At 33.4% G+C, this 141,636-nt stretch overlaps 8 protein-coding genes and 1 long non-coding RNA gene across 12 annotated transcripts; 1 reads left to right on the top strand and 8 right to left on the bottom strand.

Moving 5' to 3' along the window:
* Positions 1-3,548: 3,548 nt before the first annotated feature.
* Positions 3,549-5,145, bottom strand: LOC134274955 (uncharacterized). Its single transcript, XM_062757196.1, has 2 exons — positions 4,759-5,145; positions 3,549-4,011 (listed from the first exon to the last, which is right to left on the bottom strand). The coding sequence occupies exons 1-2, from the start codon at positions 5,123-5,125 to the stop codon at positions 3,887-3,889; spliced, it is 492 nt and encodes a 163-aa protein (XP_062613180.1). The 5' UTR covers positions 5,126-5,145; the 3' UTR covers positions 3,549-3,886.
* A 9,736-nt stretch (positions 5,146-14,881) lies between these two features.
* On the bottom strand, positions 14,882-17,942 carry LOC134274956 (uncharacterized). The gene is made up of 3 exons (XR_009993741.1): positions 17,891-17,942; positions 17,486-17,587; positions 14,882-15,006 (listed from the first exon to the last, which is right to left on the bottom strand). It is a non-coding gene; the product is annotated as an uncharacterized LOC134274956 (long non-coding RNA).
* Positions 17,943-23,695: 5,753 nt separating this feature from the next.
* On the bottom strand, positions 23,696-26,459 carry LOC134274961 (C1q-related factor-like). Its single transcript, XM_062757201.1, has 3 exons — positions 26,450-26,459; positions 25,829-26,059; positions 23,696-24,108 (listed from the first exon to the last, which is right to left on the bottom strand). Exons 1-3 carry the CDS (start codon positions 26,457-26,459, stop codon positions 23,696-23,698), a joined length of 654 nt encoding a protein of 217 aa, XP_062613185.1.
* Positions 26,460-27,547: 1,088 nt separating this feature from the next.
* LOC134274962 (uncharacterized) lies at positions 27,548-40,162 on the bottom strand. The gene is made up of 18 exons (XM_062757203.1): positions 39,332-40,162; positions 37,034-37,113; positions 35,875-35,980; positions 35,487-35,561; positions 35,090-35,178; positions 34,846-34,919; positions 34,440-34,600; positions 34,034-34,092; positions 33,861-33,938; positions 33,499-33,559; positions 33,015-33,102; positions 32,577-32,755; positions 31,346-31,522; positions 30,197-30,251; positions 29,928-30,046; positions 29,766-29,846; positions 29,368-29,502; positions 27,548-27,819 (listed from the first exon to the last, which is right to left on the bottom strand). Exons 1-18 carry the CDS (start codon positions 40,160-40,162, stop codon positions 27,637-27,639), a joined length of 2,631 nt encoding a protein of 876 aa, XP_062613187.1. The 3' UTR covers positions 27,548-27,636.
* A 7,542-nt stretch (positions 40,163-47,704) lies between these two features.
* On the bottom strand, positions 47,705-57,538 carry LOC134274963 (universal stress protein YxiE-like). Its single transcript, XM_062757204.1, has 6 exons — positions 57,157-57,538; positions 56,853-56,880; positions 56,526-56,540; positions 56,305-56,327; positions 48,277-48,383; positions 47,705-47,997 (listed from the first exon to the last, which is right to left on the bottom strand). Exons 1-6 carry the CDS (start codon positions 57,260-57,262, stop codon positions 47,788-47,790), a joined length of 489 nt encoding a protein of 162 aa, XP_062613188.1. The 5' UTR covers positions 57,263-57,538; the 3' UTR covers positions 47,705-47,787.
* A 7,242-nt stretch (positions 57,539-64,780) lies between these two features.
* On the bottom strand, positions 64,781-67,896 carry LOC134274957 (uncharacterized). The gene is made up of 5 exons (XM_062757197.1): positions 67,782-67,896; positions 67,349-67,432; positions 66,996-67,106; positions 66,571-66,675; positions 64,781-66,137 (listed from the first exon to the last, which is right to left on the bottom strand). The coding sequence occupies exons 1-5, from the start codon at positions 67,855-67,857 to the stop codon at positions 64,963-64,965; spliced, it is 1,551 nt and encodes a 516-aa protein (XP_062613181.1). The 5' UTR covers positions 67,858-67,896; the 3' UTR covers positions 64,781-64,962.
* Positions 67,897-70,343: 2,447 nt separating this feature from the next.
* LOC134274958 (sodium- and chloride-dependent GABA transporter 1-like) lies at positions 70,344-76,229 on the top strand. 2 transcript variants are annotated; one of them, XM_062757198.1, is made up of 13 exons: positions 70,344-70,740; positions 71,185-71,316; positions 71,668-71,980; positions 72,463-72,595; positions 72,850-72,984; positions 73,452-73,555; positions 73,863-73,987; positions 74,246-74,358; positions 74,527-74,658; positions 74,990-75,092; positions 75,469-75,569; positions 75,731-75,898; positions 76,039-76,200. In XM_062757198.1, the coding sequence occupies exons 1-13, from the start codon at positions 70,464-70,466 to the stop codon at positions 76,132-76,134; spliced, it is 1,932 nt and encodes a 643-aa protein (XP_062613182.1). In that variant the 5' UTR covers positions 70,344-70,463; the 3' UTR covers positions 76,135-76,200. The 2 variants fall into 2 exon arrangements, with proteins under 2 accessions (XP_062613182.1, XP_062613183.1); XM_062757199.1 differs by lacking the exon at positions 75,731-75,898 and having other exon boundaries at positions 75,469-75,579; positions 76,039-76,229.
* Positions 76,230-78,096: 1,867 nt separating this feature from the next.
* On the bottom strand, positions 78,097-102,294 carry LOC134274969 (kinesin-like protein KIF28P). Of its 3 annotated transcripts, XM_062757213.1 has the most exons (25): positions 101,977-102,294; positions 99,879-100,094; positions 98,926-99,043; positions 96,156-96,267; positions 95,778-95,885; positions 95,402-95,535; positions 95,052-95,122; positions 94,622-94,682; positions 94,160-94,327; positions 88,139-88,254; positions 86,995-87,109; positions 85,639-85,702; positions 85,195-85,320; positions 84,795-84,955; positions 84,485-84,633; positions 83,945-84,082; positions 83,504-83,639; positions 83,285-83,370; positions 83,005-83,073; positions 82,625-82,744; positions 82,233-82,364; positions 80,174-80,221; positions 78,974-79,186; positions 78,757-78,813; positions 78,097-78,563 (listed from the first exon to the last, which is right to left on the bottom strand). In XM_062757213.1, the coding sequence occupies exons 1-25, from the start codon at positions 102,127-102,129 to the stop codon at positions 78,465-78,467; spliced, it is 2,970 nt and encodes a 989-aa protein (XP_062613197.1). In that variant the 5' UTR covers positions 102,130-102,294; the 3' UTR covers positions 78,097-78,464. The 3 variants fall into 3 exon arrangements, with proteins under 3 accessions (XP_062613197.1, XP_062613200.1, XP_062613198.1); XM_062757214.1 differs by lacking the exon at positions 80,174-80,221 and having other exon boundaries at positions 78,099-78,563; positions 101,977-102,293; XM_062757216.1 differs by lacking the exons at positions 98,926-99,043; positions 99,879-100,094; positions 101,977-102,294 and adding an exon at positions 98,628-98,766 and having other exon boundaries at positions 78,098-78,563.
* A 1,879-nt stretch (positions 102,295-104,173) lies between these two features.
* Positions 104,174-121,379, bottom strand: LOC134274968 (RNA helicase Mov10l1-like). The gene is made up of 22 exons (XM_062757212.1): positions 121,281-121,379; positions 120,048-120,173; positions 118,894-119,539; positions 118,431-118,645; positions 117,893-118,013; positions 117,454-117,666; positions 116,982-117,105; positions 116,516-116,614; positions 116,139-116,285; positions 115,792-115,883; positions 112,322-112,380; positions 111,176-111,391; positions 109,154-109,263; positions 108,306-108,383; positions 107,771-107,926; positions 107,124-107,189; positions 106,513-106,677; positions 106,181-106,354; positions 105,532-105,675; positions 105,044-105,151; positions 104,775-104,915; positions 104,174-104,637 (listed from the first exon to the last, which is right to left on the bottom strand). Exons 2-22 carry the CDS (start codon positions 120,151-120,153, stop codon positions 104,491-104,493), a joined length of 3,327 nt encoding a protein of 1,108 aa, XP_062613196.1. The 5' UTR covers positions 120,154-120,173; positions 121,281-121,379; the 3' UTR covers positions 104,174-104,490.
* Positions 121,380-141,636: the final 20,257 nt, after the last annotated feature.

Below are 141,636 nucleotides of genomic sequence, written 5' to 3' on the forward strand. Positions count from 1 at the left end.
TGAGTAGGTTTGGAGTTGGGCTACTTAAAAGAATTTTTGATTATAAAACTAAGGACAGCCTTTCCCTATGGATGTAATGACAACGTCGATAGTTTTGGAAATCTTTGCAGTCCACGGTGTAACAATGTAAATGTAATGGGACTTTTTAACCCTACATAGAGACGTAAACATAGTCAATAAGTCATGGGCATCGGTCTTACAATTAAGCATTGATTTCATGTTCTGGGATATCTTCGGTCCAATAACAAACCTGGCCGTGCCGACAAATCCCAAAATATGAATTCAATGCTTATACAGTGTATTTACATTCTCTAATTTTTCTTCTTCATAATTGTTTATTTCGGTAATCTTTAATATGAATTTAGCGCCCTGAAAAATTGGTGTGCTTTATAGACGTAACAGCCGTTTTTAACGTTTGTGATGTTGCAATTGAAAGTTAAATAACGCAAACGAACATTGCGAGGGGAAAAAGTGACAAATTAATTATAAACGCACAATTGTTTTATTTTTATGTTAATTTAGCAGGTAAATAGTTTTTGAATTAAATTCAGTCAAAATAATGTACATTTTGATATTCTAGAGTATTTAAAATGCTTATAGTTCCTACTGTGTATTCTAACTCGCGGTGACAAGATTTCGCGTGTGTTATAGAGAACGTCGTGGATTTCTAATGGATTTCATAAAGAAAAGTAGAAATGTAAATATTAAACCTTTAATCAATAATTAGGTTACTCTATATCATATTCGCACCAAACATTACTCAGTATCTTTGAAACTTTTAAATTGTCTTCTTGAAAAGGTGAAAGAAAGCCCATTTTTTGATACATCGACACCAGAGTATATGCTCGGATCTGTGATTATGGATATTACAAATCATAGGCTTTTTAAACTTCCATGTTTTACTAAAGAAAATGCAGCTAAAACAATCCGTCTTTTCCTTAAGCTTCAATATGCCAAAAAAGGCATTGATGCGGTTAATATTAATATAAGTAATATTCGTAATCACAAAAGGGTCCAGTCTTGTATTCCACCATATTTCAAGTTAAAGACGACAATTTGCATTTCCTACAAATATGCATCGATTATTGCTTCCAAACTTTTCAATTACAAAAACATTACATGGTCATGGCCTGGATATTGAGTATCTGAAACATAACGTAGTCCTCAATCGTGTTCATGTTCTTCCTCGTATAACTATAGTCCTGCTGGACACGTTATTACAGATGAAGTAAGTATAGTAAATAATGAGGACCTTAGATAACTTATTTTAAAAGGTCCTAAATATTGGGAACCCTGACCCTTCAACTGGGGTGGGAATTTCATAAATATTATGGATTTCGTTGAAAATTACGCAGACGATGGGTCAGATATGAAAAAGAAGCCCTTGAGATTTTGCCAGAATGGATTAAATGTATCGAATCCATGTTAAAATCTCGTATTAAAAGACTGAGGGGCAATTTGAAAAACATCTATCCTTGTATATTCAATAATCCAGAAGTGAAAAAAGAATTAGATAGATTACGTGATCAGTAAGTATTGGTCCCTGCTGACAAAGCAGATGACAGCATTGTCTTTGTTTGTTAGGCTCATTGTATAAATTGTGTTTTAGAAGAACTTGGATTTAATTCTACTAGTGGTAATCCAACCTATACTCATAGTTCCCTTTCTAAGGAAGAACTTCTTCAAAATCATATGTCAGTTTTGAATATTTTTAGAATCAAAATGAATTTGAACTACCAAAAAAATATTGGATTCTGAAACTTCATAAATCCTTACAACCAAAGATACATTGTGAGTTCCAGTAAATGTTCAACCAAGCCTCCTTCTTTACTCCTCACTAAGATATTAACAGTAGTGAAGGAAAAACTTCAAGAGTACTCTGCAACAATATATTCAAGAAGTATTGTAAATAAGACGTGGATACTTGAAAATTACAAAGATCTTTTGTCATGAACAATTTGAAATCACAAGATTTTGCCAAAATCAACAGCTTGAAAGCTACAACTTTTCAACTTTACACACAACCATTCCCCGCAATAAATCTAAGCCCATGCTTTTTGATATCTGACAACTGTTTTTCAATGAAATGGAAATCGTTTATTTATTTACCTTGTCATTGGTTATCTGCAAAATTATTTTGTTAAAAAACACTCTGATTATACACACATGTACGTTGACATAAAAAGATGGTTGAGTTTCTGATTGACAATATCTATGTGGTTTTTGGAGACCAGGTCTTCCAAAAATCTATTAGAATCCTATTTGTACCAATTGCGCCCCGTTTTTAGTAGACATATATTTTTGCATTCATATGAAGCAAAATTTGTCCATGATATTATGTTGAAAAGACGAAAACACTAGCTGTGGCCTTCAACTCGACATTCAGATATATCGACGACGTATTGACAATTAACAATGGTAATTTCCATTCTTAAGTTGATACGATATATCACGGTGAGCTTGAAATAAAAGATACCTTAAAGTCTGATACATCTGTTCCATATTTGGATATTTTAATTGAAAAAGACGTTAATGGTAATCGAACAACCAAGCTCCGTTATAAACGTGATGATTTTAACTTTACAATCGTCAGCTTTCCTTACTTATGCAGCAATATACCTTCATCACCTGTATATGGAATTTATATATCTCAGTTGAATCGATATGCAAGAGCATGCTCTACATATAAAAATATCTAAAACGAGGTAAATTACTTATATTGACAAACAAGTTGACGAAAGAAGAATATACTAAGTAAGCAATCTTGTTTAAAGTCATAATTTCGTAGTTCTATAGTCAATACATTGACTATGTCAGCAAATACAATTTATCACTGAGTCAAATTCTGATCGACGCTTTTCTTACTAACTTATTGTTAGTCCATTATTTATACACTGAATTGACGACATCTTTTTCTGTTATTTCCCGACCACGACAAGGAGCACACGGCGGGTGTGACCGGTCGGCAGGAGATGCTCACTCCTCCGTGGCACCTGATGCTTTTTGGAGGTCCGTTTTTGCTCAGCTTTGCATTATCATAACTGTAACAGAAAAATTATTCCATCATTAGAAAACAAAGCGATTCAATGTGACATATCATTAAAAAAGGATACTAAGATTTTCAACAGAGAAAAGGACCTTCAACGATATATTAAATACTCGCCCATGTGGCCTAGTGGTGGGAAGGTCTACTCTACAGTCGCAGAGTAAGGAGTTAATCCTTATGTTCGAATCCCACTGTGGGGCATGGAGATCGGTCCTTCATAGGTGGCGTGTTTGCTCCTTAACTGGCCCTGATTGCCGAACATAGGTCAAAATTTGCAGCTCTCTACAGGCAAACGGTGGTGTCTCCATATTATTGACAAGTTCTCGGGAGGGATGTTAAACAACAAACAAACTATTGTTTATGAGCAGATCAACAACCAAAATTTACTTCGTTTTTTGTTTAACATTGACCTACTGAATACCTTTGTCGTAACAGTTTTTTCCAAACAAGTAATAAAGTAAATCAAAATAATTGGCAAGTTTTCGAATTAGGAAAATACTGGTGTATGCATAGCATGTTTAATCTAATGAACAAAATATAATTATTTTTTTTTTACAGAGACCAGCCACTGAATGTTGACATGTGATTCTCGTTACTGATAATGTCGCCAGCGTGCGTCGTCGTTGGGTGATTACGGACGAAGATGACATCGCCTTGACTAGCTTCCACAACACTCAGACCGGTTGCTGATCGGAAATATCCCGCTCCATTGGTATCACACATAGTGGCGTCGACAAGATTACCGTTAACTATAAGCTGTGTCATAATATGAGCATTTGTTGAACAGTACATCGTCCAGGTAAAGACGTATGTGCCACGATGGGGAGCCGTGAACATGCCCTAGAAGACGTTGTAATGGCCGCCAATATTTGTTGTTGCTGAATCAAACACATAGATGTGGAGACTGCCAGGTTTGTACTCATGGTGGGTCATACGCGCGAAAAACGCAACATATCCATTCGTCCCTACAATGTATTGGAAAATGTAAATTGGAATGACACAAAAAAGCCAAAACATAGTTACAACAGATATAAGTTATGCTCACGTTGTATTTATTTTCCCCGGTTCCTTTCACCCTCTTTGCAAATTGGCATATTTGAAAGTCAAACAAATTCAAGGGAAATATTTATTTTTTCAACAAAACTGTTTCCACTAGTTAAATCTAAAATAAGACAAAATTGTTTGAAAGAAGAACAAAAATTACATGAAACAAAAATAGTGTTGCAATCAGTAGAAAAGATTTTTTGTCTTTCTTCTCAGATTTCATGAGATTAAGCTTTCAGCAGTGGTGGGTTAATTACATGTACCAAATACAAATTGAATCATTACTTTCAGAAGGGTTTTGATTCAATTTAACGTTCTATTTAGCAAAAGTCAGGATTTATTCTTTTTAATTTTATTTATTTTTATTTCTTTGGCATTATAAAGGGGATAAATGTATTTTTCCTTTAAAAAGACAAGACAGTTTATGCTTATGTTATTAAAAAAAGGACGTTTGATGTGAAAGAATTAATTGCTTTTGAGAATGTTGTTCGCTGATAAATGTATTTTTTAAACAGATCTTCCGAAATTTTTTCCTATCTAATTATATTGAATTGCTAATGATGTTGGAGGAAATGACAAGAAAATTAAAAGAAATGACTACGAATGGTGGAAATGTGAGCATCTATAAAATGTTACTTCTAGGATGTCTTATATTTACACGTCCTTACCAGAAAGACGTCTCTGAAGTCCAGCATCTGCAGATTTTGAAACCTGTTGCTTAGCTTGATCCACTATCTCTTCATACAAGACGCTGTTGTTTGGTTTATATCTTGGCGGATCGAAGTCTGAATTAGAGGAAGCGTCTCTATCTTCCTCCGGAGTATGGCTTCTTCCATTCATACATTTTTCCACACTGTCTTCCAGGTTCTTAATACGTTTATCCTGGTCGCTAATCGTAGTCTCCAAGACTCTTTGATTCTCTTGCATTTTGAAGAGTGCGAGTGCTAGCTGTTCCAACCGTCTCTCCGAAGCCATTGTGTGGTTTGTCAGATAGAAGGCACACAGAAGAAACGCGAAAAACTGCACAGACACCATAACTGTACTGTATGATAGTTCCTAATCTCACTATTATAAAGGCCAGTTACATAATTATACATTTATAAGCACATTGTACAAGAGAACTAGTCTTATCAGCTTGTAGTTCTACAGTGAGTCAAAATGTGTTGTTTAATGGTATTTGGAAAATCTGTAAATTCCACAATAATATTTCCCTTCATTTTTAGTACATGTATGTATTATGTTTCATCTGTTCACTCTCTCTCTCTCTCTCTCTCTCTCTTATCATGGTAAAAAGAAATAGACTATTAAAGGTATACATTTAGACACTACTAAATTCATTCAGACCCAGTGAAACATATGAGTTAGGAAATCAAAGAGAGACAAATGCATTTTATAGAAAGATGAAATGTCTTTTTATTTTGCAATATGTTTAATTTTCTTTCCTTGTTTTGGTTATTACTATCATGCTATGGAGGAAATTCTTCAGAATTTTGTCTCAAGTTTAAAGTTTTTCAGTTTGCCGAATGATTACAAGCACATGAATGTTTTTAATTGGATGCTTGCTCCTTCATGGCACCTGATCCTCCCTATGATCGTTCGTTTGTTTTCGTTTGAGAATTTATAGCTCACTTGCTGATGGAGAACTGCAACTTAGACTTGAACTCAATACTCGAGCAGTAAGGTATCTTTTTCGTATCAATATACCTACTGTGACACAAGGCCTTGATGTATTCGGTCTCAACCCAGAACCGGTGTGAAGTTCCGCAGCTATATTTGAACTCGACACTTAAGGATCAACTCCTTTCTTCGAGTCTCTAAAGCTGAAGCTCTAACCAATGTGCCACGCGACTCTATAATGTTTTTAGAAGCCCCTGTGTGTCTGCTACCGATATGTATTATTGCAATGAACTTTTGAACTAGTATATGTTTCTTAAAAACTTCATTTTTGCATGCTAAGATAGTATAAAAAGAAAAAAAGAAATGTAGCCAACTTAGTAATACTGTATACAAAACAATATAATAAATAGAAACAAAATTCTCCAAGGCACCGAAATTGTACACTTTAAATAAGGGGGAAAATATCGTCATCTTCAAGACTTTTTGATTATCACGCAAATTCCTTTATATCTGACCCAGTGGTTTATAGAATATTTTATCAAATTTTTCACTTTATTTTTACTTTTTCTTTTTCTTTTCTTCGCTTCATTTCAGCAAATTTGAATTCCCCTCTCCAGAAGACTATTGTGGCAAAATTAATTGCATTTGGTGTAGTAACAGAATCTCTTTGGGTTTCTATGTTACCTCGAAGGACTCTTATGTTTCTATTTCTTTTTTGTTATGTGGAATATATAGCTCAATCAATTGACTCATAGACAAACTATTTTCTTCAACACTATCCTGTATACCCTATTAATGTTCCTGCTGTGTTCTTATATCTATCGGTTTGCCAAGTATGCAATGTCATCATCTGCTGGAACACTTTAAGAAGGAAGAAAACTTTTAAACTTTTTTTTATGGAAGTATTTGTTTATAATCTGTTGCACAATCATTTATGATTGTTCGACAGGTGATGCGAAATTTTGAAGTTCTGTTTAGTTAGTTAAGTTACTATAGTATGACGGAGCAGTCCTTGCCACTACTTCACCATAGAAAAATATGGAATTGTCTAAGACCATGGACTGGTAAAAAGGAAATAAGGTATATGAAGAAAAGTTATTACGATGGAAAATTTCCCAGATAGTGCTGAGGAACAGAGCACATACACTGTAGGTTTGAAGCAAAGAATATACTGTTGGTTACAGCTCTTAAATACCTTTTTGTGTTTTACATCCCTGATTGCATTCCGGTTACAAATGAACTCGAATTGTAGAAATGTAGAAAGTGTTTTTGGCTCGGGTTCTTTATTGTTAGATTAAAAAAAAATAATTAAAGGAGTGTTTTTCTGATTTTAAAACACATAAAGCAGAACAAGAATACATTTAAACAGTGTTTCTGTAATAAATGACTCCAATTGTTGACTTTGAAATTCGACATTAACTTTAAAAATCAATAAACGCTAGTACACTTGTGATTTTAGATCTTGAATTAAATTAATGATAATTAAGAAAGATCTTCATAATCACCATAGGAAGGTTGATCTAGTGAAATATGTTTAATAATTACTAGTAAGTACATGCTATCAGTTACTTTTTTGTAAAAAAAAAATGAAAATGCAAAATTTGAGCGATATCTCTCAGTAAAAAAACCCCGAGAATATCCGTGAATGCATAGGATATATTTATGCGTTCATTTGCATCAAGTCGGTGTTAATCAATAAAGACCTTTTCATTGAAATGTATCATTAATGATTTAATGATGTGAAAAAAGTTCTTTTTGCAAATGAATAACGAAATAAGAATAAAATAATACTTTTCAAATATCAAATATTTATCTGTCGTAAGTATTTACAGAGGAAGTCATTGCATAACTGCTGTATCTTAAAAAGAAACAAGAACTTCATAGAATACTAAGTACATTTGTATTGCAAAAAATATTCAGGTATGAACAATCTTTTTTATAGAAGCCATCCACTGAATGTTGACAGGTGATAGGAGCTGCTTTCGATATTACCTCTGTGGGCACTATCTGGATGCGTGCGGATAAACACCACATCACCTTGGTTAAGTACTAAAACAGACACCCCAGTGGTAGACCTTATATAAGTTGCCCCTTCTGAATTACAAAGAGTGGCATCAATATATTCAGCGTTTTTAATGAGTTGCGAGCTGATATGGGAATCTTTACTACAGAACATGGTCCAGGTGAAGGCATAGGTGCCGTGACGTGGGGCAGTGAACATACCAGAGTACCTGTTTTAATGATATCCGATAGTAGTTGGTGCCGCATCGAACACGAATATGTGATTAGTGCTAGGTTCGGTTTCCATATGAGTCAGCCTGGCGAAAAACGCAATATTATCACCTGTCCCTGGAAGAGAGAATAAGAAATAAAATGCTGTATGTTTTGTTTCTCTTTTGTTGTCACTACTTTATGAGCTGGTCAAAGATTATATCTCTGAAGTTAAATTTTAATGAGCTCTCAATTTTATTGACAGATAAAAAAAACTAAAATCACATGATATATTTAAAATACATTTATCCCGCTTCAGACAGATTTGTAGATTACTGATTGGAAAAAAATAAAACTAATGACGCTATGAATTTTACCGTAAATTATATCGCCGTCAAAGAGTTATATGAAAACCGGGCACGCGATTCCGTTCGATTGATCGATTAATTGTATATTGTGCAACGTCCCATTCGAGAATTTTTTACTCATATAGAGACGTCACCGTATGCTAGTGAAGGGCGTCAAATTAGACCTACTCGGAACTCATGGCCTTTGAGCAGTGAAGGTTCTTTATCGTGCTAATGCCTACCTTGACATGGGACCTTCGTTTTTAAGGTCATATCCGAAAGGTCCGTGACTTTCACTTCTAATGCCGAGCACTTGGCGAATGAACAGTCACTACTTATGTGTACCTCTTAGGTATGACACGGCGCCGCGCCCGGGCCTTCCGATCACGAAGCGAACGCTCTACCACTATGCTACTGTACCCGTCATCAAAGCTGAACATGACTCGTAAATAGGCATACGCCATTTTCGATATAATTATCTACGATACATCAGCACCAGGGTATACTCTTTGCATTCGTTACACCTGACTGCTTATCACGGGTATAGGCGTGGAATGGCGACACGTGCTCGTGCTGGTTATCTTGCATTACTTTTGTTGACATTTTATTGGAGTTAGGCATAATTGTGTTTGTATACTGCACTGACCTGCAAATCTTGTTAGTGTCTTTGGTATCTTACTTTCCTGCATTGGAAGAAGTATACAGAGTTAATTTTTGTCGCTATCGAGTGCTGTATAGCGAACGTCCATGTACACCCCTGACACTTAATTACACTGAACAGTGACTATGTGACCGGATCTTTTTCAAGGGGCCTGCAAATATAGCGAGAAATCTAACAAATATGGTGGACAGATTCTTATTACGAATCGTGTTCAGCTTTATTGACTTCTAAGAAACGGTTTGCGTAGGTAATTAAATTTCTTGTTACTTGTTATGATATTTTATATTGTTTCTTTCGGCTTCGTCTCGCCACATTGGATTTGCTTTTCACTCCCTGTTTGACTCCATATAAGGTCCCTAACTGACTGTGTAACTAAATAAAAAAGTTACTAATAAATATATATATGTGCCCACCTGATAATCTTCCCCAAAATCTTTTAGATGCAGATTTTACTGATCGTGACACAGCTTTCAGCACAGTTAATTCATCTGAGCTGCTGCTTTTTTGATTGTCTTTTGATATGTCGTTGTTTATACTTCCGGAACCGTCAGAGTATTCATCTGCCGAGTGGTCTCTTTGACATTGACATTTCTCTACCCTGTTTTCTAGAAAATTAATTCGTTTCTCCTGGTCTCCAATCTTAGCTTCAAGAATTTTTTGATTTTCCTGCATTTGAGTGATTGTGAGTTTGAGCTGTTCCAATTCGTTTTCCGAAGACAAAACACGATGTGAAAGACAGAAAAAACTCAGGATGAACATATTGTAACAGGCTGGCCTTAATATATCCTTATTTTCACTGTAGATGTTTCACACAGGAACTCCATATGTTCTTTATAACTGTTTATTAACTTTCATCGCAAACATAAACAAGTCAACATTTGATGCACAAAACTGTGTTGGTCCCCTTATCAACATACACACAACATTTTGTTAGGGTCTCATGAGTGGTGGGAGATAGCTCAGTATAAAGTTCTAGGTATCTATAGCCAAAATGGGATTTAAAGGGGAATAACTCTTATAACAAAGAGAGCTGTATCAGGAGTAAAAAATGTGGAGAGCAATAATAATTTACATTATAAGAGATTGTCAGTATTTCACTTGTCAGGAATAATTGTCAGGAAATCTGGGTGTCAGGAAATTTGAGTGTCAGGAAATCTGAGTGTCAGGAATTTATAAAATGTCAGGATTTTGGGTTGCCAAGTTATGAAAACAATCTTTATGCTGAATAATAATTAGAACTTGTCTTTATAAAAATTATGATCTTGGTTTTCAGAATTCATCATACCTAATAAGATAACAATTAGTCAAGTGCTCAGTGGAGCTATCTGACAAAACTGAGAAGTTGTCTCTCTTATATAGCTTTTGCATCTAGAAACTAACCAATCAAAATGCTTCATTTCCCTGACAATCCTGACAGGCATAAATTATTATAATTCTAACAATTAAAAACAATCATATATTACCAAATTATCCTGTTAACTATAAATTCTCTATACACAATAAAATGAATGCATTACTTACTTAATAAATCAAGAATTAAACAATTCTTAACAAAGAACTATCTCTTGTGGTGTAACTATAGTAGACATCAGTGATTAGGTAATATTCTTGAGCAAAATGAATAGTGCTAAATGACAACAATCATAAATAGAGAGATCAAATCTACAGGTATCTTTTAAATAGTTCATGTTATAAAAACTATAATTTAACTGTAATTTAATAGGAATCTACTTGTACTAGCTTTACATTATAACAAATCCAAATTATTGCACCAAGTGAACTATTTGATGATGTCATACAATGGCGGCCTACATGCACTGACAGTAGATGTCATGTCATAATAAATACAGTGTGGATTACTTAATAACATCACTGAAACTCCTGTAAGTAGATTCTTATATTCATTGATAATAAAATCTTAAACAATTTAAGAACATAGCCTTGTCAGGTAAATAATAATCAAAATACATAAGCATATAACAGAAAAACATGTGGGACCAACACAATGGTAAATCTATAAACAAAACAAACATGGCATGATTCACGGAATATTCCAAGAAATACAATGATTTGAACTTGAAGTTTTACAAATAAAATCTACCCCCCTTTATCTAATAAAGTAATGAATATTACAATATATATACGAACTGAGCACATGGTGTAACAGTTATTAATGCTTCTGGAACGTTCTGTTATCGAAACAGAATATACACGTAAGTTTTCTTGCAGATTTATACACATAAGTCCTTATCTAAGAGGTTAATATTCAATATCTAGTAAAATGGTATCTGATTAAGATTGCGCAGTACTGTAACAAAACATAAATAGTTATGGTCTTCATTTTTATATTTTAGATCTCAACAAAGTTTCATCAATTATCAACTTAACAATCCTACGTTTATTCAAATTATCCCTTTGATCTCAAAATAAACATTTCGCAAACTCTAAGGCCATTAATTTAACACTGAATTATCAATGGATTATTTTCTTTTGCCAGACAGATACAAGAGCATGCGGCAGGTGTCACCGGTCGACAGGGGATGTCTACTTTCAAAGGCACCTGGTCCTATCTATGACATATTTAGGGGTTCATGTATACTCTGCTCCCTAAATGCATTGTTCAAATGAACTTTTGAGCAATAATACTGTTCATTTTCTTCACATTTTGCTATCCATGGTTATATATTACAGAAAGATAAATACATAAAAAAAAATTAGATTGTTTTAAATAATGTTATTAAAAATATGGTTAACAAATAAGAAAATTTATTTTTTTGTTCAAGTCTATACAATCAGAATTTTGCATAATTTAATGTCAATCCACTATTTTTATACACATTTATGTTTATTATTAAAATAATTTTTTTTCTCAAATCTAGTAACTATTTTCCTTTCCGACTTTGGGCAATGAGCCCTTAAGTCACTGGCTGGAAGGTTTCGCATTCTAACGTCTCTCAGTTATTTTCCTCATGCATGTATTGTAGATGTTACATGTTAATGTAATATTAAAGAAAGATAAATACATTTAAAAAATAAGGAGATCGTTTTTGATAATGTAACTTAAAAATATGTTTAACAAAATAAGTAAATGTAGTTATATGCTAATTTTACGATTGAAAAGTAATCTTAACAATTCTATACAAGTCTTTTATAATCTTTGAATTATATAAAGACCTTTCAATATTATAATAATTAAAATTTAAATTTCGGTAACTGATACGCTAATTAACAATTGACACAATTTAGATATACAATCATAATTTGCATAATATAATGTCACAATCCAGTATGATTTAATTTTAGTTGTAATACGTCATTTGATTGGATAATTCAATTCAATATTTCATATTGTATGACATAACTTTCCCACGTCACAATGAGTTATGTCAAAAAACGTATTACTCCGCTTAAAGTTAATTTTAAAATATGCTCAATTTGAAGCCATTTTGAATGGGAAAAATGTCTTATTGTCTTCACTGAAATTAAATGATAAGAAATGAAGCAAGGTAAGCTGCATTCCTTAAATAAACAGTTGATAAAAGTTTTAAAGAATCCCTATCCCCTATTTTGATATACATGTAATTTTATTATTAAAATGGATTGTGTTCACAAACCAGAAAAAAATAAGAAATTATTTTCCTTTCCGACTTTGGGTACATTTAAATAAGCCCTTAAGTCAATTGGTGGAAGTATTCTTACGTCTCTCAGAGATTTCTTCACGTTTAATTTCTAATGGTAGTCCCATGAGATGTGGCTATCTAGAGTTGCCTGGATTTTGAAGAGTATAAGTTCTAGTTGTTCGTACCGTTTCTCCAAAGCCATTGTGTTGTTCGGCAGGGAGATTGATTGATTGAATGTATATTGTTTAACGTCCCTCTCGAGAATTTTTCTCTCATATGGAGACGCCACCACTTGCCGGTGGATAGCTGCAAACTTTATCCCATACTCGGCACTTAGGGCCATTGAACAGGGTGGAATCTTTTTCTTGCCAGCACCTTCTGCGACATGGGACCTCGGTTTATACGATTTCATCCGAAGTACCGGTTTCCACGTCCCACAGTGGGATTTGAACCCACAACGTAAGGATTGACTCCTTACTTCGCAACTCTAGAGCAGACGCTCTAACCACTGCGCCACGCGGGCGACTGACTCGTTAGATAGAAAGCAGAGAAAAAAATCGAAAAAGTGCACATTCAACATAACTGTACTGTATGATAATTCCATATAGCATTGTCATAAAGGCTAGTTACATAATTATATTTCAGTACAAGAGAACTAGTCTTATCAGCTTGAAGTTCTATAATGAGTCGAGATGTGCTCTTTCAAAGTTTATGGAATTCTGTAAATTCCACAATTTTTCCATAAATTTTTCTTTAACTTATTTAAGAGCAGGGATATTATGAAGAGTGTGTATTATGTTTCATCCTCTCTCTCTCTCGTGGTAAAAAGATCTAGACCAGTAAAGGTATATATTTAGACATTATATACTGGTAACCGGTTAAGACCCAGTAAAACATGTGAGTAAGGAAATCAAAGAGAGACATTTGCATTTTATAGAAGGCTGAAATGTCTTTTTATTTTGCAATATGTGCTATTTTCTTTCCTTGTTTGGGGTAATTAATTTCCTAATATCTGTTTACTGATCTTTTTATCTATAAGAAACATCATTCTATGGTAGAAATTCGTTAGAATTTTGTTTCAAGTTTAAATATTCGAAATTTTTTCAACAATTACACTCAACTGTAATAACCACTGGTATATACATATGATGGATTCCTATATCGTATTTTTCAGTTTGCCGAATGATTACAAGCACATGACTGGTTACATGCTTGCTCCTTCATGAAACCTGGTTCTACCTATGATGTATTTTATCGTTTGTGTAATGCTCCTTAGAAAGCTTATCGCTCACTTGCGGATAAAGAATTGCAACTTAAACTCAACACACAAGCAGTCAGGTATCATATTCGTATCAACACCTACTTTGACACAAGGTCTTGGTATATTAATTTTGGTCTCATCCCAGAACCGATGTCCACGTCCGGCAGCGATATTTAGACTCGAGACTCCTTTCTGAGCGACTCTCAAGCTAAAGCTCTTGGAAACCAATGTGCAAGGCGACTCTAAACTGGTTTTAGATGCTTTGTGTCTGCTGTCGATTGTTGCAATTGTACACTTTCAATAAGAGGAAATGTTCGTATTTGTGCATTACATTTGGACACTCTTAGCTATTAAAATATTTTAAAATAATTGCATATAACTACTAAGATTTAGAACTTGATGAATTTTTCTTTCGAGGAATGTTTCCGACTATTTACTCAAACCTATAACTTTTTTAAAATGCTTGAAAAAAAAAGTTTGGGAAAAGTGCCTCAGGAAATAGGCTTCTTCTTCAAGAACATGAATTTTTTTTAACTCCCTCAAGATCTTCATAATCTCCAAAGGCAGGCTGAGGTAATGAAATACGATTAGGAATGAAGCAATGCAGAATTTAAGCGAAATATCAGTAAATCCGTGAATTCGATTTGAGTTCATTTGCGTCAAATCGGTGTACATTCAATAAAGTCCTTTTCGTGGATATGTATCATTTATAATTTAATGATGTGAAAAAGTTCTTTTTGCAAATGAATAACGATCCTTTTAAATTATTAAATATTTATCAGTCATAAGTATTTACAGAGGAGCTCATAGGATAACTATATCTTGAAAAGAAACATAGAATGTTAGGTTTCATATTGCCAAAAATTATTCAGATTTGAATGATATTTTTTATAAAAGGCATCCACTGAATGTTGTCGTATGATAATCATTGCTGATGATGTCACCTCTAAGAAAGCCATTTGGATGAGTACGGATAAAGACAACATAATTTTGATTAAGTTGAAAAACAGAAACACCGGTGGTTGACCTTATAAAATCTGCCCCTTCTCCATTACAATGTGCAGCGTCAATAAAATCCACATTCTTAATTAGCTGCGAGCTGATATGGGCACCTGGAGTACAAAACACGGTCCAGCTAAAGACGTAGGTGCCATGGCGAGGAGCAGTGAACATACCGGAGTACCTGTTGTACACTGATTCTCAAATTATAGTCTCAATTCGCTTTAAATAATGTACCGTGTTTTAAGTAATATAATATTTCTAATAAATTTTATTTTCTGCCAGTCATATGAACCATTGTTGGTTGTTGATTAAAATACAACAATTGTTTGTTGTAACTTGAATGATTGTCTTAGGCGAAAATCGCATTTTATAGCAGAAATCGATATTTACGTTACTGTCGCCGATCAAAGTGTAGTTTTTTATTTTAAACCAAAAAGAAGTTTGTAATCACTTACATATCTTTTTCTTAGTAAGATTGTCCTACATTTGAGATATATTTTCTGAATATCACACCCTTCACACATATGCGTGGCACAATTTTTTAAAAAATTTAATATATTTATCAAATTTTGATGTCACCGCAAAATTATTACTTTTCTATTTGGAAATTCAAAAGAACTGGAAGGATTGCTGAACCGACTCAATAAGATTAAGTTGTAACTTTTTAACATCATGAACACCTGTTCTATTGTATGGAATAGTAAAAAAACACTGTTTATCTGTATTTATAAAATATAGCCCTCCTTTTCTTATGAGTCCAATGGTTAAAAAATTCATCGATATTTACGTGTTAGTATTTATTCACAAATTAAGTAAGAGAAATACACTGTTTCCTATGGGTCAAATTGCCATACACTCAAGCACTAGAATATGCCTTTAATTAAAGGTGGAATAATTAAACAACAGCATTAAAAGTTACGATAAATCTCAGAAAGATATTTACGTTACCGATATTTACGTTACCAATATTTACGTTACCATGTTTTAAAGTAAATTAGAATTAAATTCTAAAGCTGTTTGAACATATTTGCGAGTGAATCTTAATGATCTAAAACCTAAAAACATGAAGAAATACACTGTTTCTTAAAATGACATTTTTTTCTGTAACAAGAGTGCAGAAGTGCAAATGGAAGTGCACATGCAAAGGTGAATATATTTTACACAATATCTTGTGCATCCGTGTGATTTGAAAATTGAATTGACATAATATTATTCACAAGTAGAATAGTGGTTTAATGATCGAATGTTTCCATTTTGAGCAATTGGTTAATATTGCATAGTTTTAAGTGTAATGCACGTTATCATTCGGAACGTAAATCTAGGTGAAACAAAACTTTCTTAAAGTTTGTATTTTGCTGTTTGTTTGAACTGATAGTGTATCGTCAACTTAAAAAATCGTTATGTACACCTAAATTGTATACCAAGCTAAACATTTCGAAGAAGAAAATATCATTTTTCGTAGGAAATATAATGAAAATAGGCGCTGCGCTGCATGTAAGAGGGGGGGGGGGGGGGGTCCACATCGCGTTAAAGAAAAAAGACGACTGTGGGTGTTGGGTGTCAAGAAACTGGTCGAAATTGAATCCATTTCCATTTTGGTGCTTTGCAAGAAATACATATATTAAATTGTGCACCTTATTTTCCCATTTAAATTGTTGCTTAGACATAGAACTTAGAACGTATGCGCCTATGCGTTGGTACTGAAAATTCAATTTACGTTAAATTAATATAGAATGTACGTATATTGCTCTACAGAGCACATATAATATGCAACTGTAATTATTAACAAACCTTTTTAAGGGGGTGGGGGTAACTTTGTTTTATTTTTGAGATTTGACGATAAAGTTTTCACAAGCAATTAAGCATTTAAAATAATCAAAAGATTAAATGGTGGAAGGGGGGAGGGTGTCATAAATTAAATGAATCCTCTATAGATAAGTCATAACTTGAATTTTCAATGCAACCCTTTGTCAAGAACACAGATAAGGAAATTCATAAAATTCAATAATTTGAAATAATATATTCATTTTTGCCCGAATATACTTTTATTTTTGTATGATATCTTTGTGCGATATTTACGTGATATTTAACAAACACTTCGTAATCAGGTAATGGCGAAATATTTTACCTTCTGATATTTTAAATAATGTGCGTTTCTCTGAACAGATTAATAAAGAATCAAATAATGAAGCATTTTAGGGAATATTGTCATCATTTAGCTTATCGTCAGATTTGATAAAAACTTTTTAAAATAAAAAGAAAATAATTTCATTTAAACGAAAATTATGCCTGTTTTGTTTTTACTAATAATTGAATCAAAGATTTCACACCCTTTTACAAATGTGCTTAAACGGTTTCATAAATGTTTATAGTTAACAAAATTGATGTGTATTATCTTAATTTTGTATTTTTCAAAAAAATTCTTTCGTTTCCACATATGGATTTTCAACATAACGCAAATATCTTGGTGTAAATTAGCCCTCCAACCGCATTCATTTCGAAGGAGGTCAACAAAACACAGCATGAAGTATGTAAATCAAATTGTGATTTTTAATAACTATACACCTTCGTGTTTCAAATGACATATAAAATTGTTAGTTTCAGTTCACAAAATTTTTGGACTTTTCCCAAAGTCGATTTGGCACTATAAATTGAGAATGCGTGTGTAATGATTACCGATATTCGTTGGTGCCGAATCGAACACGAATATGTGAAGAGTGCTTGGTGCGGTTTCAGTATGAGTCAGCTTGGCGAAAAATGCAATATTACCATCTGACCCTGAAGGAGAAAATAAAAATAAATAAATACTTTACTTTATAAATGTAGCTATGTAGAATTAGACTAATTTGAATTCTCTTGTTGTCAAAATAAAATGTTGTATGTTTTGTTTCACAGTTGTTATCATTTTACTTTTTGACCTCATCGATGGGGTAATCTGATTAAAATCAGACTGTTAGACACCGACATTCTGATAGTCACAGTACAGATTGATAGATGGGGATACCTCTGAGGTTTGAAAGAGCGTCTGGCTTCATTCGCCGATTTCAAAACCAAAATCACTTAATAAATACATGTTCTCACCAGACAATCTTCTCCAAAATCTTTTAGATGCAGATTTTACTGCTTGTGACTTTTCATCTCAGTTAATTCATGTGGAGTGCTGCTGTTTTGAATGTTTTTTGACAGGTCGTTGTTTAAAGTCCTGAAACCGTCAAAGTATTCATCTGCTGAGTTGTCTCTTTGACATTGACATTTCTCTATACAGTCTTCCAGAAAATTAATTCGTTTCTTCTAGTCTCCAATTTTAGCTTCAAGAAGTTTTTGATTTTCCTGCATCTGAGTGACTATGAGTTTAAGCTGTTTCAATTCATTATCCGAAGACATAACATGATGTGACAGACAGAAAAAAATCAGGATAAACACAAATATACGAACAGAGTACATGTTGTTTGATTCAGGAACGTTCTGTTATCGAAACACAATGCATACGTAGGTTCTCTTGTAGATTTGTTATATTAATCCTTATCTAAGAGGTTAACATTCAATACCAAGTGAAATGGTCTCTAACTGAAGATTGCATAATATTGTACCACTACGTACACTAGCTATGGTCTTCAATATTTTCAGATATATCAACGGCGTTACACAATTAGCAGTTACTACAATCCTACGTTGATTATTCATTTGATCTCTAAATAGTACACCAAGAACTGAGCTAAATCTTATTCCTATTTGGATATTTTACTAGAAAAGACAATAATGGCCACCTAACAATAAACTTTATGATAAACTTCATGTTTTCATCTTTTTTTTATCGGAAAAATCAATTCTTTTTGTGACTATTTACCATTATCACCTGCTTATGCGTGGAGGTTTTGTCCCCTATGGCCAGTTGAATCGATACACAAAAACATACTCTATGCATAAATCATTTCTAAAACAAGGCAAACTATAATGTCTCAAAATATGTTTACCATGAAGTGTATACAATGAAAATCAATTAAGGATAAAAAGATCAAGTTTTTCAAATAATGCATCAAAATATGAATTTCTTGTCTTTTTTGCAATTTATGACATATATATGTATACAATAACTTATAAATCGTGTTTGACAAAAAAGTTGATGATACAATGGAATTAAAGTCTCATTAAGGTTATTGGAAAGGCAAGGTTTCCGGAGAAAAAAGGTTTAACAATAGGTGTTTTCCTTATAAAAACAGTCACTAAGAGTGATCTCCCGTTTGGAATTCTCCAGGCGATGAAAATCATAATGCGTATGTTACTTATAAACAAAAGCACATGTGTTGTTTTAACTGATAGAATCAACTATACAGTAAGAAAGAAAAGCAGTGATGGCTTTGTTGTACATTGTGTAAACTAAAGGGGTAGACAGTCAACAGGTCGTCATTTACCATAGCAATGCTGGGAAGGGCAAAGATGTGACATATGCTGAAAGTGGTGAAAGCTAGGTAACAGTTATGATCTCAGAACAGAAGAAGGTACCGTTTACTAACTACTAATAAAAGTTATAATAAATTAATGCAAAATATGTTTATGACAGTTTGTATACAATAACGTAAATTACAGGATAAAAACTAGTTTATTGAAATTTCATAAGATGTGTAATAGATTTTATAACAGATATCTGCTTTAGAAGAAATGTTTCACCTTGATCATTATGAATAATTGTTAGATGTTAAGGGAAGCAAATCAAAACTAAAGAACTGTTCAGGAATTTCTGTGTCTTGTTTTTATATTTGCATTTTCAGCTAAAATATATACTTATTCAGAAACGTCTGTAAAATATATGGGTTGTAGAGAAATCGTATGGTTAAAATAAGGTGAGTCCTTTTTATCTACATTTTACATAGGAAATTCATTGAGAATTGTGAACACATTGATCCGACAAAATCTAAAAATTAAGACTGGCTTGGTGGGTTATACGAACCAAAATTAAACGTGTTTGGTACCATTAAACTTGTTTAAAAGTTCTTGAAAATTTCTATACTAAACCCAGAAACTATGCCAATGTCATAAACATTTCGCAAACCCTATTAATTTAACGTTGCATTGTCGATGGTTTATTTTATTTTGCCCAGTCAATGCACAATCACACGGCAGGTGTCACTGGTCGACAGGGGATGCCTACTTTCAAAGGCAAGCTTTCGTCCGTGTTACAGTGGCGCGATGTGTGTCCATGTTCACTGCAGAAGTAGCAAGTCACAGACTGGTAAAACGCTTTCTGAAACTTCCCTATTAATCCAGTTATACTGTCTTTGTTAAAATTCACGTTTGTCGGTCACATATTTAAGTGTGATATTTTCATCATGACATATTTAGGGATCCATGTATGCTCTGCTCCCTAAATGCATTGTTCAGATGGACCTTTGAGCAATAATACTGTTTATTTTCCTCACATTTAGCTATCCATGGTTATATATTACAGAAAGATAAATACATAAAAAATTAGACTGTCTTTAATAATGTCATTAAAAATATATTTAACAAATAAGTAAATGAAAATGTTTTGTTCAAGTCTATACAATTATAATTTTGCATAATTTAATGTCACAATCCAATATAAACTGCTGATAAAAGTTTTGAAGAATGTCAATCCACTATTTTTATACACATTTATGTTTATTATTAAAATAATTTTTTTCACAAACCAGAGAGAAATCTAGTAACTATTAACCTTTCCGACTTTGGGCAATGAACCCTTAAGTCACTCGCTGGAAGGTTTTGCATTCTGATGTCTCTCAGAGATTTTTCATGTTTAATTTCTTATAGTACATGTAGTTCCAACGAATATGGCTTTCTAGAGTTGCCTTGAGTCCTTCACCACTTGGATAAGGCCATACCTAAAATTTTTATTTGAAAAATTTTAAATCAACCTGCTTTTAATTTAACAACAATGAAAACTTCGTTAAAGATCAATTCCTTGCTGTATGCATATGTATAACGGTATGCATATGTATAACGGTATTTTGGGGTGAATGTTATGATTGTCTATTTTGTGAATAGCGGTTTTTGTGGTAGTAAGTTGGTGATTAAACACATGAAACAGGTGGGAGGACGAATAAAAACCCGATCTTAACGCGACTCTGTATCACGTTAACGTCATCGGCAAGGTTGGTTGAAAACAATTCTGAGCTTTCTCTGACAACGGATAACACGTTCTATGGTTGAAAATTTACAAGAAACTGCTCAGTAGTTCGCTGTTGCTTTTTTCCTTACTTAGGCAATTCGAAAACCAGACCCCATAGAACTTCCGTAACTGTACCAAGATTGCAAGAAATTCATATCGTCTTTAAATATTGAAAAAAAAACAACACAATGTGTATATATCTACTTCAAGTGCATCAAATGGTACAAATTGTGTTGACAAACTCGTCGTCATCAATTTGCATGTGCTTTAGACCTTTTAGCTTTTCCCTACGTGACGTCATACATTTTACGGTTGAGTAATTCTAAACACTGATTTTGGTGCATGGTAACTAACATTTTCATCTGACCAATTTTCTTAATTTTCAGCCATGCGGTCAAACAAAAAAAAAAAATTAAAGAATTATATTATCCTGCAATTCTTTTTAGTATACTTTAGTTGCTATGAAAAAAAGGAATAAGTCGGGCTCTTTAAAGGAAAATGTTTTGAAGAGAAACGACGACTGAAAAAATCGTGCTGAATGAGAGGATAATTCTCTTCACTACAATATTGTTTTTGGTCGCAGTGGGGTTTGGGTGAGGGTTGAAGTCTCAAAAAGTTCGTGGACTAAGGCTATAAAATTGGAGCTATGTAGTCTGTGCCTTTGAATTTTATATGGAAAATAAAACAAAAAATAAAGAAATGTTGAAAATTTTAGCTTGATACGTTCATTATTTGCCAAATTATTATATATAAAAAAGGAGATGTTTGTTAAACACTTATGCCCCCCCCCCCAAGTGGAATTTTTCTAAATCCAAAAGGGCATAACTCTGTCAAAAATGGCGCAATTGTACCCAAAACAGAACTCGACCAAGATATTTATCTGATAAATCTGTATACCAAATTTCATCTCAGTATGTGCAACCTCTGAAAAGAAAATGAACGGAAACTGCAAATAAGTCCAAGGGACATAACTCTGTCAAAAATGGTGCGATCGTACCCAAAACAGAACTTGGCCTAGACATTCAGGTAATATATCAGTATACCAAATTCCATTTCAGTATGTGCAACGGTTGCGAAGAAAATGAACGGAAACTGCAAATAATTGAAATTTTTCTAAGTCCAAGGGGCATAACTCTGTCAAAAATGGTGCGATCGTACCCAAAACAGATCTTGACCTAGATATTCATGTGATATATCTGTATACCAAATTTCATTTCAGTATGTGAAACAGTTGCGAAGAAATTGAACGGAAACTAAGTGGACTGACATACCGACAGACAGCAGCAAAGCAATATGGTCTCCCTTCTTCGAAGGGTGGGGGGCATAATAAAAACGACATTATATGATCACCCAGGGCCTGTCGCCGTTTAGTTTCATGACGTCCGACTACGTCATTGTTTTTCAATGTCCGCCTCTTCCACCTCATACACTTATTTTGATGAGATTCCCTGGAGCTGAGTAAGGACAAAAACCTGTCTTGCTTAAATGACTTTACAATGTCATGAACAACGGCTTTCAATAAATATAAAATTCCAAATGAATATCTACATTGGGAGAGATCCTCCCTTGATTGTGCCAGCATATATTGCTTTTGGGAGTTCAATATCAACAACACATGATCAACGTCATTTTTTGACGTGATTGATTTTTTCATACCTTGACTACAAATCGACATTAACTGTACACCCTATCTCTCTCCGAATCTATATTAACATTAAAAGACAAGTGCTCTGAATGCATATTATTTCTTTGTAGCCAGTTTAAACATTTCTTAGGTATATACCAGTTTTTAGGGGCAGAACCTTATAGAATGTTGGAAAAGGAAACCCCTCCCCCTTTTGACGTCATTTTCAAGGCTTCATTTGTTTGGTCACTTCATGTAAAATTTACGACAAAATTTCATAGAACTTCGAGAATTAAGTAAAAGTTTCATATCTTATGGAACAATTGTGTCCCAACACACACCTGAATTAGTGTAATGGGATTTTTGGATTCAAATGATCGTATCAAAAGAGTTTTTCTCAGTCAAACATAGGTCGCAAAAACGTCATTTTGGAGGTTGCGCCGACTGGACATACCTTTGCTTACAAAACCATTACTAATTTATTGAAAATTAAAATTTATGATTCATGGTTTATTCTTTAGATAGAAAGGATGATGCTGAATAGATATTTTAAACTTCACTTATGTAATTAAAGCGGTTTTAATTTAATGGCGATAGTCCACGAACTTTTTGATAGCCCCTCGTAATGAGTAGTTTTGGTCTAAATTAAAAGTAAAAATTTACGCTCAGAAGAACATTGTCGGGTGGAGGGGCTTTTATAAAGATGAACTATACTTATATAGAGGATAATAAGCAGAAGTTTGAAAAACGCAAAATATGAATATTATTTCTCGAGCATAAGAAATATTTGTATACTCGGGAGTGGATTTTTCAAAATTATTACGTGGCATTTTACTTTGTCTTGGGCTAAGTCGGTTATGTAAATATATAATCAGCATTTAAAATAAACGAATGATTTTGTTAACATGTCAATGGAGATTCAATGACGTAAAACGATTCTTTTAAAACATTTTCAAATTACCAACATCCCTCCAAAATAGAATGTTTACTTTAAATGCGCAAAAAGTGTTTTCATGGATTCTCATTGCATTAAAGTTGAATTTAAGATACAAACAAGATTTGCAAAGATTTTTCAAGCTTAATATTTAAAAAATTATCCATTTTATGATTTTTTTTACAGAAGCCATCCACTGAATGTTGACAGGTGATACTCGTTGCTCTTGATGTCACCTCTATGTCCGCTAGTTGGATGAGTGCGGATAAAGACAACATCACCCTGATTTAGTTCCAAAACAGAAACACCCGTTGTCGACCTTATATAAGTTGCCCCCTCTGCATTACAAAGAGTGGCGTCAATGTAATCAGCGTTTTTAATGAGTTGGGAGCTGATATGGGCACCTTCAGAACAGAACATGGTCCAGCTGAAGACATAAGTGCCATGACGAGGAGCAGTGAACATACCGGAGTACCTGTTGTAATGACCGCCAATATTAGTTGGTGCCGAATCGAACACGAATGTGTGAAGAGTGCTAGGCTGGGTTTCCGTATGAGTCAGCTTGGCGAAAAACGCAATATTACCATCTGTCCCTAAAAGAGAGAATAAAAAGTAGCAAATTAACCAAAGGCCACATCGCTTTTCTCAGCAACTAGCAAGGTAAAGCAAAAATCAGTTCAGTATTGGAAAGTTTAAAACAGAAATATAAAAACAGGTTCCGGGGGGGGGGGGTATTTGGACAAACTTAAATCTATACTTTTTTGATGCTTTTATGTTGATGATCAATCAAGGCTTTGTTGTTCTTGTGAAGAATTTTAACGATTTTTTCTGTGCATTCCTACACAAAACCTTGATCACACATTTTGGTTCTACTCTATTACCTGGGTCATGATTTGAACAACCTTGAATCTACTATGCCCGAGGATGCTTCCATATAAATATGAATAATCACAGCTTTGCTGTTCTCGAGAAGAAGAATTTTAAAGATTTTTTTTCTATGTTATCCTTCTAAAAACGTTATCAACCATTGTGGCCCCACCCTTGCCCCAAGAGTCATAATTTGAACAACTTGAATCTACACTACCTGAGGATGCTTTCATATAACTATGGTGTTTCTGTGCTTGAAGGGAAGATTTTTAAGAATTTTCCTATATATTCCTATGTTAAACATTGATACCCCATTGTGGCCCCACCCTACCCCCAGGGGTCATGATTTAAACTAACTTGAATGTATACAACAAGAGGATGCTTCCACTTGAGTTTCATCTTTCCTGACCCGGTTGTTCTTGAGAAGATTTTTTAAGATTTTTTTCTTCGTATTCTTATGTTAAACGTTGATACCCCATTGTGGCAACACCCTACCCACCGGGGTCATGATTTGAACGAACTTGAATCTATACTACCAGGGGATGCTTCAACTTGAGTTTCATCTTTCCTGGCTCGGTTGTTCTTGAGAAGAAGATTTTTACTATGTATTCCTATTTTAACTTTGACCACCTATTGAGGCCCTACCCTACCTAGGGGGGGGGGGGTGTCATGATTTGAACAAATTTGAATCTACACTACCTGATGATGCATCCACATGAGTTTCATATTTCCCGGCCGTGTGGTTCGTGAGAAGATTTTTTAAAGATGCCAATAATTTTTCACTAATTCGTAATTATCTCCCCTTGGAAGAGGGCATTGCCCTTCATTTGAACAAACTTGAATCCCCTCTAACCAAAAACACTTTGTGGAAAGTTTGGGTTAAATTTGCCCAGAGGTTCTTGAGAAGAAGATCAAAATGTGAAAAGTTAACGACAACAACGACGACGCCGACCCCGACAGACAACGGACAAATTTTGATCAGAAAAGCTCACTTGAGCCGAAGCTAAAAATAAATAAACACTTCTTTAACTAAACATTCTGCTTGAAAAATTTATGTAGAATTTGAGTGATTTTATTCTCTAAGTGTCAAAATAACAAGTTATCTGTTTTGTTTCTCAGTTGTTGTCACTGTATGAGCTGATCGAAGATTATATCTCTGAGGTCAAAGTTTAACGAACTTTCAATTTTATTCACAGGTTTCAAAAACCAAAATCACATAAATTTAAATACATATTTATCCCGCTTCAGCTAAAATTGTAGATTACTGATTGAATAAATGTTTATCACATGGCGCCCTGAAATTTTCTGTGAATTACGTCGCCGAGTAATTTTAAAATTACAGTTTTGAATACGGATTTGAATTTCACTCCCTATTTGACGCCGTATAAGGTCCCTAACTGACTGTGCAACTAAATAAAAAAGACACTAATAAATCCATGTACCCACCTGACAATCTTCTCCAATTTCTTTTAGATGCAGATTCTACTGCTCCTGACTCAGCTTTCAGCACAGTTAATTCATCTGAGGTGCTTCTGTTTTGAATGTTTTCTGATAGGTCGTTGTTTAAAGTCCTGGAACCGTCAAAGTATACATCTGCCGAGTGGTCTCTTTGACATTGACAATTCTCAACACTGTTTTCTAGAAATTTAATTCGTTTCTCCTGGTCTCCAATCTTTACTTAGCTTCAAGAATTTTTTGATGTTCCTGCATCTGATTGATTATGAGTTTGAGCTGTTCCAATTCGTTTTGCGAAGACAAAACATGATGTGAAAGACAGAAAAAACTCAGGATAAACACAAATATACGAACAGAGCACATGGTTCTGTACACTATCAATGCCCCAGGAACGCTTCGTTTTCCGTTATCAAAACACAATGTGCATGTAGGTTCCCTTGTAGATTTATACTATATAAATCCTTATCTAAGAGGTTAATATTCAATACCAAGTAAAATGGTCTCTAATTGAGGATTGCATAATACTGTACCACTAAATACACTAGCTAAGGTCTTCAATATTTTCAGATATATCAATGGCGTTTCATCAATTAACAATTTTTACAACCCTACGTTGATTCATTTTGACCAATAGAAAAAAAAAGCAGCATAGCACAATTTTTGAACTTTTTTTTGACCGCATGACCGAAAATTACGAAAATTGGTCAGATAAACCAAAATCAGTGTTCAGAATTACTCAAACGTACAATGTATGACGTCACGTAGGGAAAACGCTAAAAAGTGGTGACACCGGTCAACAGGGGATGTCTACTCCTTAATGCGCCAGGTCCTATCTATGACATATTTAGGGGTCCATTATGCTTTCCCTATATGCATTGTACCAATGGACTCTTGAGCAAAAATACTGTTATTTATTTCATACATGTATTTTAGACCTTCATGTTAATGTAATATTAAAGAAAGATAAATTCTCGTACATTAAAAAACAATGAGACTGTTTTTAATAATGTAATTTAAAAATACATGTATGTTTAACAAAATAAGTAAAGGTAAATGTATGATAATTTTACGAATGAAAAAAAAAATTCTATACAAGTCTTGTTTTATCCATGAAATATACAGACCTTTTAATATCATTATATTTGAATTTGAATTTTGGTAACTGAGAAATAAACAATTAGCTCAATTTAGACATAAAATTAAAACAAAATGAAAAGTTAACAAATAAATGAAATAAGCAAAGCTGTTCACAAAATAAATGTAATGAAACAGAATGTACAATACTACAAAATCTATCAGACGATGGACTTTTTGCTATTTAAGCTTCAAAATAATTAATATTAAATGATATTTGTAGAAAACTTTAAACAAGTGCACCAAGATTAAGCACTAGATGATGTTTTATGTTTATATGAATGCTAAAGGCTTTACAATCATAATTGTATAATATAATATCACAATCCAATATAATTTAATTTTAGCTTTAATACGTCATTTGATTGGATAAAAGATTTATTTCATATTGTATAACATAAGTTACCTACGTCACAATGAGTTATGCCAAAAACGTATTACTCCGCTTGTTGTTACTTCTAAAATATAATCAATTTGAAGCTATTTTCGGAAAGGAAAAATGTCTTATTGTCTACACTGAAATTAAATTACAAAGAATGAAGCAAAGTAAGCTTCATTCCTTAAATAAACATCTGATAAAAATTTTGAAGAATGCCGATCCTCTATTTTTATATACAAGTAAGTTTATTATTAAAATGGGTTGTGTTCCCAAGTTAGAGAAAAATCTAGTAACTATTTTCCTTTCCAACTTTGGGCACATTTAAATGAGCCCTTGAGTCACTGGGTGGAAGGTTCCGCATTCTAACGTCTCTCAGAGATTTCTTCATGTTTAATTTTTTATGGTAGTCCCATCGAATGTGACTATCTAATGTTGCTTGGAGTTCTTCGGAACTTGGATATGGCCATACCTAAAATTTTGATATGAAATGTATGTAATCAACCAGCTTTCAGTTTTACAAAAAGTAAAACTTATTTATAGATCATTTTTGCTTCATGTATTTGTATAACATCTTTTTCATATAGTTACTCATTTTTGAAGGTTTCGCCATATTTTGAAAATAAACAAAAAGCTGTGATTTTTTTAAATGGTTTAAAAAACATGAAATACAAGAGGCCCACGGGCCTTATAGGTCACCTGAGCATTATGCAACAACTTTCCAGTTACAGTGTATTGAATTTGATTCATGTTTTAAGCCAGATGCTATATGGCATTCACAATTTTGAAAGGGCACCATTGATCATCATAACAATAAACTTAGCAGTTGCTTAGCTTGGTTACTGAATACCAATACGCAAGGTAGGGGAACAAAAATGCACTCCAACTAATCAGTAATATTCATCAATAATCAGTAGTGCCCCTAACACTCTGACATAAACCCCTAACCCTAGGTTGCATAAATTTTTAAAAGGCACCCTTAAAATTGCCTATCAAAAAGTAAATAAATGTTTTATAAATACAAAGGACCAGATTTCAAACAATTAATTCATTTTAAGTATATAAGTAGAGCCCCCACCACTGACCCTGGGGCCTTGAAATTCACAATTCTGCAAGATTTGGGTCCTTGCTCATCATAACTATGTAGGTAGTTCACCTGCTTCATACCCAGAGACAGAGAAGAAAATTTTCAAAGATTTAATGTATTTTCACTATGTAATCAATAGAGCCCACCCTAACACCAGAACCCCAGACCCTGGGGCAATGAAATTCATAATTTTAGAAGAGGCATTCTTGCTCATCATAACTATGCACTTACTTAGTTTATTTAATACCTAGGAGCAGAGAAGAAGATTTTCAAAGAATTCATGTATTTTCACTTTATAATCAATAAAGCCCCCCCCCCCATCTACCCCACCAGAACCATTGATGCTGGGGCCATAAAATTCACAATTTTGGTAGAGGCACTCTTGCTCATCATAACTATGTACTTAGTTGGTTTATTTAATACCCAGGAGCAGAGAAGAAGATTTTCAAAGAAATAATGCATTTTCACTATATACTTATTTAGCCCCACCCTAGCACTAGAACCCCTGACCCCAGGGCCATGAATTTCACAATTTTGGTAGAGGACTCAATGCTGATTACAATCATGCAAATAGTTTGACTGCTCGATGTCCAGGAGTAAAGAAGAAGATTTTTAAAGATTGCATTAATTTTAGTGGTTTTGGCCCCACCCCTCAGGCCCCAGGGGGGCAGGGATCATGAAATTCACAATTTTTGTTCCCCTTGACCCATAGATGCTTTGTGCCAAATTTGGTTGAAATTGGTTCAGTGGATGCAGAGAAGAAGCTGAAAATGTTCAAATGTTAACACACGACACACGACACACAACACACGACACACGACGGACGACGACGGACGAAAACGGATAGCAATAGGTCACCTGAGTTTACTCAGGTGACCTAAAAAATTATAATTATTAATAAATAAAATTAAACTCTTGATAAACATTACTCACATGCTCCCTCAGCCTGACCAGTTGATTGTTGGTCATATTCTCGGTGTAAAATTTCTTATGTATCATGATTACTTCAACTCCATTACTGACTAGACTAAAACTGGGCTGATTCTCAAAACAAATATCCTGCAAACCCTAAAAAGTTACAAAATTTTACAAATTAATTATTGTCTCATTTTTTTGTAAATTGAGGCAGTTCATAATGATGTATGCTTCTGTTAACTTAATTCGTAAAAGATTGATTTCCATGAAGAGATATCAAAGGCTGTATTTGGGAAATATATTCTTGTACACATGCATGAATGATGTATTTAAAAAATATCAAATGTTTGTTATTATATAAAACTGTGAACAGATAACCAAAATAGATGAACATTTTACTATAAAATACAACTTACAAAGATCTGCCCTTTTGTGAGGGTGTGACAGTTAACAAAAACATAATCCCCTCCATCATTTTCAATGGTGGACGGTTCATCCTGAAACAAATAATAAAATTTATTATTTCTACAGCAAATCTCGATTCCATTTAATACCATAGTCTATCAGTTCTCACTTACGGCTTTTGAAGAAGGTGGGTGATTAGACATCCTTTCTTGAGTGACGTCACCTCCGGTCAGTGTGTAGTCATTAATGGTCTCATCCTCTACCGTCACCGTCATTTCGGTCGTTGTGCGGACTAAAAATTTTAATGTTGAGTTCGAAGTAAAGATTTGTATAATAGATGACCAGATTAGTGGTAACAAATTTAATGTATTAAAATTTCTGATTTTTTTTCTAGTTTGTACAGATTATATCCATCAATTTTCTATTTAAAAATAGCAATTACCTGTAGTTGCAGACTTGGAAGTATCTGTCTTTTTGGGTTTCGTCATAAATGGACCCTGTATTTGAAAAAAAAAAATCATAAGACGTTAGTGTGAATGCAAAAAAATTCTTTTAGATATATTAAAGAAGAAAAATATTATTATTGATAGAGAATAAAACAGTTTTCCCTTTACCAGACCTGTTTACCCAAATCGTCGTCTCTCAGTATTTTTGATCAGATTTCTCCGTGAGATTTGGCATTTGCCAGTAAGATTTAACTTTCAAGCAATTTTGATTATATTAAAAGAGAACAACTGCTTTTCTAACAAGAAATCTGTGAGCCAATGCTCACTAGGAATACCCCCGCTCTAATGTGAATAAACACTATCATGTTAATATACACAAGTTCCATTACGGACAGATGCACAGACAAACAGGAAGTTGACATCAGATTCATATCAAAATTAATCCAACAAATGGCATGCCTCAACATAGAGTGTACTAAAATTTCAAGCATCTGCGATGAGTAGTTGCTGAGAAAACTGCGACAAAAAGTTGTTATGTATGAAACGGACAGACGCACAGATAAACAGGAAGTTGACATCGGATTTGAACAAAAGTGTATCCGACCATATGGCATGTCTCAGAAAAGATTGTGTTAAAATTTCAAGCATCTGCAATAAGTAGTTGCTGAGAAAACTGCGACGGAAAATTTGTTACGGACAGACAGACAGACACACACACACAAGGGTAAAACAGTATACCCCCCTCTCCTTCGGAGCGGGGGTATAATTACAAAAACTTGGTTTAGCAACATGGTCATTATCATTTTATAATACCAGAGCGTTTTGGCAACCCGACATCACTTTAGTGTTTGAAATTTTTCTCCTTTTTAGCGGTTCAAAGGCGTGAAACGAAGACAGATAATAACGATAACTAACAGCTTAATTCCAAACAAACGTATTTCCGATTTCCGTATTTTCATAATAGCAAAACGTGGGACGTATTTCAAACTAAAAATTCGTACAAAATACGGTGAAATCGTAAGAGTAAACAGGTCTGCTTTACAAATTTATTATTATGTGATCTTTTTAATATTTCTTTCTGATAATTAAATTCTAAAACCGATTAAAAAAGTAAGAGAATAATAAACTTTTCTTTTTCTATTTACTTTTGAGACAAGGTTGGTCAGATCCACAAGAGACATTCGTCGGTATTTCCTCGCTTCTTGGTTAATCTTTTCTTCTTCATCAAGTTCTAGGTCTGTTTCTGTTATTATCGAGCCCTCATTTGCCGCCCGCTGTTTTAAATCTTCAATCGTTCTTTTGATGAAATTATTCTCTATCATCTGAATATGTAAGAAAATAAAACTTTGAAAAAAAAGATTATATACCCGGTATACCATCAATGATGGAATTGAATGATAACCGGAGAAAAATTCTGATTGTTACATGTGTTTAAGAGAATATGACTTAAACAATACTATACTGGTATTAATATAGAAAAGAAAAACAAAACAATGCACTGCAACACTAAATCTAAAGTAGAAACCAAGAAAATGGAAGGGATGATTTCGTATCTAGTTAATAAGCATGTCCATTCAAACTGAATATAATATAGAGTAATTTTATTTTAAACACGATATGTTAACTTGGTTTTTAGGGCTTTTATGTTTTAAATTTACAAGAACATTAGCTCAAATATAAGGAAAACATTGCAAAAGAAGACACAAACTGTAGGACACATCGGTTTAAGATGTTTCAAATAGTACTCACCGTTTGCTTTTCCTATTATAAATATTTCAAGTCTGAATTATATTTTTATGTCAATAAAATGTTACTTAATTCTTATTAGTGACATTTTATAAATGTAATAAATACATGTAATATATATATATAAACAATCAGATTTCTGAAGTTTTGAGAAACTTTCTATTTTCTAAGCGCAATATTTTTTAAGAAACATTGAAAGAGATCTTTATTATACATTTTTAATCAATTAAAAAGAGTTTTCAGACTGTTTGTAATACGAATGATTCTTGGGTTTATTAATGAACATGAAGAATTTGGTTTGGTTATACATGTGTTTCAATATTTATTCTCTTACATTCCTTTCAGATATTTTTTTTCTAACAAGATTTTACATTCAAATCATTCCAACTTGAACTATACTGTATATTATGCCTGGGCCAAAAACGTTTGATTCAATATCGGTTCTTAGTGGTGATATATACCCGGTATATCATTTGGAAATGTTTACTTGAATTATTTTATCCCCTATTTCAGTTGCTTTACACTAATTTCGAATTTTGTGACGTCACACAGACATGTTATGGTTAGTTTTATCTAACAGATACTAAATCAGAGACCATGATTTGTATTTATAGATGTAATTTAACAAACCTCATCATGTAATTGACGTAGGTCGTTGTAGGCCTCATTCGTCGCTATGTTGATTTCAGGAAGAGCATAGTATCTCAACGTAACGTTCTGCTGCTCCAGTTTCTTCACCTCCTCATCAAAAAGTAACGTCACCTGATCCTCGTGGGACAACGTTGCACCAATTTTTAAACACTCTTCAACTGAAAAGGTCAGCAATTAAGGAACAGGTTAATGATGATTATTTAAAAAAGTAATTGCTTTCTGGTATTTTCTTTCTAAGCTCACACACACAATATTCGTTTTCAAAATACAGATATACTAGTAACACTTAAATCTGGATATGAGGTTTTGATATTGCATAATCGTGTGTTGGCTTTTTTTTCCAAGATCAGGAGGGCATATTTTGTAATTTAAGCAGTTAAGCTCATCAATGAAATGTTTTAATTATTTGAACAATACCTTTCTCTCGCCATTCTTTTTTCCTGCTTTTTCGAGGTCTCTTTGTGGGGTCGATTAATTGTAGTCTCTTCAACAAACTGCAGCTACCCTATAAAGTGACATTATAGTCATTACATAATGTACATGATCAAGATTTTTTAGGGGCCATTTATACCAAATTTACGCTGGATTATGTCGATAAAAATGGAGGACTGATTCATTGATTATTGCTTTTTACGCCGGCAATATTTCAGCCATATTTCGGTGGGGAAATTTAAATACGGTATGAAGGGATTTGAAAATTTGTGGATTTCTCTGGCGGCCCCCAGTGAGCCTACTCTTTTTTTGGAAACCAGAGTATCGATCCTTATTATGCCGAGGGGGTTGTCATCCTTGAAACGGAAAACCATTTAACGTCCCATCCAACGGAATTAGAATATAAAAATAAAAAGTTAAAATAAAAAAAACACAAAAAAATAAGCATGGAGGAAGAAAAAGAGCTTACAGATTTGACGACAAATATCCAGTCGCTCTGTGATGTATCTTTTATGAGAACTTTTCCTCGTCTGAAAATATGAACCATGTTACTTAGATATAGTATAATTATCAAAATGCAATTTACTGCCATAATAATTTAATAAATTACATTTTCTTCTTTGGTAATATGTACAATAAAATTACTTATTCATACATTACTACGTTTCAAGTCTCTTCCAAAGACTTTTTAATGTACGAGACTCGTACATGTATAATGTTAATAAACCCAAAAATTTAATTCCAGGTGTAAAGTGAAAAGATAAAAGACTTGGATAAACTTTTGATTACAAGTTTTCTGTGATAAGAATCCATTCATCTACAAGAACATACTTGAAAAAACTGAAAATTGCTTTCTTTGGATTGTCTGCCAATTTCTCTACAGGCCATTCTTCTAGAAACTTCAGAGATCTGTATGAAACATAGAAAAAAATATTTCAAAATATACAAACAATTTTATCCTTTTTTGTTTCATCTAAAATTTGGTAAAAATAGAGGAAACTTACTTTATAAAGGGATCGTTGACATCCCGTAGACCACCAGACATAAAGATATCAATAAAATCCTTTAATTCAGAAGCGATGAAATATTAAAAGTACAAGTTTACAACTCTTTAAATTAAATTGTAGTATTCATGCAAATGATCCAATATTGATATTAACAAAGTTTTCATTTCTGATATTTATGCAAATTTCGCAATATATGCAAATTAATCAAACTACTTTTTGAAGCATTTTCTTAATATTTCAGATTTCTTCCATTCAGTGTCAAAAAGCAACTTACAATTTAACAGGTAATAGAAGGTCAAAACTTTGTGCTTATTATCACTCAGTAGATAACATAAAAAATCATATATTTCAGAAGTACTAATGAAAGGTAAAACATGTAAATAGCCCCAGATAGCGTGCTTACTTCGTCAGACATGACTAGAAGTTCGATTTTTTCGCGGGAAATAACTGTCGTCTGCCGCAGTGTTCTCGTCATTATCGCCTGTTCACCGAAGCTGTCACCTCGATGAAGGAAGAGAACGGTTTTATTTGCGTTGGACTGGACATCCAAAAATGACACAACAGCTACAAAAGGTAATTATTATTCATTAAAATTTAAGAATTATTTAGGAAAATGATTTTTGTTGAGTAGTTCCTTAGAAAGTAACATTTCTGAAAAAGCATTATTTTTCTTTCTGTGATAAAGGGACTGTAAAAAGGGAACTTTTTCCATAATTATGCTGTTCCATCCATATAAAATTCTTGTAATTAACGTTTATGTAAGTTTTATTTAGTTATATTTATACATGTCAGAAATACCCAGTCTCTACCTGATCCCGTCAGGACGAAGTAGAAACAGATAGGTAAGTGACCCTCTCTAACAATCACTCGTTTTGCATCATATCTGAAATAGGAAAGGTTTACAAAAATGTAATATTTACCTTCAAACCTATCATAATATATTAAATGTATGTTTAATTATATCAACAGATGAATATTTTATGATTGATTATATATATATATATTTTAGGCGTACTTCAGACCTCATTGTACCTTCCTTTCTAAGATACTTACGTTTCATACCAGCCCCTGGAAGCTATTTTCTTCTGCATGTCCACGGGATATTCAGCTATCGACTTGTAGTTTCGCAAGGCAATTTGCACCTGAAGGTAATATAACATTTTATTTTAAAGTAAATTATTTTTTACATGAAACACACTTTTAAATCATTTTCTCGTAAATTATCTCACGAATGAATACAGTATTGGTTTTATTTAACTAGTATTTTACAGTGGAATAAGAAAATTAAACAAAGGCGACACTTTAAGCGTATCTGGAAAGGAGAAAAAATGTTTATATTGTATAGAACATATTAATTTATGCAGCATAAAGTAAACAACTACGAATGCACCACGCATAATTTTTTTTTAATGCTTTAATAAATATTCCATATTTTATACAGGTAACGTACATAATGTATTTCTTCCAGAGTCCGCGTTTTCGGTTTCTTTTCTAGGATCCGCCGCACTTCTGAAGATATCATACCCTTACAAAAAGATAAGAACATACCGATCAAAGAAAAACACAAGCAGGGTGTGTTAATTATGTACAGAAATTGAAAATCTAGGTAAAGTGCACAGGTAAACAAACATTTTATATGCTTGGAAAATACTTGTATTTTTGAAAGGCGATTCTTAATCTTCTTTTTATTGCATTACGAAATAAATTAAGACAAATGAGTTTCAATTGATTTAATATGAAAATTCGTCTTTAGTGCATTACTGAATTATGAAAAATAATGAGAAGTATCGCATTTATTTTATAGCGGACATATAAGTTGCAGACGATGATTTCGTTACCTCTTTTCCCGCTTTGAAATCTGTGACATTGAACATTAAGTCCTTAGTCTCATACGAGTTTGTTAAAGCGTCCAAAGATTCAAATAATCCAAGAATAGAATTTACCCTGAAAGCAAGAGTTAAAAATCAGTAGATTCATTGTTACAAATCAATTTGTATTATATTTATATCCATCTTAGAAGAGTAGCTCTGCTATAAAAGGGACAAATTTGAAATTGGTTCCTATATCAAATATTTTGCAATACACTTCTTTTAAATTTTATTCAGTAAAGATGAAGCATTTTTATGTTGTAACTTATATTTTATTTTTTTTTCTCCTCTTTGAAGTTCCCTATTTATGAAAAAAAATATCAATTTTAGGCAACAGAAACTTCTTATCTTTTTAAGATGACGAATGATAACCACGTGTTATTGATTTTGCTTCTCAACCATTTACATTAAGGGAAAAGGAGTGCGACTGTTTTTCTGCAAATTTTGGATTCTTTCTCTCAAACAAACATTTGTATTTGATATCTATAAAATAAAAAATAAACTTCCTAGAAGAAATTAACTGATAAGACTTAAGTGAAAGGGTACATGATAATTTTATCATTACACAAATGAAAGTATTTAATTTTTTTCGTTTGGAAACATTCCCATGTCCTTTACAGAGTGTGTGTATACACTCTAATAACCCAGTAATATACTGATACAAATTAAATTCCGTTTTGAACTTTGTTGGGGTTCTATTTTAGGATTGAATAATCCTTTAAGCCTTCTTTCTGGAATTCGTTTTCAGGTACATGTACGATGGTGTTATCTGGCGAGCCAAAAATTATTCCAGACGTAGAATTCATACATGCAGTAAAGTATCGTTTAAATAATGATAATGGAAAGATAAAAAAAAAATAGCAAAAAATAAACATCAGAAAACATGGATAGATGTATAAAAAAATGAATAAAAGAAATGGTGTTCTAAGCAGTTTTAAGATTTATAACTTGGATTTTGATTATATATATATATATATATATATATATATATATATATATATATATATATATATATATATATATATATATATATATATATATATATATATATATATATATATCAACTATATATATATATATATATATTATAAGCAGGAAAACATTTCATCCGATTCATAGGGATACTCACGACTGAGAGTGGATCTTCCAGGCGCGGAGTAAGATTACTATGAATTTTGATAGACGTTTCCACTTTATGTATGGCCGGACCTGAAATTAAAATTAACTTCTATAATTAGTTCCATAAATATAACAATTAGTTCCATTATCAAATAGAAATGTCTTACCAATATTAATGTAACTGCTTTATGGATTTTTTTTTTTTCAAATACAAAAATTATAACATATTGAATATAAACATTGTATTGTATTTTTGTATTTTCTAATAAGAAATTGAATATTGCATTTGAACAGAATAATTGTATCTTATTTATAATTGAGGGACTCTTATATATCTTTTAATCTAATTATTAAAAATAACTTAAAATATACAGCAAGTGAATGTCACAAAAATTCACATCAAGTAGTTCGGTCATTTAACTATTATGCTGAACGCAAAAGCTCGATATAGTAAGTAGTAGTCGCTGAGAGTGCAAACCCCTTTGAACACTTGTTAATGACCTGAAATTAGATTTATACTAATCCGGATATCGCTCTCCTCACCGTGTCAAGTTTAAATGGATTATTTCATAAAAAGGTTTCATATGGAGAATGGGCCCACGTACATGCGTTCTTAGACAAAGAAACTTTTTAAGGAAACAATTAAAATCATGACCTTAAAATATTTTCATATCAAAGACTATAAATTCTTTTCAGAAAAAAAAAGATAATGAAACAAAATTTTCATCATAATTATGTTTGAATTATTAATAAAATATTGAAAATATAGCATGTTATTCAAAACTGCAAAGTTTTAAGCAAAATCTTTCAATAAAACTCATGTCCTAAAAAACAAAACTTTGACTTAGGTCTGTTTTCATTTTGTGGTCTTGAAGCATGGTAAATCCAACAGAAAAATATTTCTCATTAAATATAATTTATTCCATATCCCTATATTTGTTTTAATCGACTTACAAGAACAGTTGATAGTAGAAATATTTTCATTTTGACATGTTCGAGAAAAATGCTGTTGACTTACGAATAACCATCCAAGGTGTTATCAAGTCATAATTTGTTTCGGCAAACAAACCAAGCCTTGCACACAAACTCCTTACCTTAATCTCAAACCCTGGAGAAATTTACCTCCGGAAAAATATATATTAAATTCAAGAACTCGATATATCAAACTTAACCACATCTTTAACGCGTTTGACAGACGTGGAAATTGAAAGGTATTTCTTCTCTTTCATCTTAAGAGCTTGTTTTACTATGATGTATTATAAACATTATTGCATACAAAATAGCGATAAGTGGCACGATCGCACTATTCAAACTGCCGAAAACATAAACGTTTACAAAACACCTCCAGATATTAGTCTTTCACTGCTACTTCACAAATATGATCAAAAGTGGAAAGAATTTCATTTTAAAGTAATTTCTCTCTGCCTCTTCCGACTTTCCATTTCTTGAATTAACTTCCTCATTTCCAAATGTATTATAAAGTTTTATGTTTTAAAATGCATATTTTAACAGGTGAATTTTTAAATTTGAAATAGTTTCAAGTAGTTTTTTAACCCAGAGATTAGACAATATTTCAATTTCCGTTATCTTAATGTTAATAAATTGAATGATATATTTTTCTGTTTTTTTTTTCTTTGAAATTGTATTGGTCTTGATTAAACCTTTTATATGTAAGTTTAAAAATATCTCTCTGTATTTGATTCACTTTGATTTGAAATAAAATTTCAACCATTCTGTATATAATTACAATTTATTTGCAATAAAATTCCATTCTTTATATTTATTTTTTAAAAATATTATAATATACGATACATTTATAATTTAAGCCTATAAGCAATATTTATTAGAACAAGAGCATATGAACGAAATTTTAAGCTAATACAGATTTAATGAAATTAAAGTTATCATTACTTTTGAATGAATTACAATTGTGTCCTTGCTTGGTAGAATGTGTATGCTCGGTGATATCAAACAAGTGAACATCTTTGAAATACTAAATAAGGAAAGATAAAAATTAGTACCTCTAGAAAATATATACGTATGAATGAATTCATTTTCTGCATATGATGAATTTAGGGTGCTATTAACTAGAAATCAGTATTCAAATCAAATAAAAGAATTTAAAAAAAAAAATTCCATTTTCACTGTCTACCAATTTTATTCCAGATATGAAGTAAAGGAACATACCGGAAATTCAATTAGACCACTCCCGAGTCTTTTAATTATATTCTTATTTATACTGGTAACATAACATGTACAACCTGTCCTAAGTCTGATCGCCATCAAAAGTAATATTAAAATGTCTTACCTTTCTTCTTCGTATTTTTCTTCTGAAAGTTCCAATAACGTCATTGCCTAGATCATTCTTCATAAAGTTTAATCCTGTGTTCCCAAACACCACCGGGTTTTTGGGATCCACCACTTTCTTTGTAATTGCGTGTAACATGTTGTCCAGTTTATCCCTACTCTCATCATCGGTCCCTGTGGAAGCCTCTTCCGGCGAAGAACGGACAGTCGCTTCTCGTGATCTAGATCGCGACCGATGTCTAAACCGAGGCTTCTTGTTTACAGTTTGTAAGAGTCTTGTTGACAAACTTTGGCGTTTGGCAAACTCCATACTTTGTAAAATCTCTCGCTCGTCTGAAGATTGTATTCTTTTTCTCGGTAGCGTGACTCCCATTGACTCTAAGGATTGCAACATTCGAATTTTCTTCAACTCGTATCCAGAAACAATAATGTCTTCGGAGCCGCCGGAGATGCTACGTCGAGTTGACAAGTTCCCGCGCATGAAATCGTCTCCGACACTACTAAATCGTCTCCGTTGTGTCCCTCTATCTGTTAAATAAGCATCTTCATCTTTTTCTTCTTCCGTGTTCATCCATTCGTCCATCACACTTGGTGGTCTGTGAGTCTTTAGCGCCGGAAGAGACTCCATGTTTTTGAGTTCATCCCTGAGAGCGTTCATCATCGAATCACGTCTACTCAGACGCTTCTTTGATTTCTTCTTCTTTGGAGATTTCTCATCACTTGGTCTGTCTGTTTCTGTCAGACGATGAGTACTCACTGCTCCTTCTGTCAGTGATTCCAAACGGTTAAACTTCACCGGCGTAAGGGATAACTTCGGTACCAATGCTGACATTTTCTTTTCGAATTATATATTTTTAAATTCGCCCATATTATGTAAAAAAAAAACCTGAACTTTTCTTTTCGTCTCTCTTGTCCGATTTTTTAAAGCGAAATAAACAAGATCAACTGTTAAATACATTTTTGGATCAATAAATACCCCCATTTATTTGAATATGCCATAATCTGGATAAGTCGCCGAAGATTTTCAAACAATCAGCAGCGAACAAAAGTGAATTAATCTAATACCTTTACATCGCGTCATAAAACATTATGTGAAACAAAAAAATGTATACCAGGTCAAGATAAGGACGCAATGTTTCAATTTCAACTCCACATAAATACTTATTTCAGGTGATGAAATTAATAATACCAAACTGGGTGACACTCTCCGGCAAAGTTCACGGAAGATCGCTCCTTTGATCTGAGTCACTACGAATCTTAAAAAAAGTTTTGTCTTTCTTGATAGAAACAGGGAGATTAGCCCATCACATTCCAGGGGACACTAAGCCAAACGAAGATATAAAAAACACAATTTGTGAAATAAATGTACGGTAGTAAAAAAGATTTCCATTGTATGAACGAGGTCATCATTCAAGGTCAAACCGATTTTTTAAATTGTTCTTTTCATAGCTTGATTTATAGTATTAACGGAGATCGCTGTCTCATTCATATTTAGCTGAACCTTTTCTTTACTATTTTAGTTGCCATACTACATACAAGACTCAAAATCAAACTAGAAGAGGGCTCAAAAGAATTTGCTTGCTGGTCGATCCAAACCATTATATGGATTTAGTATGGTTTGAAGGAACATGCTCGGGTTTCATCTTTCACCGAAAAAGTGAAAATTTAAAGAGGCTGGGGGTGGCAGCCATTTTCCGACTATTTTGATCTCCTTTAAAAGAAGAGCTCCATATAAAGATATACAAAAATTATTACATTTTAAAACTAAAATGTGTGATTTTTTTCTTTGCCAAATGATAGTTGACAGCTTAAGATACCGTATCTTGAAAAATAAGTTAAATCTGGTGGTTAATTTGTTTACCCCCCCCCCCCCCCCAAGCCTCCTTAAGTAAGGACCCTTTTGTTTCCTACAAAAATTTCAAGTGATTTGAATAATAGGTTTTCAGCATTATATGAAAAATTCTCTTCTAAAGCTGAAATCCGTAGAAGATTGTGTTGATAAAAAGAACAAGATGTATAGAAATAGAAGATTAGTCGGCACAAAATAAAACATATTTGCATGCTTACATGTACTTTTTCCTCAAAATCATGTATCATGTAAGTTGAAATTATCTTCATTGTTGGTTGATTGAATGTATTTAACTTCCTTTCTGAAATTATGGCTGCTTTACAGATAACGAATTTTTTCAATGCTTTCGGCATCTATGCATGAAATAAAGTGGAGATAAAGAACAGTATTCAAGCTCAAAAGTCCATAAAACAAAACAAAAATAGGAGCAGAGCAAACACAGACCTCCAAAAAATCAGAGGTGGGATCAGATGCCATGGAGAATTGAACATCCTGTACTCCTTGCCATGATCGGGAATAACGGAAAAATCCGTCGTCAATTAATAATGGACTAACAGTATGAAAAACAGCTGTCAGCATTTGACTCAATGATAAATTGTTTTTGCTGACAAGGTCATTGTATCGACCATACTCGTAGAACTTACGAAATGATTCTTTAAATGAGACTGCTGATATGCTTGTTTCACCAACTTGTTTGTCAATAATTTACCTCGTTTTAGAAATTGTTCATACATAGAGACTGCTCTTGCGTATTGAATAAACTGAGATATATAAACTCCGTGTGCAGGTGATGAAGGTATATTGCTGCACAAGTAAGGGAAGTTGACGATAGCATAGTTAAAGTCATCGCTTTTATCATAGAGCTGGCTTGCTAGATTACCATTAATGTATTTTTCAAGTAAGATATTTACATATGAGGCAGGTGTGTCAGACCCTGTGGTATCTTTAATCTCAATCTCATCGGGATATATCGTACCGACATAGGAATGAAAATAACCATTGTTAATTGACAATACCTCTTCGATAGATCTAAATGTCAAGTTGAAGGCCAATTTAACAACAACCTGGATTCCATAAGTTCTTTTCAATATTGTAAGCAGCAATTTACCTGCTGCGAGATAATTGGTAAAATTCTGTAGATTGATTCAATGTAATGAGGTTTTGGAAATTTCAATTGCAACAAAATATGGGTTTGAAAAACGGCGTTTTTATTTTCAAAAAAATGTTTCCCAGAACTCCTTATATATCATACACAGTAGCAGTTTCCTCTTTTTCAAGATGATATTGCAAATATGAGTCCTGCAGATGTGTAATAAGGTTTCCAAATTTTCATTTTCACCCTAGGGGTGAAAGGTGGGGGTAAATCAATGACCTTTTTAAATTTTAATTTATAAAAGATTTTAATTTTAATTCCTTAAAGAAAAAAGTTGAAATTTCCTCTTCTAAAAGTACAATGGACTTGGATTTCAAAGCTTAGTTAAAATTTATTTTTTAAATACTCACAGAGGTCCATGGTCATAATCAGCATGTACCAGTATATTTTTGTCCCCCGCTTTCGCGAAAGCGAGGGGACATTAAATCTCATTCGTCTGTCCGTCTGTCCCTCCGTCCGTCTGTCTGTCCGTCCGTCCGTCACAAAAACTTTAACCTTGCCGATAACTTTTGATTTAGTGGAGCTATGACTTTCATATTTCACATGTATATTCCTTGTGACAAGACCTTTCTTTGGGTACCACCAAATTTGACCCTTTGACCTTGACCTTGGAGTTTGACCCACTTTTACACAAAAATTCCAAACTTTTACTTTGGCCTTAACTTTTGAATGGTAGGTACTAGGACTTTTATATATCACATATGTATTGTTTGTAGCAAGACCTTTCATTGGATACCAACAACTTTGACCTTTTGACTTTGACCTTGGAGATTTATGTACTTATGAAAAAACTTTTACCAATGGTATATATATTGGTAAGAGCTAAGGATTTCATACTTCATGTATGTAATCCTTTAGAAAAGAACTTTCATTAGATACCAAGGACTTTGATCCTTTGACCTTGACCTTGGAGTTTGACCTACTTTTTAAAAACTACCGGTATATAACCTTGGTTACAACTTTTGAACGGTGGATACTATAGGACTTTCATATTTCACATATGTATTCTTTGTGCCAAGACCTTTCATTGGATACCAACAATTTTGACTTTTGACCTTGACGATTTATGTACTTATGAAAAAACTTTAACCTTGACCAAAACTTTTGAATGGTAGGGGCTAGGGCTTTCATACTTCACATATGTAATCCTTGTGAAAAGACCTTTCATTAAATACCAAGAACTTTGATCCTTTGGCCTTGACCTTGGAGTCTGACCTACTTTTCAAAAACTTTGACCTTGGCCACAACTTTGGAACAGTAGATACTGGGACTTTCATATTTCACATATGCATTCTTTTTGGCAAGACCTTTCATTTGATACCAACAACCTTGACCTTTTGACCTTGACCTTGTACATTTTTTGTACTAATAAAAAACTTAAACCTTGACTATAACTTTTGAATGGTAAGGGCTAGGGCTTTCATACTTCAAATATGTAATCCTTATGAGAAGACTTTAGATTGGATACCAAGAACTTTAACCCTTTGACCTTGGGTTCAGTGATGATTTCTAAATAAATGACATATGATAGGGTGTTCATATTACACACAATACGTCATAAAAATGACATCTCACCCACAATGGCACTGAAAGCGGGGGACCACAATTCCTTGAATTTGCTTGTATGCTTTATTTGATAAATGTTTATACATTACGAGGGTTGTTCGAAACGTTCGTGGAAGATGACAATCTCCGTTATATTACGCACTAGAAATTTAAAATAAGCACAAAAAAATTGTTTTGTTGATGTGTGAAGTTTCATTCCATTCGATTTAATAGAAATCAATTTACACTTGTACTTCATTTGAAAATCAAGATGATTTGTACCCGCGGAGCATACCTAACGACAACGTAAGTCAAAACATAGCGTCAAGAATTTCTAAAAAAAAAAAAAAATAATAAAATAAAAAAATACTATCTCAATACATTTCACACAGTTTACTTTAGTAATCCAATGCCCACTCGTTAAATCCTTTTTCTAATACTTGACATTTAAGAATTGCTCTCATTGTATAATTTCCTTTAATTTTTGTTAGGCTTTCATTTCCTTTATTGCTTAAATCTGCTTTAAAAGGATAAGCAAATCTGAAGCGCCTAGGCCTTTCCTTGACGTTCCAACTTTTCAAAGATTTTGTTCAGAGTTTTACAGTAAAACAGTTCCTTTACAGATTGTCTTCACCCGACACAGAGTCTCAGAGTGTCATTCAAATACTGCCTGTACCATTTGTACACACATGCACAATTCGCTTGTGACATATTTTTTTGATTCCTCCAACATTTTTAGAGTTTATTCAGGATTTTTCCTGAGTAAAACACAAAATTGCGTTGTTATATGCCGCTCCGTGACGTTCTAAAACGTCATCGTTTCTGTCGTTTTCAATTTCTTTTCAACAAAGCAAAATATTAAGTCATAATTTGGAATACGAATCGATGTAACAAATCCTAATTTGAATTTCTAGTTTGTTTTTCGTTTTGTTCTATTTTATAGAGAATTTGACCCAAGATACTATTGGGTGAATTGTTTGTAACTTACTGAAGAACTGCGAACGATAGTATTGTTCTCCCGCCTACCTCCGAGTCAATTTTCAAAGGTTAACATATTTGATGAATTTTTAATATTTTTTATAGATAATTATATGGTTACTTATTTGGGAAAACAAAGAGAGATAACTCTAAAATTTTGGTAAAACTTGTGTTTTTCACTATAGAAATCAACGGAAAACGGAAAATATTTTTAAAACATCTTTCCCCCCGTGTCACAAAAATTCCTTTTTACAGGTAATATGGAATGTTATTTCACAAATTCATACCAAAGCTTTTTGTGTGACACAGGGGGGAACATACGTTTATTGACAAAAAAAAAAACGATAAAAATGTTTATTTTCCACCAATTTCAAAGCGATTTACAACTGAAACATAATATTTTATTGATATACCACGGTATTCATGTTTTATTTATTTGCCTAAGACAGAAGAAAAGATATAAGGAACATTTAATCATATCCAAGACTATTTCAGAATATGGTGATGCCTGAAACTCCGATTTCAATGGAAAATATCGTCTACCCCCCTCTTTTCAAGAGCTGGAATTATGGATAATTTACTGTTTAGCGCTGGTATTAAGACAATTCATCAATTACCATTGAACTGTTCTTTGTATTAAACAAAGATTTTACGGCCAAATTGCTATTCATTTTGAATTAAATGGTTCCAAAATGTAGGCGGGAATCTCGAGTTAGCGTGCGTATTTCTTTGATCCGATTTTTGCGTTTTTAAGATCTGGATAAGTTTTGAATAAATCGTGATATTTAAAAAAAAAAAAACGAATTATTTGGATTTATTGTTAAAATATTTCAACCAAATTTGGCTAACATATGACGTGAAATAAAAAAGATATGACATAAGTCCACGAACTTTTCGAACAACCCTCTTATATGGTATTCATAGCATAAAGCACCCTGTTCTACACGTGAAAATCCTTCGTCTTTTGAATGAGGCCTTTTTGTACTCCTATTTTAAAAAAGAAGAAAATACTTCACTGCTGTTGTCTACTGCTCGAGATTTAGATATATCGGCGATTTATTATCACTTAACAATAGTTACTTCAATTGACGATATATATACCAGAGAGCTTAAAATGAAAGATACAACATTAATTAACAGATCATGTTTCATATTTGGATATTTTATTAGAAAGGCGTTAATGGTAACCTTGCAAAGAGACTTTATGATAAACGTGATTTCACCATTTTTTCCCGCCACCTACCCATTTTGTCTGCTCACAGGGTTTGTCCCTCTGATTCGATACGCAAGAGAACCATTTTTGTACATGCAATTTAAGAACAATTTCTAAAATGAGGCAAGATATTGACAAATAAGTTGAAGAAAAGATATAAGCAGTCTTGTTTAAAGTCAGCAGCTAGCAAGTTGTATGACCCATAATAAATTTGTCAGCGAATACAATCTTACATTAAGGTAGGATTCTTCTCTGGTTTCTGACTAGATGAAACATTCAAAGTATATTTGCTTATATGTCTTTTATATTGAGGTGTAAGGAATTTAAAAGACCATATTTTTCTTTCCTCATCACAATTGTACAACTTTAAATAGAAATGGTAAACTGCATTTGAAAACTAGCAGGGACTATATTTTTGGCGGAATGGTGGCGTATGAAAATATCATCTTTTCTGCCTCTCAAAATTATAATAGAACAATGAATTTAGTTATAATTTTTACACAGTCGAAGACTTGGAGAAATTATCAAATGTAAGTTAGATTAATAATGAGGGACTAAACTTTCAAAATATATCAAATAAATATGATTTCTCAATCAAACTAGAGCTTTATTAGCTTTTAAATGCTTCCTATCAAAGTGCAGATTTGAGCCAAAAATCCATAAAAAGTATTTTTTCTCTCTAAGCAAACGATCAAAATTTTTTGTTTTTGTATCATTTTGTATATTTATAAGACTACTTTATTATATGTGAAAATAAGAAAAAGTTAAATATAGGAAGCATATGAAAATAACTAATATATCCTAAAAAAATAAGAAAAACAGAGAAAATTCGGATTAGCCAATATCCAGTTAAGTTAAATTATTTATGTAAATTTGGTAATATCATGCTATAGTCCCGATATAGTGATATGTTTTTATGCAAAAAGAACAATCATTTAACTTTTGAAATAGAAGTAGGTATCACATGATTGGCAACAGGTATTTCTTATTCTTAATGTCAAGGAAAAAGATAATGACCTTGACCTGACCTTGCCTCTAATATAAAACGGTCAAATTTAATTTCACTGATACTATCACTTATTGATATTGTCTTCCATATTCTGTGAAAGTTTCATTAATTTTTAATTATTAGAAATATGAGAAGAATCCTACCTTAAGTCAAACTCTGATCGACTTCTTTTTCAATACTGGATTGCTTCATCCCCCTTGCACCTGATTCCACCTCTGATGTTTTTTTAGACGTCTGTGTTTGCTTTGCTTCCGAATTGTATTGTTTCGATAAACTTCCGAGATTAAATGATATCTGCTGTTATTTCCATATTTCATATATCACGTCACCTAGGAAATTTGTAACATTTTCAAACATTGTCTATAATTTTTTCTTTAGCATTTGTTAGTTAGCCCTAAATATTGCTCACATTTAAGCGTCTAAGCCAAGCTAGTATTCTACATTCATACTCCAATTTTGTTTAATCAGCTTGTTTCTTTAAACTTTATGTCTTATAATTTTGCTACAAACCGTAGCAAAGGTCTTATCTTTACTCATTCTTTTATGCTTGTAGCCCCCTCCCACTTAAGATATCTTCAACATGTTCATCGAACGTTAGTTTGTTAATCATTATTAAATTAAACAATATGGTATGTACAAAATTTAATGAAAGAAAAAATATCGAAAATAAATAGAGCTCAAACATAACTTGCAGACAAGTTAAATTTTTATCATTGATTATCTTCATCACGATTTCGAACAACAGTCACTGGTATATGCGCATGGTGCACGATGTAATCACTAACGCTTCCCATAAACGTTTTGCGTAGCGTACCAAGACCACGTGATCCCATTACGATAAAATCAGCGCCTTCTCCACGCGCAATTTTGATGATAGCTCGTCCAGGTTCCCCGGATGTTCTAACTACACATCCATCAATCTTGAATAGAGAAAAGAAACTATAAAAGTTTAGCACCTAATAAACAACACCTATAAATTTTATGCAATCATTAAAAATATATTTGATAAGTACTACATATATTTAGTAGCTGAGTACAACTATAAAATTTTTCATCCCTAAAAAAACATTATCAGACCCTTTCATGGGGTGAAAATTTTCAACGTTGCCCTCAGCTAAATGTATATACATATGTACAATATTTATATTATAATGTGTATTTGTTCATTACTATCATATTAATTTGTAAGTGTTTTTTACCCCTGCTTGTTTAATTTGATCTTTCCAATCAGCAAACATTTCTTTGATTTTTCTCTCCTCTTCATTTGCCAACTCCGAGGCCTTAGAAGGGTCTGTGGTCAAGTATGCTAAACATAAATTGTTATACATGTTATATTTATTATTTTTGAAAAAAATCATTTCGAAAATACTTTTATGCCATTAACAAATTACACTGAAATTCTTTGATGTTTTTGTATTTTTTGGTACATTTACATATCGCCTTTTTTAACCCTGCAAAGGGTAAGAGCTACCGGTACATGTATCAAGGACACTAAAGAATGAAATGAAATTTATACTCAATATTCTACAAGCTATAAGAGATTCTGAGCGGCCGAATAAAACATGGAATCTTCTTTTACATGTAAACAATAAACATATGTTCTGCATAGTTTTGCTTATGATTCAATAGAGGTTAGTTCCAACATTTTGTTACGTATTCTTTGATATACCTCCGATTATACTTCACAATAATCAATTCATACTAAGTATTCCTGTCTGTGCAATTATGATACCTCCAGTCGTCAATATAGTTAGCAAATCAGTTTTCAGTGAAAGGAAGTATAGTATTTGCTGTCACACTTGTGCTTTTTAAAGACATAACACATCTAATGACAATGTACAAATGTATGGATCACAATTCTTTTTCTACACTCATGTTCCTTAGATCAAAATATATGCTCCAATCTAAAACATGTATGTTTCCCTTTTGATTGCTGCAATGATGACCCATTCCTGACCCATACTAAACCAATCCTGAACGACAGCTCCTGTACCATACAACATGTAGTTATATACCCTCATACAAGACTTAACAAGAGTGGACATCATCATCGTTACAAAGAACATCAAAGCTGACAAAGGATGACACGACGAACATCACAGATGACATACGATGACAAGAATGTGTCAATTTGTTTTCATTTTGTTTTAGAAGAATAGTAATCAGTAATGAACTTTTCATCGTGTTGTATGTTATAGAAAAGTTGGTACATCCACGTAACACTTGATGAGACTACTCATAAATATATATACAAAAATAGTCGACTTCCTCTGCGCTGTCAAGGAAAAAGTGATAGCATCATCTTCCTTCACTTCTATCTCTAAATAACTATGACAAGTATATTCTACTTAACAATACAATTCACCCTAACATTTGACACAAACACGCAGTTATTCGAGTTAAAAGGCAGAAAGCTCCTCGATAATATTACTATTCTTAAACATTCAGTAAATATTCCAAACGATTTTTGTATGAATCAAGTATAGCGCTAAACAATTGGCTCTGGAAAGCCTCTACTATAGATTTTACAGGAAAATTCTTCATAATGAATTTACAGGGTGTCACTTTGCAAAGATATATTCAACTGATAGTGCGTTTCCTAAAGATTTTGTATATGTTGTTGTTTAAGGACGTTCGATCCTGAGATTTTGAGCGTAATTTGGTCAGGTCCTTTATTTATAAAATTATGCACCATTTTTAAGTTCTAACATTAAATTTGACTTCTACAGTACAAATTTAACTATATTCAGTGAAAAACATCGATTAAATTCCATTCAACTAGAATTAAGATAGGGACTATATTTTGTGGCGGAAGATTTTTTAGACGAAAATGATCAGTTTTTCCATTTTGAACTATAACAGTACTGTTAATTTTGGATTCCTATTTTTCCTTCCTGGTTGCACAAAAAGCTGTTTGTTTTTTTTGCAGTTAAATTTGTTATGCTGGTTCTGAAATATCTATTAAATTATTTCTTATGAATTCTATCAACAAAGTGTGACATATATAGTAAATATATTCTGAAAATCCGGGAAAAAATTGAGCCAATTTTAACGTAAAATTGACACTTTTTTTAGTAATATCTGAAAATTTACATCATACCCCCGCTTTTGATGTTCTTTTCTAAATATTCAAGATAAATTTGGCCTATTTGCTTAAAATCAGAAAAAGTTTAAGACTTTGAAATAATTTTCCTGCTTATTATGTTCCCCAAACGAAGTTGGGGAACATATTGTTTTTACTCTGTTTCTTATTATTATTATTATTATTATTATTATTATTTTTCTTCTTCTTCCTGGGTACTTTTTTGTCCGGGAATGATCTTGTAAACTGTTCGTCCGAGGTAGGTAAAACCTTTTTAGGGTAAGTAGACATGTTATGCAGATTTGCGGAATCAAGGTCATTTTGCGCGCACGTGCTTGCAAGAGCGCGCACGTGCAACACTTGAAATAACCAATATAATAGATATAGTCGGAACTTTTCTATTTTGTGATAAAATGCTTTGAAACTCATAATGTAAGGATACATTAGTAGTATAGACAAGATGGCATGGTCAAAATAGCAAGATCTCACGCGCATGCACGTGCGCTTCGCTCTGATTGGCTGAAACTAAAGTCTCAATATCTTTCTTGTTTCTTGTCATAATCTTTTGAAATTTTGAACATGGTCCTACATTATGAAGATCTAGAGCATGATATATCAAAATTTTAATAAAAGCATGCGCATGCGCGCGTGCTGTAATCTGATTGGCTAAAACTTTAAATGGCTATATCTCCTTTGTTTTTTGACGAAATGCTTTGAAATTTAAAACATAGTCATGCATTACGATATCCTAAAATATGATATAGAAAATATTCATGAAATCACGCGCATTCACGTGTGCTGCAATCTGATTGGCTGAAACTTCAAATGGCTATAACTCTCTTGTTTTTCAACCAAACAGGATGGGATTTAGAACTTGGATAAATATAAGGGACTCCTACAAGAAGGTGTAGTCATTATGCACGTGCGTGCACGTGAAATGAGTAAAATAAAAAATACACTCGAATGAGTGCATTTTTTAATACTTTTGGATTAAATGCTTTGATATTATTAAAATTTTAGATAGTGTAGACAAGATAAGATGGTCGTTATGCACATGAACACGCGTGCAATGCCTATTTTTTAAAATATATTTTGTATTTTTCTTGGAAGACCTTGATTAAGTCTAAATTCCATAAAGTATTTCTTATCTAATAGAGATAACAGGGAATATGGCACCAAAAGGGAGTTGGGGAGCGTTTGGGGAACATCTGTAACGGTCCCCGTTACAATTAGCACTAGTTAAATTTTCAATGCCAGAAAAATCACTTTTTATTAGTGCAGAAAGGTCAAATAATTGATTATGCGAAGCTATTTAAAACTTTTTCTTAGTCACAATTTTTAAGTGTCTTTTTTTTAAACAAACGTAGAGTTCATTTTGTTTCATGCTTTTATTGAATAAAAATATTGGAGGGAAAACGTCAAAAATATAATTTTTAATTAAGACACAAATTTCAGTGCAAAAATGCCATATTAAATGTACTGTAGCGCCAAAAGAAGCGTGTCGACCCCCGTGTATGTAGAAACTAAAAATATACTTGGCAAAAAAAGTTCAAGACTTTAAATATCAGGATCCAACTTCGTTAACATGATGTACGTGTTTGTAGATGTATATGCCCTCCCATCAGAAACACAAACTAGCTTTGTTATGATCACTTTTTAGCTATATAGATCTGTTAGTCAAAAATCCTATCTGGATCATGGCTTCATTTTATTCATCCATATTTCCTGTTGCTGTTTATATTTTAACATTACTCACAAATCACAATCAAAGGCGAAAGTTACTTTATGGGCAGGATGTTTTCTCGTCACATTTACTTTTTGCGATGCTATTATTCCTGTACTAGCTAATGCCACTTTGTTCAAGAGAAAAAACCATTTCTGGTTGTAGATCTAGATCTTCTTACAAAACCTATCGATTAAATTTTTTTTAAATTTAATTATGCTGCTATTTGAGAACAACTAAGATGACTTTCCTGTATAAGAAGAGATACATGTCCTCATCGATAAGCTGTTATTAGTTTATCACTTTTTAAAAAAAAACATAGGCAATCAGAGATTACAGAGCTCACCTCAACGAATGTTGTCTTTAAGTAAGGCAAAGTCACACAATTAACCAACAAAAATTGTACATCCAAAAAATGCCAAATTTATGCAATTTTGATTTGATAGTTTGGAATAGACCTATATAAAAACTTCAAACTAGTACTTCACCATGAAAACGTAATTAAAATCCAGCATCTGAAGCAAGTTTGAGAGTTTTATCCCTTTATGCATCATTTGTGCAAGTTTGGTTTACATAAGTCTTCAAGTTTCTTGGTAATAGACCTGCACCCATAACTTTTACGAGGTCCATTATCTGGAAAATGTGTGTCAAATTCAGCATCTGAAGCAAGTCCATTAGTGTGCATCCTAAGATGTATCATCCATGCAAGTTTGCTCAACATAGAGCTCAAAGTTACTTGGAAATGAAACCTGTATAAAAAAACTAACCTTTCCACTAATCCAGAAAATGTAGGTCAGATTCAGCATCCGAAGCCAGCCTAGTAGAATGCACCCTTAGATGCAAGTTTGGTCATTATAGGGCTCAAAGTTACTTGGAAATGAATCCTGCACCAAAAACTTGAACCTGTACACTCGTCCAGAAAATGTAGGTCAGATTCAGCATCTGAAGCAAGTCTGGTAGTATGCACCCTAAGATCATCCATGCAAGTTTGGTCAATATAGGGCTCATAGTAACTTGGAAATGAAACCTGCACCAAAAACTTTAACCTGTTCACTCAACCGGAAAATGTAGGTCAGATTCAGAATCCAAAGCAAGTCTGGTAGTATGATTCAGAATCCAAAGCAAGTCTGGTAGTATGCATCCTAAGATGTACCATCCATGCAAGTTTGGTCATTATAGGGCTCATAGTAACTTGGAAATGAAACCTGCACCAAATACATTAACCTGTTCACTCAACCGGAAAATGTAGGTCAGATTCAGCATCCAAAGCAAGTCTGGTAGTATGCATCCTAAGATGTACCATCCATGCAAGTTTGGTCATTAGGGCTCATAGTAACTTGGAAATGAAACCTGCACCAAATACTTTAACCTGTTCACTCAACTGGAAAATGTAGGTCAGATTCAGCATCCAAAGCAAGTCTGGTAGTATGCATCCTAAGATGTACCATCCATGCAAGTTTGGTCATTATAGGGCTCATAGTAACTTGGAAATGAAACCGGCACCAAATTCTTTAACCTGTTCATTCAACCGGAAAATGTAGGTCAGATTCAGCATCCGAAGCAAGTCTGGTAGTATGCATCCTAAGATGTATCATTCATGCAAATGTCACTATAGTGCTCATAGTTACTTGGAAATGAGACCTGCATCGAAACATAAACCTGTTCATTCAACCGGAAAATGTAGGTCAGATTCAGCATCCGAAGCAAGTCTGGTAGTATGCATCCTAGGATGTATCATTTATGCAAGTGTCACTTAGTGCTCATAGTTACTTGGAAATGAGACCTGCACCGAAACATAAACCTGTTCACTCAACCGGAAAATGTAGGTCAGATTCAGCATCCGAAGAAAGCCTAGTGTGCATCCTAAGATGTACCATCCATGCAAGTTTGGTCAACATAGGGCTTTTAGTTACTCGTCGGAAATGAGACCTACACCAAAAACTGCACCAAAAATGTTACCCTGCTTCAAAAACATTAACCTGGTCATTCCTTTGCTGAAATTGCAGCATCTGAAACTTTGACTGGTACAATGAAACACACAAGAAACATCTTCCATGCATGTCTAATCAATATAGGACACAGAAGTACTTAAAAAGAAAACTGCTCCAAAAAACTTAACCCGGGACGCCGACGCCGACACCGACACCGACATCGAGGGTATTACATAAGCTCCCCCAACTTCGTTGAGGTGAGCTAAAAACTCATCTTCTTGCGCTGGTTCTGGAAATTGTTTTACTTAATTATGCCTCACATTAAAAACATAAAGTGGCTTTGTTATGATCACTTTTTAGCAGTTCGTCTGTCTGTCAGTATACTAGTATCCTATCTGGATCAGGGCCTCGGAAATTTTTATTTATCCATATTTCATGTTCGTGTATGTTTATATTTGCTTTAACATGTCTCAAAAATACCAACCAAAAGCAAGAGTTACTAAAAGTTTTTATATGAGCAGAATGTTTTTCTCGTCGCATACATGTATGTGTATTTACTCTTTTGACCGTCACTGTTGTTATTCCTGCACTAGCTACATATGTAATGCTGCTTTGTTCAATAGAAAACCATTTAATATGGTTCTCAGATCTGCTTACAAAACTTTTCGATCATCTTTTTTTAAATTCAACTGTTCTGCTATTTGAGTACAACTAAGATTGCTTTCCTGCATAAGAGGAGGAACGTGTCGTCATCTTTTTTTCTGCTTACTATGACTATATCCCACTATCAAAAAAAAAATCAACTAAAATTGTGTATTAAAGTCTTGAAGCCGTGTCGTTTTTCCTTATCGTCGAAGCATCCAAAAACACAAATACCTTGACATTAAGTCTCTAGCGCATGTAACAATTTTAAAGTTATTTTAATTTTCAAGTCTATTATAAAAAATAATGCTTCTGTAACTGATATAAAAACATGTCTCATAGGAAAGATATGAAAACTGATGAACTTAAAATATAAATAAAACTTTAATTTCAATAATATTCACAAGATTATAATTCGGCTACATCTTGAGAGACGTTGAAAATCTTATAATTATATCTTTCTAATAGCTCGTTTATGGCGTTATTGTCATTGCATGTGTTTGGGAAAAAAAGACAACCTGACTATAATGATAAAGGGTTGTGGACTGAATGCAAAGATAATACTACAGCGTACTTCATCTATTATTCAAACAAATCCGACTTAGAAAGCAAAGTTACGTGATAAGAAATGATTTATCATCAGCATTTCCAAGACAATCTTATTCCAAGAATTAAAGTCATGTACCTACAAGGTCTAGAGCTTTCGAGAAGGGGAAAAAACCTACTTTCCAATATTAGAATTTTGTCCGGGTTATACTGAAATGTCCATGACGTATGCGTTCCAAAAAAAGATCATTTTTTATGAATACATGTAGCATGCCAATTTATTATGAAATTCATAAGCTAATTACTGTAAGATATTCTTATGCCAAAGTGCTAGGGATAGACATTTTTGCTTTGTTATAATATAAAGATAATTAAGATATACTCTCTACCCTCTAAGCGTACAATGCATAGTCAGAGGAATGAAAATCTCTTCACTGTAAGCATCAAGTCATTAAAAGCATGTTCGCTTTAAGGGTGTTATGCTGTACTTCATTTATGCCACCTGCGTATTCAAAAATTCCTAGTAAATTGGGTTTTCAATGACAATCTGATCCTGTAATTCAGTTTGAAAGCAGCAGTGACTCACTACAAAATCTACTAGGATCTCAATATGTCAAGCTCGGCATTTACGGTATTTCAATAGACGTGCAAGCTAGCTATGATAAAGACGTTCTAAATGTAATTTATTGCATACAATGGCGAGCTATGGGTTTTCTTTCATGAAAATCAATTTTGTGTGGTCTAAGCTTCACGTTTCTTTAACCAGACAATGACGTATCTGTAGAGTTCCTCCGTAATGTTGTTTCGGGAAACCCTATATTTATAGAGACACTGAATACAAAGAAATGAACTTGACAGCTCTTAGAAATCCTTTATTAACCTTGTTATCACATTTCTATATTTTTTTGTAAATTAAAAGAAAAATATTAATAGCTAACTATGATATTAAGAGTTCATCAGCAGTCTGTAATTAAGCATGATGCAGAACAGGTCAGAAGGAGGCAATTTCAGGGGGGGGGGGGGGGGCAGTCATATATTTTCCCGGGGGGAGGGGGTTGACACTATCAACTATCAAAAATTCCTTGACAAGCAAATAAAAAGAGATCAGCATGTAGTAGCTACGTTTTCTATAGAAGTATATATATATCGGCAAAATCATATGGGCCGGTTCCTACGGCCATGCAGAAAGTAGTAAACATCCACTGATGTTTGTTTTGAAAATCATTTTAACTGCGGCATTCTTAAGACCATAGAGGGGTAAATGCAATGCTTTAATGCATGCTTTATGTCCCATCTTACTTACGTGGTTTCTTATGTGAGTCTTTTCTGTAAGTTGAAACATACAGTCATGTACTTCAACTTAAACTTTCACTATGATGAAAAAAGTATCTTTCTAGAGTGCCAGAGAGAGTGGTATTTGTGTCTCTGAGAGATTCTAACCCTGCTAACATATAGTGGTGGAAAAAGTCATCCAATGGTGATCAAAGTAAAATTTGTAAAATACTTAGTAGATAGTGTACAAACAAGTGCTCAGCCGGGCTTACTTACGTGAGTTGATGTGTAAATGAAAAGATGGCAAATGCAGATTTTTTTTTTAGATTTATTGAAATATTTTCTATTTGGCCTGTATATGTGGGATTTGACGTCGCCGAGACTTGTTTTTCCAGGCTTTTTTTTTTTTTTTTTTTTTAGGATTTTGGTACATTGTATTTTAATTTATGTGCCAGAAAAATTCTGGACGGTGTGTGTAAAATATCTGGACAGTGAACTAATACAACTTTGTCGCACTTTCATGAAAATGATGATTTTAAGTGAATTTGTTGTCGTTTTATTACATTAAAGTTAGTCCGCTATTTTTTGTACATGTTTTCAACATACCCTAAAAGATTAAAAATAGAAAACGCATATTATTACGCAAATTCCAGAAAAAACACAATAAATGGGTTACAGAGTACTTTCATTTGAAACGAAATGCCTTAATTTTGTCACTCATAGAGCACCATAATATTTAAAAGGCTAAATCAGGTCATGTCAATGAACGTGTCAATAGTAAACAATGAACAAACTACGACTTAAAACGTGCACGTTTGAATGAAATGCATGGCAGCTTATATATAAACTGCGTAATTTCTTTGACCCCAAACTTTTAACTTACATTCAAATGCATGTTGGGAATATAAACTTCCATCCATAGCGATCACAACGGTACATCCCGGGCGTTTAGAAGGCCCCGAAAGCGAGCCTGGAAGATCCTCGGCCATGGCAAACAGATAGGCTAGACTTCCGTGAAAAACAAGGAATGCTTCCTGATTCCTCACAAACCCTGCAGCTCTTACAAGGCCGTGAATCACTTTAAGATGCTGTTGTTGACGACAAGTTATGACAGGTATGGAGGAGGAAAAAAGCCGGTGGGAAAGCGTTCGGTGCAGCTCGATCTCTGCACGTGCCTCGAGAGAATTTAAGGGTGTCTGTCACGTGTATAAAACATTAAGCCAGATGTAGTTTGTTTAAATGTTTAGATCGATAGTATTGGCGTTAATGGATATAATACAAACTGAGCTTAAAATATCTCTGGCTACATTTTCTTAATGATTAAGGAGGAAAAAAACGACTTGGCGGATCAAGGTATTTCTCTCTTCCAAATCAAATAAGACCACATTAATAAAGATATAGAACGATCCAAATTTTTATGGGTGGTAATGACGCGTAAGCAAGGAACTCGGAGATCTAAGGAATGCGTGAATACATGCTATCATCATCCGTCTTCTAGTATTAATCCTAGTACTAACATGCATACAGAAGCTACTGTGACATGCTTGTTACTCGGCGAGGCACCTAAATGTCTGCGTTTTAGCACACAAAATAAATATTACAATGCACATGTATTTGATGTCAATTTAGAGGATTAGATAAATTTGTGCACTACATCCATAATTTATGTTAAGGATTGAAGAGATCGAAAACTCTTACATATGCAGTGCATGTTTTAAAAGAACTATTTTGAAGCATCGGGTGATCCGACACAATAATAATAACTTTTTTGCTTTCTCGAATTGCGATCTATACAATTCCCCATATAGGCATAACGAAGAAGATGCATGTCATGAGGGCGCTTAGTTTTTAAAATCATTTGATATTGAACCATATTATTACGTCAATTAGTTATCTTCATTTGTAAAATATTACAATGTATACATTGAGATAACAAACAGTATTCAAGTTCAGAAGTTCATATTTAATAGTATAAATTTGGAACAGAGCAAACACAGACCCCCAAAACATCAGAGAGGAGTGAGCATCCCCTGCATGCCGACTGGTCACACCCGCCATATGCTCCTTGTCATGATCGGGAAAGAACGGGAAAAAATCCGTCGACAATTCAGGGTGTAAATAAGAGCCTTACAAATACATGTAGTATGAAAAGCGTCAATCAGTATTCAAATCAATGATAAATTGTAATTCTGATAAGATAAATGTATTGACCATAGGACCTACGAATTAATGACTTTAAACGAGAATGTTGGTATTCTTGTTTCAGCAACATTTTTTCTTTTATTAAAAGCATATGCAATATACAACATATTGGATATAAATTATAACACACATCACAATTAATATTTTTTATGTTCATAATCAGAGTAGTTATATTGCTTCTATAGAGAAGAAAAGAAAAGTATATAAATATATTATACGTATCATCAGTATATGACAAGCATTTTGTTTTTTTTAATAACAATTTAAATTCTACATATTTTTTTAAACATATTTTTCCCGTAAGTGTTATACATTTTATGTCTTTTGCATCAGTTTATACGTGCTCTTAAAATAATTGCATTAATTTGAACAAATAAATTTGTGAATGTAGAAATTGTTTCATCAACTTGTTTGTTTGTCAATTACTTACCTCGTTTTTTAAATTGTTCATATGTAAAGCATGGTCTTGTGTATCGAATCCTCCCGTTTTTTCCCTCAACATTACTTTTACTATTAAAAATGTTCATTGAAAGGCGGAGTGCCCCCCCCCCCCCCGTTTTAACTATGGTTAAGTAATATAAGGAAAATATAGTTTTGTATGCTGAATAATTGAAGTCGGCACCTGGAAAAAGCTGGCCTCTTCCAGGTCAGTAAAAAAAATTCTTTGACTGCCCCCCCCCCCCCACTTTCAAAAACGATGCTACCTGCCTGTTGCTGCACATATAAGTAAGGGAAGTTGACGATTGAAAAAAAATATTCATCACGTTTATCATAAAGCTTGGTTGTTAGATTACCATTAATGTCTTTTTCAAGTAAAATATCCAGATATGAAGCAGATTTGTGTCATACTCTGTAGTATTCTTTTATTTCAAGCTCATGGGGATAAATCGTATCGACAAAATAATGGAAATAACCATTGTTAAACAATTGACAATTACCTCGTCAATATATCTAAATGTCGAGGTGAAGACCACAGCTAGCGGTTTTTTCCCATGTAGGCCATATGGGATTTAGACAAACTTTGCTTCTTATAAATACAAAAATAAGTTTTCTAAAGTACGTCCGCGTTATGGATCTATTGAAATTTACAACAGCCATACCTTGCTTAAGTTAGAGATAACATGAACTATACCACTTCTATTTACTTTACTTTAACTGTATATTTTGTTCTCTTTCTTTTATATTAAATTTTAATTTTATATAATGCAAATATTCGAATTTGTTCAGCTTTAACCAGGCCCAAACTTGTATACAATACAAGACTAAAATAAGTAGAATCGATACTCTATGAGTAAGTCAAAATTGTAATCTTTATTAGTGAGTATCTTGTCTCTTATATAGTTTTTAGCTCACCTGAGCTGAAAGCTCAAGTGAGCTTTTCTGATCACATTTTGTCCGGCGTCCGTCTGTCTGTCCGTCTGTCTAGCTGTCCGTCTGTCTGTCTGTCTGTAAACTTTTCACATTTTCATCTTCTTCTCAAGAACCGCTGGGCCAATTTTAACCAAACTTAGCACAAAGTATCCTTGGGTGAAGGGGATTCAAGTTTGTTCAAATGAAGGGCCACGCCCTTTTCCAAGGGGAGATAATCATGAATTTGTTAAAAATTAATGGCATTTTTAAAAAATCTTCTTCTCTAGAACCGCTGGGCCAGGAAAGATGAAACTCATGTGGAAGCATCCTCAGGTAGTGTAGATTAAAGTTTGTTCAAATCATGACCCCCGGGGCAAGGGTGGGGCCAAAATGGCCGACCCAAGATTTACATAGGAATATATAGGAAAAATCTTTAAAAATCTTCTTCTCCAGAACCACTAAGCTAGGAAAGATGAAACTCAGGTGGAATCATCCTCAGGTAGAGTAGATTCAAGTTTGTTCAAATCATGACCCCCCGGGGCAAGGATGGGGCCAAAATGGCCGACCCATGTTTTACATAGGAATATATAGGAAATATCTTTAAAAATCTTCTTCTCCAGAACCACTGGGCTAGGAAAGATGAAACTCATGTGGAATCATCCTCAGGTAGTGTAGATTCAAGTTTGTTCAAATCATGACCCCCGGGGCAAGGGTGGGGCCAAAATGGCCGACCCAAGATTTACATAGGAATATATAGGAAAAATCTTTAAAAATCTTCTTCTCCAGAACCACTAGGACAGGAAAGATGAAACTCATGTGGAATCATCCTCAGGTAGTGTAGATTCAAGTTTGTTCAAATCATGACCCCAGGGGAAAGGGTGGGGCCAAAATGGCCGACCTAAGTTTTTCATAGGAATATATAAGAAAAATCTTTAAAAATCTTCTTCTCCAGAACCACTGGGCCAGGAAAGATGAAACTCATGTGGAATCATCCTCAGGTAGTGTAGATTCAAGTTTGTTCAAATCATGACCCCAGGGCAAGGGTGGGGCCAAAATGGCCGACCCACATTTTACGTAGGAATATATAGGAAAAATCTTTAAAAATCTTCTTCTCCAGAACCACTGGGTCAGGAAAGATGAAACTCATGTGGAATCATCCTCAGGTAGTGTAGATTCAAGTTTGTTCAAATCATGACCCCCGGGGCAAGGATGGGGCCAAAATGGCCGACCCAAGTTTTACATAGGAATATATAGGAAATATCTTTAAAAATCCTTCTTAATTACCACTTGGCCAGGAAAGATGAAACTGATAGGGAAGCCATCCTCAGGTAGTGTAGTGTTTAGTTCAAGTTTTTTCAAATCATAACCCCCGGCCCTGGGGATAGGGTGGGGCCAAAATGGCCGACCCAAGTTTTACTTAGGGATATATAGGGAAACCTTTTAAAATCTTCTTTTCAAGTACTTCAAAGCTATGATTAGTGATACCTGGGGTATTTATATGGAATCATCCTCAGGTAGTGTAGATTCTAGTTTGTTCAAATGATGAACGCCTTGAAGGGGGGGGGGCAGTAAATTCAAGCCCGATGTGCTCGGGTGAGCGCTGTGGCCCCTGGGCCTCTTGTTAAAATTACCACTAGAAATGTTATGATTACACTCTTTGATCAGACTGGCTTTGTCAAATGAAATCCTATGCCATAAAATTGGCGTCTTTAAATTTTAATATCATTTACGTATTTTTATACATGCATATGGATATTTTGCTAGAAAAAGACGTTAAAAATATTCTAACAATAAAGCTGTCTGATAAAAACAATCCGTATTCTGACTTTTTTTCCTAGAATTTTGAAGTATTAACTTCTTTAAGTAGAAAAACGTATTCACAAAACAGGCTTTGGAATGAGTGTTTGTTGCTAATTCAATAAGCAACTTCGCTATGAAGACTGCTTATAAAATTCTCCAATATGATTGTTCAAACAGTGCTGATAAAACTTAATGTTAAGAACTTTAATTTCAAAGGGACATTGACACAGTTTCAACAGATTTTATAAAACCAATTTTAATGTTTACAATTCCTTACTAAGGCATTTCTAATGATTAGCAAACATTTGAACATTATTTGTTGATTTACAAAGGAGATACAAAACTTTAAAATTCTTCATAAGGTAAACAAGGCTCGTGCCTTGTTTTTGTTTACATATATAGAAAATATCATATTTATTACAAAAAAGTTTTATCAAATCATTGGAGATGGTTTAATCGTATTTAGAATTAACTTCTTTATTGAGAAAAATCTGCTTTCAACCGACAAATATTAGTATATTTAACCAATGTAAACAAAAACATGGCACAAGCCCTCTTTATATAACAAAGGTTTGGAGTTCTAAATCTGTTTTATATCTCGACAACTTATATTCAAATTTTTGATGACCAATAGAAATTCCTTAGTTAAATAAAAAAAGAAAAGAAAATATATTTGGACATTTTTAGCTGAAACTGTCTTCATTTCCCTTTAACGTATATACGTATATGAATTTTGCATTTTTTGATTTCATCAAATATCCCCAACAAACAAAATGCATTTGAATTTTCAAACCTTTACTGGATTCCAATGCTCAAAAAAACATCCTTACAAACAAAGAAACATAGCAGATATAAGTAAATGATCCAAACCTTCCTTTACTCCTAAGTTAAATATTTAAAGCAATGAAGGAAAAACTTAAGGAGTGATGTACAAAATTATATTCGAGAAGTGGTGTAATGAAGGATATAGAGATGAAACACATGGATCGAGATAACGAACAGTATCCAAAATCAAAAGTCTATAAAAAATACAAAATAGGAGCAGAGCAAACACGGACCTCTAAAACATCAGAGGTGGGATCAGGTGCCATGCAGGAGTGAGCATCCCCTGCCGACCGGTCACACCCGCCGTGTGATCCTTGTTATGATCGGGGAATAACGAAAACTTCGTCGTCAATTCAGAGTATAAATAGTAGACTAACAGTAAGTATGAAACACGTCAGTCAGTAATTGACTCAATGAATGTATTTGCTGACAAGGTCACTGTATCGACCATAGAACTTACGAAATGATGACTTTAAACGAGACTGCTGATGTTCTTGTTTCGTCAACTTGTTTGACAATAATTTACCTCCTTTTAGAAATTTTCATTCGTAGAACATGCTCTTGCGTAGAGAATCAACTGAGATATATAAATCAGATGTAGATACTTAAGAACCCCTTTTAGAAAAATTGAAATCAAGAAAACTTTACCAAAATTAAAAATAAAACATCAAAACGACGACTTCTCTACTTTGAATACAACCATCCCCAGGATTATTTTAGAATTCTAAATCTAAGCTTTTTAAAATTACAAACAGCCGTTTTTTCTTCATACATATTGTCAATTTACAATAGATATGTCTACCTCAATTCATATGTCGACTCGATATATCCCAGTGAGCCCGATATAAAAGAAACCATAACGTATGACACATCTGTGGCATATTGGTATATTTTACTAGGGGAAAAATCGTAATGATAAACGTGATGAATTTATCCTTTTAATTGTCAACTAACTCAAATTCCCTTACATATGTAGCAATACACTCTTATCACCTGACGAGGCCAGCACAAACAAGATGATGAATCAAGATTCTCGTCAGAAGGCATCATTTTGCAAGTTATATGGTCAATACAATAGCATTGTTAGCAAATACACTCCATCATAAAGTATGTTGTATGCTGACTAACATTTTTTTCATATAAATCGTTAGGCGATTATATCGACCCGATTCAAACAGGATCCTCGATCCGCTCCTTCACGTGTAACGAAAATTAAAAAATGAGAGCATTAAAAGGTAAACATTTGATCCTCCATAGTGGCCTCCATCTTACCCTCCAGGGTTTGTAATTTGAAAAAAAACTTGAATCATCTCTACCTTAGGATTCTTCCATATAAATTTAACTAACTGTGGCTTTTCTGAGAGGATTTTTAGCTATATATTCCTATGTAAAATTTTGATCTTCAATTTCAAAATCACAATTCCATGGCTTAGCTAATCTTGAGAAGATTTTTACCAATATGTTCCTTTTTAAAACTTTGATCCCCATTGTGGCACCTCGCTGATTTGAACAAACTTGAATCTATACAACCTCAGGATGTTTCCATATGAATATTATTAAACATGGCTTCTCTGTTTCTGATATTTATTTCTATGTATTCCTATATAAAACTCTGATCCCTCTCTTCTCATAAGGGGTCATGATTTCACACACTTGAATCTTCACTATCTGGGATTGCTTTTATATCAATATGACAAAACATGGCTATGAGAAAAAGATTTTAAAGATTTTTTTTCGATATATTCCCATGTAAAAGTTTGATCTCCCATTGTGTATCGACTATACTCCCCAGGCCCATGCTTTGCTGTTCTTGAAAAGAAGATTTTAAAATATATTTTCTATATATTCCTATGCAAAACTTTGATCACCCACTGTGGCCCCACCATAACCTCGGGTCTATGATTGATCAAAATGGAATCTTCACTACGTAAAGAAAGTTTTGTATAAGTTTAAACTTTTATGGCCCAGTGCTTCTTGAAAAGAAAATTTTAAAAACGTCCTTCCAAATTTTCACTATTTCTAAATAATCTTCCCTGACTAAAGATATACGTGGCCCTTGAATTGAAAAAAATGAATCCCCTTCACTAAAGGATGCTTTGTGGTAAGTTTGGATGATATTGGCCCAGTGGATCTGGAGAAGTTGAAAATGTGAAAAGTTTACAGATAGACGGACGAACTCCGGACAAAATGAGATCAGCAAATCTTAGGTCAGCTAAAAACATGCATGCCAATTTATTTCGGATGCCGTTATAAATATATATATATATATATATATATATATATATATATATATATATATATATATATATATATATATATATATATATATATATATATGCATTTTCCCTTTCTGGCGACGGCGTTTGAACGCCTTTATTTTCACGTAATAACATTTTTTGCGTTGTTACTTTATTAAACAAGGCTTTATTACACCATTTATTTGTTCCCAACAGGCTTTCGTAAGTTAACTACCCCAACATTATTATATTGTGATTTATTTTAATAAACCAGATTATAACTTGACAACTATTCTTCGAAGAAGCTTGTAAACTTCATCTACATCGTGTTCCAGTTCCATTCGAATTTTCTCACGAAGTTGGATTCTTTCTGTTTCTCTTTCAAAATCTTCTTTAAGTTCTTTCAATTTGATTTCATACTGGGAAATGGGAATATTAACTTTTCCACAATCTATAAGTTCACTCTCTGAATCGCAATCAATGGACTCTATTGGAGACAGTGAGGGTGTTCGAGCAGTTTTCTTGCGGTATAATGAAGGTTTGTACTTTCTTTTCACTTGCTGATACTTTCGATTCCTTGAGGAATGAGGACGTTTTTGTGGTACTTTAGAAGTTTCCATGCTACTAAACGACATTCTGCGTTCAGCAAAATAAACCGAGTCCATTTGATGAAATGTCAGTAAACTGTGTTCATCCACGTTTTTGTCGTTTACATTATTCGCATTTGTCTTTGCAAAATCATTTTCCATGTTTCTAACATTCTCTTTATACCTCTCTTCAAACTTTTCCCGAATGATATGGGACCTTTTCTCAAGCTGTTTTTCTACTTGAACAAAAACGTGGTTGGAAAAGTGATTTCGGTTTAAAATCAGAATGTTATCAATCATGTCGAGGAGTTTGCGAACTTGTACCTCAGACTCTCTTCCTGTGCAGTTGTTATCAAAAGCAATGTACCTTCGATTACAAGCTGTCAGTGCTTCTTGAATTTTCTCTGGAACCTCATTGACGTATCCAAATATTGTAACCCCTTCGTATATCAAATCATCCTTCCTTGTAAATAAAATAATAAGGTGATGTGGAACTTCTTTGCCAAATGTTTGAATCATTTTCAAGTATGTATGTTCATCATCATTATTAATGATTCCAATCCCCAGCACAAAAATAAACACGTGAGGACCTGGGGATGAGAGAGCAATTGCTTTCAGTAGTTCCTCTTCATTATCGAGATTACAGATATCTGGTGTATCAACGACAACCAATCGTCTATCAAAACGCACACAAGTTCCATAACGACATTTCTGAATATGTGAATTCGAGGTGTTATTAAACGCAGACTTCCCAAGGATAGTGTTAGCTGTGGCTGTTTTCCCAGAATTTCTCTTTCCGATCAAAATTATTCTTATTTCTTCGTTCTCTTCGGCTATGTCCTCCCAAGCTCTGCTGACGTCATCTATAAATTCGAAAAGTTGATTTGCAAAATTTTAAGTTGTATACAAGCACTTCCATTTGTACAGTGTATGTATGTTACTTTTGCGCCTGGTAAATAAGATACAAGAGTTACATGTAGCAAACAGACATGTGTGGGTTATCATAAGATCTTATTTTAGATCTTAGCCCCAACACAAAATACATGTAGCATTATCAACTTGACATAAATATTTGCATTGACATATGTACTTATTTAACAATCAAAAAGTTATATAAAGTTTCAACAGATACTATATCATTAACTTTGAGACAAGGTTAAGAAAGATGATTCGATAACACATGTACACCTCTGAATAGATAAAAATGTTGAATGTATGAAGTGCATATGTATATGTATTCTCTCTCTATTTATCTCACGCCTTGTTTCAGAAACAGTTTATTTAGATGAACTATACCTGGTATCTCCAATCGTAGGTCCTCGAGATTGGGTACCTCAAATTCGTCTCTCTGTGTTGTTGACATAAACATCCGGGTCCAGCCATTGGTTGCTGGAACAGGCGCTGGGTCAAAGAAAGAAAAATATTTGTACAAAAACGATACTAGTACCTTAGTCTTCAGGAAGATAGTAGAAGGCAATTAACTGACAAGATTTTTTATAAATCATTCTAGGATAGTTATGTTTTAGGTTAATCATATTGTACACTTTCTCGGAGGTTTTTTAAAGTTTACTTTAATTGTTTATTTATTTTTTTAAAATTTGATTTTAAAGAAATCCTTCTTTACAATTACGTAACGATTTTTTAATTGTAAAAGATGATTGTTTAAAATCTTTGGTGTGTCTTGTATTTTTAAAGAAAATATAAACAAAAAGGACAGATACCAGTGACAGGACGACTGTTGGAACATTCTGGAAGAATGATTTCCTCCTCGCAGTCTATTTGTTCTATTGCCTTGCAGGGGTTCTTACTATTAGTTCTGCTGCTTAGTAAGCCTAAATGTATGATTTTTTTTATATCAATTGAACTTAACTCTGTAACATAATTTATAGAAATATGACTTACATGTGTAATCAATAACTATCAGATCTGGGCATTTAATAGGGTGTAAGCATAGTGTCTCACAAACTTGTCATAAACCTGTATATTTCTACTTTTCTCATAATCTGTGGATTTGTTGTCAATTCCGTTTACAATTTAACGCCTTACTGGTGTAATATAATTATATAGCCCTTACCGGACTTTGGGCGACAGACAGGAAGTCTGATAGGTTTTTCTCTTTCCTTGGAGGATCTTGGTGTTACCATGGCTTCAAACTGAGCTGTAAAAACATTGACATTTTAATGAATATGTAAGAAATGTATTGTTTTCTATGACATAATGATTCATAAAAAAAGGAAACAAACTAAAACCACAAAACTTACCAAACAAACAATACAAATAAAAATCATTAAAATGATTCAATTATTATTCAAAATTCAGTTTTGAAATAATTGTCAGTCACAGACTGATTAAAATTGAAGCCATTTTGCTCAGTGGTTGTACAGGGGGTTTCTAAGGTTTCTTCTTGTACTCAAGGTCCTATGTTTAAAAACACGGTAAAATTATTGTACCTTCCTGACGGTACCGATCTTATTTGTATTTTAATTTAAAATAAGAAACATACACACCTGTCCTTGGTCGGCTAACAGAGAGTTGGTTGATACCCAGAGACAGTGAATTGACAGAAATTCTCGGGGACTTCATCCGAGACTTTGCAGATCGAACACGACCTGTAAATAATAATAATAATAATAATAATAATAATAATAAAGAAATGGATAGAATATAACAGATAAATAACAATAATTAATAATCAAAAGGCATCATTTGCAATGAAATAAGAGTACTAATAAGTTTCTTTACTTTATGTACTTTTATCTACTAGTATCCCATTTACTGATGATAACGAAAACCATAAAGATCTCTTGTAATTATTCAGATGAACAGGCCTTAGTTAATTATCATTATATGACTTTCATTATAATTATGAATTAATACTTACATGTCATGATTTACTGCTTTTGTCCCTCTGTTCTTTTTTTTTCTGTGTGATTAGTGCTATATAATCATGCTCCCAATGCTCATAGGTTCGTTTAAAAAAGTAAGTCAGTTCGTTTAAGGGGAATAAGTAACAAAGATTACCGTCATAATTAAAAGGACAGCAAAAAGAAAAGAACAATACGGCCATTTGTCGTAGCGAAATGTCTTTAATCTGATCTATTGTAAACATGTCATTGTGTGTCTTCTATAAGAATGTTTCACTGTCATTGCTCCCTGATCATATATCTTGTTTCAGAAAAAAATACTGTTTGAACTGTATGAGTCAGACTTCGGGCATAATGAAAGAAAGGAGTGTCAAAAAAGTCTTCAATTTCAATTTTTTTTTCATTATTTGTTAAAAAGTTCAATGCAAAGAACATGTACTTAAATGGTACAACATATCCCTTTGATATCTTGCAAGCAAATCGAATTACATTGTAACCGTCAATCTTCGGGTTCAAAAATCATCAGATATGGGAAATTGAAAATGCTCATTAAAAGCCTATAATTGAATGAGTAATGTGTATATTCTAATTGTATTCCTTCATATAATATAGGAAAATTATTAAATCTCAAATGAATTTTCGGAAAACACGAATAAAATCAACATCTATGAATTTTTTAATTGAGAATTTATCAACATATATATATATATATATATATATATATATATATATATATATATATATATATATATATATATATATATATATATGTATGTATATATATGTATATATATATATATATATATATATATATATATATATATATATATATATATATATATATATATATATATATATATATATATATATAAAAGCATTATTACGCCTTTCAAAGTTTCGATGGCTTTCAAAAAGGGAGTAACAAACCTTTTTCTCATTTCTTGGCATTTTTTTTTGGAGTTTTTCTTAATAATGCCGTATTGTTTTGCCTTGAAGCATTATTTTGCATTTTAAAAAGATGTAAATACTCATTTTTTCTCCCCAATAGATTGAAAATTAATAGCTTTAGGCTTTTGAATGAACTAATTCAAAATGAATTAAATACACGTTTTTTTTTTACTATTCAAAACTGCCTATAGCTAATCACGATGTCTTTTGCTTTAAATGTAACTCTTCCTAATTGAAAGTGTATGATTTTCAAGTAACACCAGACTAATGATAATGCATACTTTTAGAGAATCCAGATATGCCCTATCAGAAAATATATATATTAACTATAGTTTATCATGTTTATAATTTCATGAAAAATGAAGATAACAAAAGTAATCAAGCTCCAACGTCCACTGAAGCATGAAAGCACAGGTGGGAAACTACATATAAGTAGTTCAAGTCCTCTCTCGAATTAACGAATATTAAATGAAGGCAATTTCGGTGTCTTCTACCTTTTCCCACTCTTCAAAAATCTCAATTCCACCTATTCCCACTTGCAAATAACAACAGTTGTTTAGATAATTTATTTTTTACAGTAACTAGACTAATTACATCTGCTCTTTAGATTTACTGTATTTTGTACATTTTAAGACGGAAAATAATGAATTATATAAGAAAATATGATTTATTTCGGATTTTTGAATTAATAAAAAGGTCTTACAAGAAAATGCAACTTTATATCTTAATTTAAGAACATAAAATAAATAGATTTATTGAAAAGGATGCATTCAAATAGGTGGATTTTAGAATGAATATATTAACGGAGAAAAAATATAATTTAATTCTATTAAAAATCCAGTTTTTCTTTCAAATATTAGTAAAAAGTCTGATTTATAATTTAATAAAGCAAATATACCTGTCCTCTATTCCAATAGGTGTTCATTAATCATTATTTATACAGTAATAATATGTTTTCATAGTTAATTATTTGTTTACACAAAAATTCCACATATTCGAACATAAAATCTTACCTTTTTCTACCTGATTTTCAAAAAGTGGGAATAGGTAGAATGAACCAATTTATACACAAAGCTGTGGCTTGTAGTGAATCGGAAGTGGAGTTAGGTGATAGACATGAAAAATTGGTTTGTTTTAATTTGGAGTACAGTTGTATGTAGATATGTAAATTGGCACAAAATTATACGTCAAACAAGATTGGCACATTTAATATAAAAACGGCTATTTTTTCATTAAAAAAAGATCAATTCTTTGGACTGCTGAGTAATTAACATAGCCAGTGCGACTGAGTTAAGTATATTATCTCAAACAAAGAAAGTAGAGACGACAGTCTTTACTTTTACTTTGATTAATGGTTACTGTAGTAATATCTCTACAATGAAAGAAAATGTTACCTCTTCGAGTGAAAATCTAAATGTGCAATCAAGCAAGTACAGACAGAATCTTTTAGAAGTACCGTCACTGCCTGCGGAAGACCGAATTCTTCGTGCATTTCGTCCACAACAACAAACTCAGACAACCAAGCAGACGACAGACGATTGTGCGCGGGAAAAATGGAATGGAAAGATAGAGTTCGTTTTGTCTTGTGTTGGACAATGTATAGGACTGGGAAATGTGGTCAGATTTCCCTACCTCTGTTACAAGAATGGTGGAGGTATAATACATTATTTAAAGCCATAAATATAATTTCTTTTAAAAGTTAAAATTTAAATTGAAGCTGTGATCCTTGTATCCTTGTTTAAGAAAACCTGGTATAGAGTTAAATGTAGGCAATGTCTATAGATTCCTGGTTTTTCGCGTGAACATATAATCGCAAAATAGTATCTAAACGTCAAATCGCGAGAACAATAATCCACGGGTGAACGATTGATCAAGAGCAGATTTGAAAATAATATGCATCATTAATCGCGTTTTGCTTATGCAAACAAGATTTGTTGACAAAAATTGTTTGTCATGGAAGCCAATTATTTTCACGCATTCTGAGATCAGGTCATGAAAAGGATATTTTTGATAAATATTTTTTTTGTTAAGATCTGTTAGAGTATTCCGTTTCCTTAAAGGAATTAAGAGAGAAAACATTTATTTTATATATTAAAAGGTGCTTTCCTTGTTCCATACCTGCTGACGGCAATATTCGCTGGTATACCTATGTACTTCTTGGAACTATCTTTGGGGCAATGGTTAAGTACGGGTGGACTCAGTGTATGGAAAATAAGTCCACTTTTCAAAGGTATGAGAATATATAACTGCAGTTCTCTGACATATTAAGACATGAGCTTCAATTCTGCAAATTTTCAGGTAAAATAAATCGTCCTCAACTAGTAATAAGTATCAAAAGATCCAAATGTCAATAAAACATAAAATTATGCATCAGACAATTTTAAAATTATATGGAAAAGCAAATTTTAAAATATTTCCATTCAATCAAAGAAGTGGCTTATGATATTCACCTGCTTGCTCCAATTTTTACAATATCAAATACGCATTTCTTTGTTTAGCCATTTTTTTTCATTCACAATTCAATTCTTCACGTTTGAGGAGTTAATGTATCGTAAAATTCTAACGGTCTTCCTTTCTTTAGGTGTTGGTTATGCTTCTGCTGTTATAGCAGCGTGGTTGAACATATACTACATCGTTATTCTGGCCTGGGCTGTTTACTACCTGTACCACTCGTTTTCTGACCCTCTTCCCTGGGCTACCTGTAACAACCCTTGGAACACTCCCTTCTGCCTGTCCGACTACAAAAGGGAATTCAAAGATTACAACTGTTCTAATGGGACATCTTGGTATTCTCAGAATTTATCGAATAATGGCAAAAACTCAACACTTTGGGCAAAAGTTGGGACGAATTGTTCCTCTATCGTGTACACTTCTCCAGTACGGGAATTCTGGGAGTAAGCTTAAAATTAAATGCTAGAAAAGTTAAAAAAAAAATGAAATACATGTATATCAAATATAATTATACTGAAAGCAATGTGAACTGCATTTTTTGAAAATTTTGTTTTGCTGTTAAAATGTGTTATTTTGATAAATTTGTAAGTTAAACCTTTTATCATCAATTAGACTTAAATAAAGCAAAAGAAAGACTTCTATATACATTTCCAATATACAATTTATATAAGAAATCATTATTGTACAGGACGACAATAATGTACTTTTGATTCAATCGAAGCTTATAAATAGCTTATAAATAGTTCTTCCATCGCAAGTATGAACATTGATATACACATGTAGTTATTTACAATTTTGCAACAAAAAATTCCGACATGAAAGTCGCAGCTCATATTGCTTGAGCAGTTGATAAATGCATTCAGAATACTATACAAAATGTATATAGTATTACAACCTCTATTAACCAGAGCTCATTTCTTTCAAGACGCAATACTTTACGAATAACTAGTGATGTTGGTGAACCTGGGAAGCTGCGTGCAGAGTTGTCCATCTGTCTGTTAGCTGTGTGGATATTGTGCTATTTTTGCATTTGGAAAGGAGTAAAATGTTCTGGAAGGGTATGGATTATTTTCTTCCTTCTCAATCAAATATTTTACATCTAAAATAACCAGGTAATCTATCAGTAAATATTTTTACGTCTAAAATGACTCAATTCATTTATCAATACTACTAAAAAGTATTATAACCCCATGCATATACTCTTTACTGATCTTTGAGATCAAACGTCAAAGGTGTATTTAGTTGCTAATTTTTTTTAAAAATCATATCAATAAAATTGTAAATTATATATGTGCTGTTGTTTTTGTTGTAGGTTGTTTATTTCACGGCATGTTTTCCCTATGTTCTCATGTTCATCCTCCTAATTCGAGGAGTAACGCTTCCAGGTGCTCTGGAAGGAATCAAATTCTATGTATATCCAGATCTAGAAAAACTCTCCGAATCACAGGTACTCACAGTATATATTTGAAAAAAAAAACACTCTTACAAAACAATTGCAAAAACAAGGTGTAAAGAGAGAGAAGAGATGATAGAACATAAACATGATTATTCCTGATAGGAGTCATAATTGGGTATCTTTATTCCTTACAAAAATATTAACTGCTGTAAAGGAGAAACCTCAAATGTACTGTGTCACAGCATAATTTAGAAGTGGGGAAATTGAATGTGGATTCTCAAAAAACTCAAGAAAACTATAAAAGAAAATTTAAAATCTCTTAATTTTTGGAGAGTCAATAACTTCAAAAATTACATGTACGATTTTTATACACTTAATACAACCTTACTCATGGTAAACTAAAACTATCATGTAGCCTATTTGATTTTACAGAGAACCGCTTCTTCAATGAAAATTGAATTCGGAAATTTTCATATATTTTCATTGGTCATTATTAATGAAGTTAAAATTTATCACAGGTGTGGATAGATGCTGTCACTCAGATTTTCTTTTCCTATGGCTTGGGTTTGGGAACACTAATCGCATTGGGAAGTTACAACAAGTATAATAACAATGTCTGCAAGTAAGTTCATGGAGAAATATTTCAGCATTTTTTTTCAATTTCAAAAACCAACCCAAATAAAATTCTTTCATCACGATAGTATACTAAGCAAGGGATTCTTATAAAATGGTGAAAAGACATTACAATGCAAATAAATTTAAGCAAGAATAAAGATTCCTAATATATCCATGCATGATTTAATGTTAAAATTGAAAATAGAAAAGATTAAACTCAACCTCAAACTTTCCTTTGCATCAAAGAAAACAAAACAAGCTCCTTTAGACATGTTAGATGATGTGTGAAATCGTTAATTTTTCTTACTTAACAGAGATGCTATTTGTATATCTCTCCTGAACAGTGCCACCAGTGTTTTCTCTGGCTTCGTCATCTTCTCTGTCATCGGTTTCATGGCGTACGAGCAGAAGAAACCGGTCAGCGACGTTGCAGCTTCAGGTACCAATTTAAATAAATGTGAAAATGATCATGGATCGAATACTACTGTTGCAAATCGCGTGATGCATAGACTTTGAAATGTGTGTTGCTAAAGTGGACGTTTGAAGACTAATTCATATTATTCACAAAGGAGAAGATATCCCTACCTTTATAAAATTTCTTTTTTAAAAGTTCCTATGCATGTATACTGAGTGCTAATTACATGTATTTACCTTATGAAGAAATTGACCTGTTTCGTCTTGCTTTATTGTAATCCAGGACCTGGTTTGGCTTTCCTTGCCTATCCTAATGCTGTAGTTCAGCTTCCAGTATCACCAGTCTGGGCCGTTCTCTTCTTCTTGATGCTGTTAATTTTGGGAATGGACAGTCAGGTAAATTACATCAATATAAGTGAAAAATCCCATAGATACGAAGTCTCATTTTACTATAGAAAAATCCAATTATTGAATACATTGTATTAAAACCTGAATAATGTGAATTCCTATTTCAACAGCATCCAGCAGCATATTGATGTATTTTTTTTTTCCATTTCTAACAAGTTCTGCACTATGGAGGGTTTCTTTACGGCTGTGATAGACGAATATCCGGGACTTTTGAAAAAAAGGCGGGAAATCTTTATCGGTGTATTCTGTTTCCTCTCATACTTGATTGGGTTGTCTATGGTTACCGAGGTGATTCAGATTTTCTGATAGAAAGGTTTTTTCTTTGCAGTATTTTCTTTACAACAACCATACTGAAATAATCCTGCAACAACATACATTTGAATAAAATAAAACATAATACATAGACATACATTTCTTATCACCAGTATAACAACATGTAGTATTTATCCAGATTAGAATTAAATCAAGCTTACAGTGTTACGACAACATTTAAAGAAGTGTCAAAGCTGTATTTTCACTGATTTTCCAAGGTTTCACTTGAATTTTCCTTTTTTGGCTTCAAACTAGTTGCATGCCATGTCACTACGATGTTACTTTTTTTTCTTTTTTGTCAATATAGGGCGGTATGTACGTGTTCCAGTTGTTTGATAACTACTCCGCCAGCGGACTATGTCTTCTTGTCCTCATTTTCTTCGAATGTACAGCGGTTTCTTGGGGATACGGTACGGTATTAGTGCTTCATGTGGCACCACAGTACATGCACATTTTTTTATTTCTCTAATACATTGTATCATTTTATAACAAGATTAATGGTTTTACTATTAAAGGGTGCTTTATTTTAAATTACAACTAAATTAGGTTTAACAAGATGTGCTTCTGAAACACTATGTCTCCGATGGTAAAGCATTTCTGGAGTGGGGTGTAGACTGAAGTGGTATACACTTACCCTTGACAGCACAATGGTTATGGACTAGGTTAAAGTTGACAACAAACAGACAATCAGACAGACGGGACAAAAACATTTTTTTTTAATCCAGGTCATGAAAATTAATTGTTTTAAATATATTTTTTTTTTATAAAAAGCTTGTCTTTAATTAGGTGTGAAGCGGTACTACGAAAACCTCCATAGTATGTTGGGTTATTATCCAAGATCATTCTGGAAATTCACATGGGTAGTTTCTACACCTGCACTGACGGCAGTAAGTACAAGTAATATTGCTTTTATTTACAAGATAAAAAATACATTTGTTTCACTATTACTACTTTTTTCAATCATGATCTTTATCTTCACAAATATTGCTTTGCAAACGCCAATTCATTCACTGTCTGGTACCATAGTGAATAGAGCAACTCATTTCAGGGTATCCTACTATTCCGCTTCATCAAGTTTAAACCCGTGACGTATTTGGAGTATGAATTTCCCACGTGGGCTCACGTGATTGGCGGTATCATGGCTCTGTCGTCTGTTTCTCTGATTCCTATTTATATGATCTTTAAGCTACTCACTACATCAGGATCGATAAGCCAGGTTAGTCAACCTTTATCAATGTAAGAAAAATTCCGTTTCTCTCTCCTTGAATAATTCAGTGTTTTCTTTAAATTTAAATCCAGTTACTTTTTGAGTTCTCAATTTGTTAAAAATAAAATGTTTAATTAAATTACTTCCAGAGATTTCGGTTATTGGTTCGACCAGAGATCGACCTTCCTGGTGGAGTGGAACCCCCTCCTCCATACTCGGCTGTTTACACAAGTGTCGGGGTGTAGATGTAAAACTAAAAACACTGTCAATGTTCAGTATAGAATGTGGTCAAGATTCGGTAATAATAATTATTAAGCTAAAAGTAACCTGATTAGCTAAATTATGCTGAACATTGTCATAACCTTTGTCATGTGTTTCGTATTTGTATGTGCATGAAACTCTGATCAAGTTACTTTTATATATTACACTATGTATTTAGAAAAAATAAATCCATAGTACATGTATGTGAATATATCTTTGAACATTAACGTATTATTATTATGTTGTAATGAATTTACACGAATAATTACTCCTTTTTCTTTAAAAAAAAAGGTTTAATGTCAATTATCATATAAAATTATATAGTTTAGCATATTACTACACTGTATTTCCAAATACAAGTTTTTAAATAAATGAGAAAACAAACATTTTTCTATTTAAATTATTTATTTGCAAGACCAGCTTTGATTGTGTAGAACATGAACAGGAATTGAGACTTTATGACATACATAAATAATTATACAGCTAAAGGAGGCCATTACAACTGACTGACAAAATATAAATACAAAGTCCCCATAAAGAAAACTTGTACAGAAATGTGTGACAAATAACACAGCAATTGAAAAAGTATAAATATGACATCATAAAACACCAATGATTTTATATATATTTAATGTAATATTTTAAGGGTTTTCTTTTTCTTAAAAAAAAAGGTTTAACTTTCAAAAATAAATCTAAATTTAAAAAAAAAACCCACATTTTTTGATTTAAATTATTTATTTGCAAATCCAGCTTTCATTGTCACAAATATGAATTTGATATTATGATAGGTCATTATTCAAGGTTGCAAAATATAATGATTTTGAGTGTGACAAATAACAGATAAAAATATATCAAACACCAATGGTTTTATATAAAATTATAAATTTCAAAAATAAATCTGATAGCGATATGATTAAGCAAATCCAATCATTTATAAATCTGAATTTAATATTGATAGTACTTCAAAATGATGTAAATTATATTTAAAAAGAGTATAATGAATACTAGAAATCAAACATAATAAGAAAAGACCAGCTTTAATTTGTATTGCACAAAAATTCTTATTTAAAAAATAAAAAACAAATCAAATTTTTTTAATTTATTTTCTATCCTGAATAAAAAAAGAATTTATTTTTGGAAAATTACAAATATTTTATATGGACGGATATATAAGGATTGATTGTAGAGATGCTTCTTTTAAAAAAAATATAATCATGTTTTAGAAAAAATTAAAAATTATCACAGTCTATAATACAAAGTTTCATTTGCTAAAAACTTAGTACATGTAGTAATAAATTATTAAGTTTTCAATGAATACAAAATCTCTTCAGCTATTTTATTTTATATACTGTAAACAAACTATAACTGAAGACAACTTTTATTTGTTATTTATCAATTTCAAATCCATATTTAATTAAATTGCATGAAAACAGTTTGCATACTTAAAACACAATGAAAGTAATTGTGAGAAATTTTACCAAAGAAAGTGGAAAACATCAGCTGCTGTTTCTTGTGAGCAAATAAAAGTTGGTTTACAGTAAGTATGATAAGTGGATACCTGATAGTACATGTACTACATGCACAAATTTATGTAATACACTGTACATACTACAACAAATTAAGTAAAATGGATGTACAAAATCTAAAAACCCTGAAACAAATCAAGATCTTCACAAACTTGCATTTTTTACACAATATCATGATGAAACTACATGTTTCTCTACATTTCTCATTTCAAGAAATAGATGTAACCTTAAAAACAATATTCATTTCTCTGTAATTTTTACATAGATTCTAAAGTCAGAACATCATAGAAGAGCACATGGTTAATCATAACCTATACCAATGTATATAGTTCCTTAAACAAAATAACACAATTAAGTCATTAATTTACAACCTTAATGACTACATGTATACATTACAACAATTAATGATCAATATGCAAATGCACTTATTAATATGTAATTATAAGGCAAGATTTTAGAAAAAAAGAAGACATATAAAATTTGATTGGAACAAATATAAATAAGAAAATTAATTTGATAAAAAATAGAAATCTCAGAACAAGATAATAAACAAATCAGATCTACCTTCATACTACACATCTTCCTCATAAGAAAAATCACTGGAAAACAGTTATTGCAAAAGTTTCAAATTTGATTTTATCTGATTACACCAAGAAAACCTTGTATAAGTTGATTCCTCAAACTGAAATTTTAGAAATCTAGTACATAAAGTTACCAGTTTCTGAGGTACACATGTACACCATACTGTGTATGATATTACTGTACTGTACACTGTTTCGTGTGTGATATTACTGTATTGTACAGGCCTTTGATGCATTGTCCCCCATTTGCTCCTGCCGCGCTGAACTCGAGTTACCTCTAGCCAGCATAGCCTCAATCTCAGCAATCTGTGTCAACAAGAAAGTTCATCAATTAAGCAAATTATTTTATTCTTGGTGTGAAAAGTATTGGTTAACAATATGTCTATGCTTTTTTCTTTATTAAAAAAATATTAATTATGTTTACTCATATTAATCAATATTTATATTCTTTCCTTTTTTATCTTTATGATTAGATAAAAATTCTCTTAAAAAAACTTACAGAAACTGTGCTGTTTCCAGCTCTCTTCATCTGATTGAGATGATTTCTGACATTAGACTGTAAAACAAACAATAAAATATATGAACTATAAACATATACAAAACCATATACAAAAACATAAAAGAAGATTACTGTACTTAATACATTATTTTGCATTTTGCTCAGATGCCCAGACATTTATGACTAGACAAGTACATTATCTCAGATAATTACTCACCACCATGTTCTCGGAGCTTGTTGCCCTCTGTTCTGCAGCCTTGGCCCTCTTCTCTGCATCATCTGCTTGTTTTTTGTAGGCATTCATCTGTTGGTCATTCTGCTTTTTGTCTGACGGTGGGGGAGGGACTGGAATCACCACTCCGTTGTCTGTGGCCTTGGCTGGGGGGTCATTCTTCTTTTTTGCTGGTGCTGGTGCTGGCTTGTTTTCACCCTATAGGAAACCATAGGCATATTTATAAAAGGGCATTAACTCTAATAGGTCTTTGTGAATTTAATGAAAGAGAAATAACTCTGTTTGGTGTTTGTTACTTTTTACAAGGACAATGAATACCAAAAGTAGAAATCTATTATGAATAAATAATTTTTACCATTAACAACTTAATAAATCCATGAAAAAACCCACATCATTTTATATAGGATGGATTTACAGTAATGAAGATATACACTGTACTATTATCTAAACAGTTTCTATCACAATATGCTTGAAATCTACAAAAATCTAATGATAATGGTAAAGTATAAACACAATACATATACATATTATATACTGAGCTATATATGCACCTGTGAACCCGGTGCAAATAAAATAATACATATTATATACTAATATATGAGCATGCAATATATTACAATAAATCATGCTGTAGTTGTTTTTATTAAATTACTGTTGTGTATTCAATGAAGTAATTTTAATGAGAATGCATGTATAAATTGTCATGAATAGGAAAGTTAACATTTTCAGAAATGTCAGTACAAGAAAGTAAAGGTAATTTATATTCTACTTTTAGAGACATACAGAATTGAATCAATTTAAATATGAAGAGTATGTTCTAATAAACAACAAGTAGGTATATGAGGATGTAAAAGATTGTGTGCATACTTCTGTCTTCAAAGTTCTATGATGTTACTTAGAGCATATTGAAATGTATAGAAATATCAAAATACACTTCAATTAACTGAAGTTCTTATAAATATCGAATGAAAACAGATATTAATGGTAAAACTTAGAGATATGCAGTCTAAAGAAACATAAAATATAGAGATGAATCTCATTTTATCTTGTTATTTCTTATTAGTGTGAATTTAATGACAAAATTTTTACTAGATTTGCTACAAGCAGAGAATATGTAAATTGGAGATCTATAAAAACTGATGATAAATAAAGGGAAAAGAGAGGACAGACTAAATGAGACATTACTCTTTTCTTTAATTTGGACTGTTCCTCCTCAAAAGTACTTAAACCAAACTGAAAATAAGAGCCAAAATAAACAGAAACTGCAAATCACTGTCCAAAGCAGCCCATGGGCCTCAATGCTCACCTGAATCATCTTCATCATGTTATTCTGAACAGTGGCCCCTCTCTACCTTATTAGGGTCAGAGATGCTCACTTGAGCTTTCAACTCAGGTGAGTTAAAAATAACATATTGGACTGTCTTTCCAAATATTAAGAAGTTTCAGTTAGATTCACCAAAAGTCAGCAGTAGAGATCAACCTGAAACTTTTCCATTATTTTCTGCAGTTAATTGATGTAAGATATGAGTATTTTATACTCAGATAAAATGTTTGCCAATATCCTTTTCCTATGATTATTACATGCACATGTTATAGTACTAAGCATATACTCTATTAGAAAATCAATTTCATGCAGCAACATCAAGACTTTTAAGCTGAAAAGATCATGCACTACACAAAAGATGCATTATCACTCCAAAGTTAAAACTGAAATGAACATGCTGTCATTCAATGTGTAGCTAGATGGTACTAAATTATAATTACAGAGAGCATTACTCCTTGCATTCAATCAAGAAAATTCACATTTAATTTGATTTTAAATGAAAGAAAAAGTGAGCAAGCTCACATACCCCACGCTCCCCCAAAACTCAAAGTGCTGAAAATCCCAGAAAAAATGAAAGAATCAGAATTTTCCGGTAATATGCACATCTACACATTGTGTCCTAAATATCTGCAAAGTTTGATGAAATTCTGTGCAGCAGTTTATGAGGAGTTTCGCTGACAAACTGTTAATCACTATATTCAAGATATCCAGTTTATGAGGAGTTTTGCTGACAAACTGTTAATCACTATATTCAAGATATCCCCAAAAATCTAAGTTGTAAAGTGTGGAAATTCCCAGAAAAATAAAGGATTCGGAATTTCCTGGTAAAATGCACATCTATACATTGTGTCCTAAATATCTGCAAAGTCTGACAAAATTCTGTGCAGCGGTTTATGAGGGGTCGCACTGACAAAATGTTCATCTGTATATTAAAGGTATGGCCAAAAATCTAATTTCATAAGTGCCAAAATTCCCAGAAAAATAAAGGAATCCGAATTTTTTGGTAATATGCACATCTACACACTGTGTCCTAAATATATGCAAAGTTTGACGAAATTCTGTGCAGCGGTTTATGAGGAGTTGCGCTGACAAACTGTTTATCTCTATATTCAAGGTATGGCGAAAAATCTAAGTTAAAAAGTGTGGAAATTCCAAGAAAAAAAAGGAATCAGAATTTCCTGGTAATATGCACATCTACACATTGTGTCCTAAATACCTGCAAAGTTTGACGAAATTCTGTGCAGCGGTTTATGAGGAGTTGCGCTGACAAACTGTTCATCTCTATATAAAAGGTATGGCCAAAAACCTAAGTTTTAGTGCGGAAATTCCCGGAAAAAATAATGGAATCGGAATTTCTTGGTAATATGCACATCTACACATTGTGTCCTAAATACCTGCAAAGTTTGACGAAATTCTGTGCAGCGGTTTATGAGGAGTTACGCTGACAAACTGTTCATCTCTATATAAAAGGTATGGCCAAAAACCTAAGTTTTTAGTGCGGAAATTCCCGGAAAAAATAAGGAATCAGAATTTCCTGGTAATATGCACATCTACATATTGTGTCCTAAATATCTGCAAAGTTTGACGAAATTCTGTGCAGCGGTTTATGAGGAGTTGCGCTGACAAACTGTTTATCTCTATATTCAAGGTATGGCCAAATGCCTAAGTTAAAAAGTGCGGAATTTCCCGCAAAAAATAATGGAATCAGAATTTCCTGGTAATTTGCACATCTACACATTGCGTCCTAAATACCTGCAAAGTTTGACGAAATTCTGTGCAGCAGTTTATGAGGAGTTGCACTGACAAAAAAAAAAGGACTGACTGACTGACTGACGGGTCAAAAACATTATACCTCAAGCAACTAGTTGCGTGGGGTATAATTATTCATCATCCTCCATGAACTAACTAAATATCACATACCAGGTTGGATTTTTCTCTGGCCATCAGGTCTTTGGTAGCCACCCCTAGGTTGCCCCCACTCTTCATCCCCACCCCCTTCTGTTTGCCCCAGACTTCTATCACTGCCACAGAGTCAATCAAGTAGTCCACAAACTAAAGAAATAAGAAATTGATGAAGATATGGATTTTCTTATAAACATGTAAGTCAACATAAGGACATATTATTGGGATAATAAGACATTATCTTGAAGAAATCATTATATACAGTATGTTAAATACAAAAACACCTATTTAAATACCAGTGTTGAATCTTCAGTATAAGAACAGCATTTCAAGTAAATATCAGTGCACTAGCATCTCTAACTCAGTATTAATACACTACAATATCAGGTACACTTCAGTACTTGACTTACCTCAGAAGTACACTTGGGGAACTTGAAGAGTTTTTCAAACTTGTACTCGGGATTCATACCATCCACATAGGCTGTTGATGTGTACTGGTTGTCCAGATAAAACTTAAACTTACAGCAGCTCTATACAAGGAAGAAAAAATTAAATAATAGTTAATATACATAAATGTATCATTAAGATGCATAAAATCTATTAAATAATCTACTGAAATAAGACAGAATATTTTCTACTTTTTGTAAACTTAATATTCATGAAATGAACAAAACTAAATTAAGCTATAACTTGAAGATCATTTGAAAAAAAAAACTTTTGTAATTAAATCAACACATTATTGTAAAGAGTGAAGAAAGCTCTTTAGTTTTAAAACACAAGATCAACTAACCTGTCTAATGTTGGCTGGAAGGCCTCGGCCAAAATTGATTTTAAATTTGAAATTTAACTCCTTTCCAATCTGCAGAAGAAATGAGTGAGTGTTGCATAAAATGTCATTGGATTAGTAATGATATCAAAAATAACCAATGTCCTTTTAATTTCTGAATCAATTGACTCAAATATTTTGAACATGCATGAAGATACACATCAATTTTACACATATTCCAAGTCACATATTTATTCTTTTACAAGTACATAAATAATAAACACAGAGTACATGTACTCTTTACCAAGTCTTTGGGGTCATCCAAAAAGTCATCCTCCCCTATCTGTGCTCCCTTAGCTGTGCAAGGAATGGCCTCAATTTCAATGTGACCTATATATAAAATGAAATCCTTTATCATTTACTGCACTTTACCTTAAAATCAAACAAAATTTTACATTACATCTTACAGCTGTGAGCCTGTAAACTCCTGTTACTTTTAACGTTACATTACACGAGTACCTACCATTTTCTTTCCCCTGGTAGTTAGTGACTGTTAGCGTCTCCTCGATGTCCAGTTTGTGACTGAGTGACATCAGATGGACATGGACCGTCCCGATCAACACCTCCACATCAGCGTCCTCCCAGAACGGGTCCTTCTCCTGAAAAGGTCAAAAGGTCAGATATTATTGAAAAGATGTGTACCAGGTATAGAATGTTTTGCAGATCAAGGTACCTATGGGTTTTCCTTTGTTAAAAAAAGAACTTGGTTTCTAGTATTGAGATTCTTTAAATAGCCATAATTTTTTTTCAGAATGTGATTAACTTATCTCATAAAATTGCCTAGGACTTTGTTTACAATTGACTAAATACACAGTACATGTTATGCATACAGCATTAAATTTAAAGGCCAAAAGCAATGTGTTTCATACTGAATTATTAAGCTTCATATTTGTTGATTGATTACCTTGGGAACATCCCAGTCATCTGCCCCTTCCACATAGTTCTGGTACATTTCCTGCATCAGGAACTTCCTGTTGATGAATTTGTTACGATCCCATAACCATTCGTTTCCATTCTCCAAGTTCCTCATTTTGACCATCACCTAAATATAATAAAATGAAATTGTATTTAACTGAGAATATATTTCCTGCTTTTTCATCAACATAAATATGCCAATCGATTGTTTAGCATTGGATCTTAAGAAATAAAGTTTACACCAAACAAAATTCCAGCCTCTACATTTTGTATCAGAAAAAGTATACCTATAGCCCATATATCCAGGCCAACAATAAAATATGATGGCCCCAGGAACACTTGAAAAACTTGCTTGCATTTAACATTTTAATGTCAGACCTGGATGAGCATTTCAAAACGAAAGACCAAGCTGCTTCAATTATTGAGAATGCACTCCTCAGTTTTGCCTCTTCAAAGCCCCCTTGTCTTAAATAACTTTTAGCCAGTTTAGTCTCAAGTCAGTTAAAATTTCAACTACTGAAAAACAGACCTCAGTTTTGCCCTCCTTGAGGCCCCGGGCCTGAGGGGACACTAGGGCTAATTCAAACTTGACTTTCTTGTCCAGCTCTGCTGACATGGCGTCTGCTTCATTCACCATTGGTAACATCTGAATCACATCTTCCTGTAGGATGAGGTCCTCTGAAAGAAGCGAAAGCAGTTTTAAACCTAGGTTGCATCAGCTGACATAGCTTTGAAGACTCTACATTTCCTCACTGTATTTTATAATATATATTTGATTTGGACAAATGAGCTAACAGCAAGATATGTAGTGGGACCCCAAAATACAGAACTAAGCCAACCTTCTGATTTGCCAGCTTTGTCCATGAATCCTGCCTTTTTGGCGATTTCTTCCTGAGCTGTGTCATAAGTCGGGGTCTCTACAGTTTTTCCCTCCTTGACATTTTTAGCTAAGTCTTGTGGATGGTGGAAAACGTACAGGTGATTTGGACCAAACAACACTCTGAAGAGAAGTAATTGCAAACGTAATTCAAAATATCAAGTATAAATTCAGTTGCACTGAAGAGTTACCTAAAAAAAATTTGGTACGTAAAAGTGGTATACAACTGTTATAAGCAGTCAGTTTACACTTATTATTCTTAGATTGTTTAAAGTTTGACCTTCAAAACAGAAAACATACCTTTGATTTATTTCAACATTTAACCGTCATTACAATATTTGGAGAAGGTATGAAAATTTTACCTGTCATTGTGATGTAACTCCGTTTCCTTGGTAACCTTTGCTCCATTAACCAGAACTTTTCCATCAATAGGTTTGATTTTCACCACTCCCCCTTTGTTGGTCACCACTCCATGTTGCTTCTGAATGCTGAAATTTAAAGGTTTACTTGTATATAATGTCCCTGTCATAAAATGCTAATTTAAAATTTTATGACACACATCCCACAAACAGTTTTTGTTAACCCTTTAGTAACCCTTCTGAAGTAAGTATCTTTAACCATATGATCAAATATTCTAACTTATAAGTACATAACAATTATTCTTTCACATACCTAATGAATGAAAATTAACCTTATCAGCATTATTAGATTTGGGTGCCATAATCTTTTAAATATGTTTTATGCCCTGAAATCAGAATGTATATTTTACAAGTCATAAATAAATGAGAAGTGCGATGAAGACAAACCTGAGTCCACTAATGGTAATCTCAGCAGGAGGGCTGGCGTTCTTGTTTCCAACCTTACATGACCCTTTAAAAATATTTCAACATTTTATTACTTTCAATGTCAAGTTTAATAAAACTCTATATGCTAGATTTTTTTTTTGCTTAAGGTTCATAAACCCTCTGCTCACTCATATGAAATTTTTCTTTAACTTTTATGATTTTCCTAAGGAAATGAATATCCTGAATAAAATACAAACAATTATATCATGGCTTGCGGGGCAAAATTTGACAAAAAAGGCACTTAAACTTGACAAATTTATAAAGGAATAATAGATATTTGTGTCATTAAGAGTTATCTCTCTTATCAGAGTATCAATGTACCTTAATGATTACTAAAAGTAGAAGAGAAAAATATGCAATGTACAGTAAAAGTTGTTTATTCTGACATCACTAATTCCAAAGAAATTAGTAAGACTAGACAACCTTCCAAAATAGACAACATTTTGAACAAATGAATTTAATGAAAGGGACTTAATGTCAACAAAACACTAGGCAAGATTTCAGAATACACAACATTCATATTACAGTAAAACTCGGTTATAGCGAAGTCCTTGGGACCTGTGAATTTAATTCGTTATATCCGTAATTCGTTATATCCGTATAACGAATTCGTATAACCATATACTGTAGAAGCACAAATTTTCGTGGGCATAAAATTTCGTTGTTTTGTCTTCAAAAATAGTTTCGTGGGCATTTAATTTCGTTGTTTTGAAAGTAACCCTATTTAATATATAGTCATATAAAATTTCGTGTGGGATTTAATTTTGTTGAATATTGTTAACAACGAAATAAACAAAATTTAATCCCCCACGAATATTTGTGCTTTTACAGTATAGCGAATTCGCAATATGCATGTTTTCTTTCAAGTATTACTACCAACTATGTTAGTGAAGCAAATATAACAAAACAAATCTCCGATTGGTAAGGTTTTCTTGTCAATTGAGTTTTATATACAAATGCTAAAAGGAAATAAAGTAAGTTCAATTTATCATTTTTTTTATAATCTTTGAAAGTTCGTTATAAAAGATGTAAATTTCATTATATTTAACCTCAACGGGACTCAAAATCAGTTCGCTATATCCATAAGTTCGTTTTATCAGAGTTCATTTTTTCAATTTTACAAAAATTTGTTAAGAATTTTGCCGGGGACCCAGAAAAACTTCACTATATCCATGAATTCGCTATATCCGTGTTCGTACTAAACGAGTTTTACTGTAGAACAAAAATTCCTACAAAATTTTTATTTTTCATTTGGAAAAGAATGATCTTCCTTTGAACCTTGCTTAATAATTAAGAGCTAACTCGCTGAATACAAACCTTCTTTGGCAAAATGAACAATCATGGCTGTCAGAGCTGGATCTTCGTGTAAATTCCAGAAGTGGGGAATCACTTTTTTATCCTCCTCCTTTTTTCTCTCTGCATCCATGTTACCCTGCCAAAAAAATCTTATTAGATATTTCTAAAATTTAATGTTTTCAGAACAAGAATTGACTGTTCTGACAGTTTTCCATTCAGGTCAAGAACTTTTAAGTTCAAGTATATACTTATAAGGTCAAGGACTCAACATACTGGAAGTCATCTGTGCAACCAGTCTGTTTTCATGTCAAGGACTAATCCTAGAAGTTCAAGGTTACATTACATTTGATTAATATGTCATTTTTATTACAGTAACTCCTATTTTCTATAAGGTCATTACTTAGTAGTTCCTCCAGGACAACAACTTAAATTCCTGTTTGGCCAATCTTTCCTTCCAGTACAATATTGAACGTACCTTTTTTGTGGACTCTTGCTGGGCTAATCTTTCCAGCCAATACAATAAGGTACCTTGTTTGCGGACTCTTGTTCGGCCAATCTTTCCTGCCATTACAATAACGTACCTTATTTGCGGACTCTTGTTCGGCCAATCTTTCCTGCCATTACAATAACGTACCTTATTTGCGGACTCTTGTTCGGCCCAATCTTTCCTGCCATTACAATAACGTACCTTATTTGCGGACTCTTGTTTGGCCAATCTTTCCTGCCATTACAATAACGTACCTTGTTTGTGGACTCTTGTTCGGCCAATCATTCCTGCCATTACAATAACGAACCTTATTTGCGGACTCTTGTTCAGCCAATCTTTCCTGCCATTACAATAACGTACCTTATTTGCGGACTCTTGTTCGGCCAATCTTTCCTGCCATTACAATAACGTACCTTATTTGCGGACTCTTGTTCGGCCAAGCTTTCCTGCCATTACAATAACGTACCTTATTTGCGGACTCTTGTTCGGCCAATCTTTCCTGCCATTACAATAACGTACCTTATTTGTGGACTCTTGTTCGGCCAATCTTTCCTGCCATTACAATAACGTACCTTATTTGCGGACTCTTGTTCAGCCAATCTTTCCTGCCATTACAATAACGTACCTTATTTGCAGACTCTTGTTCAGCCAATCTTTCCTGCCATTACAGTAATGTACCTTATTTGCGGACTCTTGTTCAGCTAATCGTTCCTGCCATGTCTTCTTCATGTTCTCGATTTCTTCCTGATTTTGTCGGAGTTCCTCCTCCATTGCCTTTTTCATCTCCTCAATTTCTGATAATTAACATTAAATAATTAACAAAGGGTACTGCCTTAATTAATGCACATTTTCTTTTTAAAGCTTGATGCAAAGCATACTGATTTGAATATACATGTATATAAATACTAATTAATATCTACTTTGCTAATGCTAAATAATATATAAGAAAGACAGGAAATATTAACCACAAAGTAATAATTGATAATAAATCTATGACAACATATACAGTGTATCTACAAAATAATATGTAAATTCAAAAATTAAAAGGCACAGAGAAATTAATGAATATGTGAAGACTTTACTAATAGAATCGGAATAGAATTTGTACATATATATATAAGTACTAACCTAAATTTAAAATGATTGGCAAAAATACACCAATGATTATATATTTTGAAATACAACAAAGAAAAACCATTTAACCAAATTATGTGGTAGGGCCTGTAGGAAATCAATCCAGAATTGTGGCTAAAGGCAGAAGTTAAAATTATAAAGAGAAAAGTGGTTAAATGTCAAATGAAACAATTAATAATTTATAGTGAGAGTTATTGGCCTTGGGCATAGATGCCCTTAACAGTTGCCAAAATCTTTGACAGACATTTAGAATTTCCAGGAGGAATTCCTCTCTATAGAAAATTAGTTGAAGAGTTTTGATTATGGTCATGAAATAAGGGAAGTAAAAGATATTGATCAGTATGAAAGTAATGCATGTGATTATCAAATGCCAGAAAGATGCTCTTCCTTTTCTACAGAAACATTTAATATACAGACCCTAAACCGTGCTACTACACCTCAGAAACGAACCGTACCGTTCCGTGCACAAAGCGTACCGTACCGTGAACAAAGCGAACCGTTCCGTGCACAAAGCGAACCGTTCCGTTCACAAAGCGTACCGTACCGTCCACAAAGCGAACCGTTCCGTGCTCAAAGCGTACCGTACCGTCCACAAAGCGAACCGTTCCGTGCACAAAGCGTACCGTACCGTCCACAAAGCATACCGTTCCGTGCAAGAAACGAACCGTACCGTTCTTTGGTTAATTATGCAAACCACGCCCCCAATGATTTTTGAACTGTGCAATGACTAAATAAGTCATTTTGGTTTATTTTTCGCAATAGCGCCCGTGAAAGGAGGAGGGAGTTTGTGTCTGGCTGTTCGAAACACCATTATCAAGTATCATGCATCTGGGCTTTTAACTGTGAAAATAAAAGAAACTACTCGAAACAAACAACTTTAAAACAACTAGACAGAGTTTTGAGACGATTCCTTATATGCTAGAAATTAGATCAACTCGTTGTGTTTGTAATAAAAGGTACGGTATAGACCACGGTTTTTCCCGCAAAACACGTGGCACCGTGAACCTTGAACTCGATGTCGGCATCCTTGATGTCAGCGATCGTGGACACCATGTAACAAGGTGTATCACAGTTCCCCTTTACGGATCTGATAATAAATATTTTCATTTTCTTTATTTGATCAAATCAAATCAACTTCTTTTTGAAATATTTGTTGTACTTAAATATTCGTGATTAAACTATACAGATGTTTAAACTAATTCCCTGGTTTTCTTGACTTATTATTTTTTATTTTGCCCATTTAAATTATTGAATCAGATACGTGATCCTTTTTGCCGTAAGTGTGCATTCATATGTAGTTCATATCAGATGCGTGATTTTACTAATTAATCATTAATTTTGTAAGAATTTTAAAACATATATGAACTGTCTGGAGTAAAAAAAAATACCGTTTTAGACTTGCACATTAATTCTGCTCAGATAATTACTCGGCGAATCATTGATGCAGTTAGACTTACACTGAAAATCGGTAATTATGTCAAATATGAATTAAAATATTACATGCAGTAAACAGGAAGATTTCTACTGAACGGATAGAGATGATAATCTGACTAATAAAATTGTGATCAACTTACAAGCTGCATACAAAAAAAAAAAAAAAAATTGCGAAAAAATTTATAGATATTATAAGGTTTGTTACACTGTACCCCATCCCCTTTCATGAAAACGATACGAATTAGCAGGTTATAAGTTCTTTAGAAGTGTTCAAAATGTTACGTTGTTGTAAATTTTTTGAAAAAAATCATACCCCGGTAATCTACAGGACACCTGCTTATTTGTGTCTGGAAAAGGATAACATACAAAATAAAATGTAAATAAAAAAGACAATGATTTTTCTCAATCCTCATTCAAGCCACATTTAGTTTGATACCCCCCCCCCTTTCTAGAGGGCGATACTAATCAGCTACTAAAATCATCAAAAGTCTGCGAATTTATGTGACGCTATTGTACATTTTTAAAAAAAAGTAAAATGATAATTAAGGGATTCATGCTTATCTAATTGTGTCTGAAATGGATATTTCAGGAAGAAAATATCTAAACAGTGTTGTGGTGAAACCTGGAAGATGCGTTTCGCTGGATGTCAGTTGAGTGAGTTTTAAAAATGCATGTACACTTAATGTGGTCAGAGCTAAATAATTTGAAAGGTGTGTTAAACACACGGCACCCCGGCCCTCTGGCTGTGACCCAATATTTTTTTAAACAGGTGTGAATTGACCATAAGAATGTTTCAAATCACAAGAGAAATTCTTTCCGCGTAAACAGACTCTCAGGGTCACCTAGCGTCATGCGATTTTGACTGACAAGTGATGCACAAGGATTTCGTGCATGTGCAGAGAACGAATGCATTGCGCAACAGTTGTAAATAGGTTGAGTTTGAACGAAAGTTGGGGAAATTAAATAGCATCATAGACAGATTAAATGTGACTTTGGCGATGTAAATAAAACGGAGAATGAGAATAAATACATTTTCTTTTTACAGATTAAGAAACAAGGGGTTGCATCTCTCTCTCTCTCTCTCTCTCTCTCTCTCTCTCTCTCTCACATCATTGTACATGTATTTACACACTTATTTACTTATTAAAAAAAAGAAAAAAATGATTAAAATAATTACTTAGACTTAAAGATTTTTGAAATCATAATGCTAGTTTCTGAAAAGAAATGTTTTCTGTTACAAGAAAAACGCCCGGAAGTCATTTGATTGATTCCGAGTTTCTGCTGCCGATTTTCGTATCTAAATTCAGCATAATCAAAGATTTTCAGAATAATTAAAGATTTACATAAGAAAAAAAGAAAAACAAACAAACAAACAGGTCTTCTATGCCCTGTAAATTATTTTTATAATCTTTTCCTTTCATTTTTTTTTATTAATTACATGTAATTTGTTTTTTGTTTGCTGATATTTCTCTTCTAAGGCAGACGTTTAAACGACAGATCTACAATTTTAAACATAAGAAACAATGTACATTTCTTATTACTAAGAATAAAAATATAAGCGCGAATATTTTTCTATAGATCAATCAATTAAAAATAATTTATATACGTGTGTAGTATTATATAAAGAACAAGTATATATTCAGTTCTGTTAAAGCTTTATTTTAAGATGAAAAAAAAAATTATATACAGGTATTTATTTTTTCTATTTAAAACGCAGCCTCGGCATACGAAAAAAAAATACGCACGGAAATATTTACCTTCTATATATCAATATACATACAAATGCGAAAACGATCAGTGGGACGATGTTTATTTCCTTTCATTTTTTTCTTATTTCTTCCATCACTGCTGCAGTGTAAATTAATATTTAAAATTGAAACCGAGACATAGCATACAAGACTATGATCGACACAATAACATACATGTAATAAAACATTTAATAAACATCTCTAATAAATAGAAACTCATTGATACTTCAATTGATATGAATAATAAATAAATTACATTCTTTAATAACAGAAATAAAATTGTAAAATTAGCAGCCAATCAAGGACCAAAACTAACAGGCTCCGCCCACTTTATTTGCATACCGTTTCCCAAAGCGTACCGTCCACAAAGCGTACCGTTCCGTGCAAGAAGCGAACCGTACCGTCCACAAAGCGTACCGTTCCGTGCATAAAGCGAACCGTACCGTGCACAAAGCGTACCGTTCCGTGCCCAAAGCGTACCGTTCCGTGCACAAAGCGAACCGTTCCGTGCACAAAGCGTACCGTACCGTTCACAAAGCGAACCGTTCCGTTCGCAAAGCGTACCGAACCGTACCGTGCAAGTGGTGTAGTAGCACGGTTTAGGGTCTGTATAAACAATAGATTACAATCTAATATCCACATACCAAATTTTGCCACATACATTCATTTTTCATAAACTAACATCAATATTTCACAGTCCTTAAATTACAAAATGATAGTACATACTAACCTACATGTAAAAATGCAGCAAATGCTAAGTCACAATTCTTTTTCTTTTAAATTAAGACACACATCCAATCCGTATGCATAATATAAATGCATTTCTACTACAAAGCTGTGATTACAATCAGGCATTTTAAAAATTAACACATACCCTAACCTTATAGTCCTGTAAGATAGATAAAATACCGTATTTCTTCCTTTCATCACAAATTCATATCTTCTAAACTAGCCTAGCTTAAAACCCATTTCCATTTTTTTTATAGCTAGCATATCAGAAGAAGCAGAGTGAGAAGCAGACTTGAGATATCTAACTGGGAATATTAACCTCTAGTGAAACTGGCTAAAACTGATATTACCTTCAGATGACTCTAAAATACAAAACAAGTGCTCATCAAAAAGCATGCTGTGGTGAGACAAAGATGGTCTGAGTATATCATTGTGCCATATAATGAACAAAATTACATTATCATGATAATACATGAAAAAATTCAAGTCAGTTTACTGGCAGGCTGGTCATTTTTAGGGTAACGAGACACCAGAAAACAGAACCATACCTCGCAAGAGAGCAATTTTAAGCAGTTTATGAAGCCAGCGAATGACATTGATCCTGATGTATATTATTAATTTCATTATACTAAAACAAAAACCTTGCTAAAGGTGAACTTGAAGCAAATACACTGTACCTATAATGACAGTTATATTTTGTTTCTAAAAAGTTCAAGCTATTTAAAAATTTATTAGAAATAGTTGTTACATGTTAAGTTTACTACAAAGTGGTTTTGTTGACCCTAATCAATTTTGTACATTGATGAAACTGTATTTTTATTGGTATTTTGATCTGTATAATTACATGAAATGACAATAAATTAAGACAGTTTCAAGCAATTTCATTGCCTTACAATAATTTTGTGAGCTAATCCCCTGGTCCAGTAATCTGTAACTGACAACACTGAATTCAAATTAATCAATTCAAATTCCCTGCACCCTGAAATTCAACTTAAAATTTGGTTTCAACGAGAGCTTGAAACACTAGAAAATTTAAACATTTTTTTTTGTATGCAACAACTTCAAACATCTTTATTTTGAAAAATTAATTATATAATAATTTTTATCTCAAGATTATGGCATTTTTTTTCATTTCTGTTAGAAAGTTAATACGCATCCCCAACCCCTACCCCCAAACCAAATTGTGTTTCAAGCCTCTATTACAACATACATTATTCCTCTCTTTAACTGACCTTTTTTACGAGATAAACTGCGCAACAGATACTTTTTGTAGTTGCCTGGGTTATTAAATAATTATCAATTTTGAAAATAATACAAAATGTTGGAAACTTTCTAATTCTTTCATGCATATTCATATAATAACTGATTATTGGTTGAATATCTGTCAAATTAAAACATTTCATTAAATCTTAATGCTTGGTATAGTGCAAATAACAAAATTATCATTGATTTTAAGATTAATGCTTATTTCACTGACAGTCTTGATTATCATGTGCGGGTTAAGCAAAATATTTGTTAAATTAAATAATTAACAGAATGGTACTTTAATGAAGCAACATAAGTGAGCATTTGCAGAAATGTCTAAGCTTCCAATCAACTTTGAAGTATATTTCAAACAAGTGGTACCTCACAGCACCACCTCTCTGATCCTTACCCTGATTTGCATTGGATCCACCCCCACCTCCCAGCTGATCTAGTGAGATGCCACCAGATTTCAACATCTCCATGAGTTTGGCGTTCTCCTCTCGCAGCTCTCGGATCAGTTTGTCCGTGGGACTCTCGTTCACTGTCGCTGTTGTCTTGATTGCTTTGGCTCTGTCAGCTGTTTAAATGCGTCCAGTCAGGTGTGAAAATACATCAAATTAGATGTGAAAAATTATTTTTGCCCAATTATAATATAACCACCTCATATCAACAGAACTGTTTTTGTTGCACCTTTTTCTAGTATTACAATATGCCGCAGATATTGTCAACAGGATGGACTCTTAAAGAATATTCCCATGAATCTTTAAATCCCAGTAACATCCTTTGATTCTCGATTCCTTTTGGAATTTGTTACAATTTGCTTCAAGCTTTAAATAACCTATATGTATATGATGATAATTATAATTCTTACCAAATCTTAGAGTAGACAGGGTCTCATCATAATTGATATCGGCTGGACTAAGTGCAGCAATCTACAACACAAACAAAACAAAATATAAAATGGCTGGACTTGAATTCACTTGTTTGCTGGTATTTCTGATAATTGATTGACTACTGTCATGGGGATAAAATTTCGTTGATTTGTCATCTAAAAGATTTTGTCTGCATTAAATTTTGTTGTTTCAAAAGTTACCTAACTGAATATATAGGTTAATAAAAATTTGTGTGGGATTTAATTTCGTTGATAAAACAACAAAATAAAATAATTTTACAGTATTAGGGAAAGAAAATGCTTCTGGGACAAGTTATTCTGTGTCTTTATTAACCATAGGGTTGACATATTAATATGTTTTAATGGATATAAATAAATTTTAATGACTAAGTAACCACAGTATACATACCATGATGGTCTTACTGTTGCCACCCAGAGCATTCTGTAGAAGTTTGGTCAGAACAGAGTCTCGATATGGTACTGGGAGAAAAAGATTTAAAACATTATCAGTATCATAAAGATTATCTACTAATAATTTTGATACATGTTTGTTTATTACGGTAAATTTTATCATTTTTAGTGTTTTAAGTTTTAACACTCAATATTACTTAGAGTTTAAGGTTCAATTATAGACTAAGTCAAAAAAAAAACACACCTCTTTCTTATATGCAAGACATTTGATAGTTGAAGGATGCTGATGGAGATTTTAAAAGCAGTTTTACCATCTTATGTAAGACTAAGAGTACATGTTCTACTCACCTACAACTTTCTTTTTGCCTTGTGATTGGTCAGCAAGAGCACTAATCACATTTCCCAGGGTACTCAGTGATTGGTTGATGGCTGATCCTTCTTTGAGACGGTCCCCTGTGGCCCCTGTTGACTCTGCGCGCTCGCTAATATGAAATAAGATGGCACAAAAAATACACCAATTAATCAAATTAATATATATCATATAAAAACAAATATTACTTTTTAATTAAATAAAATATAAAAAAGGCTTTTTTTTTTTTTTAAAAATTACAAATAGTATATAGAAATTAATTAAAGAGAATTAACAATGAATGCATCAAATTTCTGCCAAATAACTGTTGTTTCGCCTTAATCGACCATAAGTTTTAGATGACCTCTGAGCTACCTTCCTGCTAGATCCACTAGGTTGACACTAGATGACCTTGTCATGCTCTGACCTGTTTCATTAGGGGTCTTCTGGACAAATGTGATGGCAACAATCGTGTGAGCTCGACTGTAAAAAAAAGTTTTAATCTTCAAATATGATTTTTTAAAAATTAAATTGGTTCCTTTGCTCTTATTTTTGAATTCAAAAGTTTTCTTTTATATATCAATGAATCTGTTCAAAATAAAAAAAGCAGACAGATACCATTACTTGAAAAAATATTCCTGATTATGATTTGTACAAAATTACCCAGCCTTTCACTAAAACATGTTCATATAAATTAGAAAAATATACAAGTTTACTGACTTAACACAAATTTCACTGGAATATTATACCTACCTGCTGGTGGCATTCATGTTGGTAGCGGCTACTGTCCGGTTTCTGGTTCCCTCACTGATCTTGTTCTCGATGTCTGTGTAGCTGCTGACAGGACAGGATATCAAAGACTCCACTGGAAGATGGACAAAATTAGTTAAAGGCATGGAAGATTGACAAAACAAGAGGCCCATGGGCCTTATAGGTCACCTGAGCATTATGCAACAACTTTCCAGTGATTGAATTTGATCCATGTTTTAAGCCAGATGCTAATAGCATTTACAATTTTGATCATCATAACTATACACTTAGCAGTTGCTTAGTTTGGTTACTTAATACCCATAGGCAGGGTAGGGGAACAAAAAAAGCATTTCAACAAATCAGTAATATTCAGCAATAATCAGTAGTGCCGCTACCACACATGAACCCTTGACTCTTAGGCCTAGATCCACACATTGCACAATTTTTGAAAAGGCATCCTTGCTTTTCAAAAATATTTGATTAATACCAAGGAGCAGATTTCAAACAATTCATTCATTTTTAGTATATAAGTACAGCCCCCCCCCTCTATGGTACAACTGACCCTGGGGCCTTGAAATTCACAATTCTTGAAGATTAGGGCCCTTGCTCATAACTATATAGGTAGTTCATCTGCTTAATACCCAGGAGCAGAGAAGAAAATGTTCAAAGATTTAATGTTTTTTCACTATACATGTATAATCAAAAGAGCGCCGCCCTAACACAAGAACCCCTGACCCTGGGGCCATAAAATTCACAATTTTGGTAGAGGCACTCTTGCTCATCATAACTATGTACTTAATTAGTTTATATAAAACCTAGGAGCAGAGAAGAAGATTTTCAAAGAATTCATGTATTTTCACTATATAATCAATAGAGCCCCGCCTTAACACCAGAACCCCTGACCCTGGGGCCATAAAATTCACAATTTTGGTAGAGGCACTCTTGGTCATTTTAACTATATACTTAGTTTATTTAATACCTAGGAGCAGAGAAGAAGATTTTCAAAGAATTCATGTATTTTCACTGTATAATCAATAGAGCCCCGCCCTAACACCAGAACCCCTGACCCTGGGGCCATAAAATTCACAATTTTGGTAGAGGCACTCTTGCTCATCATAACTATATACTTAGTTAGTTTATTTGATACCTAGGAGCAGAGAAGATTTTCAAAGAATTCATGTATTTTCACTAATATAATCAATAGAGCCCCACCCTAACACCAGAACCCCTGACCCTGGGGCCATAAAATTCACAATTTTGGTAGAGGCACTCTTGCTCATCATAACTATATACTTAGTTAGTTTATTTGATACCTAGGAGCAGAGAAGAAGATTTTCAAAGAATTCATGTATTTTCACTAATATAATCAATAGAGCCCCGCCCTAACACCAGAACCCCTGACCCTGGGGCCATAAAATTCACAATTTTGGTAGAGGCACTCTTGCTCATCATAACTATGTACTTAGTTAGTTTATCTAACACCCAGGAGCAGAGAAGAAGATTTTTAAAGAAATAATGCATTTTCACTATATACTTATTTAGCCCCGCCCTAACACCAGAACCCCTGACCCCAGGGCCATGAATTTCACAATTTTGGTAGAGGACTCTATGCTGATTACAATCATACCAACAGTTTGATTGCTTGATGTCCAGGAGTAAAGAAGAAGATTTTTAAAGATTGCATTAATTTTAGTGGTTTTGGCCCCACCCCCAGGCCCCAGGGGGGCAGGGACCATGAAATTCACAATTTTTGTTCCCCTCCACCCATAGATGCTTTGTGCCAAAATTCATTGAAATTGGTGCAGCGGTTTCAGAGAAGAAGCTGAAAATGTTCAAATGTTAACGCACGACACACAACACACGACGCACGACGACGGACGAAAACAGATGGCAATAGGTCACCTGAGTAACTCAGGTGACCTAATTATAGTTAAGGTGAAGCATTTCATCTCAATCTTAAGACTCCTATTTTTATAGAGAAATTATTTTGGAGTTCCTTGAAAGTGTTGCTGCTGACCTAAACTGATTGTCAGGTAAACACCATAGAATCCTTTTGGGGGGATGGGGTGGGGGGTGTAGCTGTTTGACGTAACATATTGTCTGGTACATACCATAGAATCCTTTAGACGGTTGGTTTTTATATTAACAGATTATCTAATAAAGAATACATTCAGAATTGCTGTCTGGTTGTTGATTGATTGTTTGGTACGTACCATAGAATCCTTTAGAGGAATGCTGCCTGACTTAACCTTTTGTTTGGTACGTACCATAAAATCCTTTAGAGGGGTGGTGTCTGACTTAACATATTGCCTGGTACGTACCATAGAATCCTTTAGAGGTGTGCTGTATAACTTTATGGTCTGGTACCTATCATAGAATCCTTAAGAGGGGTGCTGTCTGACTTAACATATTGCCTGGTACATACCATAAAATCCTTCAGACGGGTGCTGTCTGACTTTATTGCCTGGTACGTACCATAGAATCCTTTAGAGGGGTGCTGTCTGACTTTATTGCCTGGTACGTACCATAGAATCCTTTAGAGGGGTGCTGTCTGACTTTATTGCCTGGTACGTACCATAGAATCCTTTAGAGGGGTGCTGTCTGGTACGTACCATAGAATCCTTTAGAGGGGTGCTGTCTGGTACGTACCATAGAATCCTTTAGAGGGGTGATGTCTGGTATGTACAATAGAATCCTTTAGAGGGATGCTGTCTGGTATGTACCATAGAATCCTTTAGAGGGGTACTGTCTGACTTTATTGTTTGGTACGTACCATAGAATCCTTTAGAGGGGTGCTGTCTGACTTTCAATCCTCCCTTTGTTGCAATAGACTTTGGATTCAGTAGATCCCTGACTTGTTCATTGTAAATCTCTAGCATACTCAGTGTTACCTAAGATAGTGACAAAAAGTTACAGGTGTACATATGAATTTTACAATACAGAAAATCTAGTCATCACTTTTATGTATACAATTCATCTAGATAATGCAGCAAGGCCAAGCTTAAAAAATTTTTTGTTTGCAGTTGCTGACCTATGATTTTTAGAATGGGTCGGTAGGTAGGTATGATTCTTTTCTTTTTTTACAGATTTTCCTTATAAAGTTTTTGTTGGATTACAAAATGATGACCTGTTTTTCAAAGGGTTATTTTATGTAAATAAAGGTCAACTTATTTTATGCCACCTATCGACTGAAACTAAAATTTAACAAATTAAAAATTAAACAAGTTTTAACATATCTCCTTAAAATTTGAAACTTCCAAAAAAAAATTCTCAAATAACGGCTGAAAAAATGTTTGTGTCGGGTGCATTTTTAGTGGGTCGGTCGGCAACTGCAAACAAACCATTTTATATTTTAGGCCCAATCATTGGCAAAATCCATTGAAATTTCCTTTTTGAACTCTTTAAATACAATATGTGTAACAAATATTAATATAAACAATCATATAAAACATTTATAAAGCATGATATAATTAAGTTTCTGTTACAATTTCATTTTAAAATGACTTTTCAATTATGTAATAAATATAAAATGAAATTCAGATTAAAAAAGTCTGTATTTATCATGTCTATTTTTCAATATATTTTGATTTTGAAAACAGTACACACAATATGTAACAGCTAGATTGACAAATTTTCAAGACCCATCAATCAAAATGTTATTGTGGGGCTATAATTAAAAAAAAAACTCTTTGAAGGTAGATAACTCAGTTGAATATTTTCTCTGACCTGGTACTCCTCGTTTTCGCCTGCTGTCTGTTTTTTTCCCTCCACCCCCTTGAAGAGTTCCTCACAGAAAATCGGCACGATCCCCTTGTTGTTTCCGTAGCCCACCATTGAGTAAGATTTACCACTTCCTGTCTGGCCATACGCAAACAAGGAACAGTTGTAGCCCTTCCATGCATTGTCAAGGACACCCTGACCAAGGTCATTGAACACCATTCTCTAAAAAAAAATTTAAAAAAAAAATTAAATAAGAATAATTTCTATTGTCTAATTTAATAAATTTACTTAAATTCATATTTAAAAACTACGATAAAAATTTAAATGAGCACTTTTTTAAAATTATGAAATCATGCACACAATCTATCAAATTAATGAACCTTACATCTTTAATTATAACATATACTTTTTACATTCTTTTTGCTTGCATGTGCATGCAAACAATGCATTGTGATAATACTGATATCATGCAATTCATTTTTTTTTTTTTACAGAAAAGTCTTGCAAGCAAAAACAGATATATTTTTTTTTTTTTTGGACTTTGAAAATGTTCCAAAACTTACAAATATTTCATAATGATAAATGAAATCAGTTATTAAATATGTTGATATCAATCTGCATGTATTTATATTAATTAAAATCTCTCTTTCTCTCTCCCAATCATAATAGTGTAAAACCGGCCATGTTCAACTTAGAAATGTATTTCTTTAGTTTTAAACCTATCTTGAAGCAATGATCCTTTAAATTTCTGATACTATATATTACAGCAAACCAGGTCAAGATTTATTATGGTGTAAGCCAATAAACAAACAGAACTTTTAAATTTTAAATCACCAGAAGTAATTTAATGTCAACAAACATGACTGGTATGCACACACTCCATATTTTCTGTAAATTAACTTTTTAACAACTTTCCCATATTGAGGATTATTTGGGCATTAAATCCTCATATTTCTGACCCTATAAAAATTATACAATGCTTGAATGCATGTTAAACATGACAGTAAATATATATACATACAGTGCCCTGCCACAAGTATTTAATATTTTCATGATGTCCCAAATTCTGAAGTGTACAATTATGATCACAAAAATGCTCTATATATTTATTTTGAATAAGATGCATATTTGGAGTGGGAGGAAAAAATATTCTTGTAAAAAACATGAAAACACAAAAAAAAACATTTTATCAGAGCTAAGTTTAAATTTTCCTTAAAATTCATTCATTTTTAAAAGTTAACTAGAACTGTCCAATTGGGACAAAATACCCCCCGCTGGGTTTTTCAGAAGTAAGTTTTTGCATAATAAAGATATGTATCAAACACGAATTATAAAATTTTTCTTCCAGTGACCTTGAACTTCCCAAATGACCTTGGGTCAAGGTCATGACACACCCTTGGGTCATGGGCAATCTTTGTGTGAAATGAGAACCTACCAAGTTTATCCATAAGAAAGATTGGACCTAATATTACGAGTTATGAAATTTTTCTTCCAGTGACCTTGAACTTCCCCAAATGACCTTTGGTCAAGGTCATGACACACCCTTAGGTTATGAGCAATCTTAGTGTGGAGTATTAGATTCTAATGTCCCTCTGTAAGAAAGATATGGACCGGACACAATTGCACAGACAGACGGACAGAGTGATTCCTATATACCCCCCAAACTTCGTTTGCGGGGGGTATAATAAATCCAAGAAATAAAAGAAATTTCAAGAATTACATTATATCTTTGAATTTCAAATTTGCTAGTGGTTTGATATTTTGTATGATTATATAGTTAAAAATAACATGCTAAAGCACAGACTGACAGAGAGATAATTTAAAATATATAGCTACTGTAAATCACTTTATTCAAACTTAATTATGCTAGACAGTGTGTTCGCGAAAATATTCTTGCGATTATCAATTTTCATATAGAGCACTAACCACAATTTCTAAAAAAAATTTCTAGCCAATTGAGAGCAAATGTATATCTTGCAAAAATAAGGTGTGAAAATTTAGTCATTTACATCGTATTGGACAATTGAAAGTGTCAAGTTCAACCAGCCCAGATAGATAGATATCAGTTACATGAAAAAAGAATTAAGGGGATCAGATGTGTTACCTGATCAGCGTATCTAGTCCCTGATGGTTCTAAGTACCCATTTGATGTTTCCTTGAACTCATCGTGTGACCAGTAGGAGTAATCGAAGGCAAACGACCGCGCCTCTGCTGCCATATCCTCTGGGTTCTTGATGTACGTACTGTTTCCCCTCATGTCTATGATGAGTTTGGCCTTTCTCTGCTTCTCACGATCATTGTAGGATATGCTAAGGAACTTTCATTCATAGTCAAATGCTTGTAGATTCTTTACATTCTTTTTTAAAATTTCTTTTATGAAAATTCAATTTTCAAATGAACAATTAAATAATCATCTTATTCTTATAATTAAGACTTTTAATTCTGTGTTTAACAAGCAGGTTGTAGTTTATATTTGGCACTGTATCAATCAGGATCATCTTTCATTTGGACACTTTCACTTGTATATTATGCCTCACTGCTTTTCATTCCCCGTTTATTATCATGATTATATTCGATCTGTACAAAATATTCTGGTCAAACATTTTTCCCAAATTGAATTTGATTGTTCACTAATGTTTTTATGTAAAAGCAGAATACATACATTGCAGACTTTTTTTAAACAAATGTCATGCAATGCAAATTTCGAAATAGAATGGATCTGGTTACAAATTCTGTCCTAATTTAATTAATTAATTTTACCCTCTTAAAAGACATTAAAATATCAGCAAATAACAGTTAAATTATTACATCATAACCTAGTTCTTTCTATAAACATGTTATAAAGGATATGAAAGGCCTCACTCGAAAACTTGTATACTTTAAATATTTTCCTGCCATCGTTATTGGTCTTGTACCGAGGAAATTCTGTCTTTGCGTGACTGTAAATAAACAATTCGCACACCTGTCGACTGTCGTGTAAATAAGTCAGTCTACGATGTTGTTTTTCACCAAAGATTATTTACTCCATTTTCTTTTCTTTTTTAAACGGAATATTATTTTTTCTTCCAGTTAAAATTTGTTTTGGACGATATCACGATAGTAATTGTTTACTACTGTCGATTAATTGCGGATTATCGGGGGGCGTGAGTTATCCAAACAGAACAGCACAGCCTTGGTTCTTCCGTCAACAAAAGAAAGATAACCGCGTTTGGACTTGTTTTTCAGGGAAAGTGACAAAAACTAAGATCAATTCAGACTGGGACAATACTGTAATTTCATTTTGAGAGAAGAGAAATTTCTATTTTTAAAAACCCTAAATGTTATTATCAAAAACTGATACAAAGAATTGTGTATCTTAGTGTAGTCTACTTGTGTGCCAAGTTAAATTAAAATCAGACCAAAATGTTTTATTTGAAAGAATCAGTGAATTATTTTTAGTAACAACAAAAAAAAAAGAATTACTACTTCTGTGCCAAGTTAAATTGAAATCAAACCAAAATTGTTGGAGACACATAGCATTTTGAAAGAATTTCAAAAAAATTTCTATTTTTAGATATATTCAGGAAATCAAAAATGATATACAAATATATAAATCTTAGTGTAGTCTACTTGTGTGCAAAGTTATATTAAAATCAGTCCAAAACTGTGGGAAAGTAGCATTTTGAATTTAAATTTCTTCATCAACAGAGAAAAACGATACACAGAATTATCAACTTGTTGTAGACTTGTGTGCAAAGTATTTTATTTCAAACTATCATGAATGTAGATTATACAAATACATGTACATCCTAGCTGGCCCATCTATGAAAAAACAATCAGTCATCTACAGTATTCATGTAAGTTTATCATCATAACTGTTCAATACATGAACTTTATAATTCATTCTAACAAAACACATAATATGCACATATAGTGTAAAGAATATATGCACCCCCCCCAAAAAAAACAAAAACAAAACAAAACATAAAAAAACAAACTTATAATTAGCAAACAAATAAGTAGAAAGTAATGGCACAATATACAGTCAGTGACTCTAACATGTGTCATTAAAAATCAATAAACCCCTTTTAAGTTTAATTCCTTTGTATATATGTCCCCCACCCCAAAAAAAATAAAATCCTTTTTCAATTTTATACCAAACTAGAAATTGGCAGTGACCCGAGATCAAAAAATCAATAAACCTCTTTTAAATCTAATATTATGTATTAGAGGTGATACAGTGGAAACATCCGATGTCGCCATGTATGTTTCGTGATACAGTACAAGTTAATATTCATTGTCTTATTTGAAAATTCTTCATCAAAACCGAAAATTTTAATGTTACAAAATGATTGAAAACAAGGTAACAATGAAAAAATATAATGCTAAGACTATATGCCCATCTATAAATAACTTTGATTATGGGTCTCAAGATATTTTTTTTTATATTTTCTTTAACTGCGGAGGTTAACAAGCAAGAATAATTAAAGATATCATTTAATTCAACTATTAACAGCTTTATCATGATACATGTTGTATCACAAGACCATATCGTGATATGTATCATATCGTTAGATAGCTTGCGATACTCAGGCCTACTCTGTATTGTCATAAAATAATATCCTTCTACTTTAATTGGCTAGGTCTGAACTTCTGACTTCCCAGATTCATTATCTTTTTGTATATGATTGGTGGAAATGTCCTGTGGGAGGAGCTCTGGAATGTCACACCCACAATATGCACCATTCTCAATACAGTATTGAATAAGCACCTGCCAGTATTTGTCCTAAAAAAAAAAAATTAAAACGGGTGTAAATGTAATTAAAAAAATATTTTTTGACTGGTATATTCATTCCATTCAACGTGTATTGTAAATGTTTCAATTTGATTTAATGCTGCCTATACACAATCAAACACACAAACCTGAGCTAAGACATAAGGATTGCCTACAATAATCAGGAGAGCCTGTGCCCTACTGATGGCAACATTAAATCTCTTGGGGTTACTGAGGAAACCTAGCGTATGCTTCTTATCAAACCCAATCATTCTCTCATTGGCTCGAACCTAAAAGGAAATTAATGACAGTCAAAATAAGAAATTCTTTTAGTAATTCCCACTTTTGTATTTAAAAGGATTACAATGTTCATTTATTTTTTTTTACTTGTACTGAAAGATATTTCGATATTACTCACAGTGGATATGATGATGACCTTCCTCTGCTGACCTTGAAATTCTTCTACAGACCCCACTTTGACCCTCTCCATTCCCAGCTTGTCAATCAAGAGACGAATCTTTTCCACCTACCAATGTAATGTACAACATCAACATTAAAATAAAAACAAATATTATTTTTGTACACCAACTTATTGAATGAAATAACTTCTATTTTGCAGATCAAGAGTACAATGCATAAAAGCATGGACCAAATGGTATCAAACATTGTTCATGGGGGACCAATATTCATGGATTCTGTGGGTCAATTTAACCCACAAACTTGAATACATACATGTACATCCCCTTATTACCGGTACTTTGTTAAGGTATTTGCTACTGTAATGGAATCCTCTGAATAAAAAATTACTCATGAATTCACATTCCTATAAAAAAGTAAAATTTTGATTGCCAATGAACATTGATTGGCCCCATGAATTAAAATAATTCTCCAGACCTTGTGACATACCTGTTTTCTGTAGGGTGTGATAATACCAATGTCCTCAGGAGCTACTGACTGTTCCTGCTGTACCCCCTGTAGGTACCTCACAACCTGTACAACCTCAGCAGGGTTAAACCAGGAGGGACTGTTTCCCTCCCTCAGATCCTCACCCTGAAAAACAGCAGGATATTAATCTACAAATTCTGATAAAAAAAGATGACATGTAAATGACAAACTTTTTTAGCTGCCTTGTTTTTTTTCCCCACAAATGTTATATATATTTATTGTCTTTGACAAATTTGCTTTCTTCCTAGTATACATGTTCTTTTTTTTCAGGAAATATATTGAGATAAGGAACAGTGTGAAAGCTAGCTCAAAAGTTCATTCAAAAATACAAATCAGGAGCAGTGAAAACACATTATTTTCCCCAAATTTCCCAATCAATGGTATCTCATCTTTGCTAGCCAAGGTTTTCCGATCTGAAATCTAAGCTACACTAAAGTGCACTATAGCTATTTTCTGAAAAATTAGCTAGGCTAACTCAGCCAGGAGTTGTAGAGAAATGAAGCAGAATCATAAATTTTGGCTAGGGAAGAGGTGGAATCTAGAATAAATTATTTACATAACATTTACTACATGTACCACTATCACAAATTTATTGAATTTCAAGAATTACCCTGACTCCATGGAATATGACAGGGAAGCCCATTCTGGGCAGGGCTGTCCATTGACAAAGGGAATGTGTAAGTTCTCTATCTGCTAACTCCCTCAACTCATCATAGTAAAATAGTTTTGATGTCAAAGTCAGTATAGCTTCATGAGATCTATAATTATCTACTAATTTTGTGACCTACAAATAAATTAAAATACATATCATGTACACCAAATTGACACACAATATTTCCAAGGATCAGACAGAGTATAAAGCATTTTCTATTTTTCAAATATCATATAATGAATGTACCAAGAGATTAAGTTACCCATCTGCATGGAGAAATATTAACATACTAGAAGTGGGTCATATGCCCCATGGTCAGAAAACTTGGCTTCATCTCTGGCATATATTGGTGTTTCCACTAGCCTTTCCAAGAAAGAAAGGTCAAGGTCATAACCTTTAGCAAACTTTGACCTTATGACTGGTCCCAGCTGCATGGGATCCCCAGCCAAAGTTACCTAAGTGAAGAACATTTTGTTTTTTATTCTTAATCTACACACTTGTATAGCAACAAAAGTCAAAATACTTCTGACTCAGCTTTAAACAACAAACAATCAATCAATCATATAATGGTAAAAAACAAATAATTTTATTTTTCCAAAGCAATTCTGCTTTTTGAAATGTCATTTTTACATTAATTGGACAAACTGAAACATTCACCATCCACATATCAAAAAAAAGCTTCAAATTCTTATTACTACATGTATAACAATTGTTTTAAATTAACAATTTTCTTTTATACCTGATCACCACTAAGCCCCCCCCAAAAAAAAATTCTTTCAAACCCTTAAGCCTTTTCAGTTCTGTATCAGATTCTTTATCAGTTATTTAGTCAATTTAAAACTTTTCCTTCAATACCAGATTAGGAAAAAATCATGGTCAAATAAATGTATACAAATCAGACCTGACAGTTTTCCCCAGCAGCAAAGTTGACAGCGATCAAACACTCTGGTTCTGTTGCCTGGCCGGCCTGAAAATTACAATGTATAACAACATAGCATACCAATTACACCAATTTTAGATGACTGAAGAAAATCAGTAGTCATATACAGATAATACAAAAATCATTAGTTAGATATACATGTACATGCAGACTCGCTAAAAAAAGGATGCAAAGAATTGATTGAAAACAAAGTCCTAAAATTTATAATGCCTTCTCCAACAAAATGATAGTTATTTGTTTGCATTGTGTTACATGCATGCATAATACATGACTATACCATCACTCAATACATAGCACAAGTTTTTTTTCCAGCACATCCAATTTCAGTGTTCATGAAATGTCATTAAAAAATCATATTTTACTATTTGTTTGATGTTCCTCTAACAATACAAAGATTGTCTTTATTTACAGGTATACTACAGCCATGGCCATGGGAGAGGGGGGAGTGTCCCCCTCCCAATATTTTTCCCGATATATAGAATACATACTGTAGAAAACATGGCCACTTGATCGATGTTTGTGCATGTCAAGGAAATTTATTAGTTGATTGTGCCCCTCCCCAAAAATGAAATAGCTTCCACCATGCCTGACAGGCCTTTAATGCTCACCTCATCAACAAACACATGTGTGAAGTGTCCGGCCTTGATTCCACACATACACAATGACCCGGCTGTGATACACGTACTGACCACTACACGGTATCGGGCCGCCATGTCGAGATCCTCCCCAGTTGTACAGTATGGCAGAATACTGGCTGGTATACCCTGATCAACAAAATGTTAGGTCACAAAAATGTTTTCTGTCTGCTTGGTACATTTAAGAATGCTGAATTTGAAATACTAGGTTTTCTATTAGAATTTTGAATTCACAATTTGATAATTTCATTATCCATTTGCTTAATACTCACTTTAAAGCTCAAATAAATCTTTATTTCTTACTAAACCATAAATATTGTTTATGTAGGATCTTTTATTAAAGTCACTCAATGAAAACAGTATGTTAAAACTATAATGAAATCTGTCTTGTAAAAAAGGAGTAATTTTTTCACAATTTCCTATCTAGCAAATTTTTGTCTTCTGTTTTACAGTTTACAGGATACAATCAAATGAGATGAGAAGACTAAGTGAGTGTCTATGGTACAACCTCCTGACTCCTCTGTGATGCATTGAGGCGTATCATATCACAGGTCTTCACAACTCCACTCAAGTGTAACCTCTCTGCCTTAAAATAGAAGAAATATAACAATATTTGAAAAGGAAAATTTAATATGTTGACGGTGCGACCGTTAGAGCGAGCGCAAACTCTATTGTTTTAATTTAGATCAGATCGTCAAACCGCACGTGACATTTGGTGCGTCTAGACTCTGACGTCACATGACGTCGTATGTAAGTTGCAACCAAGAAAAAACCTGAACAGTGCTGAAATTTAATGAAGAACGTTTCGTTTACTATTTATCTTCAATATATGCATCCATTAAATCAAGTCGAGTAAACTTTTTGTTGAATATTTGCCGTTATTCTCGCGAGAACGCAACTCTGCTAAGTGATGCATTGTGAGTCAAAATTACTGCGTCAAAAAATTCTATCGAATGAATGTGCAGTAGTCCGAATTTTCTCTTCGCCCAGGCGTTGTCGTTAGAGCTCGCAGGTACGTTGTCGTTAGAGCTTCGCGACGCTCGCTGCGCTCGCTATTAATACAGTGAAAACTGTCTAATCGGACACACTGTGAATTCTGAGGTTAAATTCCTTCCCATTTTACTATTTTCATGTTTTTTACACTGTGCAATCCGACACACTGTCTATTCTGACACAAAATTCATCTCCCAGTAATAGTGCATCTCGGATTAAACAGGTTTCACTGTGTATGCACAATGTGTGTCATTTAACTTTGTAAAATTAACTTGTACATGAGCATGTATTTAAATTCTCAATTTCAGACTTTTGGGATTTTAATAAGCAAGAAAGATTAAATTTGCTGTATATTGTTCTTACAATAAGGTCTGCAGCACTGTTAGATGGTGTACAGGCCAGTATTCTACTGTGTGAAATCTGGGTCAGCACCTGAAGTATAGACTCCACAACTGTCATAGTCTTACCAGTACCTACAACAGAATAACAGAGACTGTCATAGTCTTACCAGTACCTACAACAGAATAACAGAGACTGTCATAGTCTTACCAGTACCTACAACAGAATAACAGAGACTGTCATAGTCTTACCAGTACCTACAACAAAATAACAGAGACTGTCATAGTCTTACCAGTACCTACAACAAAATAACAGAGACTGTCAGAGTCTTACCAGTACCTACAACAAAATAACATAGACTGTCATAGTCTTACCAGTACCTACAACAAAATAACATACTCTGTCATAGTCTTACCAGTACCTACAACAGAATAACATACACTGTCATAGTCTTACCAGTACCTACAACAAAATAACAGACTTTCATAGTCTTACCAGTACCTACAACAGAATAACAGAGACTGTAATAGTCTTACCAGTACCTACAACAGAATAACAGAGACTGTCAGAGTCTTACCAGTACCTACAACAAAATAACAGACTGTCATAGTCTTACCAGAACCTACAACAAAATAACATACTCTGTCATAGTCTTACCAGTACCTACAACAACATAACAGACTGTCATAGTCTTACCAGTACCTACAACAAAATAACATAGACTGTCATAGTCTTACCAGTACCTACAACAGAATAACATAGACTGTCATAGTCTTACCAGTACCTACAACAAAATAACAGACACTGTCATAGTCTTACCAGTACCTACAACAGAATAACATATTAGACTGTCAAAGTCTTACCAGTACCTACAACAGAATAACATATTAGACTGTCATAGTCTTACCAGTACCTACAACAAAATAACATAGACTGTCATAGTCTTACCAGTACCTACAAGAAATAACAGACTGTCATAGTCTTACCAGTACCTACAACAAAATAACATAGACTGTCATAGTCTTACCAGTACCTACAACAGAATAACAGAGGCTGTCAGAGTCTTACCAGTACCTACAACAAAATAACAGACTGTCACAGTCTTACCAGTACCTACAACAAAATAACATACTCTGTCATAGTCTTACCAGTACCTACAACAAAATAACAGACTGTCATAGTCTTACCAGTACCTACAACAGAATAACAGAGACTGTCATAGTCTTACCAGTACCTACAACAGAATAACAGAGACTTTCAGAGTCTTACCAGTACCTACAACAAAATAACAGACACTGTCATAGTCTTACCAGTACCTACAACAGAATAACATATTAGACTGTCATAGTCTTACCAGTACCTACAACAGAATAACATATTAGACTGTCATAGTCTTACCAGTACCTACAACAAAATAACATAGACTGTCATAGTCTTACCAATACCTACAACAGAATAACAGAGACTGTCATAGTCTTACCAGTACTTACAACAAAATAACATAGACTGTCATAGTCTTACCAGTACCTACAACAAAATAACAGACACTGTCATAGTCTTACCAGTACCTACAACAAAATAACATATAAGACTGTCATAGTCTTACGAGTACCTACAACAGAATAACATATTAGACTGTCCTTATCTTATTAGTACCTGTAAACAGACTTAAAAGTCATTCCTTTCCATTAATTAAGAATATCATTGCTACTTCAGCATAAAATATTGAAAATGCCAGATGTTAGGTATGTTGCAATTTTGTGGGACCATAATAATTTCATAATTTGGAATCTTTTTATCAAGGAATTTCAGACAAGTTTTGTAAATCATATTCTTATACTTTATCAAATTAATATAATCTCCAAATCAAATATTTGCATACAATCTCTATTCACAAAAAATGAAATTATTTACCAAAAAAATGCATGCACAAAGAATGTTACATTTCAAGCTTCATATTTAAATTGACATTTAGAAAAAAGTGAGACTCATACAAATTTTATCAATATTTCTATCAATGGATTATAGAAGCACTAACTACAATACCTGGTGGTCCAAAGAGTATATAAGGCACTGGTCGAGACTGTCCATGTAATATCCTAGAGACAGCCACCTTCTGTTTCTGGTTTAGTCTGGGATTGAAGAACTGCATTGTCCTATTAGATCTCTGACCATTCCTTTCTACTGGACCGGTCAGACATTGAGCACTGGAGGTTCTCTTCAGCTGAGACGGGCGAGGGCATACGATGGAGGGAAACAGAACTGAAAGCATTGGATAGGAATCACAGACTCCTCATTTGCAAGTATTATATCAGTCTTATTACAAATAAGAGCACATTCTATCTCTTGAAAAACCTAATCTTAATTAAGCTAAATGAAGCAGTGTAAATAAATCATTGGACTATTTTTTAACAGACAGGTTTACCTGTCATTCACAATAGCTATCTTTACATGATGTGCAAAATCTAATCTCAAAATCTACATATCATATGTTAAAAACATGAGTACAATTAAGAAATGAATTTAATTTTTGAAGACTCATGAGGTTATAAACTACGACGCTTCACGCCGTTATATTTCATGAAGCGCATTAGCGCTTCATGATAAATATGCCAGCGTGAAGCGTTGTAGTTCATATACCTCATGAATCTTCAAAAATTAAATTCATTTCTTACATTTACATTATTTTTCTGATGACTTGCCATAAATTTTCGACGTTTAACTGTCCTTTTTAAAGCAAATCAGTGTGCACTATATTTTTTTAATGTCAATGCGGTATTATGATGTAACAATGTAGAGCTCTATATTCATGCTTATGTAATGTAGTTCATGAGAAAATATACTGCATTTTATTTTGTAAAGAATCATAGGGGAAATTTACTGGAAATGTAAATATTTGATAATAATGCATTTTTGGGGATTAATGTACATGTATAATTTTAGGTTTTCTGTTCATATACATGTATTTATGTATGCACTCATACATGTGTATATGCACTATACAGTACTGTGAGATATCCAGGGTAAAATAATTAAAGAATTAGTAGCTGGGACTTCCAAGACATCCATGGTGTTTGAGATATCTAATATCAAAGTTCAACTGTAGCATATAACAGAACTGGTTGCTCTTTGGCAGCTACAGCAAGGTTATAAACAGGCTAATGATTCAAAAGTGCATTATATCGTAACTACCATTTTCATCCAAATTTGCTGCAAACTGCACTGCTTGATGACATCTCCGAATAGAAGACCTGTATTAAAAATATTAACATACAGCTAAAACCAGAAGTCTCTGTCGAGACTGAAGCTCTACTGGTTTGAACTTACAGCAAAGGAAGAGAAAAGTACTTAAGCAGCTGGGATTTGAAACTAAATAGAATAATGATCGTTGATAAAGTCTCTTTATGTTCTTAGTGTAGTCTACTTGTGTGCCAAGTTATACTGAAATCAGACCAAAACTGTAGGAGGAGTAGCATTTTGAAACAATTTTACAGACATTTCTATTTTTAGTAACCACGGCAACACCGTTCACCAAAATTAAAATTCGATACACAGAATTATGTATCTTAGTGTATTCTACTTATGTGCCAAGTTATATTGAAATCAGACCAAAACTGTAGGAGGAGTAGCATTTTGAAACAATTTTACAGATATTTCTATTTTTAGTAACCACGGCAACACCGTTCATCAAAATCAAAAACCGATAAATAGAATTATGTATCTTAGTGTATTCTACTTGTGTGCCAAGTTATAATGAAATCAGACCAAAACTGTAGGAGGAGTAGCATTTTGAAAGAATTTCACAGAAATTTCTGTTTTTAGTAACCACGGCAACACCGTTCATCAAAATCAAAAACCGATACACAGAATTATGTATCTTAGTGTATTCTACTTGTTTGCCAAGTAATACTGAAATCGGACCAAAACTGTAGGAGGAGTAGCATTTTGAAAGAATTTCACAGAAATTTCTATTTTTAGTAACCACGGCAACACCGTTCATCGAAATCAAAAACCGATAAACAGAATTATGTATCTTAGTGTATTCTACTTGTGTGCCAAGTTATAATGAAATCAAACCAAAACTGTAGGAGGAGTAGCATTTTGAAAGAATTTCGCAGAAATTTCTATTTTTAGTAACCACGGCAACACCGTTCATCAAAATCAAAACCAATATACAGAATTATGTATCTTAGTGTAGTCTACTTGTGTGCCAAGTTATACTGAAATCAGACCAAAACTGTAGGAGGAGTAGCGTTTTGAAAGAATTTCACCGAAATTTCTATTTTTAGTAACCACGGCAACACCGTTCATCGAAATCAAAAACCGATACACAGAATTATGTATCTTAGTGTAGTCTACTTGTGTGCCAAGTTATATTGAAATCAGACCAAAACTGTAGGAGGAGTAGCATTTTGAAAAATTGTTTACAGACAGACGGACAGACGGACAGCTGGACAGACAGACGGACAGACGGACGGACGCCGGACGCATTACTATCGCATAAGCTCTTCTGGTCTCTGACCAGTAGAGCTAAAAATATCATTGGGAATGGTGTGTACAACTTTGTGATATATATTATACAGGACTGGTCAAAAATATCTTTAGACTGTATGCAGTAGCATTCAGGATTTTTTTTTTTACCCATATATAATACAATAAAATTTTAACAAGAGGCCCAGGGGCCACAGCGCTCACCTGAGCACATCATGTAGAAAAAAGCACATATCATGATTTGGACGAACTAGAATCTACACTACCTGAGGATAATTCTACATAAATATTACTAATCATGGCTTTGAAGTACTTGAAAAGAAGATTTTAAAAGGTTTCCCTTTATATTCCTATGAGAATTAATTTTTGGTCGGCCATTTTGGCCCAAACCATACCCCCGGGGTCATGATTTGAACAAACTTGAATCTACACTACCTGAGGATAATTTCACATGAGTTTCATTTTGCCTGTCTCAATGGTTCTTGAGAAGAATTTTTTAAAAGATTTTTCCTATATACTCCTAGGTAAAACTTCGATCAGCCATTTTGGCCCCACCCTACCCCCGGGGGTCATGATTTGAACAAACTTGAATCTACACTATCTGAGGATGAATCCATATGAGTTTCATCTTTCCTGGCCCAGTGGTTCTTGAGAAGAAAATTTTTAAAGATTTTTCCAATATATTCCAATGTGAAACTTTGATCTGCCATTTTGGCCCCACCCTTACCCCGGGGGTCGTGATTTGAAGAAACTTGAATCTACACTATCTGAGGATGAATCCTTATGAGTTTCATCTTTCCTGGCCCAGTGGTTCTTGAGAAAAAGATTTTTAAAGATTTTTCCTATTATATTCCTATGTGAAACTTTGATCGGCCATTTTGGCCCCACCCTTACCCCGGGGGTCGTGATTTGAACAAACTTGAATCTACACTATCTGAGGATGATTCCACATGAGTTTCATCTTTCCTGGCCCTTTGGATCTTGAGAAGAAGATCTTTAAAGATTTTTGCTATATACTTCTATGTAAAACTTTGATCGGCCATTTTGGCTCCACCCTAACCCCGGGGGTCATGATTTGAACAAACTTGAATCTACACTGTCTGAGGATGATTCCACATGAGTTTCATCTTTCCTGGCCCTTTGGATCTTGAGAAGAATATTTTAAAAGATTTTTGCTATATACTCCTATGTAAAACTTTGATCGGCAAATTTGGCCCCACCCTACCCCCGGGGGTCATGATTTGTACAAACTTGAATCTACACTATCTGAGGATGATTCCACATGAGTTTCATCTTTCCTGGCCCAGTGGTTCTTGAGAAGAAGATTTTTAAAGATTTTTCCTATATTTCCAATGTAAAACTTTGATCGGCCATTTTGGCCCCACCCTACCCCCGGGGGTCATGATATGAAAAATTTGAATCTACACTGTCTGAGGATGATTCCACATGAGTTTCATCTTTCCTGGCCCTTTGGATCTTGAGAAGAATATTTTAAAAGATTTTTGCTATATATTCCTTGGTAAAACGTTGATCAGCCATTTTGGCCCCACCCTACCCCGGGGGTCATGATTTGTACAAACTTGAATCTACACTATCTGAGGATGATTCCACATGAGTTTCATCTTTCCTGGCCCAGTGGTTCTTGAGAAGAAGATTTTTAAAGATTTTTCCTATATTTCCTATGTAAAACTTTGATCGGCCATTTTGGCCCCACCCTACCCCCGGGGGTCATGATATGAAAAATTTGAATCTACACTACCTGAGGATGATTCCACGTGAGTTTCATCTTTCCTTGTCCAGTCGTTCTTGAGAAGAAGATTTTTTAAAAATGGCATTAATTTTTCTCAAATTCATAATTATCTCCCCTTGGAAAAGGGCGTGGCCCTTCATTTGAACAAACTTGAATCCCCTTTACCCAAGGATACTTTGTAGCAAGTTTGGTTGAAAATGTCCCAGTGGTTCTTGAGAAGAAGATGAAAATGTGAAAAGTTTACGACGAAAACGACAACGACAACAACAACGACGACAGACAACGGACAAATTTTGATCAGAAAAGCTCACTTGAGCCTTCGGCTCAGGTGAGCTAAAAAGAATATCAAGAGAATCAAGTAAAGTTTGAAAACAATTAATAGATTGTCTAGCTAAAACTTAATTGACAATACTGTACCCACCTGTTAAAGGTAAATTGTACATTATAGTCTTTCCCATTGTAGCCCAAGTGAAAATCAGAATTAAATTTCAGTAGAACTTCTTCACTAAAAACCTGTGACAATTAAGACAAATACATGTACTGTAACATATTACAACTTTATCACCAACATTCTAATATGAAAGTTTGTTCTGGAAGGAGGATAATATTTATCAAATTGACCAAATTAAAGTTCAAATTTCAGGAACTGTATGGGTTTTTTTTCAAAAAAGAAAGTATGTTTTGGAAGGATAATAATATTTTGAAAATTTCAGGTGCTGCATCTTTTTTTCTTAAAATGTAAACATCAAGCACTTAATTGTTCAATACCTCATGCACGTAACCTTCGTAAACAGGCCCCTGAGGATCAGAGGGGTCAGAGAGCATGACCTTGTCTCCTAGCAACACTGAGGGTCGTCCCTCTGCCAGTCCGGGTACTCCTAACCCCAGAAACTCCCCTACTGGTCGAAGAGGAACCTACAATGTATTTATTCTATTGATACTGTGTAATTCATGAATTATTTCAGATCTACATATGTATATATATTTTACTTCAGATCGCAATCTACATACCCCGGTACATGTATAGCTGCCTGTCCCAGTATTTTATGAACCAAATATGGACCATGGTTTTATGTTCATCTGTCATAATATTCTAAAACTTAAAAATTATTTTTCAATGGATTTCATTTTTTGATATGAAATACCCTGCTTAAGTCAAACTCTCTGATGTCTATATCCATCTGTATCTCCTCCAGATGAAGAAGGGTCTTCATTTTCTTCACATAATTCTCAGTGGTCAAATCCTGGAAGTAAACAGGTTTTCTTGTACATGCATTGTCAAGATCACTAACGAATGCTTTTCAGAAAACAATTAATACTGAATTTTGACTCAGTTTAAGTTTCCAATTTTACAAGGACATAAGGTCATTTAATTTATGAATTATTTTAATTAACTTTTCTTACTAATATTACAAATATATTTACGAGGTACATCTGTAATTGTTAAGCTTGTTCTTGCCTGGTCACAAAAAAATTGCAATATTTTAACGCTTATAAATACATGTCATGCAGAGATCTAAAATCTTGAATCCATAGAATTGTAGACAGATTGCAAGACAGACATAATCAATGGGGTGCAACTAGTTCACATAGAACAAGAGCTACATTAACCTGTGTGAGCTCAGGGCAGATTTCCAGAAGCTGGTCACCATTGAGAACGAAGTTCCGCAGTAACTGAGGCACAGGGTATTGTGGTAGTCGATTGGGTAATTTCAAAATGTGTTTCCTTCCACCCCTTTAAAAAAGCAAAAAATGCATGACCCTACAATTATTCCTCTGGTCAATTCCATATAAAAATTGACATTTTACCTTTCCTCTATACCTATGACTTTATTCATAACTAAAGTTTGAACAATATGACAAAATCAATTTATATACTCAAACCCTTTCCACAAACACATGTAAATGTATTTTCTTCGTCCAATTGTCATTACATGTACAGCTGTAAACATTAAAACTGTGATTCTTTTGACTACTTGTTTCCACGTTCTTGTGTTGCAGCAGTATTTAATATCATTTGACATAATTTTTTATATGACTTTTACCTTTGTGGCCGTTCATCTGGCACCACCCATGACCTTACCTCTGTGGTCGTTCACCTGGAACCACCCATCCTTGACCTGCATTGGCTGAGGTTCTGTATCTGGTGAAGGGTGACATTTTCTGTTCACTTTTGTAGACTGGCCCTACAGGTACCAAACTATGATATGGATCAGCGATTTCAGCGGTGATGTACCGTCCAATACGGAACTTCTCAAAAGTTACCACCAAAAGCTGTTTCTCTGTTCCAGGGAATCTGCAACAGGGGAAAATGAAAGAAAATGGACACTGACATCTTAATATATTAATAATTTCTTCAAAAGTTAGAGAAAATTAATTAATCTCAATTTCAGCTCAATTTTAAGCATAAACTTATATCTAATATGTCACAATGCATGTAGTACATGGAAAGCTGACATGGTGCATATGAATGTTCATGTGTGCTTATAAAACTACTGTCGAAATAGCAAATTTACACATACTTTGCTTCTAGTGATAGATTTATATACAAGGACATAGCTGGATAGAGAGTTATCTTCCCCTTCTTGACTTCAACATTCCCAGATTTCATCATGGCTGTATGCTCACTTAAGTATTTCACACCTAAAAAATAAATAAAAAGGTCAATGTATGCATGTACATACTATTCAAACAACTTTTTCCTCCAATGCCCTTAGTGCAGCACAACAAGAATATTATAATATATCCTGACTTAATATATCAATATAAAAAAAATGCTGTCATTTTCAAATGATCTCTACATGCAGCTATTGCCAGAATAGTTTAAAGATGGCACATCAATTCTTAATCAATTCCAAACATTTCAGCATAAAATTGTCCAGATAAATACTTAAGATTTTAATTGACTGAATTGCTGCAATATTGCCTGAAAAGAATTATAATACAAGATAAGAGTATTGCAACAAAGCATTGTCTCCAGGATGAAGCAACAGGATTACTGGCATCTAGCCAATTAAGATGCCCCACGCTACATCAGTATATTCTCCTAAATTATATTACCTTCAATGTTGATCTGTTTACATTCTGGTGGTAGATGAGCCCTCAGAAACACCTGTTCTGTCTCCCCTTTGTTCTGGACCCACACGGTCAATTTACGCTTCTCCCCCACATCTACTTTCCCAAAATCAGTCTCCAAGGACACATGAATGCCATTTTTGTTTTTTTGGAGATCATCAAGGAAGCTTGACTTCATGGGACTAGCAAAGGCTGATACACTGAAATTTTACTTTCCTCTTACACCAATTTTATCAAAAAGAGGTGATTATGAAAAACTTCAATCTTTAAATTAATTTTTTTTTAATTTCGAAACAAATTTGTTTTCATGTTTTTTTTTAATTTTATGAAATTTATGGTTACCATTGAAAAGATTATAATGCATTAACCTTTCTTTATGTTTTCTATCAAATTTAGACAATTAAAGATATTTCAGATCACAACAAACAATACTTGTATTTTTTATTACCTCAGAGAGGGGTTGACAATCACAGGTTTGATAGATATAGCCCTCCAGCTACACTGGCCTTGGGCACTCTCAATGACAACAGTTTGCACTCTGTCCCATTTCCGAGGACTGAATCCATCACAGCAGGCAGCCAGGGTGAAGAATGTGTCCCCATCAATGTACCCATGGTCCTGCTGCACGGCGGAGATCTGTCCCTCCTTCTCAAACATCCTTAGCGGCTTAATATTGCTTGCCTCCAACAAACCACAAACCCTCATCACATCCACTGTGACGTAGTCCCCTACACACGGAACATAGTTTTCCAAGGTTACTGCCGACACACTGAACTGGATCTGTCCGTTAATGGTTCCAAATTCCCCATTAAATTTTTCGATGATCCCCACTATTGATTTATCCTCCTTATCATCTTCATCAAAATCCCAGCTGGTTGCTAAGGCAACCTGAGTCGCGCGCCAACCTGAGCCCAGGGTCTCCCGTTTTGCGACGTAACTGACTTCTTCACCTAGACCAAGTCTTTTTTCTGACAAGACAGTTTGGATTGTGAAAAAGATCTCACCATCGATAAGACCATAATCATTGTAAACGTGAGTCACCTTTCCATGTGAATTCTTAGATAATCCTTCTTTCTCATCTGTGCAATCAAATCCTATAGTTAAAAGAATTTCAAAACAACCAGAGCACTTAAAGAGCTATAATAAACTTTGTACTGCAAAGTGAATCATGTACGAAATAAATATTACTTTTACCAATTAAAGAAGTAATGAAAGAATTTATATGAACTGGAAATGTGATCATATGGAGGAACTATAAAAATTACCATTTTTAATCAATTAAGATTAATTAAAACTGACATTAATCTACTTTTTTTAAAATGGGAACTTATACCTTCCTACTCCTCTAAGTAAGAATGAAAACAATTTAAATTTTGTCCTCAATTGTAAAGCAGTTATTATATATTTCCAGCAAATTATCAAGTTTAAATATGAAACTACTTCTATATATGCATGTGTTATTCGTACCAATGAACTCATATGAATGATCGAATATTTTGATAAACACACACATTAACATTTAACTTGAGAGAAAAATGATAAAATCTGTGCTGTTTTTACCTTTCATTGCAATTTATCTTAAACTTCAAAATAGACGCTTACCTTTGTCTTCATCATTTAATTCTTGTGCTGATAATCCATTGTTTTCTGAAACATCTTCTTCATCATTCAAAATGAAACTTATTAATTTGGCAAATGCTGAAAACATTGTCCTTTTAAGTGTTATAACTGTAAAAAAATATATATATAAGTAGAAATAGATTCTAAAATATTATTTTCATTCTTTTCTTTCCTTTTACATCAAAGAGAAGCTTGGCTGTATAATCCAGTGGCAGATATTACTGCAAAGTCGGACTCTCACTCTCGGTCACTTTTGCCTGTAATAGTTATATACTTTTATTTTATTTGAAATGTAGACTTGTATTCAAAATTAGGTCATAGCATGTGTGAAAAAAATATTGTTTTCAACAACATTAAACAGGTCCAGCACAATGTCTTGATTAAGCTATAATATAGCTTTATAAAGCTATATAGCTTTATTAAGCTATTTAAAATAGCTTAATAAAGCTATTTATATGCAGCTTTTAACAAAAACGTTTTTGGTGAGAAATAAACAAGAAGTCGCAAGTAATTGACTATTCATACGTTTACTATGGGCTATCAAAAAAAAAAAAACAACCTGAATCATAGAAAGTTCTAACATTGTTGTTGTTGAATACTTTTTAGCAAAAGATGAATTTCCATTGTTTGGGTAACTGCAGTGGTGGAAAGTGTCCTATTGAGTGCGGTGAGGCGTGGATAACTATGATTGCTTCTCATTGTGTTGAACTGTTACCAATCAATTATCTTGTTGGCTATAACTGACCTCCTTTATAATTTCATTCAAGAAATAAATGTGTGGTCATTCATCAATAGCCCCCCAAACATTTAAAAATTTGAGTACAAAGTCTCTCAAGGAGACGCAATTTGGTGAGTGATTTTTACATGCACTGTATTCAGAAGAGTTCAATGTTTAATATTTCCACTGCAGTGACTGCACCAGGGTGCGACTTTTTGCACATGCTGAAAAAATAAAACATTTGAGAAAAAATTGTGATAAAATAGCTTAATCAAGCTATTCCAAATAGCTTAATAAAGCTATATAGCTAAATCAATCTATATAGCTTAATCAAGACATTGTGCCAGACCTGATAACTGCTAAAATACATCCCATTACGTCCCATGTGTCCTGCACTACGATTAAAAACCATGACGTGTCATACAACTTTCGTCATTAGAGAAGTTTGTTAAAACAACAGGTTACAAAAGTTTATCATTAGAACACTAAATACATACTTCTGTCTTTCTAAACGAGAACAACATTGAACTTTTGTTGAAATCACCGCAAAGAAATATCTAGTTTCATTTTCACAAATGGCGCTAAAAGTCTTGATCACACAGAAGCTTGGCTATCTCAATAACCCCTACACATATTTATTCGTACTGTTTTTAGTTTGATTTCTTTTTAAAAAAAATTATCTCAGTGGTTTAACTTAAGATATTTAGAAAAAAATCTTTCGTCGTGCATGAAGTTATTGCTTTTTTATTAATGTTATTACACACCAGAGTGTCCTTGTGGTGAAAATAAAAACTTCATAAAATAATTAAAGCATCTTAAATTAGGCCTGAATCATTTGATTTGACTGATTATTCCACTGCTCACAGAATGACTGACTGGTGAGGATTTGTTACATATTCATCATTGTTGTCGTTGTCTGACTGACGGCGGTGCAAAACCTTTTTTTTAAAATATCACGAAAACACGTATATGTCTCACTGTTTTATTCCCCAAATCTACTATATTTAAGTTTCTCAGCAACTTCATTAACTATCAATGAGATATGAAGTTAAGTTGATTGGTCCAACACTTTAACTTCCCCTTGAAAAGACCCCCTATTTGCAAACCACAGAGAATTGAATCGAGCACGGGGTCCTTACCCCTTGACAGTAAAGTATAACCATGCAGCAAATAATATTACATCAAATGCTGGTGGACTACTCTGCCCCTAGGAGCATTACTGATCACAACAAAAATGTCTAGAATCATGATTATTCACTAACAAGGTGTGAAAGTTGTGAGAGCGAAGAATGGATTGACGGTAGGGAGTATGGAAGGAACGCGTGGAAGCAAATGGTTCTCCCCCAAGTCTTATAATTTTCATTCATGCAAGAGAATGAGGTTGGAGAGAGTGGGCATGGAGGAGAGTATGAGTAAAGAAGAGAGTAGGAGTGCATGAGATGCGGATAGTAAGAGTGCAGGGGAAAAAAAGAATGTACGTGGGGGAGTTAAGAGAGTAAGATTGCAAGAGAGGAGGGAGAGTAAGAGTGCAGCCCTGTGCGAGGGAGAGTAAAGTTGCAGGGGAGAGTAATGATGTGTGGGCGGAGAGAGAATATGCATGGGAAGGGGAGAGTTAGGGTGCGGGGGATGTGGAGAGTAAGAGTGTTGAGTTGGAGAGTCAAAGTGCAGGGAGGGAGAAGAGTTAGAGAGTTGGGAAGGGAAGAGAGTAAGAGTGTGGGGGAGAAGGGAAAGCAAGAGTGCAAGGGAGGGGAGAGTATAAGTGCAGGGAGGGAGAGTAAAGATGCAAGGAGGAGAGTAAGAATGTGGGGAAAGGGAAGAGTAAGAGTTCAGGAAGGGAGAAGAGAAAGAGTGCTAGGAATAGAGGAGAGAGAGTGTAATTGTTCGGGAAGGAGAAAGGTAAATTGCAAGGGGAGGGAGAGTAGGAGTGCAGGGAAAATTAATAATGCTTTGGAAGGGCAGAGTTAGAGTGCGTGCAATGGGAAGGGTAAGAGAGTTAGGGAGGGAGGAGAGTAAGTATGCTGTGGAGGGAGGAAAGTAAGAGTTCAGGGTTGAAGAATAAAAAAGCTGGGATCGGAGGAGAATAAGAGTGTGGGGGAAGGAGGAGAGTAAGTGTGTGGGGGATGAGAGTAAGTGTGTTGGGAGGAGGAGAGTAAGGATGCGGTGGGGGGGGGGGGGAAGAGTAAGAGTGTGGGGGGAAGAGGGAGAGTGAAAGTACAGGGGAGGGAGGAGAATGAAAGCGCAGGAGAGGTAGGAGAGTAACAGCGGGGGGAGAGAGAGGAGAGTAAAAGTGCTAGGAAGGGAGGAAGTAAGAGTGCAGAGGGGAGAGTAAGAGTGTGCGGAGGGAGGAGAGTTAGAGTGTGGGGGAGGGAGAAGAGTAAGAATGCAGGGGGAGGAGAGTAAGAGTAGGGGAGAGTAAGAGTGTGCGGAAGGAAGAGAGTAAGAGTGCGGGGAGGGAGAAGGGTACGAGGGCGGGGAGTGGAGAGTAAGAGTAGGGGAGAGTAAGAGTGCAGGGGGGAGAGTAAGAGTAGGGGAGAGTAAGAGTGCAGGGGAGGGAGGAGAGTAAGGGTGTGGGGGAGAAGAGTAAGCGTGCGGGAGAGTAAGAGTGCGGGGAAAGAGAGTAAGAGTGTGAGGGAGTCAGGAGAGTAAGAGTACAGGGAAGAAGTAAGAGAGCTGGGAGGGAGCAAGAGAATGAGGAGGTAGAAAAGTAAGAGAATGAGTTGGGAGAGTGAGAAGGTTGCATAATTAGAGAGCTTGGAAGGGGTAGAATGAGAGAGTGGATAAAGAGGAGTCCTAGCGTGGGAAGTGTGGTTGTGGAAAAAGTAAACTGAGGGTGTGGAGGAAAGAGTAATATTTGGTTGGGGGCTTTAAGAATGTTGAGAAGAGTTAGACCCAGGAAAGAGAGGCACGTGTAAGTGAGGAGAGAGAGAGAGTAATGAAAGACAGATGGCCATGATGGACTATCAGATTGGGAGAGAGAGAGAGGGGAGGTCGGGGGAGCAGTGGATAGAATGAGTGGGGAAATGAAAGCGAAATTTGAGAGAAAATAAGTGGACAGAGGAAGAAGACAGCGTGGAGAAAGGAATGGGTGATAGAGACAGAGGAATAAATCAGAAAGGGGAGGGAAGGGTAGGAGAAAAGGTATAATGGGTGAGAGATACCGGTATATATAGAGTGTGTCTGTTTTTTTTTTTTTTTTTTTTTTTTTGAATAACTTTTCCTTTACAGTTTTCTTTCTATATGTTTGATAAATAAAGTCTTATTTCTTTTTTCATGTCTACAGCAACCCTTAATTCAGAATCCTTTACATTATTTGCAAAATAAAAGTTTGAGGGAAATGCATTCAAGAGAGACCAATAGAAACTTTTTTAAATGTGTATAATAGACATGGAATAGGAAACAGTCATTTTCATATAAAAAGAATAAAATATATCCAGAGCTTATCTAAACATGCCCAGACCTACTACATGGATTTCTAAAAGCAAGCGACAACATGTATCAAAATAAAGCTAGAAGTTTTGATTTTAATCAGGTTGAAAAAAAAAACAACAACATCGAACTCTGAAAACCCCTGTGAATGTGTCTGTTTTATACCAGGATAAAAATTTACTATTAAAACCATCTTAAAAGTACGAAGATGTGTACGAGTTCAATAAATGATGAATAATTTGACAAGGCTAATATTTTTTTAAAGGTAAATTTAAGAAATGTTCCATTCAATAATTTTTTTCCCGATATAAATGTTTATATTTGAATTTGATTTTTCCGATCTTGTCAATTCGTAGAAACGATTAGTCCAATTTGTAGATAACAGAACAGTGGAATGACAGGAATTCGAAGTCAATTAAGGCCTCTTGCATTTGCTTAGGCCTATTGATGTAAAGCTGACACGAATTTTTTCACAACTATGTTTCACATGGGTTCTTCCATTCCTTGTATTATATAAACTTAAGCAATAAATATTAATTTGTCTTTAAAGGAGAAATATTATAGTATGATTTTTAAATTTATTATCTCAAAATTATTTTTTATACCTTACAACTTAAAACAAAGTAGTCTAGCCAAGATTTGTTTGTCTTATAAACGTAATACAAGTAAGGTGGTTTTTTAAAAGATCATAGTGATACATGTATATACATTAATGTTCTGGAGACATGCTTATGAAGCTACATGTACATGTACATGTATCGGAGGACTAATATATATCTTTTATAAGCTTTAATTTCTTACTCATCGATGTTAGGTTTTCCTGTCTTAGGAGACTTCCTGTAAGTATTAATCTTAGACATTCATTTTGTACGTATAAGTTGTACTTTACGTAACAAGTTGCAAAATTCCAAAATTCGATGTTCTTAAAAAATTCTTGACTCTATAAATGCAACGTTAACTTTTTACGTGTATTATATTTCTTCTTAACGTTACTTTTTGCAAAAATAGTTTAAAAAGTATGCTGAGTTGTATACACCTATCTCCGAGGATGTAACGAGAGATGCAGACAAGTGGGTAAGACCCTCCTCTCAAAATTTCAAGGGAAAAATTCCCTCATCCAAATTTTATATTTTTAATTAAGATCATGTGTACAATTAGGTGTGTCACATTTCTGAACCGCATTAAATTTTTTTTACCTGTGACATTCAATTTTTACGTTACAATTTGATTTATTTCGACCCTATCATAATTTACTTCATTATAACATGACAACACAATTAGAATTACATTCTTTGATATGAAAGAAGTACTAGTATATCGTCTAGTGTTAGAATTAAGAGTTGCTTTCTATGCATCTACTTTTAAAAATTTGCTTACACAATCCAAGATGTTCGAAGAACCAATTTAAACAGATTTTTCAATGATTTAAAATAGATCAGTGAGATATTCGAAACAAATGAGGACATGGTTGGTCGCTATACATCCGCAAATAAATTTTAAAAATATATTGATGTTAAGAGCTTTAACAATTTATTATAAATCCTGTGAATTTATTATAAATCCTGTTACAAATTGACTTCTTAGAATCATCACGGATTTTGGTAATACACGGAAAGGTAATGAAAATTTAAACTCCTTATATGTAAAGTATCACATTCCATTAATCATTTCTAGATCAAACGATAAATGATAGTATGCAATTTAGGCCAATAGTTCTAGAAGCTAAATCGATTTCATATTTTTATGTAAAATACATCTAAAATAAAAAATAAAATACATCTAATTAAATTCGTAGAAATAATTTTCTTGCTTTTAATATATAATCATATTACAGAGTGGAATAGACATTAGTAGATCTTCCGATAACACAGGGTATTTAAGGCTACTCAGCCAACAAGGATAATATTCAGGCGCAAAATGAAGTTGCAGATGACCTTATTTTTGCTAGGCGTTTATCTGTATATTGCAGATACCATGCCTTTTCAACCAGCTTTTGGTAATACAACCATTCCAATGAATGCAAGTTATCAAAACTCTTCACTGGCAGGTTCTTCAAAAAACTGTTCCGTCTTTCCGGTGTCTGCCGATTTACGTCATGAGATACAAGAAATATTGGACTCTGGGGTGAACCTGATTACTATGAAACTTACATTTTCCTATCATTCTGGACCTCTTCCGGGTGAGTTGGAATCAGACATATTTCAAACCATTTCTGTGGGAACGAAGTAAAGGGCGGCATGGTCAAAGCATGCTGTTTTTGAAATCCAGTTTTGAGATTCTCTCACTGTTTACTCTAAGCTATGGGACAGAAAACTTAAACATAGAAATGTACGAGGATCCGAAAGAATGTCTGTTGCGGAGAAATATAAAGGAAATAGAACATGAAATAAGACTTATTCTACTGGATGATTTTGGAGGAACATCGCCGAATGGAAGTGTCATTGGTGGTAGTCTCGGAGATGACGAACACGTTTGTAACACTCATATAAAAAATGTAAGCAATCGCGCAGAGTTTTATCACCTTTGTTGCCATAAAACAGATGAAGGGAACATAGAATGTAAGGAATTAGAGAAAGACACGGGGGTGCAAGTTTTATTGTTTTGTATATTCATTATAAACGTTGTCACTGTTTTGTACTGCCCATATCTAGTACCCTCCTCGTGGTATGAAAAGTCTTACGAAGGGCTTCTATATGAATTTCAATCGAAAGAAACTTTTACAATTAGGGTACAACTCACGGACACTGAGCACAGCCAAGCTGTGGACTCTCGTAATTTGAAAAACTTTAACGAACGTATTAGGGAACATGTGAAAGTCAAGAACACACCTGTACCGCTTAAATTAAAAAATCCAAAACTGTTTTTAAACATAAAATCAGACAACTTAGTTCCTCCAAATGATGTTCCAGTCGGAATACTTAGATTTATATATAACCGATTTTTTCTGTGCAAAACTTCAAAGAGGAAAGAGAATGTTCAGAGCAAGGAAGGTAATGACTCTTCGGTCAAAGCTTGCTGTGAGTGTAGCGTATTTCCTGATCGTAAATCGAAGAGGAAAGAGAATGTTAAGAGGAACCAAGGTAAAAACTTTTCGGTCAAAGCTTGCTGTGAGAGCAGTATTTTCAGTCTAAATAAAAAGAAATTGACATGGAATCGCTGTTTAAGGATACCAATGCTCATTTTCTACTTCACTTTAGCAATTACTCCATGGCTTTTTAGAATATTTGTATACTACGAGTATGAGAGCACAGAATACATGGCGAGAGAAAATGCAGCCAGTAAACGGAATTTAAAGATTCCCAACGCATATTTTCATGGAAGTTTAGTAAGCTTTCTTACACCCATACACATTTTGTTTATATTTTGTTATAGTGTTTTTATCTTAGATACCCTGCTTTTTGGGGTTCTAGAATTTAAGAAGTCTGTCAAACAAAATCTTAAATGGTGTTTCAGGAACATGAGTAAACCTACTTTTTTGCAGTGGCTAAATTGGGCATTAGGTATTCTGCTATATCCATTTTCTAAACATAGAATATTTGGCTTCATTTATGTTGTATTCTACTGGCTGGTTGTCTTACCATTTATTTTAATTGTATTAATTTTTTCCCGGTGTAAAATTTCCAAAGAGAATAAAAGAGAAATTAAAGATGCCAAATGAAACTGACGAAAATGAAGAAAATATAATTCCAACATTCTCACAAGACTCAAAGTCAAAACTACAAAAATTCTGCCGTTTAATAGTCAGATTTTTGTGTCTGTTACTTTTGATATCTTGTATAATTCTATCAGTTGAATTTACAGTTTTTTTTCGTCGAAATGGTTGTATACACACTTATTGGGGTTATTTTGCACGCTTCAAAAACTTTAATATTTGTATCACTGTTTTTCATGTTATCTATATATGCTCTTGAATGCTTTGGAAGTGTACATGAAAAATATCAAAATTTTAATCAAATTATTAACAAAGTCGTTTTAGGGCGTGTTGATAAAGTAGAATTAGACAACGTAGCTAGAAAATCTGCAACGACCCAATCTAACACTGCTTTTAACATTAAAGAAACAAATGATGCATGTGTACGCAAAAGTGACAATGACAAATCTACACTTACATTTGATGAAGGAGTATTTAAATTAGGAATAACAGGCACTATGCTATTTTTGTCTAAGAAAGATGCACCATTCCTTACACGGAGATTTTATTTTAGAGCTGCTGAAATGGACTTTGAGGGTTGTCCAGGCAGTATAACGGAAAACTTTTTTCGAGCTTTACGTCAGTTTACGATGATTGTGCTTTTCCTTTCCTTTGTAATTGTGGTTGTTTTAGCTTTTGGAAATGAATATTCCATGTCCGGGTTAAACCAAATGCTTGCCACAGTTGCAGGGGGGTTGATTCCCTTAGTTTTGCGTTATGTACTGTTTAAAGCTCCAAAAGATATAAAAGTAGATCCTGAAAGTGAAATTTTTAAAAGTGTGTTTTCTGAACTCATAAATACACATAAAGATGAATATATTGTTACAGATATTGATTTTTTAATGGAAGGCGATCAAAGTCAAAATGAAAATTTGCAGTTAATGTGTACATGTTGTAATGAGACATCTATATAGAGGCCGGAGAAAATGCAGTTAGTAACGATAACGAACAATCTGCACTGATCCAAAATGACATTGTTCATGATGTGAGTGAAAGTACTTAGTCCTACCTATGGGACTTTTAGTTTACGATTCGATCGTTTTGCACCGTTTTGCTTTCTTTTTCAGAATACCAATTAGTGCATTCAGAGAATTTAGATTTGTTTAAGCGTTATCCTGTATATAATAGAGATGGAAGGTTGTCTTTATAAATTGAACTGTTTCTAAATTGTTTGTATATTAGTTTTGTAACTAGGTTCAAATATTAATATTATTAGACGTTATAAATGCAATAGAATGTCCGTTCATGTAGTAGTATTCTCTTAGATTGTTATAATAAAATATATTTTGTTTTGTTTTTTACATTCTTGGAAAATATATACAGATGATTTGCTTATTTTCATTGACTGGCAGCCTCAACCTTGATTTTAATTGTTTTAATTTTTCTCAATGTCACGATATGTTTTATGTTTTTGCTTAAGGTAGGATTCTTCTCTGGTTTCTGACTAGATGAAACATTCAAAGTATAGTTGCCTATCATCGTCGCAAACCACGGCCAAAATGTACGATCCTCTCCCATTCTGGAGAGAGCTATATGCGGACTCCGGACCGTGGCTTGAGACGATGAGTTGCCTATATGTCTTATATATTGAGGTGTAAGTAATTTAAAAGACCATATTTTTCTTTCCTCATCATAATTATACAACTTTAAATAGAAATGGTAAACTGTGTTTGAAAACTAGCAGGGACTATATTTTTGGCAGAATGGTGGCGTATGAAAATATCTTCTTTTCTGCCTCTCAAAACTATAATAGAACAATGAATTTAGTTATAATTTTTACACAATCGAAGACTTGAAGAAATTTTTAAATGTAAGTTAAATTAATAATGAAGGATTAAACTTTCAAAATATATCAAATAAATATGATTTTTCAAACAAACTAGAACTTTATTAGCTTTTAAACGCTTCCTATCAAAGTGCAGATTTGAGCCAAAAATCCATAAAAAGTATTTTTTCTCTCTTAGCAAACGATCAAAACTTTTTGTTTTTGTATCATTTCCTACATCTATAAGACTACTTTATTATATGTGAAAATAAGAAAAAGTTAAATATAGGAAGCATATGAAAATAACTAATATATCATAAAAAATTAAGAAAAGCAGAGAAAATTCGGATTAGCCAATATCCAGTTAAGTTAAATTATTTATGTAATACGTTTTTATGCAAAAAGAACAATCATTTAACTTTTGAAATAGAAGTAGGTATGGCATGATTGGCAACAGTTATTTTTTATTCTTAATGTCAAGGATAAAGATAATGACCTTGACCTGTCCTCGCCTCTAATATAAAACGGTCAAATTTAATTTCACTGATGCTATCACTTACTGATATTGTCTTCTTGATTCTGTGAAAATTTCATTAATTTTTAATTATTAGAAATATGAGAAGAACCCTACCTTGAATTCGATTGTGCGTACACTTAGTTTGGTGCAATGTATATATATTTTTCTGTGTTCTGATTGTTTAAATAGCGTCTATATCGACTACTTATAAAATACATGCATATACATTTAAATAAAATTACTTCTCTTGATTTATTTTATGCATATTTTTTACTACATGTACTTATATAAGAAAAAATATCCATATAAAATTATTTGATTTTTTAGACGGTGTCACGTGACACCGTCTATTAGTTTATTGTCAGAGGCCTCAAAACAAAAAACACATGAATTAAATCTACTCTATCTGAAAGATTTAAAAAAAAATTAAACATTCTGTATCAAACGAAAGGAAGTGGTATGAACTTTTTCTAACACAAATTAATGAAGCATTTTGAAAATAAAAATGTTTCACCAATATACTGTTCGTAGCAAACTTTGCTACTGATGAGATAAATGCAGTTGTCAGTATGACAGGACAAATTCCTTAATATTTTGTAGCTGCGGCCTGTAACAACTGTTAAAACTGTCTGTGTCAGTGCTGTGCTTACAAAGAAGACATCTTCTGTCAGAGCAAGTTTTAAAGCCCCCGTTAGGTAATGAGTTGTCCAATCTGGTTCTTACTACCTTGTCCTTTAGGTTCCTTGGGCGTCTGTATGCAGTCAATGGGGGTTCCTTAAAGACCTCTGCCATTCGTTTGTTTGAATGGAGAATTGGTAGGTTCTTTTGAAAGATACCGCTAAGGTTCTTAAGGACGGGATGGTATGTGGTTACCAGAGGGACCCTGCCGCAATTTTCTATCTCCTTGTAGCGTATTAGGTCATGTCCCGACATCTCATCAATAGTTGTTTGTACGGTGCGGGCATTGTAGCCTCTTTTGCATAAGTGGGACTTAACGACTCTCGAGCAGACGCTCTAACCACTGCACCGCATGGAAAACGCAAATAAGAAAGCCTGTTAAATCCGTATTTCCGTGAGTTTGCTATGTCATTTTATGAAGACATTGGAACTTTATCAAAATTTCGGAATTTCCATTAAAAAAGGGGATGGGGCATATATGGGAAAGGGTATCACAGAATAGCCAACGATATATATCAAAAATAACCCTAACAATAAATTCATTTATTTTCGCTTTTCATGATTTTTTTAAATGAATAAAATGATTGAATTTCTTAATGTCTGCAAAGTATGCAAACTTGTGTAAATGTTTGACCTAGGTGTTGTGCCTGTAAGCTTAAGGTAACTGTAAAATTAAATCTAAATATATGGTGTGTAGTGTAGACTTTTACACTGAATATATGTAGGAATCAAAGAAAATAGAAGAGGTATGGCTTCTTTATGCCACCGATTTCTTAAATCAAATAAAAGGATGGTTTTCATTTTTTAAATATTTGATAGCATTAATGTTTTGTATCAATCTTAATACTAACATATTTTACAACTGCTTTTCTTTTATGTTTTTTTTTTATGAAACGTCCATTGAATAATTAAAAATAGATAATTCCGCATCGATATACGAAATTGCCACACCAACAAAACTAAATAAATTTTCAACCATTATAAGCACACGACCTTCCGATGTGAATTAGAATTTTATTACGTAAAAACTTTACAAAATTCTTTTTAATTTCAGTAAAAAGATTCTAAGAACTGTTAATATTTGAAATCTCCAGGAGCCAGAATTTTTAAGTTTAAAAAGATACTTGTTAACAAAGCAAGCTTTGACTATCTATTCGATGAATAATTTATCTCCTTAACGTAAACTTTCAAAGGTTGTTTTTGACATATTTGCGAAAGGGGAACCATAGTTCAAAACAATAAGGAATATGTCATATTCAGTTCGGAATGAAATATTTTCCCCAATTTATTTAGAATTTAAATTTTCCCATTTCAAATTCGAAGAAAAATAATCAAACCACCCTTTAAATAACTGAGCTGAATGGGCCGCAGACAATTGTTGATTGATATTTCTCCCACATAGAATATTTATGAGAATAAGACTCAAATTATCGATAACTTTAATGGTTTATTTGTATTTCTGAATACCTGGTGTAATACGAAAGAAATGAAAGACTCAGCATGTGCACAAACATAAAGGCTTTAAACATGTCCCATTGTTTCTGTGGGTTTTCCCCATTACTAGTGTACAAAAAATCTCCACCCCTTATGTGCGCAGAGGGAATGATTTCCTATCTGAAGATTATTTTTAGGGGTGCTTTTCTGTAAAAATATCATTTTTGTTTTCATTTGAAACTAGACAGCCCCAATATCAAGAAACGTAGTGTGTTAAAGTGTAAAAAATCAAAAATTACTTGGAAGCTCTTATTCAACATGGAGGTGTTTATACTACTTCTTGTATTAAGTTTTACAGTTGAAAGAATAGTTTGTATGAAAAACCACAGTTTAGACTTGGTTTTGCAAAATAATGCCACTGAGAACACTGACGAAGTAGAATACTATATTAACATTTCGAATAACTGTACAGTTAGCCCTGTTTCAAGTTTGGTACGCCATGACATCAAAGAGAAACTAGATTCTGGAGTTAAATTAATATATATGCAGCTAAGTTTCATGAATCATACCGGAACTTTGCCAGGAGAAATGGAATCTGATATTTATAAACCATTTAATTGGGAGAGAATAACAGGTCGCCATGGACAAGGCTTATTATTTTTGAAGACAGGTTTTAAAGTACTTTCACTTTCAACTTTAACCCTCGGCACAGACACCATGGAGATAGAATTGCAGGAAGACCCCGTAGGATGCTTATTACAAAGGGATATCAGAGACATAGAAATGCACATCAGGCGTATTCTTTTAAATGATTTCCAGGAAATTTCATCGGGGGGATCTGGTGGCAGTTTGAATGAAAACGAAAATGTTTGCAACATACACTTTAGAAACCTAACTGGTCGTGCTGTTTACTACCACGTGTGTTGCCATAAAACCTTGAAAGGCGACATTGAATGTAGGGAATTGATAAAGGATATCTGGATACAAATTTTATTTTACTGTATATATTTTATGTACTTCATAGGAATCATGTTTTGTCCATATCTTGTACCCAAATATTTATACAACACTAATTTTAAAACTCTTGCTTACAATGTGAACTTTGTTAATAAAGGAAAAGGGAAAATCGAGATTTTGAAACAATTTAATCCGGAAAAAAGAGATTATTTAGACATCAATAACCTATCAGACATGGAGAAATTCGAAAAACGTATAAATAATTTGATGGAAGATCAGCCAGAACAATGTAAAATTTCAGATCTTTGGTTACGCGTGGAACCTCATCGTATCATTCCACCAAATGAGGTTCCTGTTGGCATTCTTGATTTTATTTATATCTCATTATTCCGTTGTAAAATCCAAGATACGAAATCTTTTTCGGAATGTTGTAAGAGTGTTATTTGTGGTCCACTGACAGAAGAGCGTTGTCCCAAATTAGAAAAACTGACATGGATTTCTTGTTTTAAAACTCTTAGGTTTCCCGTCACTGTTATGCTGGCCATAACTCCATGGATTATAAGAGTTTTTATCTTTTACAAATTTGAAAATGCAGAGTTAGAGATGAAGAAGGAAGAAGCCACAAAACGAAATTTGGATGTTCACTTTGCATATTTTCCAGGAAGCTTAGTTAGTTTTTTTACGCCTGTGCACATTTTGTTCATAATTTGTTATGCTGCCGCATTCACAGCTCCAGTTTTATTCAAAATTTTAGGAATGTTTCAAAATATTGAAAAAAAGGGAGACATTATTTTGGAGATTCAGGACATTAAGCAAAATATAAAAGATATCGTCCATAAGTGTTTCAGAGATATGTATAGAGTTTCAGTCAAAGAAGCATTTGGATTGGTCATTGAAATCCTTCTTATTCCTTTTAAAATTTATGGAATTTGGGCTTGTCTTTTCTTTGGAGTATACTGGGCTTTTTTATTACCTGTTTGCATGATTTTTTTGTTCTTTAATTGTTTACCGACACTGAATATTTTTATACGTCTTGTTTTTCATCTGCTCTCAATATTGATTTCCAATCGAAAACTTAATCAATTAATATTAATTCTTAAACAAATACTTCCTAAGCCATGGTTGAGTAAAGTAAATAACAGCTTCTGGCGAAATCAAAATATTGCACGTTTGCAAGAACATTCGACAAAATTTTTCCATTTTTTTCAATTCATAACCATCCTTTTGTGTTTATTTGCAATGATCTCTAGTGTTATTTTGGCTGTGGAAATTTTTGTGTTTTTCCTTGAAATAATGGTATACACTCTTATTGGAATAATTTTGAATGCCACGCAAACGCTTAAATTTGTGTCATTGTTTTTCATGCTTTGTTTGTATGCAAGAGAATGCTTTGGTGGTGTAACTAAGAAATATCAAATTTTTAACCAAGCCCTAAATAAGGCTCTTTTGGAGAAAGCCAAAAATAAAGTTAAAACTATTGCATGGCAGTCAGCAGATAAACAACCAAACACAGCTTTCCAAATCAAGGCAAAACATAGTTCAAAAGGAACAACAGATTATTTTGTTGACGATGGAATTCTAGTAGCAGAAGTTTACAGAGTTCTTTTGTTTTTGGATAATGAGGACATACCATATATTTCTCGCAATTTCTTTTTCAAAGTAGCATACATGAAGTGTAAGGGATGCCCCGGAAGTCTATTCAAAAATGTATGCCAGGCACTGCGTCAGTTTTGTATTATCATTCTATTTCTTTTATTCGTGATGGTTGTTGTGATGGCTTTTGGAAATGAGTATTCAATATCAGGTTTTAACCAGATGTTGGCGACACTTGCTGGGGGATTTTTACCATGGATTTTTAGAAACATTCTGTTTAAAGGCCGGGGCCCGGATATAAAAGGCAGCCAATCGAAAAATGTTGGGGAAATTCAACTTTCTATGCAGCTTTCAGATTTGAGAAGCATTTTTGAGAAAATATGCTTTTTTTGATCATATTAAATTCTAATTTTTGGCATGGAAGCAGCCACCTTGATTGTGAATAATGTGTCCATCTTTCATAGTTGAAAAAAAATTATATCTTGAGTAATTTAGGAATAAAGTTCTGAAGCTGCACTGAATTTTGAATTTCTTCTCAGTGATTGACAAAGTAGGCGGAGATAACCAGTGTTTTGTTTACACAGGAAGTGGCTGTAGCCATGTGCTGCAGCACATGCTCTGCGTGGTATTACTATACTATAAATAGTTTTCACTAGTGATTTTTATAATTTATAGAGAAGAAATGACTGAAAAACATTTTATTTTGTCAATGAATAGTAAATACACAGGTTTTGAAAAATAAACACACATGTACAGTTACTGTATTAATATTTTTTTCATACAAACCTTAGGTGAACAAGTGATAAGATAGCTCAACTAATATATTTAAAGTATATTCCAGTCACTTAATTATATGAAAATAAAATATTCACAAGTCAAAAGAAATATTTTAACACAGGTTTGAGTTCCTAATCACTCCCACATATGTCCCATGTATGGCTGATCATTGGGATTAGGTAGCCAATGTCTCACAACGGTCACAACACATTTTGGCATAAGGTCCCTCCTGTGATAAATGTAATTTTTTCTCCGTGGATCCTGTTGTAGGGCATTTCTTTTCCTCTGAATATATCTCGGATCCTTCCATACATTTCTATGGAACAACATAGTCCAGAATCTTTTGTATTTGTCCTTTCTCCTCTGAGAATTACTTCTGTTTGGTGCCTCCGGATCCTCTAACCACCACATTTGTCGGTTGGTTTCCGATGTTATGCATGGACGGCATAGACAATGGATACATTCCTCTTCTTCATCGTTCTGATTTATAACAAAATCAGCAACATCATCATTGTTCTGCTCCTCTTGGACCTGGTTTCCATTGTCTTCAATTGGAACCTCATTGAATTCCCACTCATGGTGTGCAAATAGATGGCGTATTGTTTCTCTCTGAGTTTCTGTTACTTCAATAGCTAAAATAGATTTCTCTTCTGTTTCCTCCATGTTGTACTCAGCAAATTCCAAGATGGCTACACATTTACACATGTAACACTGGAAAGCCCAACCATTTCAAAAGGACCATACGGGATACATTTAATACTTACATGCAGAAAGAGAAACAAACCACATATGTGTGCATAGAGCTGCACAAATGTATTATAATGTTTAACATACTCTTCATTATCATTATTTTTTAATTAAAATGTTTTAAGATAGATAAATTTTAAAAAGAACTTTATTAGGAAACCCTAATGTGCCTCTGCATCTCTGCAGTGAAAGGTCAGATTATGTCATTGTCAGATGCTAGATCAGGATTTTGGCGGGGAAGTGCTAACTACAGATAGGATTAGGTGTCAAGTCTGACCATTTTTATGTGAGGGGTGTCAAGATTGCATATACATAGCTTCTTGGATGTAGATATCTAAAAATTAAGTTGTTTTTTTTTTTTAAAATGTTCAAAAAAAAAAATACAGGCTTTTTATAAAGTGTTCATATATGCAATTCAGCATCATTTGTTGAGTTAAAGAAAAAAAATTATGCATGTTTGTAAACCAACGCCCCTTTATAAAGAATAATAGTATATTCCAAGAATTAGTATCTTGTACATTTATTTGTAAAAACCAAAAACCTCAAAACAAAGATAGCGAATGAAAGTGAATATGTCTAGTCCACCGAAAAAACGAAAGAGAACACCAAGTTTCAGAATTGAATTATCGGGAGATGAAAGTAAGAAAACCAGTGTTTTGGAAAATTTGCAAAAACTAAGGAGTGAATTAGAGGGCAAACTGAACAAACATGTTGGAAATCTACAAGTCATTGAATATCTCTTTTCTTTTTGGAGTGAGAAAAGAAATGAGGAACACGACATCCAAGGTGATGTTGCACAGTCTGCCCAAGAAAAATCTCCAGCTCCTAGTCCTTACATAAAAGTTCATAAAAAGGATGTGAATCAAAAACTCTTCTTGTGTGCTGAAGAATCCTTGAGGAGACTGGTGGAAATTGCAGAATACCATGGTCAAAATTGTTCAAGGAATTTAAAAATGAAGAAAGTGCAACAAAGAGGACATGTAATGTCAACCAAATTTCAATGCGAGGAAGAGGGGTGTAGGCATACGTTTCTGTGGTCATCATCTCCTTATTTGCCCAATAATGAATATTTGGTAAATAACCGTGTCAACCATTCTTTATTATGCAGCGGGATGCTTCCATCACACTACACTAGATTTGCCGATGGAGCAGGTATTGGAAAAATATCAAAACAGGATAGGCAAAAGTTTTTTAATCAATCAAAAAAACACATTCAAAAGGAGTATGAAGACTCCATCTACACAGCGACTCTGGAGGAAGTGGCATCATATGAAGATCTCGAGAGTATAAATATAATGACTGATGCACGACATGGCTGGCGCAAAAATGCCAAAGATTCCAGTGTAGTGGCTATTGGGGACAATACGCACAAAGTTTTATCATGTCAACACATAACAAAATCTGATGATCAAGTGTCACAACGGCATGAAAAACTCGGAACGGAAAGAATATACCAACATTTGAAAGATCAAAATGTAGCTGTAGGAATTCATACTCATGACAGGAATCTGTCGATTAATAAATATATCCGTGAGGAATGTGAGTCTACAAATCAAAATGACACCTGGCATGCAGTCAAATCAGTTAAGTCCTCTTTGAAAAAAGTATCTTCTGGGCCAGCATATCTTGAGGGAAAAACCTGGTCATCTCAACTTGATGACAAAGTGGAGCCAGTGTGCACTCACTTTCACTGGGCCATTAGAAACTGTGATGAAGATACCGCAAAACTTCAAGCACTTCTATTGAACATAGTAGAACATTACAAGAACAATCACTCAAATTGTCATTCGTCCTCCAGGTGCAAAATGGATCCTAACTATGAAATATCTCGGAAAGTTATTTCTAACCCGTGTGCCGAGAAGTTGTTGCTAGGAGTCGTAAAAAATTCTATTGTTTATAAGCATCCACAGGATTACATTTTATGTCATGATACATTTTATGTTGAAAGCTTCAACAATGTCATGAATGTATACCAGGACAAAAGAATATCATTTTCTGATGACATGTACAGAGCAAGATCCAATTTGGCCGTATGTCATTGGAATGAAAACGTGGACAGAGATTATACATCTGTTTGGAGACCAAACCACCGAATGCCAAGAAGTGCTAAGGGTAAAAAGAACTACAAAAAATTAACTTTCTCATTTAGGAAAAATATTTGGACACGATATGTGAAGAGTGTCTTCAAAGCTAAAAGAAGAAACTGATGTTATTGATTTTATTTGAAGGAGACGTGTAAATATCCCAAATTGTAAGAACTTTAAATCAAACTCCATTATTTACGTACATGTAATTAGTTTGAAACTTTTGTCCTGATTATCTGCAAAATCTTAACTGTTTATACACTGCATTTATGTGTTAATAATAAATGTTGTATACTTAATTAAACTTGAATAATTAGAGATTTGCAGTACACACAGATTTCACTTCTTTTTTTATATTTACACACAAAATGAAATGGAATTCCCACTGTCGGTTATTTGTAAACAAAGCTGACTCAGCTCAGTGCAGTTCTTATCAGCAGCACTGACAGTGATGGAGATAAGCACCGCCTATTTTACCAGGTGGCAAAAAATCTAGGTCGCCCCCGGCCTTTAAGCCTCCTCATGATTTGGAACTCGACATTAGAAGTATCACCTTTAGCAATAAATTAAACGAGGAAATTGGTAAATATACAGAACCCTGGCCTGTTGCTGATATTGATATTGATCTTCAAAATGGTGGAACAACTGTTCCCGATGGCAAAACTAAAATAACTCCCGGAGAGAAAACTATTTTAATAAAAACTTATGGACAAGAACATAAAAGTGATAAAATTAAGTGCTTAGATTGAGATGTTCAATTTATTTCATTGTCAAATCTACGTTATGCTTTTCACTCATCTCAGTAATGCATGTTTATAAAAAGATTTATAAGAATACAGGTTCTTGTTTAAATATAAGGATCCTTTGAAACATATATAAATACCTTTATTGAACTTGGATGTGAGATGCAAAAATGATGCTTCTTACAAAAGAGCTTATTACATTACATATGTAACATAGACTTTTCTACTTAGAATGTTACATTTATATTTATTGTTATAAAAAGTGGGCGATTTGTCTTTATGCTTCAACGGTATTTCTGTCTGACCTTAGATTACTAGTAAATGGATAAGGTGTGAAGAAACGTTTTGAAGGTGAAATTTAATATCTTGCTATTTCCCCGAATGTTTATTTTTTATGTTTTCATATCTGCGTTATCTCAATAAAATATATAGACAATAGTGCATCTTCGTGTGTTTGTGTTTAATTAATAAGCATTGTATTAATTTATATCACATAATTTTTCATTAAATGATTTTGTTCTCTATTTAATTTTGTAAATCATGTGTCAATTTCATCCTTTATATCTTATATTTGGATTTAATTGCTTTGGAAGTTTACCGTTTTACTCTTTTTAAAATTGTTAATTTTTTTTTTCATTTTACATCATATGAATGATAAACTCACACTGTCAAAGAAGTATATATGATAAGAGCCAATTTTGGCCCCCTGAAAATCAACTTTTTAGAATGACATTCAGATATGTTTAACTGATATTTATTTTGAAGAAGAGACTATATTAGAAATGTCATATACACTCTCTAGCTGTAAACGACATGACATGAAAAATAATGCTATTTTTGCAACCTAACAAAAAAAAAAAAGCCAAAAATACGCCTTTTTCTTTATGTTTTTTTTATGGGAAACATAGAGCGCAGTGTAGAACATACATAATTTTTCTGTCACTGATCAGTATTGGATAGATACATCTTTTAAAAAATAAAAAGCTTATTCTAGGCTGCGCTCTATATTTGCTGGAAGAAAAACTGCTTGAAAATAAGCAGTTTTATACATAATATGCTAAAATGGCGGGATTTTTATGATGTAATATTTCTAAAATAACGGCATTTTGATCAAAATGAAAATGATCAATAAAGGTCGCATATATAGCTGTACAAATCAAAAAATTACATACATAATACAATTAAGGCATTAATAAAGTTGTCAATAAAGGAACATTTTTGGGAGATTTGTTTCTGAAAGTTGTGCGCCAGATAATTAAAAAAACTATTCTGAAAAAATGCGTATTTAAAAGATATCCAGGAACTGGGCCTGTTTTTTCTCATTTGGTATGTCGTTCTCCAAAAATGCTGCTACCCAACCAAGTGGACGTTAGCCATATGTCTTTGTCCTGATTTTTGGAATAATTAACCGCGATGTTGACTCAGATCGCAGTGATCTGGTGGGCCTGTATTCCATTTCAAGATCTTTGATATAAGATACTTGTGTAACGATTGGTAGACCTATATCAAGATTTTGTATTTTGGGCGAAAATAACCGGGTAGCCAATGGAGATCAGCAAGAATAGGTGTAATGTGTTCCCGTGTTGATGATCTTGTAACTAGACGGGCTGCAGTGTTCTGGACTTTTTTAATCATATGCTTTTGTTTTCCAACTCTCGATCATTTTTTGCGTCTAGAGTCTCATCTTAATATTATATTGTTTTCTGAACTAAACTCATATTTTTAAATTAAACATTTTGAGAAATACTTGTAACTTACACGTTATTATAATCAAACTGCAATCAGAGCCACACATCGAACTCTACAAAAGGGGATATTTTCTGAGACACTACAAGTTTGATGGATCCGACGGTTAGTATAGAAATAAGCAAATTAAACCAATCAGAATAAAGCATCAAAATTCTTTTGCAAAGTAAACACAAAGTACATTCACGCCATATCGACATGTTGAAAAGTCAATTGACAATATTAAGAATTTCTTTAACCTGTAATTATTATTTCCCCGACAAAGATTTTACTACCGAAATTATTTGATTTAACATATATCTTGAAAAATAATAATCTTATTTCCCTCTGTTGAATTGCAATTAAATAATTATATGCATTTCAAATTATGAAAGTTGATACCAATTACATGTAATTCGAAAAAAAAATAAACTTAAGCAATTTAATAAATTAAACATATGTAGGTAAACTCAGAATAAGACGAAGTCATCAAAACTGAATTGTTTTCTTCTGTACATGTAAATCATTTACTATCTCAATAACATAGAGTTGGTGAAGAAGATGCGTATTATTTAGGAAATTTATGGTTGTTAAATATACCATATTTGAATAGAATTTTACATGAAGGAAGAATATGGGGATAAGGAACAGTATTCAATTTCAAAGTCCATAAAGCGTGACAGCGTGTTGTGTGTTAGAGCGTCAGCGTGTTGTGT

Source organism: Saccostrea cucullata, unplaced genomic scaffold (assembly GCF_032062105.1).
Source record: "Saccostrea cucullata isolate Sc308-1 unplaced genomic scaffold, CSIRO_AGI_Scuc_v1 ctg147, whole genome shotgun sequence".
NCBI classification, from domain to species: Eukaryota; Metazoa; Mollusca; class Bivalvia; order Ostreida; family Ostreidae; genus Saccostrea; species Saccostrea cuccullata.

Coding starts and splice junctions, on each gene's coding strand:
- LOC134274955 (XM_062757196.1), bottom strand. CDS start 5,125: ATGGTGTCTGTGCAGTTTTTCGCGTTTCTTCTGTGTGCCTTCTATCTG. Junction 4,012..4,758: donor ACTTCAGAGACGTCTTTCTG/GTAAGGACGTGT, acceptor AATACATTGTAG/GGACGAATGGATATGTTGCG.
- LOC134274961 (XM_062757201.1), bottom strand. Junction 24,109..25,828: donor AAATTGGAGAAGATTGTCAG/GTGGGTACATGG, acceptor TCTCTCTTTTAG/GGACAGATGGTAATATTGCG.
- LOC134274962 (XM_062757203.1), bottom strand. CDS start 40,162: ATGTCAGCATTGGTACCGAAGTTATCCCTTACGCCGGTGAAGTTTAAC. Junction 34,601..34,845: donor CTTCGTCCTGACGGGATCAG/GTAGAGACTGGG, acceptor TACCTTTTGTAG/CTGTTGTGTCATTTTTGGAT. Junction 27,820..29,367: donor TGGTCAGGCTGAGGGAGCAT/GTGAGTAATGTT, acceptor TCAAAATTTTAG/GTATGGCCATATCCAAGTTC.
- LOC134274963 (XM_062757204.1), bottom strand. CDS start 57,262: ATGGCCGAGGATCTTCCAGGCTCGCTTTCGGGGCCTTCTAAACGCCCG. Junction 56,881..57,156: donor TTCCCAACATGCATTTGAAT/GTAAGTTAAAAG, acceptor TTAATCTTTTAG/GGTATGTTGAAAACATGTAC. Junction 47,998..48,276: donor ATCAAATTAAACAAGCAGGG/GTAAAAAACACT, acceptor TCTCTATTCAAG/ATTGATGGATGTGTAGTTAG.
- LOC134274957 (XM_062757197.1), bottom strand. CDS start 67,857: ATGAAGTCCCCGAGAATTTCTGTCAATTCACTGTCTCTGGGTATCAAC. Junction 67,433..67,781: donor TGTTAGCCGACCAAGGACAG/GTGTGTATGTTT, acceptor ATGTTTTTACAG/CTCAGTTTGAAGCCATGGTA. Junction 66,676..66,995: donor CAACAGTCGTCCTGTCACTG/GTATCTGTCCTT, acceptor TCTTTGACCCAG/CGCCTGTTCCAGCAACCAAT.
- LOC134274958 (XM_062757198.1), top strand. CDS start 70,464: ATGAAAGAAAATGTTACCTCTTCGAGTGAAAATCTAAATGTGCAATCA. Junction 75,093..75,468: donor AGCGGTTTCTTGGGGATACG/GTACGGTATTAG, acceptor GTCTTTAATTAG/GTGTGAAGCGGTACTACGAA. Junction 75,570..75,730: donor CTACACCTGCACTGACGGCA/GTAAGTACAAGT, acceptor AACTCATTTCAG/GGTATCCTACTATTCCGCTT.
- LOC134274969 (XM_062757213.1), bottom strand. CDS start 102,129: ATGAGGGGAAACAGTACGTACATCAAGAACCCAGAGGATATGGCAGCA. Junction 95,886..96,155: donor AACATGAATGCCACCAGCAG/GTAGGTATAATA, acceptor TTTTTTTTACAG/TCGAGCTCACACGATTGTTG. Junction 95,123..95,401: donor AGGCAAAAAGAAAGTTGTAG/GTGAGTAGAACA, acceptor TTTTTCTCCCAG/TACCATATCGAGACTCTGTT.
- LOC134274968 (XM_062757212.1), bottom strand. CDS start 120,153: ATGTTTTCAGCATTTGCCAAATTAATAAGTTTCATTTTGAATGATGAA. Junction 116,615..116,981: donor TCTGCCCTGAGCTCACACAG/GTTAATGTAGCT, acceptor GTTTACTTCCAG/GATTTGACCACTGAGAATTA. Junction 111,392..112,321: donor AGCAAATTTGGATGAAAATG/GTAGTTACGATA, acceptor CAATGCTTTCAG/TTCTGTTTCCCTCCATCGTA.